The following is a 144,179-nucleotide window of genomic DNA, read 5'->3' as shown; positions in this document are numbered from 1 at the left end:
AGCAACAATCCCCTCCTCAACCCCGATCGCTCCCGCTCCGACAAACTGCGAAATTGGCACCACACTGGCACAGTTACCCTACCGCAAATCCCTGTACTTCCTTCCTCAAGTTAGTACGGCAATTTCACCCTACTGCAGTGCAAATATCGACCCGCACGCCTCAGCCCACTCCCAGCCATATAGCACAAAGTGCACTTCTGCAAGATCTCGCCCTATAAACCAACCTCCGAGGGGAGACACCCAAGACCTCCAGTTATTCAGTAACAAACATGGGGAAAACCGACAAATCCCAACGGAAGGTTAATTTTGAGACAGGGTCAACGGCCAAGACCTCCAAGACCGGCGACAGACCGGAATCACCCATTGAGGCCATAGAAGAAGATGAGGCACAAACTATGAACACAGACATAAGAGAAATCCTTCTCGAGCTGAAAGCCGGCATTGGCAGCGTTGACAATAAACTGGATGTCTTGTCCTCAAAGGTAGACCAACTACAGCATCGATTGGACAAGCATGGTGACAGGCTAGACGCGGTAGAGCAACGCATCTCAGCCCTTGATGACAACTCAACTTCACTCACAGCTAGGCTCTCTACACTTGAGGGACACATGAAAGCCGTCATCACCAAAAATGAGGATTTGGGGGGACGCTCTCAGCGTAATAACATAAGGCTGGTCTGGGTCCGTGAGCAACAAATCCCTAAAAAGATGGAGGATCTGGTTGAAAACATATGCAGAGATCTGTTCAGAACATCGGTTCTTTCACAACCTTTTGTGGTCGGGAGATCCCACAGAGTCCCCACTGCCCATCCGATCCCTGGAGCCGCCCCCAGACTGATTATAGCTAAGCTCCTAAACTATAAAGACCATGACACCATCCTATGCCTGGGCAGGGAGAAAGAAGAATTCCAATACGACGATGACAATATCCAGCTATTCCCAGACTTCTCACCGGCGGTACAAGCCCAAACAAGATCCTTTGCAGGAGTGAAACGTAGATTACAAGACAACCAACTGCTCTATTCCATGCTATTTCCAGCCAAACTATGAATCCAATACGAGGAAAGAGCACAGTTTTTTTTATACACCAGAAGACGCAAACTCCTTCCTTGATCGGCCTGGCTGCAAACCAGCAGACAATAACCTACGACCGCCGAGAAGAGACCGTACGAGGAAAAATCCACCATGAAGCCGCTCTACACCCAACCTCGCTCCACTATCCAGAACTCGAGAGCATGCGCAGGAAGAGTAAACACGAAGTTGGAAGGGAGCCTTACTACTTGGAAAGCCACTAGTGCCCCAAGTGCAGCAAAATCTGCCATGTTGTTACTAGGGTGGGTTAAGAGTATGGGCATGTTGGGGGTTGCCCGTGTGAAAGGGAGGGAGGGCGAGGGTGAGTTGGGGGTTGCCCAGACAAAGAAGCCTCACAGTTTCAAACATGCACCGATCGAGGTCCGGTCACCCAATACCCGACCACACCAGAATTCTCTGTTTCATGCCACATCAGACTGCCAAAGGGCCATCAACCAACAGACAATAAGAGGACACCACATCACAATCATGGACACAGAAGGTACCAGAAACTCCATCAAAGAGATAGAGATCAACCAACAAGTTCAACCTAGCCACATGGAACATTAGGGGAAACAACCGGCCAACCAAAACACGTAAAATAACTCAATACCTGCAAAGGCACAACATTGACGTGGCCCTGATCCAGGAGACGCACCTTCTCCCTAGCTCCAAAAATAGCTGGGCCCGGGACTGGAGCTGCCATAGATACTTTGCCTCCTACTCCTACTTTGCCAGAGGGGTCGCCATTTTAATCAGACTAATATCAACAGAAAAAGACCCGGAAGGCAGAACACTTCTGGTGCGAGGGATCATAGAAGGCAAAGAAATCATCCTTGTGAACTCCTACGGCCCAAATACTGACAGACCGAATAACTATGATTGGGGGATGACACACCTGGAAACAGCTGGACAGCCACAATCATCTGGGGAGGCGACTTAAACACACCATTAGATCCCAAAAAAGATAAATCCCATAGCTCAATGGCCCCTCCCTCCAAGGCTAGTCTGCAAATCGCAGAAATATGTGATGCCTACAACATCAGTGACATTTGGAGGCATAAACACTGAGACCTGCGAATATACATATCATGCATGGGTCCACAAAACTAGCTCAGGACTCGACTACCTCCTTGTGTCCTCATACAGTCAATTTCACTAGGGGGAAAGACAAAACCTGCCTAGAACACTATCAGACCACTCAGCAGTAATCCTTGAATGTAAAACACCAAGTGGCATTAAAAACAAACCGCATTGGAGGTTCAAACCAAGAGCCCTCCAAGACCAAGTCTTCGCAGATGAGCTCTGAGCCGAGATACTATCCTTTATTGAAATAAACCAAGGTTCCTTAGCGTCGGCAGGCACATTCTGGGAAGCACTAAAATGCACTAAAATGCTACGTCAGGGGGATATCCCTGGCAAAAGAGAACGGAATTTTGAAGCTGATAAGGAGAGAACTGGCTTCGAGCAAAGCCTGACTCAAAGAGCTTGAACATGAATACTCAACGTCAACCGATCCTCAATCCCTGGCAGCAGCAGAGAGAAAGGTGAAATTCCTGACCAGAAACCACAAAATACACCAATATGGCGAACGACAGAAACCCGGAACTCTCCTGGCGAGACTTGTGGCAGCCGAAATAAAACCTACCCTGGTTGAAAGGATCTACAACCAAAACGGCAATCTGGTGTACACCAAAGAGGAAATAGTCGAAACCTTTCGCAAGTTTTATCAAAAGCTGTACAATACTTACTACACCGGCGATCCAACCGACCTGGCCCGATATTTAGACAACATCGAACTTTATTGGACGAGCGCCGAACTCCGAGAACCACTCAACAAGCCTATTACCTTAGATGAAATTCTCGAACCAATTAAAGAACTACCTAACACAAAGGTTCCTGGCCCAGACGGCCTAATAGGCGAATTCTACAAAACCTTCGCACAACTACTGGCCCCACTCCTACTACAGGTACATGATGAGGCCCTGATAACCGGGAGGCTACCACCAACTCTCTGCATGGCCAATATAATCCTCCTCCACAAGCCCCGTAAACCAAAAGAAGAATGCACCTCACATAGACCTCCTTAATAAACCTAGACAATAAGATACTGGCGAAGATCTTGACATCAAGGCTTCTCCCCCTGATGCCAACCATGGTGCTGGCTGACCAAGCAGGCTTTATACCAGGCAGGAATACATCATTCGGCATAAGAAGGATGTTTGGGGTTATGGAGGCTCTCGACCCGGAATGCCAAGCGATAGCGGTACTGCTCGATGCCGACTCAATCGAATGGCCTTTCCTTTTCACCATCCTGGAACGCATGGGCATAGGCAAACACTTTATCAAACTAATCGCCCTCCTATATGAACACCTGACGTCCAATATCATCGTGGGAAATGAACGATCAGCTGACATTTGCCTACAAAGAGGGACAAGACAAGGCTGCCCACTGTCAGCAGTACCATTTGCACTAGTAATGGAACCCCTAGCCTCTGATCTCCGCTTCCACCATTTGAACAGGGGCCTCTCCCTGGGCCCACACAAGCTGATCATATCCTTATATGCCGATGACGTTGCCCTCTTCCTTCACAATCCCACAGAGAACCTGAACTCAGTGATGCGTGCCTTGATCAAATTCGGCAACTTCTCGGGATTAAAAATTAATCACTCGAAATCCCCTGACCGCCAACACGCAAGAATTCACGGGTGACTTTGGCTTCCAGTGGCAACAGTCGAAAGTCAGATATCTGGGCATTTTCCTGTCCAGGTCCAGCCGAGACATCATGCAAGACAACTACGAGAAAACAGTGGAAACAATCCAAAGCAAGGTAAAGAGGTGGAAGCTTCTCCCGCTCACGCTCTGGGGAAGTCTCCCTGGCCAAAATGATCATCCTACCTAAATTCTTATACCTATTTTCGAATATCCCACTGGTGTTAACACAGTGATTCTTTCAGCGTATCAGAATATTGAGCCTCGACCTACTATGGGCAGGCAAGGTAGCAAGAGTGGCCTACACTACACTGATTCTACCCATGACGCAGGGTGGACTCACTCTCCCACACCTAGAGCGCCACTATTGGGCCGCAGGAGCCCAATTCCTCAGCCATTGGTACGCCATGCACTTTATCAGACCCCATGTCCAGAACAAAAGAGCCCTGGCGACCCCCTACCTCCTCAGAGCCGTCATCTTCGACCAACTATAGGCACCTCGCACACCGATGAACATTGTCCTCACCACGTACACTATTTGGAAAAAGATCGCCCTAAAAAGTAACATGCAAGTCAGACTCTCCCCTCTCATCCCAGCAAGGTTCATACCAGGAATACCCATAACCATGGAAAGAATCTATCTATAATGGACCGACAAACTGCAAATAAAAACACTAAGTGACCTCTTCACTGAAGGTACATTTCTGTCGCCGCAACAGGCTCGAGACAAGGAAAGCAACAACGCCCTGGACATGTTCATCTATTTTAGACTATGTCATGCCCTCCAAACTAGCCTTGCCACCTTCCCACGACAACACCCACATGGCAGCTTCTCCATGGGGTGATACCATCCCAGGGTGAAGGACGTCTGGTCTCCAAAATCTATAGGTCACTCCTGACCGAAACGACACTAACACCCGCAAACCCCAGAAGGAGATGGGAGAAAACCCTAAACACCATGATAGCAGACGACAACTGGGACTACATATTGCGACTTACCCAGAAAGTTGCTATCAATACAAGATACAAACAAATCCACTTCAATTACCTCCACCAAGTGTACCATACACCAGCGAAACTCCATGCACAGTGCCCAACAATAACGGCAGCATGCAGCCGCTGTGGGGCCTCAGATGCAGATTTCATACACCTAGCGTGGTCATGCCCAAGCATCACATCGTTTTGGAGCCTGGTACTTGAGAAAATCTCAGCAATTATAAGGACGCAACTGGAACCCAAACCCATTTTGGCACTCCTAGGCCTAACCAAGCACCTGCCAGAAGCTGAATGGAGACTGCCAAACCTTCTGTTAGTCCTAGCATGCAGAAAGATCGCAATCAACTGGAGGCGCGGGACTCCACCAAGCCTACAGCGCTGGCTAAACGATGTGATTTACTGCCACATTACCTTTGCATGCCCGCCCACCAGACATCTGGGGCCCCTATATATCATATCTAATATCCACTGCAGATACATTATCTTCTCAGACTTCGACCCCGGTTTCAAACCGGCGCTCTCCTCCAAATCGAGAAGAGACCAGTGGGAATGTGTGATTCTGGTTATCGCCCAAACTTCCTGGGTTAGACTCAGCTACAGGGAAGAGGAGAGGTGGGTGTTTTGGAAACTTCACTGCGGCCGGTGCATGGCCTGTTTGTTATTTCATGTAAAAACCAATAAAGAAAGTTTAAAAAAAAAAAAAGAACATAAAAGCTGCATAAGAAACAGGGCACAGGCAGCGAACTGAAAATGTGCACACAGCCGAAGAGCTGAAATAGACTGTACTTTTCCAAGTGAAGACTGGGAATGACAGCTTATACATCTCACCCAAAGTGTGGAACAAGAAGTTAAACAAATGGATTGGTTTTAGATAACCTACTGGTGGTGACAAATCACTTGGGTGTCCATCGCATTCGTCCAATACTGGTAGAAAAAACATGTACATGACCAAAGGGGAGACATCCAAAAGAGTAAGCAGCTGTGAAACATACTCCTACTATTCCCAAAACACAGGGGCCCTCATTACGACCCTGGCGGAGAGGGGTTTACGCCAGCGTAATGCATGGCGTACCTCTCCGCCAGACTACGACATTCCGTAGCGCCATGGTGATTTTTACGCCTGCTTTTTGCAGGCGGAAAAATCCATGGCGCTACGGGACTTGTTGTTAATTACGCCACCGTAATTTACGGTGGCGTAATTAACGCCTTCCCCACTCCCATTATACCCTATGGGGCAAAAATGGGAATGGGGAAGGGTAAATGGGGATTGGGGACTTACCGCCCCGCCAACCTCGGAATGGGGCGGTAAGTCCGCCAACCCCCATGGCGGTGTTGGCAGCTCTGCGCCATGGTCCATGGTGCAAATTGCACCATGGACCTCCGCCAGGGTCGTAATGAGGGCCAGGGACAAGTAAAAGCAGCCCGCAGTAATAAAAAAGATGTGTATGTGGTAGATGAGGAAAGAAACCATGTACGCATAGCAAACACGCCCACGTCACAAAAGGAAGTCAAAGTTCCACTGTGAATACGCAGGGCTTGAGGAGGTGCAAGGCAGGACCTGCATTCAGGTGGCACAACTCAAAAGGGCACAACTGGTGAGTTTCTTAAATCAAGCAGAGGGCGGGTTTGCTAAACAAAATAAGAGGTGTAATCCAGAGATGACCAAATGGTTTGAGACGTTTCTGAAGGCACATTCTTTTTGTGCCTTTTTATCACTCCGTTAGGTGCTGGCACTGGCAGCTTTGTGTGTCTGACAGTGTAGACAATGAATGTGAGTGACACAGATCTCGGAGTAGAAAAGTGTAATCGCACCACAAGGGAACATGACGAGACAGTAGGCAGTAGGATGTAAACCTTTGGATACATCCTGTGGTGTCACATGACCCGTTTGAGGCGTTACGTCATGACGCAGAACTTTGAATAAAGAGGCTCATCTTCGTGCCCACAGGGCAGGCTGAGATGGAGCCTGCCAACTAGTAACACTGTGTGTGTGTCTCACTGCGCTGCGCCACACGCCTAGGCCACACAGAGGCCCATAACATTGGCAATGAGGGTCGTGGACCTTTTGGTGCACCCGATGACAGGGGAATCTGCTACATCCGGACCTCTGGTCCACACAGAGGGCTGTCCCTCAGCCTGCAGAAGAGCCTCATCGTGCTCGGGCACACCGGTAAGGGACCCTTGCCCAATAAGCAGCCTCATACTGCACACCACTGGTTCCAGCCAGAATTTTTGGAACGCCTAGAGCATTACACTCGATCGGTGGGGGTGAAGCCCCACCTGAAAAAAAAAGGAGAGTGCTTGTGCGCTGCCACCACACCTTCCAAGGTGGTGCTTTACTGGTGACGTGCCCGTGCAGCAACCCCACCAAAGTGAGACAGCCTACTTCACCCATTGGGGCACGGCTCCTCAGGAGCACATGTGCACCCCGTTGAAAGTCTTCCTACAAGCCAAGGGACTGGGGCAGCGGCTCCATTCAGAGTGACTGTGCCCCCCTGCAACACCGACACCCCATCCCAAAAACGTGGCTCGCCCCTATGTGAGTTCGACATCGACTGGGTCCAACATCACTAGGACCACGATGGGAAGTGTGGTGGGAGTGCCTAGAGATGTACTTCAACGCAGCGGGGGAAAAAGACGACCTCACCAAGAAATGCACCCTGATACACTCCGCCGGACCCGCGGTCGACAAACTATTTAAAACCCTGTGCCCCACAGATGACTCATGATGCAGCCGTCAAGGCGCTGAAGGACTTCTTTACCCTTATGGTAAACACAGAAATAGCACAGTCGGCTCAGGCACCTGGCCTCAACCTGTTGGTGGGAAAACGAAAAAGAGGAGATAAGACTCCAAATTATTATTAGATGTCACTCAGCAAAGCTCCAGAAACAAATTCTGAGAGAACCAGGCATCACGCCCCTCAGGATCCTCGAACTGGGGCGCTCTCATGAACTAGCGGACATAAGGGCCTCCAAAATGGAGTCAGCCATGAAATCAGTGAAACTAGAGGAAGTGTGCCTAGTAGGACGGCAACATCCAAGGACCCAAGGAACAAAAAATGCCTGGCGGCAGAAGAAACCACAAAACACCTCTCCTGCCCCCTGCCTGCAGTGTGGGTATGACCTCCCTCATTAAAAAGACTGCCCAGCAAAGGGGTACACCTGCACAAGGTGTGGCATCCCAAACCAATCTCCAAGGGTGTGCAGAGCCTCAGCCCCATGCATGGTGCAGAGAGGGAAGGAACGCCCCAGAGGATTCCTGCAGGTTAGAGCGAGTCAATCTGCGAATACAGCATCCACTGGCCCACAAGGAGACCCTACTAGTGCGAATTTAAGAGATGAAGATGACATTTTCTTCATATTAGCGGTGCTGACAGTTGGGGCAAGGAAAACGTCAACCCTGATGTGCAGTGACTATCCTAGATATTCTGGTTCATGTTTTCCTCGACACAGGAGCCTCAGTGAACACAATGGCCAATGAACAATACCGACATTACCAGGACCCCCTGCACTTCAAGACACACGAGTGCGCATCTTCACCTTTGGTGGCAAAACACCTTTAGCGCTGGAAGGCACCTCCATCGTCACCGTTCAGCATTACGGGGCATTCATACGAGCAAGGTTTTATGTCACTAAGGCAGCAACACTGACGCTACTTGGCTGCGCCGCAGCCGAAGTCCTAGGTCTCGTCCACTTCGCCCATTGGGTATTTGTAGAAGACATCCAATTGCTTCTGCAAAGGTTCCCGGACATATTCACAGGGATCAGGCGGATGATAGGAAAACCAATCAGGCTCCACATAGATGACACAGTCCAGCCAGTAGCCCTGAAGCACAGGAGAGTGCCCTTCCACCTCCTCATGCAAATCGAAAAGGAGATCCAAGACCTCGTCGACCTCAACATCATTGGAAAGGTTGAAGGACCCATCTCATGGTTCTCCCCGATTGTCGTAGCACACAAGCCCAAACAACCGGACAAAGTCTGCATCTGTGTGGACATGAGGCTGCCGAACAAGGCGATCATGAGGGAAAGACACCCGACACCCACCCTGGATGACATTATCGAGGATCTAGACGGTGCCACAGTATTTTCCAAGCTTGACCTCCGTTCGGGCTACCACCAGCCCCTACTTCACCAGGACAGTTGGTACATTACAACGTTCACCACTCCCACTCACATTTGCCTCTACAGGTACAAACGGCTCAACTTTGGCATCTCATCCGCTGCAGAGGTGTTTCAGAGCGCCATCTGCGGTACTCTGGCAGAACTACCAGGCACCCTAAATGTCAGTGATGACATTTTAATACATGCCAAGTCCTAGAGCGAGCACCCGGAGAGACTTGAAGAAGTCCTGACAAGGATCCAGTCTCTGCGCCTAACCCTCCACCGTAAGTAATGCGAGTTCCTGAGAAACAAAATCTAATTCTTCGTCTTTGTGTTCCAAGAGGGAGGGATTTCCGCGGACCCGGAAAAAGTGAAGGACATTCAAGAGGCCAAACCACCTGAAACAGTGTCAGAAGTAAGGAGTTTCCTGGGCATGGTCACTTACTGCGGCATCTTCATAGACAACTTAGCAACTGTGTCGGAACCCCTGAGGACCCTCACCAAATAGACGACAACCTGGAGATGGTCAGCCCTAGAACAGACGGCATTTAACAACATCAAGAAAGCACCATCTGATGGATGCATACTGTCGTTCTTCGACCCCCGAAGAGCACAGAAATCATTGTGGACACAAGCCCGTTTGGACTTAGGCCATCCTCACTCAAGCCAATAAAGATGGCACGCCATGCACCGTGGCATAGGCGAGTCGAACCCTTTCACCCACAGAACAAAGATACTCGCAAATAGAGCAAGAGGCCCTGGCAGTACCGTGGGAATGGCGCCATTTCCACATATATATCAACGGGAAACCGTGAAGGTGGTCACCGATCACAGACCCCTTCTTCCCATCATGATGGGTGGGTAACCAACCCCTCCTCCTTGTATTGAAAAATGGCTGCTGGCACGCCAGGAATATAAGGTGGACCTGAAATACAAACCTGGACAGAGCAATGCCACAGACTATTTATATCGACACCCCAAGCCGTCCAACACAATCTTCCATGAGGAAGTAGCAGCAGCTGAGGAGCACCTACGACTCGCCATAGAGAGTTCTGTCCCCAACAACTCAATGGACATTGAGGAGATCAAAGCGGCGTCCACAGACAACGGATGCTTCCAGATTCTGCGTAATGCTATGGAATTAGGAAAATGGAAGTCAGTCGTAGAGGACCTGGGGACCAAGACGCAAGACGCCAAACACACACTGGAGCAAGTGTGGAAGGCACAAGGTGAACTCACGTTCACAGATGATGGACTCCTACTCATGCCCACCATGGCCGCCAAGGTGCAGCAAAAACAAAAAGCCACCTCAGGCGTAAAGTCTGGTTCCCAGCGTTGGAATCAAAGGTGGAAAAGTTTATCAAAGCCTGCAGATGGTGCCAAGCCGCCGCCCCTCACATCAGAGAACCAGCTATCCAGAGCATGTCCAGAAGCACGGAACACTGGGATACCGTCCATATGGATTTCAGGTAAATCCATAGGAACTCACACTTCCTAGTGATGGTAGACCAGTGGTCCCGATACTCAGAAGTCACATTCGTCCCATCGTTGGCCCTCCAAGATATCATTTCAGTAATGGAATTATTTTTTGCAACCCATGATTTCCCCAAAGAAGTGTGCTCGGACAACGGGTCCCTTTTTCAGAGCATGGGGCTGGAGGACTTCCTAGCCAAGATAGGCATCAGTCACAGAAAAATAACGCCAGTGTGGCCACGTGCGAACAGGAAAGCGGAAAAGGTTGTGGGAAAAGAGAGCCCTCTTCCAATTTCTTCTTGAGTACAGGACGACCCGACACTGTTCAACAGGGCTAGCTCCAGCTGAGGCCCTATTCCTAAGGTGTCCATGCACATTTCTTCTCGACCTGGAAGGAAGAGTTCCAGGAGCAATAGACAATGGAGAAGTAAAGGCCCAAAGAGAAGCGACAATCCAGGGAGAGAACAGACGAGGGCTATGAGAACATGACATAGCGGTCGGAGACACGGTCCTAGTGAGAACTCGGCACTCAGAAGGGAAGCTATCGCTCCCACATGAGCTCACGCCATTGAAGGTGGTATGAGTACAGGGTTTGCAAGTGACAGCCGCCGATGACCACGGACTGGTTACACAAACATCTAGCTTCTTCAGGAAACTATCAGGCATCCCTGGGCTGCCGGCTGACTGGCTTGGACACAACCAGGACCCCCCTGCTTACCATCGAGATGCCGATGACGGAGAAAATGACGTACCTGGAGACCCCTATCCAGAAGCAGCGGCCGAGCCAGCACCCAGGGAGCCTGGACATCTCCCAGTGCCGACCGTTACCAGTGAGGCAGAACAGCGCTATCCTGCCAGAGACTCGAGAGGGCCACCAGTGCGACTCAAAGACTATGACCTAAGCACCTGAAAAAGAGTCACTCAAGAGAAGTGAGTAGCTTGATATGCAGGAGCTATGTACATGAAATGTTCGTTAAACACTGTCCTGCCTGTTTATTGGTTATAACTTGTTCTGAAGGCTCAAGGCCTATTGTTATAAAAATTGGGAGGAGTGTTGGTGTCACGTGACCCACGTAATGACGCAGACGTTTGAATAAAGAGGCCCATCTTGCGCCCACAATGCAGACCAAGATGGAGCCTGCCAACCAGTAACACTGTGTGTGTGTGTCTCACTGTGTACTGCGCTGCGTGTCATGTCTAGGCCACACACAGGCTCACAACACATCCCCTTAGGAGAATTTCTAGTGAGAGGCGTATATGACAGTAACATTAATTTTCGGTCTTGTGTGGTGTTTGAGTTTTCACAGCGGAATCTATACATTTGCAATACAGTGAAGGGAGCAACATTCAGGCACCCCTAAGAATTTATGAAGGTAAAATATAACCTTTTGGTTATATATTTGATATCGGCTAATTTTGTCTAGCTGAGTTTTGATAGCAGCGTTTGTCTTGTGCTTTATGTCGCTGCAGCCTTGTCTAAGACTCATTGCATATGGAAGTGATTGAAGATGAGGTGGGTTTTCGGCATACCACTGGCTTTTGTGCCTTGTGTTAATTGCCCTTCCACAGCCATCATAACATTTTGTCCGACTGAGTATGCGGGCCCAACCCTGTAGTGGGAAATTATGTCCCTTGAGTATATGAGCATACAGTGAAACATGGATTTCTTTTAACCATGCGTTTGTTGTTGTAGGTGGCACATCGCTGCAGGTATAACTCCTCGACTCTGGTTTTCTCTCAGCACCTGAATAAAGGAGAAGACCACAGATTACGGGATTGGATAGGAGTGATGGTCAGACATTTGAACTCTTACGAACTGCATACTTACGGCGTCTTGCCAGGAGAGTCAAAATAGCCCTGGAAATCAAGCATCGGGGGGCGGCCACCTTGTGCTAATCTTATCCATTGCTGCATCTCCCTAAATTGAACTGCCCTTGCAGCACTAAATCATATCCCCCGCCCCTGAAGCTGACATCACTAGATGCATACGCCCCATTTCACAATGTGAATGCACGTCTCGTGTCAACGTTCTCTGTGCGCCAGCTAATGACATGTCTCCATGCAAATGGCAGGACGCCTCTTCCTTCAATAGGTATAAACAGACCGCTTCTCATCATACAATATCAGAGTTGCTTTTTCAAAAATGTCACTGTCTTTTTTTGTATTTCCTGTGACTAGTTTCTGCTCTGTTCAGCTATCTTCGTTGCTCGTAGCCTGTGCAAACAGATACTAGTACTAGCATTACTATTGATTTTAATTTTGTCGTATAATGGCAACAATACAGTCCTACCAGTACGAGCCAGAGTATTCCAAGGCAGAATTAGTTGAAAGAGAAAGATGCAGAAACAATGGGGCATCGGATGACAGTTGGGGGGACGAATCACCGGATCCTGAGCCAGAGCCTAGTCGCATGGAAGACGTCTCCACCTGGTGTACCTGCAATCAGTGAGAGGTCATGCCAACCAAGGAGGAGAACTGCTGCTGCAGAGAAAACTCTGGATGCTTGGCCTACATATCGGAAGACGAGACACAGCTGCAATGCGTTACCGAGCTGCATGACTTCAGGCAGCCTGCCTCACAAGGTCCGTGTTGAGGATTATAATGGTGCTTATGCACAAACTAGCGCAACAGTTCGCCATTGCAATCCAAGTAACGAGTAAGTTACTCTAGATGTGATATAACTTAGGCCACTAACATTTCATGTTTGTCTCCTATATTGTTGTAACTTTGACCTATAACTGACAAATGAATGTAGTCTGGAAATTCAATACATCTCTCACGATTTGGGGAAATCATAGTGGTCATCTTATGTGTCTTTCACGTACAACCAAGAAACAATATTTCTCTGTCCCCTAAACGTTATAGATTGCATGGGTGTTCACTTTTGTAATGTGTCTACACTTTAAAGCCCAAGTTGATTGATCCATTAAGTAGCATTTGTACTGGCAACTATGCCATAGGATACAAGATTGCATTTTCAACTATGGTTTGTGCACTTATGTTCATTTAAACACAGTTTGTACGTTTCCCTTCCACAGGTGTTACAGGCTGGTGGCCTATCGTTCGTTTACATGGTGGCTTCATGAGAGTCTTGGATACCGTGTTCGAAGAGTAATACCCGCCTGTGTCGTTGGTGCCATTCGAGCGAAATTCCCCAGTGGCAACCCACACTGTGCTGCAACCGGAAGTATACAATTTGTAGTACATTTGTGCCATCAACATCAGCAACAAAATAAAATAAAAATCATCTTTTATGAATAGTTGTTTACATTTTTCATTGAATCAAGGACAAGTGGCGGGAACGGCCAAGGTTACAACATCATGTACACTTCAAAGGTATCTTCCGCGCAGGGGCCATTGTACCACGGCCTCCCCAGACCCCGTGTCTCCAGGCAGGTTCCCCTGAAGCAGGCCGCACCCTTGCAATCCACATAAGTGTGTCTCCATTCAGCAGTGTTCCTGCCCTTTTCTGCATGCCTCATGCCCCTCCATCCCCCCTCCAGTATCAATGGCTGTTCGCACCTGTGGCCGTGCCCTCCCAAGGGGGCTGGCAGGGTGGGAACGGCCAAGGTGCCAAACACCATGTACACTTCAAAAGGTATCTTCCACGCAGGGGCCACTTCTCACATGGTCTAGCCAGACCCAGTGTCTACAGGCAGGCTCCCCTGAAGCAGGCCACGCCCCTGCAATCCACATAAGTGTGTCTCCATTCAGCAGTGTTCCGGCCCTTTTCTGCATCACATACACACCCACTTTTCTAATTCTTTATAAACCCCTTGATAGTTATCCTGAGAACATCTGTGAGCACTGGAAGTCAACTCGTGATCGTGCTACCTGTTCTCCTGCTACTAACTACCCTGCTTGCTGAATCCATTTTTTTGTTAGACAAGGTAAGGGCAGGTCACCTAATCATCTCTTTCTGATCTCAAAATTTCTATCTATTTCGAACAAATGTACTTAGTAGTGTAATGTTAATTTGTCTCAATGACTTCACCATTGTCTACTGTTTAAAGTGTTCTGATCTCAATATATATCAAATTTCATCAGTGTCAATTGTGATAGAATTGCATCTTTCTCGAACCATGTCTATAAGCATGTTTCCTTTTGATGCATGCAAGTACATTTAACGAACAACGTAACACGTTATGATGTACTTCGCATCAATCAATTCTGTATGAAAGTTATCCCAGTGTACATTCGACTAAGCTACACAGGTTTTGCTTCTTTGACCAAAAGAAACATTGCATAGATAACTTTGATATAATCCCCAATCTCATGCATTCAATAGAATTTTTTTGTAATTATGTGTACTTTTTTAATACAGATCTTTCAAGAATGCCTGCTTGTATGGTTTTCGGTTGCCGTTCTAGGAGCCATGTCAAAAGTATGGGCACTATCATGAATACATTCCCGACGAATATTGATTTAATAAGAGAATGGGTTCAATGTTGTGGATTTCCGGTGGACAAGTTTGAAAGTAGAGTCGAGGCTGTGTTGGGAGACTCGAGAGACAATTGCTTCTGCATATGCAGCCTGCATTTTACCCCGCATATGTACGACCAATTGCAGTACACAAAAAAGCATTGACTCAGACCGTCCCGTGAATTGCTTCCAAATGCAATTCCAACTCTATTTGTGCACACGCTGCCTCAGGTGAGTCCCGGATGATGAATTGCATATTTACCAGATTGTATTACTTTTTAACTATACCACATTCTACTACACATCTGTCCCTGGTTTATGGAGAATCATAGAAAGTAATTATGACCATAGAAATAAATGCCATAGTGCCCTTCAAAAGAAGCATAATCTTTTCGTAATCTCGTGCTTGACATGTCCATTCTTTTAGGAGAGCATACTGACTGGAGCCCAGACCCTCGCAAATGACGACACCACTGACACATCCAGTATACCAATGGTGAGCCCTACAGACTTGCAGAAGTTCATATTATCAAGAGTTGGATCTTCCCACATATCTAATGCAAATCTAATTTTCTCTTTTACCTCTTAGTGACAATGCACTGAAAATGAAGGAGCAAGATTCTGCATCCATTTCTTTTCCGGAGTCAACAACTACTTCTAGCGCCTATCAGGTAATTGTATTTCACTTTTCAATTACAAGCATGTATTATGCTTGGAATTTCAAATAATATGCAATTGTTTATGTATCCTGTTGGTTGTTTACACTATGGGTCTCATTACGAGTCCGGCGGTAACTGCGGCGGTAAAACCGCCTGGTTACCGCCGGACTCGTATTACCATTCCGCCTCCCTGATTCCCGGAATTACCGGGGCATTACAACCCCGGTTTTCCGGGAATCACGGAGGCGGAATGGTGTAAATCCCCATTCCCATTGAGTCCTATGGGACTCAATGGGAATCGGGATCATGGAAACACCAGCAGCATCTCGTAATGCTGCCGGTGTTTCCTCGTCCGCCTGCATGCGGGAGGTGTTAAACCCGCCAGGTCAGACCTGGCGGGAACATCACCTCCTGCCTGCAGGGGTCGGGATAAGGCCGTCCAGAAACAACGGGGGCGGCGGGTTCACCGCCACCGTTATTTCCGGACTGCCTGGGTCGTAATGAGGCCCTATGTGTCATTTAAGGGTTTCTCTTCATATGTACCATTGTCTGCATCCCATTGTCTCTGTTCCACTTTTGCTGTTTTCATCCATACTAAAACACGTACTGTGTTACAAGGGGATGCTGGTACTTCGACTACAATTACATCATCCTTTGGAGCTGGTCCAGAGTATGAGGTATGCGTACTGACAGTTCCCTTGAATGAAAGAAAGTAAATCCTACATAGGATACTATTAGACAGTGACATTCTTATAAACGTGCAGTCTATCAAACTTTTATCATTTCAGTTCTAACGTTACGATTTCTCCCTAATGCAAAATACATTGCAAAATGTCTGAGGGCAACATTACAATCAGTATGTTTGGCACAATGATCTCTGATCGAGTACAGTTGCCATCAATCAGGTGAAATTTGAAATGTATATTTTGACTAAATGACGTACACTGTTTACGAGGGTATGTATGTTAGTGATGTCTGCAATGAAAGATTTTAATTAAAAAAATGTTTGATTTTTTTTTTAATCAATATTCTACACAAGGAATGTACACAAGGTCGAGAATTAGAAGAGGAGGCACATGGATCAGAGGTGGTGGACCAGCTTGCTGGTGCGGTCGTTACAGAGAAGACCACAGTTTCACAGAAAATCAAGAAAACAAGGGTAAATACAAAATTCTTTTTTCGTTTTCTAGAAGTGTTTTGGGCTGGTATTTTCTTCATAACATGTTCTTTTATTTAAAGTGCTATCTACTGTGTGTGTGATTTACATTGAACATGTTTTTGCAACCCATCTCCTAGAGGCCCAAAAGGAAAAGAAATATAAAGACAGACAACAAATGAAACCAAAGATGCTGCTTGCCAAACAGATTTCACCATGGAGCAACTATTATTTGAGGCGCAGCGTGGTCCAGTCAATAAGCACACTCAAGATACTTATTGTCAATGGCCAGAAAATGAATTGAATGTGACCGGTGAAGCCAGCAAAGTGTTGTTGGACCATTGCTACAATGTGAGAACTTGACAAGATGAAGATGAAACTGAATATAATTAAGATGCATTGGAATTCCTCGAGGACCACTTGACACAATCTACACCCGCAAAAAAAGGTCCACCCAATAAACATTCTTTGTTGACGGTTTCTCCAATTCGTGTGCAAATAACACAAGCTGAACTACCAAAGACTGAAGCTTCAACGCAATTGACCAAGGAACTTGCCAAAGATCTCGACTATAGTTTGCCTGGTTTGGGTGAATTGTCCACCACAGTTGAGTCACAAACCACAATCATTTAGGACGATTGGCTAATAAGGGAGCAGAAATACATTTTATTTGACAGCTACCTGGTAGAGATTATACTGATGCTGAAATGTGTGCATCCAGTGAGGAGGAAAATATGCATGAGCCATTGGTGGTTGTGACTCGTGTATTACAAGGCACTTATCTGAAAATCCAAGCCACCTGTGCCCGCCTCCATAATAACATTTTCATGGTCCACTCAACCGATGCTGGGCAAAGTGCCAGCTGGAAATCTACTGTGTTCAGCCGCTCTACTTTTCAGTGGCTTTACTTTTAGTAAGTTGTCCAGTTTCTGTCAATTTGTGGGACTTCAGTTCCTTGCTAAAATGCAGTACTACAAATGTCAAAGAGAATTTGTATTCCCTGCTATTAGTCAAGCCTGGAAAATTTAACAAATGTCAATTTAAAGGACATTGGCCCTCATTACGACCCTGGCGGAATTCGGAAAACGATGGCGGAAATGCAATACCGCCATCGAATAGCGCTCGGTGCGACTATGACCCGTCACCGCAAAGTACGATGCCATTAGCGACACCGTAGTGAACGCCAACGCTAACTGCACCAAGCACGCGCGCGCGCGCCATGCCAAACCGTAAACACCACCATGGCGCAACGGTACGCCAATTCCGACCCCAGCAGACATGTACCTAACGCCATCAAGCATGGCGGAATGCACCATTCCGCCATGGTGAAAAGTACGGCATCGCGAATCAACCGTAAACCGCCCCACTGACTGCCCGTACACCGCTCCCTGCCCACAAAGTACAACTCCCCGTAGGTGCAACGAAGCCACAATGCAACCAGTGAAATGCACAAGTCACCCATGCATGCCAACGAACAAATGAACCACAAGAGGGGCCAATGGGAGCTGCAGGGCACAGATGGCACGAATACAGAAGCCATCCCAATGGACATGACCACAGTCCCCCACCAAGAAACGCACGCAAACACAGGCACCTGTGACCAGCAATATTCAGAAAATCACAACATTCCACCAGTCCACCTGGCTGGCCGGCATCTGTCACACAAAACCCAATCCCCCGCCCCTGAGCATGACAACATTCAAACTGTCATATTGGCAGCCCCCATCCCTGACCTCACGGGCTTCGTAGGCAAACGCGCCCAGTACAGGACCACGCAACAAAACTCCGAAGCTGGAACCCAATGCAGATCCCCTCACAATACATCGCTCCCCAAATAGGAATATGCCACATCACTTGCAAAGAAGAACGCTACACGGCCCATATCAGAATAGAATTTTAATGCACATCAATATCACCAAGCCCATACAGCCATCAGGCCATGAACTCCAAAACACATTTCACCATTGTGGGCTGCATCCGCAAGAAATGACCAGCCACTACTCGTGTGACGCCCTGTTCCCTCATGGTACACAGAGCCACATACACGTACGAAAAGGCAACATGGAAGCGCACAGAACCGCAGGGCCGTCCCAATGGGGAGGCACTAGTCCAGCTGAAAGGCCGAAATGTTGCTCCGAGCCACCAGTACTGCGTAAGGGCATGTGGCCCATTGGCGATCGTCCCATAAGATCGTAATGCTGCTCCACTGATTAACACGAAGCAGCAGGTGTCGGGAGTAAAATCCATCTGCAGGAGTGGCATACAGATGGCAGTGGCAAAAGGGGAGGAGATACCTGTCAACCAAAAGAAAAGAAACAGAATAGAATGGCCATCAGAACTACATTCGAACAACTCACTTCAATGATCACACTAGATCCACAGCCATATGCATGCAAGCCCACTCCAAAGGATCATCACCACCCCAAAACCACTTGCGAATCATAACTATCTATATCGAGGTGAAAACACCATCACAAACGAGTGTACCTGTGCATGCGCCTGTGAAAACAGAATCCTTCAGATGGGATTGGTAACGTGCATGGACACAAGTGTCTGAAGGCGCGTCGAGACAGGGAGGGCTCAACAAGGCCAGATAGACGATGGTCCCACTATGGCAGCCCTGCATCACATAGCGCAGGGGGGGCGGACAGATCCCAAGAAGCCCTGTACATGGCAAACACTGTATCAAATCACCTGCCCATGCATCCATTCATCATTCCCTCATCCCGTAATGAAAACGCCTGAATATTTACTCACATAACATTAGAAATATCCATTGAGTCTGTGCGTAATGCAGCCTGCAAAATCCACAGTGCCCCAGCACGTAATTCCAGTCTAGTGAAGTAACATGTATTTGGGAACGTCCTGCCTTATCGTCCCCTACGCAATTGCGCATCCCATACTATTCATATCAATCATAGCATTCTCGCCATGGCCCCTGTCCCAAGGACATTGAACAATAGAACGTTATATTTGCAGTCAGACCTGTGGGCATCTCCTCGCCGCTAGCTGAAAACCGAAAGCGCCGCCCTTCGAATTCCTCATTTGCAACATCACGTCGAAGAGGCATCTGTGGCCGTTTGAAAACACTAATTAATCCATCGAGTGCGGCTGTGTGTGAAAATGGCAACTGCCTTCACCCACGAATGGGACGCCCCGCCCGTCGTTGCAACTCGGTACAGTGATGAATGAGGGCCCACCGTTACTCGAGTACTACGTTCCACTGACCCTTCACAACTCTGTTCGCGACTGCACAGATAGTATGTGAAACAATGGGACCACAACAGAATGAACATATCAACCAATGTTACACGGCCATCGGGTACAAATACAAGATTGCAATAGCAAGATGCCATTCCACGAATTGCAGCGTTGTGCACGGGACGTGCTCGGCCAAAGGGGAGAGCAGTTTGCACAGGTGGAATGAATCACCACAGGTGGAGGCCATTCAGCCTGGAAACACATAAATTGCACAGCCAGTCTCCTCCCACAACCACACCGAAATGCTACCGGCAGGACTCGCGATGTTGGCCCTGGGGGACCTGATAGCACTGCAAGTACTCCAACTCCAAGAAGAAGACGAACACCAACTACAACCGGCCGCACGGAGGAGACGCAGGAGGAGGAGGAGGCCAAGGCAAGGCCAGCAAGGGCCGCCAGCACAGCCACTACCACCACGCAGGCAGCCCGCAATCCCACGCCTCCGAGCACATCCGTTCAACCTCACTGATGAGCAGATCCACACCCTCTACCGTCTGGACCGGGACACCATAACCGCCATTGTGGACATGACACAGGCTGACCTTGTCAGCATGATAGACAGCCCAACCGCCATCCCACCCCTACTGAAGGTGGTGTCTGTACTCCACTTCCTGGCCACAGGCACCTACCAGCACACAGTCGGACAGTTGCATGGCATTTCTCAGCCACTGTTCTCACGGACACTATTGCAAGTGCTCGATGCCCTCCTGAAGCACGCAGACGACTACATCTCCCTACCACGCTCGGAGCTGGAAATTACCAACACGAAAGTGGGATTCCATGCACTTGCCGGCATACCGGGTTGCATTGGTGCCATCGACTGCACCCATGTGGAATTGGTCGTCCCACATGCCATGGAGGCCCAGTACCGCAACCGAAAACAATTTCATTCTCTGAATGTACAAATGGTGTGTGACTCCAACAGGATCATTACACATTGTTGTGCCCGATTCCCTGGATCAACCCATGATTCTATGGTCTTGAGGAACTCTACAATACCACGCTACATGGAGTGACACGCAGGGAACAGATCCTGGCTACTCGGTGAGTCTCATTTCATGCATGATGATGTGGGGTATGTGATTCGGCAATGACCTGGCAGGAAGGGGGCGGGGGGGGTGTGCGTACGTAGCAATGGCATTCCACATCATACGTTTCTCGTCCACATACAGGTGATGCTGGATATCCACTGAAGAGATGGCTCCTCACACCAGTCCGGAACCCACGGGACCAGCATGAGGAGGACTACAACCATGCCCACTCACGTACCCGTGTAGTCATTGAACAGGCATTCGGCCTACTGAAGGGTCGTTTCCGCTGCCTCAGCAGGTCTGGCGGGGCACTCCTGTACCGCCATGAGAAGGTTGCAAAGATGGTGATGGCATGTGTCATGCTCCACAACATGTGCGTACGTAGAAATGTGCCCATGCCCCCTGACGCAGAACTGCAAGCACCTGATGATGGTCATGATGAGGGTGGGGATGTGGCAGCACCTCAAGGAGTCTGCGAGGCACCGGAGGCCCGTGACATTCGTCAGCATCTCATTGATGTATGCTTCTAGCACTCACGCCTGGTGGCTGATACATGGACACGGGACTCGTGGCACTGTGTGTGTCTGGGACATGCACAATATGGACTGTACGCCTATGATGGCCTAGTACACAAAGATCAATGTCCACACATCTCATTGGTTGATCGTGCACTTTTTATGGCATATGTGATATCATGTTGTACACCCTATCGACCCGCCACCCAAGTGAGCCCAACACCCCCCCTCCACCCTCCTACCTCCCCCCCGAACACCAGTGTCCAAAGATGCTCATCGTCCGTGGGCAGTCGCTATTGCAAGCCCCCTCTGCGGGTATCAGGGGCACCCCTGCCTGTGGAGCGCAGGTTCCTCCCAGATCTACGTTGGGGGCTGCCCTGGACGGAACTTGCAACGGATGATGTCTCTGCCTGCTCACGTCCATGCATGTCCCTAAGGGTTTGCGAGAGCTCAGTGAGCACACGGCGCACTGCGGCAAGTTCAGCACATACGTCTTTGGACGTCGCATGCAGTTCCCCCCTCAGGCTCTCGGTGCTTCTCTCCATTTGGACTCTCAGGCTCTCGGTGCTACTCTCCATTTGTGCCCTTAGTGTCTCTGTGCCTCTCTCCATTTCTGCCCTAAGTGTCTCAGTTGATGTTTCTATGTCTGCCTTAGTGCCCCCACATTCATCGGCATGGTCCTTGAGGAGCGTGGCCAGTTGCTGCTGTTGCACGATTAACTGGTCGAGGGACTGTTGCCTCTGCTGGGCCATGGCCATTTGCGGGGGTGTCACAGAGGGGCTGTTGTCCTCATGTTGCCCTGCCACAGGGCTTGTGGGGGATGGCCAGTCGTCGTCTTGTGGGTGCCCCTGCGTGGTATCCTCATGTGGTACGGGATGGAACAGACAGGGGGATTGGGACAGGTCATGGATGGATCTGACTTCGACATCCCCGTCTTCTGTGTCGGAGCATGCTGCCATCAATGGGGTGTCACCTATGGTGCTGCTGCCACCGGAGGCAGTGCCTTCTGTGGCATCCGTTGGGGGGACCTGTGGTGGTGGTGTTGTGGGCATGCTGGCTGCTGGGGTGCCTGTTGATGTTCCCTCCTGTGTGCTGCCACCTGATTTGTGCTGCTGCCGTGTCTTGATGCGTGCAGCTGAGGTGGAGGGTGTTTGGCCGTTGGTCTTGGCCCTCTTTGCAGGTGTGCTGGTAGGGGTGTCCTGCAGCTCGTCGTTTGGATCGGACCCTGTGGTGGAATAAAGGAGGGCGAGGGTTATTGGTGGGTCTGTGGGAATTGGAATGGCATTGTATCACATGCATTGGGGTGGTACCTGAGGGTGATTTGGGTCGGGGCCTTGGAGGTGCTTCCATTTGTGTGTGGAGTGAGGGTGCAGTTGTTTGGCAGCCTGCAGTTAGGGTGTGCCTGCTGCACGTGTAGTGCGTGTTTTAGGGGTTTTTAATTATTTATGTATTTATTGTGGGTTTTAACGTGCGCTATCAGGCCAATGTGTGTGGACGTTCTCCTGGACATGTGTTTCTGTTGCACTATGGGGACACATGGTGCTTCACATGGATGGACTTTGTGGTTTTGGCATTGTTTCATTAGGCCCACCTACCTGATTCTCCGGATGTCTGCACTCCTTTCTCCATCCCTCCGACTCCCTCTATGCTCTCCATTCCGATGGTGGAGGCACAGATTTCTTCCCAGGGGGTCAGCTTGATTGGTGATTCCGACCCTCCCCCGGTGGCTGTGGCAATGTTGCGGTTGGCAGAGAGTATGCTGCGGACGCGTATCCGCAGGTCGTCCCATCGCTTACGGCATTGCTGTGGGGTGCGGGGTGCGGTACCAGAGCCCATATGGCCTTCTTGTTTGCGAGTGCCGTCCTGGTCATTTGCGTGGAGAAGACGACGGCAGCATTCTCCTGGAGGGTCTCTGTTAGCACGGTGAGTTCCTCACGGGAGAAGTGGACCTGCCGCTTGCGGTCGCACGCTTTCTTCGCTACTTTTCCCATTTTTCTTGGTTTCGCTAGGGTGGATGACGGGTTGGGTTGTGTCTCAGGGTGGTGATTTTAGTGGTTGTGTGGTTTTAGTGGTTTTATAGGTGTACGGCGGGTTGTTTCCCGTTCCGGGCCCGTGTTTTAACTTCCGTTTCCGTATATTTCCGGTCACCGTACTTTACGGTAGGCGCACACTGCGGTGTCCGCTGTGATGGGTGGCGGTGTTGCACCTAGGGCGCCGTACGGCGGCGGTGTGGGCCGTTTTGGGGTCATTTCCGCCATCGCGGACTTTGCACTTCCGCCATGCCGTGGTGCTCGTGCCCGATGGGTCGGAATGGGCCGCACTTTGCTCCTTCTTGCAATGGCGGAAACGCTATTTACGCTGTGGCGGTCCGGTCAGTCACTTTCCGCCAGAGTCGTAATGAGGGCCATTCTCTGGCAAACAGTTCAGGCTAGCTTGCGATGGACAGTGTGACAGCCCCAGATTTTCAGCAAAGTACTGCATATATCACTTTCAGGACATGGAAACTAAAAAAAGTGTGAGTTCGGAGGTCGTGCAGGTGTCCGAATGTAAATCCTCAGTGGCCATGGAGAAACATGGTTTCATAAAATCCCTCGAACATCTTCAATTGGGAATGCAAATAGACCTCATACCCACTGACAGACATGTTTCAATAGCCAAGGCCAAGTAAGAGCAGTTTCCAAACATTCGCCATCAATTTGATGTATGGCTTGTTGCCAAATCAATCAATAAAAAAAATAACAGCTGCAGGTAAAAAAAGGGTTCTGAAAATATTTGACAGTGATCCCAGTCCTTCAGCAACCATCTCTGGTGGAGCTCCAAAACTTGTGATGGGTCTGTGGAAATTCTACTTGAAAAATGGCGCTCATTGATGCACCACTGTTCCAATGTTCACTCATGGACAGAAAACCAACATATTCACTAATGTGCACATGGACCTTTATCAGAAGAACAGGAACGCAAGAAGAACTGGTTGGCTCCATCTGCACCTCCACACAAAGCTCTTGAGAAGATTGTGTTTGGTAAAACTCTTTCAAGAGACCTCAAGTGACTCACAGAATTCTGTCACACCGGAGATTTGGAGGTGTTCCACAATATGTGCCTAAAGTACAGGCCCAAGAGGTTGCATTTCGGCATAGACGGTATGCAATATCGAACATTACTAGTGGTATTAGCGCATAACGAGAACATAGGGAGAGAACAATCGAGAGCTGAAGGAAACTTTGGGATGCTTCGTTACACAATGGCCTTTGCAAAAAGAAGCAAAAAATCGATGGTCAAGCCAATATACCAGGAAATGGAATTCGATTTTGTGAAAGATCTCACTTTGACTGTGTTGGACGTGCATACTCATGGAACTGATCATGATTTTGTTCCTAGGACACATACATTGCCACAAAACATTGCAAACGTGCTCTGTCCACCAAAAGCAGACCTTGTTGAACAGTTGACTTCCCGGTATAAATGATTAGCAGCAGTGTGTATTTTCCACAATGTTTGTACATTGTACATGACCAATGGAAATCTATTTAACTTGAATTTCAAAGCTATTTAAAGTATTAGGAAGTATTGAGCGTCTACATTGTCTATTCAAATGTATCCTCTTTGTCAATTTCTTTTGCAAGAAGTGCCTGTTGGAGGATGCCATACAGTGTAACTCTGTTTTTCCACCTTCCCGCTTTTTGCCAGCTCTTGTGGGTCCTTCACTGATCAGGGCACGGGAGGGTCAGATGGATATCGACATGAAAGTAACTGCAGGGTCTGCAGTTGCCTTAGCATGCACATGTCCAAATAGACAGAAGAAATACGTGTCCCACTAAGGAATGAGACATAAGCTAAATAACAAAGTTGGCATGCAAGAACTAATGACTGTAAGCAAAACACTGCATGAAAAGGGGCTATTGGTGTGAAATAGGTGCATTCTGACCTATAGGTTATTAGGGGTTGTTGCTTTCGGATGCCTTATCAGAAGGGCTGATCTTTGATTTGTGGCCTTTGGAGTCTTACGATGTCAAACACAGTGGGGATAGGTGTTAGTGTTACCAAAATATATGACCACTCTAGATTAGGTATATGGTAGGTGAGTTTGAGGCGGTGCGGGGGTAGGGTCTAGTGACCAGATGCGTTCAAAGGGAATAGAGGTCATGGGTTCAGGGGACCGTAGAATGGCAGGGAGGGGTTGGTGATGGCATGGGTTAGTCAGTAGAGATGGGTGGGGCACTAAGGTTGGAGCAGGCCTTGGTCTCACATTCTTGGATGAGCACATTTTGTCAGGGCTTGATACTCACTACTTGCAAAAATGAATAGCTGCATTTCCGTGAGAACAGGAGACGTGCTGAGCTGACAGAGGACAGAGGTGGTGGGGGCTGGCTGTGCGCGGCGCTGGGAGCGGGAGAGTGAACAGTTTGCCAGAGGGGCAGAGGGCCTCGAAAAAGAAGGCGTTTGGAAGGAAACAAAATGAAGTTCAAAGAACACACATTAGCACAGCGTTAATACACTTATATGAAACATGGATGATGCAAATAGGTACAGGAGGGGTGGAGATGTCTCCCACCTTAGCTTATATGTCATTTGCCCGGTACGAGAATGGTTCAGGGGGCGGGATATACCGCCTCTCCTCCAACATTTGTTAGTGCACGCAAAGTTCAGTGGAGATGGAAGGGCACTTGGATTTATGACTTGTCAGTGTCTCACGTTATCTGCAGAGCACATTCCTCCATGAAAACAGGGTGCACGCAGATGTGTTAAGGATTTCAATCAGGCGACACACACCTTAGTCTCGGCCAAGTATGCAGCGCACAACTGAAATTCTTATGTTAGATTAGATTCAATATTAAGATGGTACACCACTCATATCACACCCCCGTTTTTAAATACCCTGGGTCACAATCGACCATGAACCAGGCTGGTTGATAAAATGTTATATTTATTTATTTTAAAATTCAAAATCAATCATAAAATGTTTAATATGGGGCCGCAATCACCAATGGGGTGATAAGAACAATATGAATGTAAGCAATGCACTTAGTTTAACCTTCTATTGACACAACTACAAAACACCAGGGAATAGGTGCACTTTTTGATTTTAGGTAAGATAGCACTTGAGTTCGAATTTCCCCCTGCAATGTTCAATCAACCCCATAAATAATCAATTCTAAGTGGATAAACAGAAGCAGCAGGTAATCAGGAACAACAAATGGAAAACAGAATAGAAATCCGACTTTCCCTCCCCAAACAAGAGAGAAAAATGAATTTTAAACCCTGGCAATGCTAAAAATTACACTCGGAAATGGATGAATAAAACAATGAATGTGTCTAAAACTCTTGAAACAAAAACAATTCTTTACTGGAGCAACACTTGAAATATACTAGTAATCACAAGCAATGGATTGATCAAAAGCATACACTTCGAAATTGAATGGAAGATTTAAAAACAGTTTATAATCAAAATGACATGTTGTCAAATTAGCAAACTTTTGCGATTCCCGCCTGAATTTACCAAAACGGTTTTTAATAAAAATGAGTGAATTATTGTATTTGTGTTGGGGTGTAGCTATGTGTTACACATTGCGGTCGATGGACTTTGGGTCCCGTGCCCGCTTGTGCGGTATCGTGCGGAAGTGCAGTTCCAAGATGGATGCCAGTCGGATTTCTCCAGCCGACAGCTACGGTCTAGTCTCTTCACGTCCCTCCGAGAGACTACGGACCGCTCACGTGATACTATATCCAGACTCCAAGCCAAGGTTTCATCACGTCGCTTCTGTTACAGACGCTCCGTGAGTTTGTTATTTGAATCCTGTATTGACGTGTCTATTAGTCCTTGATTACTCTTAAAACTGTCCAAATCTTGTCTTTATCTATCTCTCAGAGATTATCTCCATTCAACCTTTCCAATCTCTGCTACCTTCGTCTCCAGTCCAACCCGGCGAACCCTGCTCAACTTAGCCGTCTATAACACCTCCTCCACGGCATTGTCTTCTGCTTTGAACCCCATTTGGGTAAGCTTCTTATTCCCTGAGTCTTCTCTTCTAGCCCCGATTAGAATCACTTACCTGTCTGTTCTTGCAGACCTCCTGCCTCTCTTCCGTTGTTCTTCCGAAGTCCAGCTCCGAAGTTTCAGTCCCAATCCTTCCCTCCAAGGGTGAGAACTTTTCCCTTCCACCTTCTCTTTTGGCTGTCTTCCCTTTTTACCTTTCACTGATACTATCTATTCCTCTCGTTTACTCAGAAAGGATATCCTGTGCAGCTTCCGTTTGAAACCACCTCTCAAGGATTCTCCTGCTACTACTACTTCCCGATCGACGAGCTTCCAGACTCGACCAGGGTTTTCTTCCCATCAGAGGGTTTCCCTGGCGATCCTATCCTCTCCCCCGGTTTTCACTTCTTTCCGGGTCGGAGGGGCCAGGATTGTTTCAGGGGAGCTTTCACTGCTGCATTTGACTCTTCCACATTGGATTTCCGTATTGTCAAGGTGAGCGGTTTTGTTGAGGTATATTACCGCTTTAAACTGTTTGCAGTAATTCATAACAGTAAGCGACGCCTAAATATTGACATTCGGAATCCTTATGGAGCAGCAAATGCAACAATTAATGGCAGCTATGCAAGCCATGTCCTTAGAGATGCAATCTTTAAAACAAGATAATGCTCAGCTGCGACAGCAAGTCACTAGGGCATTTTCAGACACTCCCCCTTCTTCCTTACATGCCCTAACGTACGACGGAGATCCATATAAGCTCAAAGAATTTCTAGATAGTTGTACGGTCCAATTTACTTTCAAATCTCGGTTTTTTCCTACAGACAAGGACAAAGTGGGGTTCGTCATTTCCCATCTTTCTGGCCCTGCATTGGCTTGGGCCACGCCTCTAGTCACTTCTAATAATGGGATCCTAGATTCTTACCCCGCCATCTCCAATAGCCTTAAGCCTATGTTCGGCAGAAAGGAAATATCAGTTTCCACACAAGAAAGACTTCTTGATTTGAAACAGGGAAGTAAGGATTTGCTAGGATACATAACACAATTCAAACAATTATCTTCAGAAGTAGGGTGGCCAGATGAAGGGCTTCTTACCCTTTTTCGTAGAGGCTTAACGGAAGACCTTAAAGATGAGGTTTCTAAGGTACCTCGTCCGGCTAATTTGGCTGACATGATTACTCTAACTATGCAGATAGATTATCGAATGCAAGAACGGTCTCATGAAAGAAAGAAGATCAAAGGATCTCGACCTTCAATTGATCATTCCTATGTTGGGAATAGGACTCTTTCCCATACTGAAGAGCCTATGCAGATAGGGACCGTTAGAGGACCGTTATCTGCAACCGAAAAGGAAAGAAGAAAGAATCTTGGACTATGCATGTACTGTGGGTCCTCTTCTCATGTACTGAAAGATTGTCATCTTGTTCCTCCTCGTTGCTTTACTACTCCGAAGTCGGGAAACTCCAGAGCTCTACCGAGAGGGGAAGAACGGTAGAGTTACGGAATTCTGTTTCCCCCTGTAAGTCGAGTCTGTCAGTAGACAACGCCTCAACCAATCAGACCATGGTAGTGGTTTCCTTGTCCATGATACTTTCAGAACACATTCTACCTGGTATTCTCGCCTTGATTGACTGCGGAGCGGCTGGGAATTTTTTGGACTATGAATGGGCTAAGAAACGCGGGATTACACTCGTATCCAAGAACATGGTTACTCCTATTCAGGGTGTGGACAGTAGTCCCTTAAGTTCAGGACCGGTAAAAGAACAGACCGATCCTATCACTTGCATGGTCGCCGGCCATAAAGAAACTCTGGTTTTTGATCTGATCAGAACTGCCCATTTTCCTATCATTTTGGGCCTTCCCTGGTTAAGACTCCATAACCCATATATCAACTGGTCAGCAGGTACTCTGTTCTTGGGATCAGAATATTGTACTCACCATTGCCTTTCTCAGGAGTCAGCAGGCATACGTCTCCCCACTATTGAAGACCATCATCCTGCTGTTTCCTCTATTAACCACTTGGAAATGATCCCTAAATGTCATTGGGAATTCCGATCTATATTTGCAAATCCCGAATTTCCTACCTTACCGCCTCATAGAAGGGATGATTGTCATATAGATATACACCCCGAATAGCCCATTCCTTTCGGCCGTATGTATGTACTTTCACAACGAGAGAAGACTGTTTTGAAAGATTATCTTCAAACCAATTTACGCAATGGGCTAATAACCGAATCTTTGTCTCCAGCCGGAGCTTCTCTCTTCTTTATCCCTAAGAAAGACTCGGATGAACTTCGCCCTTGCATTGATTATCGAGGATTAAACAAGATAACCATTGCTGACAAGTATCCTATGCCTCTCATCACAGACATCCTTGAAGCGGTTCGAGGGGCCACTGTCTACACTAAGCTGGATCTCCGAGGTGCTTACCATCTCATACGAATAGCTGCAGGAGATGAATGGAAAACTTCCTTTCGCACCCCTTTCGGGCACTATGAGTACCACGTCATGCCATTTGGCCTGGTCAACGCACCGGCAATATTTCAGCGCTTCATGGACCACCTCTTTGCCGACATTCTGTTTCATTTCGTCATCATCTATTTAGATGATATCTTGGTTTATTCCAAGAACCCAGAGGAACATATCCGACATGTCAACACAGTGTTGGAACGTCTTCAAAACAATCATCTGTACTGTAAGTCCACCAAATGTGAGTTCCACCAGGAGCAGGTCAATTACCTCGGATTTGTGCTATCATCTCAGGGCATCTCTATGGATCCAAAGAAGGTGTCAGCTGTGTTGGATTGGCCAATTCCCTCTAGCATAAAAGACATTCAACGATTTCTTGGCTTTGCCAACTTCTACCGGAAATTCATTCCGGGTTTTTCGGAAATCATTTTACCCATTACCAGGCTTCTTAAGAAAGGGGTCCCGTTCGTCTGGAACGATACGGCTCAGAACGCCTTCCAAACGCTAAAGGAGATATTCACTTCTGCTTCAGTTCTTATAAACCCTGATCAAACTAAACAATTCATTGTGGAGACAGACGCTTCGCAATTTGCGTCGGGTGCCGTACTATTACAATTATCAGAACAGGGAGAAGAAAGACCTGTGGCTTATCTGTCCAAAACTTTCAATGCGGCAGAACAAAATTATTCAGTACTTGAGAAAGAGCTTCTGGCTATCAAACAATCTTTCAAAGAATGGAGACACCTACTCCTGGGATCTACCCATCCTATCAAGGTTCGCACTGATCATCAGAATCTAGGAGCCCTTCAGAATGCCTACACAACCAACAGCAGGCAGGCTCGCTGGGCTTATTTTTTTCTTCCCTTTCGAATTGAGTTCACCTTTTTGCCGGGAAAACATAATCAGAAGGCAGATGCTCTGTCTCGTAAGGACTCTCCTACATCGACATTCTGTTCCGGGAAGATGTTTCCCAACGCTTGTTTTATTGCTGTCTTAACTAACTTTCTCCAAGAAGTACGAACAGCCACTGATCAAAATAAATCGTTCTGTGAAGACATTGCATCCACCCACCATCTCTCTAAAGATAAGGAATATTTCTTTCACGGCACTCAGCTGTTGATTCCCATTCCCTCTTTACAACTCGAGGTGTTACAAATGTGTCATGACTCTAAGGCTGCAGGTCATAGAGGGTTTCTATCAACATTGGAACTCGTACAACGACACTTCTGGTGGCCAAATATGCGATCTGATGTCCAGGATTATGTTGCGGCTTGTAGTATCTGTGCGCACGCAAAGACTCCTCGTACTCCTCCTTTGGGGTTATTAACGAGGATGCCAATTCCAGATCGGCCTTGGCAAATCATCTCTACAGATTTTGTTTCTGATCTACCTCCTTCGGAGAACAAGACAGCCATTATGGTGACAATTGACTATTTCACCAAATTGGCACATTTTACCCCTTTAGAGAAGCTACCGGGGGCAACTTTGATGGCTACAATCTTTTTATCTAAAATCTTCTCCCGTCATGACCTCCCAGACACCATCATTTCAGACCGAGGTCCTCAGTATACTTCACTTTTCTGGCAAAAGACGTGTCACGTTTTAGGGATAAAACAAGCCCTCTCGTCAGGATATCATCCCCAGACCAATGGGCAAACGGAGCGTTTGAATCAAACACTTGAAGGATATCTACGTTGCTTCGTTTCAGCGGCCCAGGATGATTGGGCAGGTTTACTCCCTTTTGCTGAATTTGCCTACAATAATTCCCGTCACTCTGCCCTCCGGACCAGCCCCTTTCATTGTTCTTATGGCTTCCATTCCTCCTTTGTTCCTATGGTGTCGTCTCCTTCCTGTTGCCCAGGAGTGGATGAATTTATTGCGGACATTCAGGATGGTCAGAGACTGGCTAAGCGATCTCTTGTGGAGGCTCAAGACCGTGCTAAGCGGAACGCCGATCTTCATCGCCGCATTGCCCCGAAACTTACCATCGGTGACTCGGTTTGGTTGGCTTCCCGTTTTCTTCCTCGTCATCTTGTTCCGTCTAAACTATCGCCGAGATACTTTGGACCCTTTAAAGTGTTAGCCTTGGTGGGCGAAGCTGCGGTCAAACTGGCTTTACCGGCCTCTTGGTCTCGGATACACCCTGTATTTCATCTGTCTCAAATTAAATTGGTGGTACCGGATCGTTTTCTTCGGACGGAATTTGAGGTGGCCGGTGTGTGTGACTCTCGCGTTCGGAGAGGTAGATTGCAGTTTCTGATTGACTGGAAGGGTTATTCTCCTGCTGAAAGGACCTGAAAGGACCTGGGAACCTGCCTCTGGGGTTCATGCTCCCCGATTGGTGCGGCGTTTTTTCTGGCTCCATCCAGGTAAACCCGGCGCGCCCCCCAGGAGGAGGGGGTATACTGATACACATTGCGGTCGATGGACTATGTGGTCCCGTGCCCGCTTGTGCGGTATCGTGCGGAAGTGCAGTTCCAAGATGGATGCCAGTCGGATTTCTCCAGCCGACAGCTACGGTCTAGTCTCTTCACGTCCCTCCGAGAGACTACGGACCGCTCACGTGATACTATATCCAGACTCCAAGCCAAGGTTTCATCGCGTCGCTTCTGTTACAGACGCTCCGTGAGTTCGTTATTTGAATCCTGTATTGACGTGTCTATTAGTCCTTGATTACTCTTAAAACTGTCCAAATCTTGTCTTTATCTATCTCTCAGAGATTATCTCCATTCAACCTTTCCAATCTCTGCTACCTTCGTCTCCAGTCCAACCCGGCGAACCCTGCTCAACTTAGCCGTCTATAACACCTCCTCCACGGCATTGTCTTCTGCTTTGAACCCCATTTGGGTAAGCTTCTTATTCCCTGAGTCTTCTCTTCTAGCCCCGATTAGAATCACTTACCTGTCTGTTCTTGCAGACCTCCTGCCTCTCTTCCGTTGTTCTTCCGAAGTCCAGCTCCGAAGTTTCAGTCCCAATCCTTCCCTCCAACGGTGAGAACTTTTCCCTTCCACCTTCTCTTTTGGCTGTCTTCCCTTTTTACCTTTCACTGATACTATCTATTCCTCTCGTTTACTCAGAAAGGATATCCTGTGCAGCTTCCGTTTGAAACCACCTCTCAAGGATTCTCCTGCTACTACTACTTCCCGATCGACGAGCTTCCAGACTCGACCAGGGTTTTCTTCCCATCAGAGGGTTTCCCTGGCGATCCTATCCTCTCCCCCGGTTTTCACTTCTTTCCGGGTCTGAGGGGCCAGGATTGTTTCAGGGGAGCTTTCATTGCTGCATTTGACTCTTCCACATTGGATTTCCGTATTGTCAAGGTGAGCGGTTTTGTTGAGGTATATTACCGCTTTAAACTGTTTGCAGTAATTCATAACACTATGGATCATAGGTACAATATGGAATTGACATTAGGTCTCTATCTGGTAAATTGAGTGAGTTATGCAAGATCTAGTGAGGTGCGTTTTTGAGAAAATGAAGACACAAAAAAGGAAGAGAAATCAGTTTTGACAAGGACAGTTTTACTGTACACTAGAGCATTCAGGCTAGGCTACCAGATTGAGACACAGTAAGCTCTGGGGTTGACTTGCGAGTTCAACCCTAGCTCCTCCGCGCCTGCCCTTGCGGACCTAGTCCGATCACTCCAAACAGGATTAATAGTTTAGGATTTTACAAGACAAAATTATTAAAGATGTTGGCACTAGCACAAGGAATCAAAGGCAGGGTTTCAAGGATAAGGATAGGATGGCTTAGAGATTGGGATGGAACAAAGCAAGGCAAGGTAAGTTATGCTAAGGTTTTCTATGGTTCCTATTGATACTCACAGTCCACTTTTTAGTTTTTGGATTTTGGACAGCGCTCGGGTCACCACACAGATCTGGTCTAACAAAGGACAGCCGGACAAAATCAGTGGGACAGGATCAGCTGAGCATGGACTGGATACCAAAGGATAGTTCTTCTGGACCGACAATTCTGGTTACTCGATACTATAGGTCATCACGAGAGCAGGATCAGCAATGCTTGCAGTGAGTGGCAAGCCAGGTTAGTTCAGGATGCTTCCCAAAACACCACAACGTTTCCCTTGGTTATTGGGATTATTTTAGAAATGAGGCCCAGCTGAAGCAGGATCAGCAATGCTTAGCCTTGCGGTTGGGATCTGGAGTCTAGATGCATAAATGCAAGATGAAGACAGGAACAGACAGGAACAGGATGCCGGTGTAGGAAATCAGGAATCAGGTTGTCTCCAGGGTCTTGTCAGGGACCCTTATTTATAATGCAAAATGACACCATCAAGGTAGAGGCTGGGCAGGGTTAACTACGCCCACCCCTAAACTACTTGGATTGGGCAGGGGAGCTAGATCCGCCCCGCTCTCAGTTGGTTGGATTTCTAAGGGGATGATGTCAGGTTTATGAGGTGAGGTTTACAATGTCTCAACACTCCCACATTTACTTAAAATCCGATTTTGCCAAAAACATACATTTCTTCACTGGCAATCTCTTGGTAAATTATACATACAGTTCACATATTATGTGCATCACATTTCAGTCCAATCCTCAGGTCTGTGTGACCTTGTTTCGCCTTTCTGATACATTTTGGTAGTTTTACACATTAAAGATTTGGCCTAAAATTCCACAATTTTATACACAAATGCGAATTGTCCCCAGGGATGTATGTACAAAATCTCATGTTTGCCACATTAATAATTTCCTTGGAATCTGTCATATTTTGTAACTTCTGTTCCCCATGCAGCAATGAGTTCTACCAAGTTTTAAAAGATAGCCCACAAAATTCGATTTAAAAAGTGCAAAATTTAAAATTTTTGCAAATTCTTGCTACAGAAATAAAAGTCTTTAAAGTTTCTTTATAACATAGTCTCTGGCACCAAGACGCAGTCCCTTTGTTACTAGATTCTGTTTTTTTTTCTTCCTCCAACTGCAAGCAGCTGTCAATTCCTTCCAGGCAAGGGGGTTTCCAGTCTTAATTGCAGGTTTTATTGCCCCTTCACACTTGACAGGTGAGTGTCCCTGGAGCACAGACAAACGTATGACGAGCATGTGAACTTTCATTGTCCTATCCCATTCAAAGTTTTTCAAGCTGGCACTTCGCACCTACGTGTCCTGGATTTAGGGTGTATCTCCCTTCCTTGGAAGAGTTTCATGGCTGGCAACTGGAATAACAGGTTTTTTTGAGAGTTTGCAACTCCAGCCTATGTGTTTCAAACTGTTTAATTTCTTACTTTGGGTCTTGAATTAAAAAAACCAATGACAGAAGATATCCTGTGTGTGTATTATCACCACTAACATAATTCCTTTACATTGCCAAGTAAGCAGGCTTTTATCAACAATTGACTTTTAAACAGGTAATTTTTTTTCTCTTCAGTCAGCAGAGCCCATTTTTCCACATGTGTTAAAAACTGCTAGCATTTCTTTATTTAATTCGGTTTTCAGCTCCTCGGATTGCCACTGTCTTTGCAGCTGTAGTCATTTTCCTTGCCGCAGGACTCTTATCTAAAGTATAGAGATACAGTTATCCTTGACCTGGCTCTGAGAGTAAAAAGTCTCTTTGAACTGCTGCTCCTGGATACATTTTGGCAAGAAATAAACGCGCGTTCCCATGTGAGTGAAGAGAAAGTTGCTTGTTGATTTCTTTAAAATCTACTTTGATAGGACCTGTCATTCAGGAATTATGCCCCATTTTCTGAGGCACAATGACTTATCCTACCTGGGCCTGGCAGGGCCGTTTCCATTGCAGTGGTTTCAGAATGGAAAGGTGAAAAGGGTTTAATTTTGAAGGGGAATTTTTTGGCTTTTGCAGCAATCCAGTGCTGCCGGTTCACTTGATTCCATATATATGTCTCAGAACACACTGGCATACTTTTTCAGTGTGTCCCCTTGTTCCATCTTGCCTGAAGTGTATGAGGCAAGATGGTGCAGCCATTTTTCTGTTGCTGCCAAAACGCAGTTTTGAGGTCCTGGTGTGCACAGGAGCTCAGTGATGTCGGGCAGTGCGTTGAGTGGGTCAATATATCCTATAGATGTGACAATGGAGGTCCTGGTGTGCACAGGAGCTCAGTGATGTCGGGCAGTGCGTTGAGTGGGTCAATATATCCTATAGATGTGACAATGGGCAGGACACTAACTGGAATTGTTGTCCTAAAATAACTAAATCACTATCAATATAGAAGAGTAAAAAAAGTATTCACGATAGCGCAGCATTGGTGGATGCCAGCAAACAATGTGTTTGTTTTTCGAACATATTTCAAATGCCACATTGGTCGACCAGGCTAATCGCTCCCATGGGAGTGACGGTCACTGCATTTGATGTTGCTTGTGGGCTGTTCACACCGACGCATCCTTTACAGTATGTTTTTGATTTGTGGCTTTCCTTCACCAAAAGGAAGGACACTTAGCATACGCCTTCTAAGAAGGTTCAATTGTTGTTCGTCCTTGAAAGAAAGGGAGGATTCTCTATGGATTGAATGACGGGAAGTGTGTAATACCCGCAAAAATGATAAGGTTCACCATTTCAAAACTGGACAAAGGAACATGTCATTTCATTTTATGAAAACCGTTGATCTGAGCGGACACTATGAGTTATGCCAAGAGAATGGCAACTATCAAATATAATGTGAGTTTTACTGTAGACGGGTTTATAGACGAACGAGTCAAGGTTTCATTTTCTGACCAGTATTGCTGGCTTACATTGTAATGGGTTATTGGTTGGGGCATATTGTGAGGACACGCAAACACAACCTGTATGTATTTGTCTTTGTCCCAGGCACATGGGCAGTCCAGCACCGAAATGCATGGAGTCCACGTCTGGGTTTCCCCAGGTTCCACCAACGTCAAGTTAGTTGCTAATATTCCGTTATAATGCCACCTATGTGTTGTTCGAATTCTTCCATCAGCTTCCGCATCCGCATCCCATTCTGAGCTAAACATGCTCCACAGCACTAACCTCTCAAGCACATCGTGGACTCCAACTTTCCGCAATGTTTTCTCTGTGTTGCCATTGTTTCTGGTTTGTGTTCATTATTAGGTTTCACCCGGTGCAGAATTAAAGGGTAAATGGATAAATTAGAATAAAGAACAGCTACTGAGATTTTTTTTTGTTTTTATTTTATTTTAAAGAGAGTTACATCGGAACAGAGACTTATAGATTCAGCAGTATGTTTCAGCAAATACAACAAGTTAATAATCAAAGCACATCAAATATTGGCCCTCATTATGACCCAGGCGTTGGCCCATGGTGCTAATAGCACCATGGTCCATGCCGGTAACTTACCGACTCCGCCATGGCGGAATGGGGAATTACCGCCCCATTCCGAGGTTGGCGGGGCAGTAATTCCCCATGCCGCCATGGCCCTTCCCCATTCCCATGTTTGCCCCATAGGGCTCAATGGGACTGGGCAAGGCGCTAATTACGGCACCGTAAATTACGGTGCCGTAAATTACGGTGCCGTAATTAGCTCCTAGGTCCCTTTGCGGGTTGGTTTTTTAACGCCTGCTAAAAGCAGCCATTAAAGTGCCACCCGCAAAGGGACCTCGTAATCAGGCGTTAAGGGTTTAACGGCGCCGCCACCTTTTACGGCGCCGTTAACCCCTTAACGCCTGGGTTGTAATGAGGGCCATTGTCTTACTGTTCAGGGTGTTATCGGGGGTGTGAGGTCATTTTCCAATACCATATTACATAAGTAACTTCGCAACAGAGGCCAGATATCCTTGGGGCGACAGGTTGACAACACAGTTAACACAAATTGCTCCTCACATTCGTTCACCATCGTGAGGTCTCTGAGGAAGTCTTCTTTACACGGTGAATTGACAGATTTCCATCAATTTAATGTACAGCGTTTTGCAACTACACATGCCACATTAAATAGTTGTCTTGTGGACTCTGCCACCTTGCCAATATCCCAGAATAAATATTTCAGAGGGGGTGGGGATACAGGAATAGATGTGATTTCCTCCAGGACTTCTGCAACCTCGCCTTAGAACACTGCCACTAAAGGGCACGACCAGTACATATGGTAAATTGAATTAATCGCAACCCAAAGTTCAGGGAGACAGATCTAGTAAGCTGACAGCATCTGAGCCATTTTTCATCACTCAGTACGGTACCTAGGTCTCGCTCCCAGGTCTCTTTCTTGGTGTTGCATGAGGATGAGTGTGATTGAACTAGGGTGTACAGTAGCAAGACTCCTTTTCTCCATCATCAGTCGCTGTTATAGCCCTTGTACATTCATGTGTAGGGGGTTCTGCAAGGAATGTTGGCCATTTAGCTGCAAATGCGGCTTTCATGCAGTGAAAGTGAAATTGTTTGAGCTGTCCACTTCCCACTGTGTCCACAAAATGTTTCACTTCAACATATACACCCCCCAGAAACATATCCCGCATTTTAAGTTGTTTGGTCGGGTCTCACATCTTTTGCAGGGCTTTGTCAAACGTGGTGGTAATACCGAGGAAGTTCCACAATGGGATTTATGGGTCGTACAGGATCTCCAGTCCCATCCTTTTGTATATTTTAGACCATGCATGTACAGTGGTACTCACCGGGTCAAACTCACAGGAGTCTTTATGATTGGAGCTGAAGATGACCAAACGAACATCGGAGGGGGAGGCAGCATATTTCTCTATAGGGATATGTGTGGCAGTATCATCCTGGTCAAACCAGTGCTTGGCAAATTGTGCTTGGGTCACCAAATAGTACAATTCGAAGTCCGGGGCTGAGATGTCGCCGCTCGAGAATGGTTCAACCAATTTGGTCCACTTCATCCTAGCCGTCTCCCCGCTCTATATAAATATGGTAACTAGCGACTGGAGTTTCCTAAAGAAAGCTTTGCCGGGCCAGATGGGTATGTTGCCAAAACAATAAAGTAGCTTAGGAAGAACTATCATCTTAAGGAGAGCCACTCGGCCATACAAAGAGATAGGGAGTTTGGTCCACAGCTGTAACTTAGTGGTTAGTGTCTGTAAAAGTTCCTCATGATTATCCATGTATCGTGTACATTTGTCCCTGGACACAACCCCTAAATAACGGACCCTGATGGGAGACCACTTGAACCCACACATTTCAGGCAAATCTTGAGTTGCTGGAGTTAAAGGAAACAGTTCAGACTTAGAGACATTAATTTTGTATCCGGAGTATTCGGCGAATGCATGAATATCTGCCATGATTGGCCCCCGGTTAGCTTTGGGGTCGCAGACATACAGCAAAGTGTCGTCCGCATAGAGGGATATTAATTGTGGGGGTCCTGTCATTTTGATGCCCCTATGTATGTGGTGTTGCCGGACGAACTCTGCCATGGGTACAATTGTAAGGCCAAACAATATGGGGGAAAAGGGACAGCCCTGCCTGGTGCCTCTGCCCAAAGAAAAGAGAGAAGAGATGGTATGGTTGGTGAGGACTCAAGCTTCCAGGTTAGTGTAGAGCAGCCAGACACATTTAAGGAAGTATTTACCCAGGCCAAACTGTTCAAGCACTGAGAATAAGTAGGACCATGAAACTGAATCAAAAGCCTTCTCGGCATCTAGGGCTGCAATTGCTGTTTTTGGCCTGTGGATTAAACTGGGCCATCACCCCAAAGAGACGTCGCAGGTTTAGGGCCGTGGATTGGTGGGAATAAAGCCTGCTTGGTCTGGGTGGACCAAGGAAGGCATATGTTCTAGGAGCCTGGTCGCGAGTATTTTGGCAAAAATTTTGGCGTTGGTGTTGATCAGGGAGAGGAGTCTATATGAGGACAGATCATGCACAGGGCAACAGGGTTTAAGGAGCACAGTGATCACCGCCTCAAGCATGGATGCAGGGAGTGCACCCTGTTCCATTTCCTCCTCCCATACCTTTAGTAGCATAGGGGCCAGCTTGTCGTGGTACTCCTTGTATAGCTCCGCGCCCAGGCCATCTGATCCTGGAGCCTTACCGGATGTTAGTGCTTTTATAGCGGCTGTGATTTCCTCTAGTGTTATGGGGAAATCTAGTGCAGACTGAGCTTCGAGGACAAGGGTTGGGAGGTCAAGTCCACGTAGGTAATCAGTTATCTCGTCTATGGATTTGGTGTCTTAGTTGGACTATAGGGTTTTATAAAATTCAACAAATGCAGCGTTAATGTCCACCTCCAGATTTACCACCTCACCCAGTGAAGTTTGAATGCTAGCAATTGGATTTCGGTAGCCTTCCGCTTTAAGCATGTTGGCTAGGAGTTTCCCTGCCTTGTTGCTTTCGCCATATCAACAGGCTCGGGAAGGGGTAGCTATGTAAAGGATCTCTCTATCGGCAAGTTTATTAAATTCGCCCAACGATTTGTGGATCCCGGAAAGGATCTCTTTATTGTGCGTAGCACTGTACTACGTCTCAAGCCTTGCTAGCCTGGTTTCCACTGTTGCCAATTCCTTCCTGACGGCCGCCAGCAGCCCAGTGGTCTTACCCATAATAATGCCATAGATCCACACCTTGAATGCCTCCCGTAGAGTAGGTGCTCACCGAGCCCTCGTTTAATTCAAAGATTTCCTCTGTTTCCGTATAGAGTGTCTCGCATACATGGGGGTCTCTAAGTATGGCAGAGGGCATCCTCCAGCGTCTAGCCTGTGGGGCGTCGTCTCTCAGGGCCAAGGTGAGGGATATTGGGGAATGGTCTGAGAGGGTACAAGGGTGAATATGCAATCAGTCATCGATCCTGACAGGGACGAACTGATAAGCCAATAATCTATATGAGATTCCGAATCGTGGACAGATGAATAATATGTATATCTTTCTCAAGCAGGTGGAGCGTGTGCCAAGCATCCATAAGGAATAACTGTGCCATACCTTGTCTCAGGGTGGACGCAGCTTTTGTGGGTCCCCAGGGGGTTATGGATGATCGGTGAAGTGATACATCTAGCATTATGTTGAAATCCCCCTACCCACAGTATCAATGCATCTTCCAGTGCGTCAAGCTTGCCCAGTATCGTGTGATAGAATTCCGGGTCATCTATGTTTGGCCCATATGTGTTTACAATTATCATGGTGTGACCAGCTATCTCCCCCCACACCAGTACAAATCTGCTGTGGACACCTATTGTGCTGTCTAAATATCGGAAGCCCCGTGTCGAGCGAATACGAGTAAGGACTCCTCTGGATTGAGCCGAGTACTCTGTGCCATATCTAAGGGGGCCCCATCGGGAGAGAAAACTGGAATTCACATTTTTGAGTGCGTGGGTCTCCTGAAGAAGCAATATCTGCGGACTATGTCTTGCTACATATGCACCAACCTTCCTGGCCTTAACCATGTTATTAAGCCCCTGGACATTCCAGGAGAGCAATTGTCAACTTGTGTTTTATGTGCCATTTATAGGAGTATCGCTTCCAATGTGATAGTACACTTCAACTGATCGGACAGCTCCCATAACAGTGCAACTCTCTGGTTTTTAACCTTTAACAGCCCCAACAAGCCACAGCTTAGGGTCAGGAAAAAAACGTCCTCCCGCTTACCCCCACCCGCACCATCAACCCCAACATGATGATGAAACCCCTTTTTCAACTTATGGAACTCTCAGGAGGTGCGTATGTTGCGGCCCACAAATGCCACAGCTGGACGCAATCCGTCCGGCCTAGAAAAACAAGTATGAATTGTTGCCACCCATATACTTTCTTATCACATTGCAAGCTTTACAACTTTCATAGTGCAAACAGCAAAAGAATATTGTATCCTGCATCATCAATCGGCTGGGTCTCTCTTGTCCATAGCCGGCTGTGGATGTCTGTTTCGATCTGGTCTTTGTTCCCGTAGTGGCAGCGGAATCGTTGCCTCTATGTAGTCCATGGCTGCTGTAGGATGTTAAAAAAAATGCGCGCGGCTCCCGTGTTGTATGCGCAGCTTCGCTGGAAAAATCAATGCATATTGGACCTGTTGCAGGCGTAGTTGTTTCTTGACTTGGTCATACATTCGTCTTTGGGCTTGCACCCCAGCAGCGAAGTCCGGATAAATGTGAATGGTGTTGCCACCATGTCGGAGGGGGCCCTTTTCCCTTGCCAAGCGGAGAGCAGTATCTCTGTCCCTGAAGTTCAACAGTCTAGCCACAATGGTATGTGAGGGAGCCCCAGGCTTGGGTGCCGGGGCCAGGGTGCAGTGGGCTCCCTCTACCAAGAAGTGGTCTGAGAAGGCATCATCTCCAAAAAAGGATTTCAACAACCTTTCCCACATGTGGCTCCATAGGACCCTTGCAGAAGGACTCCGCCACTCCCACAATGTGGATGTTCTGGACCTGGATTCCAAGTCGTCACACTTGCCACGCCGTTTCGACATCTCACTTTTCAACGTGGAAATATCACGAGTGTTCTGCCCAATTGAAGATCCTTGCCTCAGCCTGCATCATTCGAGCACTTTCCCTGTCTACGCCGGCCTTCAATGAACCAATGGTGGAGACAGTGTCGTCCAATTTCACATTGACTGACATGAACCCACTTTGTACAGTGGCAAGAAGCTGCTCATATCTAGCATTTTCAGATGTTGCCGGAGGATCGACGGGTGGTGGTGGCGTGGCCACTTGTAAAGGAATCCTTTCATACGGTTCACTTCTTTATAGAGCTGGTTCCTCTGGTCATCGCCGAGCAGATATGGTGTAGATGTTGCCCAGTCTTCTGTGTGGCTACGGCTGTAGGGTGGACGCTGCCCAGCTTTCAGCGTGGTAAAGACGGGTGTGTACCCACAATGAGGACGAGCAATAGGGGGCGTTAGAATCAACCACAATATAGGTGTCACTGTGTATTTCTGCTCTGTTGCTGTTGATAGACAGGGCATAAATGTGATGGGGCCTCAAAGAAGAAGAAAACAAGGGGGGCTCTTCCACGTAGCTTCACCACCTTGCAGAGAAATGGAACAGCTGCGGCAACCCACCCCGAGTAGCGCGATGTCAATGAACCATCTCCATATAGTGGTGGGCCGAGAGCGCCCAGTCAGCCAGCCCAGTGGAGACACTGCAGCACCATATTAGATTTTCTTCGGCGTGCCGGGTAATCGAGGATTAGGATGTGAGCTGGGTCCAAAATACAGCGCTCTATGCTACCTAAGTGTGGATCCTTGTCGTGGTGCCTATCCTATGTCCAACAGAATGTTACCCCAGCTGCAACCGTAGTGATGATTTATACGTTGTAGCACACCATTGGGGTACGACCAGCACAGCCAGGACCTGTTTATAGCTGGTGGATTTGAGTGAGAGTCGGCTGTCCCCTGATGAATTTCCCATAAAATTGTTTTTAATGTGGTTGAGTGGAAAAAAACATGTAGAGCTAGGTATGTATGAAGTGCGGATATGGTGAATGTGGTTTCTGGGATTATTTTGTCCATATTTTGACTTGTTTTGGGAATTCATTTAATGAGTACAATTTTGATATTGGATGTTAGGGGCTGACTCTCGATCATTTTGTTAGCATTTGCATTATTTAGTACCTTTGTGAAGTTGGAAAATATTATAGATTCTTTTTGTATTTGTTAAATAAACTTGTTACACATTAATCTGCATTGAGACAAATTGCATTTTTTTTTAAAAAAAGAAGGCTGTTAAACAATGTTCATTTTGGCAGAGCTGTGCCATTTATGCAACATAGAACCAGGGGTATTTTGACTCTATTTGGTGTTTGGTGTTCTGAGGGAGTGCCCTGGTAGGTACACTTACCCTTGTGTTTCTATTCTGGGTGCTGAAAAATCTGACACATGACATCAATGTCATTTAAAAAAGAGAGGTCAATTGATCCGTTTATGAATACCAAATTGGCCAACTATGTACCATATTAATATTTTACATGTTATAAGTGCTATCTTATTCTTGCTGGGAAAATCTTCAGGCTAGCTACTGAATGGATCTACCACAAACACGTACATGTGCCGAATTCCACTTCTTGCAACAGCCCACATGTTCCATCATGATTATGCCCCATCATCATGTGTGGTCTTCTGTTTGTAACTGTGTGCCTCTCTTGTTCCTGAACAGTCGACCATGTCTCAAAATTGCCCAACAAGCATGCACCTACTTCTGTATCACCCTAGTAAAAAAGAAATCCACTTTTTGGATTGCTTTGGGATTGCTTCTGGCTTATTTTCAAGCTGCAGATTTTTTTTGGATTGATTTTGGATTTTTTGTGGATTTTTCCAAGCAAGGATTTATTTTTCTTGGGTTGGAGGATTTATTTTGGATTTTTACTGACTTGTCTCTCAGTAAAAACAATCCACTAACACTAATTGGCAGGCACACATTTTTACAGGATTTATTTTGGATTTTTACTGACTTGTTTCTCAGTAAAAACAATCCACTAACACTAATTGGCAGGCACGCATTTTTACAGGATTAATTTTGGATTTTTACTGACTTGTTTCTCAGTAAAAACAATCCACTAACACTAATTGGCAGTCACACATTTTTACTGGATTTATTTTGGATTTTCAGACAAGCAAGGATTGTTTGGTCTTAAAATGGAGGATTATTTTGGGATTTTTTTCAACTTGTTTCTCAATAAAACCAATCAAGCAACCCTACACATTTTTATTGCATTATTTTGGATTCTTTTATAAGCAAGGATACATTGGGCCTCATTACGACCCAGGCGGTAAGTTACCGCCTGGGTCGTACCTTTACCACCATGGCGTAAACTACGTTTACGCCATGGTGGTTGGCGGACTTACCGCCCCATTCCGAGGTTGGCGGGGCGGTAAGTCCCCAATCCCCATTTACCCTTCCCCATTCCCATTAGGGCATAATGGGAGTGGGGAAGGCGTTAATTACACCACCGTAAATTACGGTGGCGTAATTAACATCAAGGTCCCTTAGCGCCATGGATTTTAACACCTGCTAGAAGCAGGTGTTAAAACCTCCATGGCGCTAAGGGACCTCGGAATCAGGCGGTAAGGGTCGGCGCTGTTTACGCCGCCGTAAACCCCTTACCGCCTGAGTCGTAATGAGGCCCATTGTATCTTGTATCTCTGTAAAAACAATCCAGTAACATAGGCACACATTTTTACTGCATTTAAATGTTGGAAAAATAATGTCAAACTAGTTTTAACATTGGTTGCTGTTATTTAGCATTTTAATCTGGTTAAAGTCCAACTGCACTTAACATATTTCTACAGTAAATAATGCCTAGTCACGAGTGTTCAGGGTATACCAATTTGCAGCAATGCGTAGAATAAATGGCTAACACCTCGGCCATCCCATCTCCCATCGCGCCACCTGACTCGCTGGACGGTGGCCGCCTGTCTCCTGCATGCCAACCGATACAGCTGTACCCCTCCTCTGTGCCCCTCTGTATACCACCCCCGGATGTATATCTGTCCTTTTCCCTGCCTCTTCCTGGAGCAGAGGACGGTGCCCACCCTCCATCGGGGCACAGAGCCTGAGCCAGCCAACATCTATATGGTTCAGAATGGCCTCATAGATGTGTCGAAGATGGCCGCCAGCCTTGCCTGGCCTCTTGGAGGTCTCCACACCATGCAGCCTGCTGATTGGCTGCAATATTCATCAAATCCGCAGTCCCGATGGAGCAGGGCGGCGAAACCTGGCCTATTTGAAAGGGCCATGTGCAAGGGCCCTGCTTTTCCCTCTTAAACACTGGTTCGCCCTAATGTAAGAGTAATGGCAGTTGTATACCCCTCTCCCGCCTCTGTGAGAAACACTTAAATTCCTTCCTCACGTCACTCTGTCCCTCACCTAGGTCCCCTATACTTTGCTTCTGACCTGCACACCACCAGCATCTTGCGGAACGGAGGCAGTACTCACCTAAGCTCTGCACGTGAGCTCTTTCATCCTCACGCCTATACGGACTTAACCTCCATCTTATTTGCGTAAGCTCCCCGTAACGTGAGGTGTGGCGCGTGGCTTGTAATGTATGTGTTGCTCCTACCAGTTTTTCCTGCATTTCTTAACTAGCCCAGTGTAACTCAGGCATGGCTCTGTATTGTATGTTACCACCGTTTTGAACTTGCATCTATTATGTTAAGCCCCCTGTAACATGAGACGTGGCTTGTAATGTGTTGCTCCTACCTGATTGACTGTATTGTGCTGCTCCTACCAATTCTACCTGCATCTATTGCGTTAAGCCCCCTGTAACATGAGGCGGGGCTTGTAATGTGTTGGTCCTACCTGATTGACTGTACCTAACTGTACTTTACGCTAAGCACTTTTGTAACAAAGTAAGCCTTCTGTAACAGCGCCACGATGCTGCAGGGCTGTTTGTGATCTTACTCTACATAAAGCAACCCCCCGCCCCAGACAAATGACCAAAAGGGGTCACCAGTTTGAATGGAAGATATGGAGGGGAACTGGAAGGCATCATTTAACATCTGTATCCTGGTCTGTCCGGCAACGTCTGTGTAGGTCAGCCATGTTGAGTCAACATAGTCCAAAATCTAGTGGGAGGGATGTGGGGGGGCTGAAGCCCGGTCAGTACAACGGTGTTGCACCACTGCGTGGGCTTGTCTTGTAAAAAGTATCTTGCCTGAATAGGCTTGCTAAGCACACGCGCAAAGCATACACTTGTAGGACAGGTGAAGCAAGGTAGCAAATACATAACAGAATATCGAGAACAGGAGAAGATCAAAGACGGACCTTTCTTTATAAATCCCTAACAGTGAAAGCTATTCACTTTAGCATTTGGAAGAATGCTGACCAGATGCGTTTCAACACGCAGCATGAAGGGTCTCTTTTTCTTATGTTGTGTCTCACTTGTTTCCCAATGCCGTGACTCTGCTCTATATCGCGCCTTCACTAGACCCTCATGATGCTGGCAGTCAGGTGGCCGGAATACAGGCAGACGAGTGCGTCTTTTTTTCCTTTTAAATTGAAGGCGCGGGCGAGTACCCGGTGGGGCTCATGGCTGGCTCCTGCTTCTGACGGGCACTGGGCCATGATGGGGGGATTGGCCAGAGTCCTAGGCAAGGCTCGGGCTGGTCCGAGCTCCGCCGGGATCTCCCAGCTCTAGTATCCCCACCTAATAAAACACTCCTTTTGGCTTTACCTTTATAAATGCCATATCACATTGAGAAAACATGTCCAAACTGGATGCACAATGTAGGGCAGTTTTATCATCAGGCCTGGATGAAGAGGTATGGGGGCCTAATTAAACATGATGGTTGGGGTACCCTTTGCTTAAAGTGGAAAACAGTCTGAGGCACCTGTGGGGTGCATACATTATAATGGAGAGAAAGAAATACAGTCATGGGTTAATAGCCGCCGATTTTCCCAATTCACTTGCACGATTTGAATGCAACGTGCCTGAAGATCCTCTGTCTGTTCTCCCTTGTCTTCTCCCGTTCATTGCACTGGTAAAACTGCAGAATCGCTGCCAGGCCTCAACTGTTAAATGTATGTTACGCTCTTACTATGCCTTTGCAGACTATTATCGTCTCAGAATTTCAAGGGCTCTGAGCGACTTTTGTTTTTTCCATGTTGCCACCCTCCTTGAGCACTTTGAAATACGTTCTGGTATATAGGCGCCAGGGACGTCATTTCACCAAAATGCCAGGAGTAGCAGAAGTGACATCATATGACCCTTGACCGCTGATGACATCACATGAAGTTGACCCCGCGCTGAAGTGATATTGCGGGAAGTGATGGAACACGACCTTTCACCCCTTGGCAAAACAGGAAGTGGTATCACATAGCATTGTTCCTAAGTACAGTACGGAAAATATGGTTACGAAATCACTATAATGTGATATACATTTCATTCAAGAATGGATCTCCATATGTATCATTAAGATCAGTGTGTGTATTGGCCCATATTACCAAATTACTGTGAATACAAGCAGACGTCCATGGCCAAATGATCATTATGTTTTATTATATAGCCCTTATGCTTAAGTGCTTTATATAGAATACATACAATATCACCCAACCTGTGTTGGTACTCATTTATCACCCTCAGACGGATGAAAGGCTGAGTTGAGGTATTTAAGAACAGACTACATCAGTGACTCACCCCCTGAAGAGTGCCTGAAATAAACCTTTAATGAGTCCAGCAATTATTGTATAGAAACCTGTGTTGAAGGGTAACAAGGTAATAAGATCACTTCTGTATAGCCCAAGGAAAGTGACGGACAGAAGGACCCCAGCAAACGAAGGTTGTAAGGCAAGCGCTGAAAAGCACACATTCAAACCCCCAGAATGAAAGTAATATAGAAAGGAATATATTTCTGTGTTATAAGATTGCTAACTAGCAACATGGAGGCAGTTGCTGGGGGCCCCACTGACCGTTAACAGAGTATACTAATCAAGGGCAAGTTGGACCAAGGACCAGAGAAGGACCAAAAGCGAATGATGTGAAAATACTAATTGTCAGACACATACAATAAAAAATATTTATTAAAAATTTCTTTTTACAGAGCATGTGTGTGTTTTTTCTATGTTTATGCTATTGTGCTGTTTCTTCCTTTTGAGACCTATCCACCGCATTTACGGTGTGTGCTTGTTTTTTCTGCTTATTTGGATGGGAGTCAGCTTGTTTAGGGCTTTTTTCTGAAGGAGGTGCAGCTTGTTTTTTTCCTCCCGGCCTGGAATGGAAACACTGGGACCCAGCAGCAATGGCCGATGAGAATCCAGCGTGGTCAGCCCATGTGCGGTCTGACACTCGTGGCTGGCTGTGCGCAGACGCGAGAGGGAGAGAGCAGTGTTCCATCAGATGTGGAGGCGGACCCAGGCAGGGCAGAGCGGTGTCTGGGTGGAGGGTGCTGGGCTCGAGGAGGCGGAGCGGACTCTCTAGGCAGGTGCAGGGGGTGAGTGTGCTTGGAGGAGGTGGTAAGGATGGCAAAGGAGAATGGGAAGGCAGAAAAGAAGGGGGGTGGAGGAGGGGGCGAAGAGGGGGAAGGCGGTGACTGTGAAATCTACATCTGTGGAGGGGGGGGAGGAGGGAAGTCAGGGGCGGCATCGCAGCAGGTCTCCACAGAGGGATGATGGAGGGGGGCCGGACCGGGGCAACTCTGGGTCGGGGACCCAGGAAAAGTGCGCTTTGGAGGGGCTGGGGGCCGTAGGGAGCGGTGTGCCTGGGGTGGAGCAGATGCAGTGTGACAGTGTGTGGAAGGTGGTGTTGAAGCCCGATAGTTGTGTGAAGACGTTTCTGGGGGAAAATCCGATGGTGATTGCTGGATGGGTGAAGGCGGCCTTGGGGGATGTCACTCGGGTGCTAGTGGTGGCTGGGGGCCGGTTGTTGGTGGAGGGGACGGATACTGGTAGTAAGGCTAAGATTATGGAGGTGCGTTGTCTGGGTTGGCATGTGGTGCGAGTGTTTGACCAAAGTGGTGTGTCATGTAAGGGGGTGCTGTATGGAGTGCCGGTGTCTGTGAATATGTCTGAAGTGGAGGAGCAGCTGGCGGATGTGGGGGTGGTGGAGGCGTGGAGGTTGGGGAGGAGAGAGGCACTTGGGGATGTGGTATCTACGACTGTGGCAGTGAGATTTGCGAGGGCGGAGTGTCCGGAGGTGGTGGAGTTGGGTTATCAGAGGTTCCGTGTAAAAGTTTATGTAGCGTTGCCTTTGATGTGTTATAAGTGTCAGCAGTTTGGACATGTGGCGAGAGTATGCAGGAATGAGAGGCACTGTGGGAGGTGTGGTGGAGATCACGATATTAAGGAATCCAAGGTGGAGACCCTGGAGAAGTGTGTGCATTGGGGGGGGGGCACTCTACTGCGTTTAGGGGGTGTGAGAGCCACAGGGTGGCGAGAGAGGTGGTGCAGGTGAGGGCGAAGGAAGGTTTGTCTTATGCGGAGGCTGTGGCAAAGGTGAAACCGGTACGGGTAGTGAGTGAGGTAAGTGGGAGAGAGCCGGTGGTGGATGAGGCTGTGGGAAGAAAGAAAGTGGTGGGTGAGGTGAAAGGCGTAGAAATGGTGGTTGTCCCGAAAACTGAGTTTATGTGCTTTATAGTGAGTGTGCTGGAGCTGGTTCAGGGGAATTTGTCTGTCAGTGTGTCCGATCTTACGAAAGGAGTGGTGGAAGCGGGGAGGAGGTTTTTGAGTGTTGTGGATGTGTTTGAACAGGATGTGTTTAGGATGGTTGCTAAAGTGCGGAAGCAGAGTGGGGTGTCGGCATGAGGATTTTGCAGTGGAACGCGAGGAGTTTGTTGAGGAATGGGCAGGAGTTGAAAGCGGTGTTGTGTGGGGAATTGAATGTTGATGTGGTTTGTATCCAGGAGACGTGGTTAAGGGGTGATCTGAGGTTTGTGCTTCCGGGTTTTGAGTTGTTTCATAAGGATAGGCTGGGGGGGGGTGTGGCTCTGGCAGTTCAGAAGGGGTTGGTTGCAATGGAGATTGTGGTAGATGGAGCAGTGGAGGCTATCAGGGCGGGGATTCGGGTAGAGGGATCGGAAGTATTGGTGTTGAATTATTATAATCGGTGTGAGGTGGTGGAGGTGGCTGTGCTGTCTGGAGTGATAAGGGGACATGTGGGACCTTGCGTTTTGTGTGGTGATTTCAACAGTGCCAATACGTTGTGGGGTAGTGATCGGACCGATGCGAATGGGGAACTGTTGGAGGGCATGGCGGATGAATTGTGTCTGGTTTTGCTGAATGATGGTTCTGGCACGCGGTTGGATGTGAGGACTGGGAAGTTGTCGTGTTTGGATCTGAGCTCGGTGTCTGCTGCGATTGCGGGTGAATGTGATTGGGAGGTGCGTGAGGATGGGGCTATGGGCAGCGATCATTCTGGCATTTTGGTGACTGTGAAGGGTGAGGTAGGGGTCAGATCCCCGATGCTTGGGAGTCGGTTGAATTTTAGGAAGGCTGATTGGGAGTTGTATAAGGGATTGTGTCAGGAATTGATTGTTCCTCGGGGTAGGGATGGGCGGTGGATGAATGCAATGAGCATCTGGTGCAGGGAATGAGAGCGGCGTCAGTGGCGGCAGTTCCGGAGGTTGTGAAGGGGAAGGGTGGGAAGGTCGAGGTTCCTTGGTGGTTGGTGGAATGTTCATGGGCTGTGGCGGCGTGTAAGAAGGCTAGGGCCAGGGCTGTGAGATCGGGAATGTTGGAGGATTTGTTGGTATATAAGAAGGCTAAGGTGGTGGTACAGAGGGTGATTAGGGAAAGGAAGCATGGATATTGGAGGGGCTATTGTGGGTCCCTGGGGAGTAATTCTGGTGTGGGTGAGGTTTGGGAGCAGTTTAAGCGGATGTCCTGGTTAATGAGGCCGCAGGGTGGTATGTCTGTGTTGTTGAAAGGGGTGGAGGTGGTCAGTGAGGATGGGGAGAAGGCGAATTTGTTGGGGGAGTATTTTGCGGGAGTGCACAGTTCAGGGAACTTCCCGGAGGCGGTGAGGCTAGGTATGGGTGTGGTTGAGGAGGCGATGCGGGAGTTGTTGGCGGATGTTGGGCCTTGGGAAGAGCAGTATGAGGTTCCGTTTTGGATGGGGCGATTCGGAAGGGGAAGTGGTCTAGTCCAGGGGTGGATGGGGTCATGTATGTATTTTTGGAAAAGTTGCCAGTGGAATGTTAGTTGGAGGTGTTGGCTCTGTTCAATGAGATCTGGAAGAGTGGAGTTTTGCCGAGGTTGTGGAAGAGAGCGATTGTGGTGGCGATTTTGAAGGGTGGCAAGGTCGCTATGGAGTGTAAGTCGTATAGGCCGATTGCGCTGACTATTGTGCTGTGTAAGGTTATGGAACGGATGGTGTTTTAGCGATTGGGGTTTTACTTGTAGTCGAATGGGTGTTTGAGTGATTTTCAGAGTGGGTTCAGGAGGAATCGGTCGGTGGCAGATCCGTTAGTGAGGTTGGTGACTGGTGTGGAGGAGGCGTTGTGTGATGGGGAGCTGGTGGGGGCGTTCTTTTTGGATTTGGAGAAGGCGTATGATATGGTGTGGAGGAGTGGGTTGTTGGTGAGACTGTTGGAGATGGGTGTGAAGGGGAGGATTTTTCGGTGGATTAGGGTGTTTTTGGCTGATAGGACCTTCCAGGTGAGAGTGAGGGGGGTGATGTCTGAGGTTTGGAAGATGGAGAATGGGACGCCGCAGGGGAGTGTGATTAGTGCGATGTTGTTTAATGTGATGGTGGATGGGTTGATTCGGGCCATGGCGGTTATCGGGTGTCAGGTGGATTTCTTCGCAGATGATGGTGTAGTATGGGTAAGAGGGAGGAGTTTGTTGTTGGTGCAGAGTCGGCTGCAAGCTGCGATAGTGCGAATGGAGGAGTGCTGTGGGAAATGGGGCTTTTCGGTGTCTGTGGATAAAAGTGTGAGAATGGTTTTCTCGAGGAGAAGAGTGCAGCAGGAATTGGACTTGGTTTTGAGGGTGAAGAGCGTGGAAGAGTTTTGGTACTTGGGGGTGATTTTGGATAGGAAGTTGAACTGGAATTGGCAGGTGGATGTGTGGTGGATAAGTGTAAACATAGGTTGAATTTGTTGCAGGCGGTGTCTGGGAAAGAGTGGGGTGCGCAGCAGAAGTGTTTACGAATGTTGTATAAGGGGTTGATTTAGGTGGCAGTGGGTTTCACGGCGAGTCAGAAGCTGCGGTTGGATAGGGTGCAGGCGAGGGCATTGAGGGTGTGTTCGGGTGTGATGAGGTCCTCTCCAGTGAATGCGGTTCAGGTGCTTGTGGGGGAGATGCCGTTGGGGTTGAGGAGGGATGCGTTGAATATGAGGTGGTGGGTGAAGTGCAGTGCGAAGAGTGTGGCTCATCCGGTGCGTGAATGTTTGCTGTATAATTGGAGGTTTGACTATTATAGGGACCGGTGGAGGAGGAAGGGGGGCACTTTGGGGTTTCACATGTGGGAGAAGGGGGTGCAGTGGGATCTGGGCGAGTTGTTGGCTGTGACGGGTACGGATTTGGTGAGATGGCCGATGTGGATGATGGGGTCTCCAAAGGTGTGTTTGGAGTTGGTGAGTGTGGTGTCGAAGAAGCAGGGTTTGCGGGGTGAGATCAAGGCTTTGGGTCAGGCGTATGTGGCAGGGAAGGAAGGGTGTAAGGTGTTCACGATGGTTTGAAGGATCCTGTGTCTGGGAGAGTGGGTATGGCGTTTTATCTGGAAAGCACTGGGGAGTATAAAGTGGAGCGAATGACGTATCGATTTGTACGGCTGAGTTGGTGGCGATTGCATTGGCGATTGATAGGGTGTGCGAGTTGGGGTTTGAGAAGGTGGTGGTGTTTTCGGATTCATTGAGGGGGTTGCAGGTGATTGTGGCAGGGGATGGTGATAGGAAGGATGTGATTTTGGACATTAGGAGGAAGATTGATCGGTGTGTGCGTGGGGGGATGGATCTGGAGTTGGCGTGGGTCCCCAGTCACAGTGGCATTTTGGGTAATGAGTTGGTGGATTTGGCGGCGGGTGCGGGTATGATGAGAGGAGCGGTTGATGTGAGGATACCTTTGAGTGTGGATGAGGTGAAGGCTGTGGTGGTGAAGCGGGCTATGGATGAGTGGCAGGAGAGGTGGGAGAGTGGGGTGAAGGGCAGGTGGATGTTTGGTGTTCGTGAGAAAGTGTCTGTGAAGGTGGATGCACGGAAACTGGAATGGAGGAGGGAGGAGGTGATGCTGAACCGGTTGAGGATAGGGCATGTGGGGCTGAATGACAGTCTGTTTCAAGTGGGGAAGTGTGAGTCGAGGGACTGTGCGGTGTGTGAGGTGCCTGAGACTGTGGGACATGTTTTGCTTGCGTGTTAGAGGCATGTTGAGGAGAGAGAGTTGATGAGGGTTCGGTTGTCTGCGCTCGGAGTGGCTGGGGAGAGGAGCAGGGTGCTGCTAGATTTTGTTGGGCAGACGGGGCGGTGGGAGGAGTTATGAGAATGTGAGGGCTGTGTGTAAGATTGGTGGGGTAGGTGCACATCATCCTTTTGGATGGGGAGGCGCCTGCGTGGGAGGAAAGAAAGAAAGAAAGAAAGAAAGAAAGAAAGAAAGAAAGAAAGAAAGAAAGAAAGAAAGAAAGAAAGAAAGAAAGAAAGAAAGAAAGAAAGAAAGAAAGAAAGAAAGAAAGAAAGAAAGAATCCAGCGTGGGTCGGAGAATGGAGAAAGAAACACCAGAATAAGGTAAGGAGATGATGTATGCGTCATGCGTTTTAGGCTTGTTCGTTTCAGAGTCAGGCTTTCTCTCTGTGTCTCTCAGGACACATTAAAACGCTATCTTGATTAAGAGGCAGGCCTTTGTTGTGGTTTAGGCGCCATGAATTACGGAGCAGCACTTGAGGGCGAGGCAATCCGATCACAGTGTTGTATGCGGACAAATGTTATCTCCTTGAACATAATTCATGTAATATTGCTCATTAGCTGTGCCATTTCTTTTGATTTCTCCCTCTCCCCTGCGCACACACAATGTGCACTTGTGGAGAGCAAGCGTTGCTGTGACGCAGGTCATTACCTGTGGCCCCCGCTCTCTGGACGGCCCTGACCTTTGGGTCGTCTGAACAGAGGCATTTGGCTGTTTCATAGGAGGCCACATATATTCGTCCAAACCTACCTAAGGAAACATGGACGCCTGCACTGAAAGGGTTAACTAGAGGTGTGCCTTATGTATGCTGCGCTTGTCTTCTACCAACAAGATGGGCGTGCGAGCTTTACTAAAGTTGTAGGGGCCACATACATGTTATTCTTCTAGGCCCCCCAGCCCCTCCGTTACCCTGTGCAGCTAGGCTACTAAGCAGCCTGTACCTGGAAGTTCCAATAACTAGTACCAACCAAATAAAAATGTGTAAAAGCAATTGGCAGGTCACAACTTTCAGCAAACCAAGTCCTGCATTCGATCAGATTTGTAACCGGCAGCGTTGCTCCGTCTTTCGACTTGTACCCATTTTCAAGTCCCATAATACACAGAGCCAATTATGCTGTCTCAGGAGCCATTCCCTACCAAGCACCCAAGGCAGACGGAAGAGTGAGCATACGTGGGACAACAAACAAGGGCACTAGCCTCTTAAACACTGTACATTTTAACTAAAATCCCCTTAGCCCTTAAGTGATAACCAGCATAAACCATGATAAAAGCAGCAGGGACGCAATTCCTCACTGCAGGCAATCTTTTTCAACTAAGTCGAAGAAATGGTTCAGAGCATAATTTTGTTTAAAATTAGTTGATCAGTGGGCATTCTCAAACAAAGTTGGTACCATTTTTCGCTTGTCCATATAATGCAGCCAAAGTTGGATGTGAGCAGCAATTATCCATACAACCATAAACATATGGGCCAAGAAAAAAGGCCATAGCGCACACAGTTTGCAGTGGATAGCAGAGGGCGAAATGCACTTTTGTTGGCTTACATGGAATTAAAGCCATGTGTGTTGGGCGATTCACCCATCATAAACCGTCCAGCAATGATCCATGAGTTAATCGAAAACATTTGGAGTTTACAGTTTTTTATTTCACAAACAGAGCTGCACAGACAAGGGGACATGCAGCTTGTTGTGGCCCTGCCGTGCTGTGTTGATAGTGTCTCTCCCCGCTTGTGTGTGTATGCAGGCTCTTCTGCACACACATACCGGACAAGCGGCTCTTTGCTGCCCTACCTGTATTCATTGTTTTTTATTTTTGGGCTCTGCCACCCTTCCTGTGTGCTCTTATTTCCTACTTATGTTGTCCCCACACTACCCTTTGCGGCCCCTCCGTCCTGCTTGTGCTAAGGCTCCTCTCGCCACTACCCGCAATCTGTCATATTCTCTCTGGCTACGACACCTACACGTGTCAATGGACACGCAGCACCATTTCTGGCCAAGCGGCTATGTCCGGTTGAACTACAGAATAACGCCGGAATCCAGTCTTGCCCCGCCTAACGTTCTGGATACATACCAACAATAGCCAGTGGCTTTTCACCCGCCTATGTAATGGTTTGTTACCGCCACCCCAGCCTGTACACCCACTTGATATAGGTTTGCTCCCAGCACGCTAAATTCAACGTCACTCCTTCTCGCACATATGATATAGCCATTGTACCAGTATCAACATAGAACTAACTGTGTCTCTACCACTGGTAGTATTTTCCAATAGCCTACCTGCCAAACTATGTGTTTCTGCCCTACCAGCCAAACTATGTTAGCCTACCCACCCACGCTTCTTAGCTTACTGGCAGAGCAACTAAATTACTCTATAAGATAAGCATACCTATGTTTGACTAGCCCACTGTGCTGGCCACTACATTGATGTACACTGGACTATGCCTATGCTTGACTAGCCCACTGTGCTCCCCACTGCAATGATGTACACTAGACCATGCCTATGCTTGACTAGCCCACTGTTTCCATTTCCTTCCCACTCTCCCCCTCCCTTCCTTATCTATGTCGTAGCTCTTGCACTATCTAAAATGTCGTCAGGCTGAGTACATCCTTACTGTTCATGGCCTGTAAGAATGTCATTGGGCCTCATTACGACCCAGGCGGTCCGGAAATAACGGTGGCAGTAAACCCGCCGCCACCGTTGTTTCCGGACCGCCTGAGTCCGACCCCTGCAGGTGGGAGGTGATGTTCCCGCCAGGTCTGACCTGGCGGGTTTAACACCGCCCGCCTGCAGGCGGACGAGGAAACACCGGCAGCATTACGAGATGCTGCCGGTGTTTCCATGATCCCCATTCCCATCGAGTCCCATAGGACTCGATGGGAATGGGGATTAACACCATTCCGCCTCCGTGATTCCCGGAAAACCGGGGTTGTAATGCCCCGGTAATTCCGGGAATCACGGAGGCGGAATGGTAATACGAGTCCGGCGGTAACCAGGCGGTTTTACCGCCACGGTTACCGCCGGACTCGTAATGAGGCCCATTGTATTCTCCCTTGCCTCGAAGCGATTTGAAACACATTGTGTATAGGCGCGCTATAAAGAAACTATCATATCATGTGAGTAGAGTGAGAAATCGTGAGTGACATGACAAGAGGGGATGCATGCGAGGGCGCCAGAGAGAGAAGGGGAGACAATCCAGTGTAGATGTAACGTGGGGAGAGAGTGAGGCTCTGAATAGAGTGCATATATACAAAGTGTGTGGCTGTGATGAGAAACTACAATAGGTGTCCAGTCACCAACAGTAGATAGGAGGTTTTTGGTCCGCAAAATTTAAAGAATAGCTGTGCAATAGTATATTCCAGATTTGGCTTTTTGAGTACTTTTTTATTCAGCCTGTATCCAAACATATGGCAGTATTTCTACTATAACAGATTTTCATTCCAACAACTTTTAGAGTGTTCTGTGAAACTGTTTTTTCTTTGGGCGTGACAAGTAATCTCTCCTAAGTTCCAAGGTAACTTAGGTGGGAAGTGACTTTGGTGCGTATGTCATGTATGTAGAAATCCATTTCCTGACTGTTTTCTCATATGCAATACTAGAGATTGATCTTGCTGGTGCGCACATTGTTTCGTAATTGATCTCTTGGGCCCCCTCTTCTCTCCTCCCTCTCCCCTGTCACACCTGATGATGAGGTCTCCAGACAAGTCCTGCCCACACTGCCACCCACCCGCACTGCCTCCGGGCCACCCCTTACACTGGGGTCTGTATATGTACCCATACAGTTGCACCCTCTTTTCTTCATGCACTTATCAGACATACCCTGTCTGCTGCCTTAACCCAGCACTTGCCACTTGCTGGCTGCACTACCACTGTTTGTTGCCTTTGTTTATTTATTTATTTTCTATTGATCTTTTTCTACTGTGCTCCGCGCTTCCCACCCCATTCCCCCTCCATGCACTTTTCCCCTTCCCCTCTCCCATGCACTTGCGCGTTCTCAATGTCACTGGGCCTAGTAATATTGTTGTTTTTGTTCCACCCCTCCCTTGCCATTACGCACTCTGACACACTTTTTGTACGAGTGCAATATAAATAAAATATCAATATTAATTCTGGGAAACTAATGCCCAATCTCAATCACCCCTTACCTGGGAAAATGAACATGTGCTACACAATCCCCTGCATCCACTCTACTGGCCCGATAAACCGCTCCTCCTCCCCAACATTCCTATGACGCCATAGGGCTTCTAGACAAATGTCAAAAGGGTGGGAAAAGGTAGCTGGCAGCAAAGGGGAGGTTAACACTGGATCGACAGGACGCTATACAAGGTACATAAATGGAATTACTAAAGCACATTAGAGGGCATACAGTAAAAATGGTCTATGCTTTATTTCTCACAGCCATGTGTCAACCAAAAAGTACTTTGCTTGCTCTTTTCAAACTTCTTACAAATGTTTTTTTGCATTTTAGAATGTATCCATGTTAAAGCCAGGGAAATGGGCTTTCCATTACTCTCTGCAGCCGAGTACAGAAAAGCCCTCCAAAACAAAATTGGGAACTACCGGATGAAGAAGAAGGAGCCAAACCTCGTCTTTTCGACACAAGTGTAGTTCCCAATTCCCTTGCTCTTTGCCCTGGGCATGGATACTTGTATGACTCCCTGGACCGGGATCTAGGTCCCCTCTCACTCACTTGCTCCCTGGGCTGGGCCCCACCGGACTCACTTGCTCCCTGGGCTGGGCCCCACTGAACTCGCTTGCTCCCTGGGCTGGGCCCCACCAGACTCGCTAGCTCCCTGGGCTGGGCCCCACCGGACTCGCCTGCTCCCTGGGCTGGGCCACACCAGACTCGATTTCTCCCTGGGCTGGGCCACACCGGACTCGCTTTCTCCCTGGGCTGGGCCACACCGGACTCGCTTGCTCCCTAGGCTGGGCCTGGATACTCGTGTGACTCCCTGGACTGGTTCTGGGTCCCCTCTCACCCACCCTTGCTCTACCCCACCGGACTCGCTTTCTCCCTGGGCTGGGCCACACCGGACTTGCTTGCTCCCTGGGCTGGGCCTGGATACTCGTGTGACTCCCTGGACTGGTTCTGTGTCCCCTCTCACCCTTGCTCCTTCAGCTGGGCCTGGATACTCGTGTGACTCCCTGGACTGGTTCTGGGTCCCCACTTACTCTTGCTCAACCACACCAGACTCGCTTGCTCACTGGGCTGGGCCTGGATACTGGTGTGACTCCCTGGACTGGTTCTGGGTCACCTCTCACCCTTGCTCGACCCCACCGGACTTGCTTGCTCATTGGGCTGGGCCTGGATACTGGTGTGACTCCCTGGACTGGTTCTGGGTCCGCTCTCACCCTTGCTCTCTGGACTGGACTTCACTGGACTTGCTTGCTCATTGGGCTGGGCCTGGATACTGGTGACTCCCTGGACTGGTTCTGTGTCCCCTCTCAACCTTGATCCCTGGGCTGGACCCCACTGGACTTGCTTGCTCCCTGGGCTGGGCCTGGATACTCGTGTGACTTTCTGGACTGGTTCTGGGTCCTCTCGCCCATTTTTTAATTGTAAAGCACCCGTGTTTGGGACTGCTACAGTCGTGTTTTGTGCTATGCACACAGTGTCCGATTAAATCTCTCCCTCTTTTTAATAAATATAGTGGGGGAAAAAAATATGTGTTGCTTCTTTTTAAATATAGTTAATATGCCATTACATGGTCTTGACTTTCATGGCCATTTTACCTAAATGACATCACTATAGTTCTAAAAACAATTCAAAATGCAACTCTCTGAAATGGGCAGCAATTAAGCCACAGTGAGGCTTTTAAAGCCCAATTCAACAAGGTGCACCAAATGTGTTTTTTAAGCGTTTCTTTTCAGGATTATAGCAAACATAATTTTGGTTAAACTCCTACATTTATTTCCAGCTCATAAACCGAAACAATGCCTATATTGTTAAAGGATATTTTTGGGATTGCTTTGTTTTTTTGATTTGTAAAGTACTATTTGGTGACTACATTAATTGCTTTTGGATTTCAAAAGGTTTATTTGGGGATTGCATTGCATTGCTTTTGGATCTCTACGAAGGTGCATTAAGCCAAAAGGAAGCAAGATGTAATCCGTTGCTTTTGGATTTATTTGGGGATGGCACTGCTTTTGGATTTTGATAGGATTGTTTGGGGATTGGATTGATTTTGCATTTGTAGTGGATTGTTTGGGGATTGGATTGCTTTTGGATTTTTATAGAATTGTTTGGGGAGTTGATTTCTAGTGGATTGGATTGCTTGTGGATTGTTTGGGGATTGGATTGCTTTTGGATTTTTAGTGGATTGTTTGGGGATTTGATTGTTTTTGAATTTTTAGTGAATTGTTTGGGGATTGGATTGTTTTGGGATTTTTAGTGGATTGTTTGGGGATTGGATAGTTTTGAGATTTTTAGTGGACTGTTTTGGGATTGGATTGCTTTTGGATTTTTAGTGGATTGTTTGGGGATTGGATTGCTTGGATTGTTTTGGGATGGCATTCCACTGAAGATTGCTAATTAACATATTTCAGGGTGCATGAAGCCAAAAAGAAGTCAAAAGCAATCCACTGAGTACAATGGGAGTTTCTGGAGTTAAAGAGGATTGAAAAAGGGATTTAAATGTTTGGGAAAATCCAGTAGCAATCCACTTTCAATCCAGATTTTTTTGGTAGGGCACGTCTTCAGCTGAGTCTCCATCCTAATCTCAATAGATTGCAACAGCAGTTTATCTTTTTCAATGTGTGTGGGGTTACCATGAGCAGGTCTATCAATCACGTTCTCTCCACCCATGACGAAGGCAACATCTTTGTAGCACATGGCTCATTCGTACTGAACTATATAATATCTAGGGGGGCGTGGCTAGGCAGCCAAGGAGTAGGCTATGTTTCCAGTGGGCGCCTGCCTAATCCTACAATGAACCTGATGCATACGACGATAAAAGACGACAGAAAAGTCAATAAACAGACTGGCTTCCGTCGGAACGTGTGGGGCATGCAATAATCTGCCTGCAGCTTGGAACATTGAGGCGGAATAAAAGTTACATGACTTTGAATGGAAGACTGGACCCGCGTATGTGGAGTCAAAATGGCAGACGCCCGTGGACAAAGGGGACACTGGGATGAGGAGCTGGGCAGAGGCAGGGCAAGCAGTGCAGCACACAGCAAGACAGGCAGACCCGCTGAAGAGCTACGGCGGACTCGTAATAGGGAACATACAATCTCCGGTGAGCACCTGGGACATATGCGCTGTAGTGCAACATTATTGCGAGACACTGCAGAGTTACAGTTTTGCGAACGGCTGAACTAAATACCGGGAAACTAAGCCGGAAAAGAAGTAACCGCGGCGGGATAGGGGACTAGAAAGCCCTGACACGCATTCCAATCCTACACCGCTGCAGGAACAAAGGGCATGGGTGCCTGACACACTGGCACAAACTAGGGGAAGGACTGCAGGCCAGCGCCGGCTGGTGCATGAGGCAGACACAAACAATAGATGGCCCCTTAAGACGGAAAAGCCAAGGATTACCCACATGCTGTAAATATGGAAGTTGTACCATAATAACTCCTGAGGTGACGACCCATGAAAACGTTCAGAACCACGTTGTAAGAGGCATGGAAGAATAGAAAACATGTAAAATACCCCAGGCAACCAATGCACCATTACGAATACTGGAGCTGTAACAAATGGATTCTGGGCCCAAATAGGATTACCCAAGAGTACTGTGGCTGCATTACGGAGCGGGTAGCCCTGGATTGACACCACGAGACCCGAGTGTGGTGAGAAGTAAATGCGCTACTCAGGGCCCCTGCAACCAGAACTTCTAGATTGCAGACAGACATAGCTGTGAGCCTAAAGCACCAGTGTCAATTTGGAGACAATTGGAAAGTGCCGGGAGGTAAAGCGAATTGACTTCCAATGATATACCCATTGATTCATGCATTGTCGGGGGAACTGACCTGAGCAGCACAACACAAGTACATCATATAAAACCCATGAACTGTCTGTATTCGGCTTGTGTGTGGGAGAAAGAGGGAGTGGTGCGAGGAGAGTGCGGGATACCAAAGCCAGACGCTGGAACAGCTACCGGTCACACAAGGCCTTACCAGGAGGGCCCTCAAAGGGGAGAGCACAACACCTAAGAGGCAGCACACAGAGGAGACCTTGAGAACTACAGTGATTGTACGGTGCTAGAGGCCTCAAACTGTGAGACTGAACGGAGTGACCAGGGATACCGTTAATAGAAGAGACAACCACACATACACACCAAGAGGAATTGTGGCAAGCAGAGGAGGAGGATTAGATACCATCAGAAGTGGAGGTGCACTGTATCAGAATAACTTGGTGAGCCTTATGCTTGGCGAATTGTGACAGCGAGTGGGTGACAGGACCCCCGTAGGCAGTATCAAAGAAGCGGTAGACAGTTGATAGGCTACACAGACAATAGAAGATGCCATCCAAGGCAAACAAGGCCAAAGCAAAACAACCCACACTGGATATCTTCACAAAACCGGTTCAGTCACCTGGAGGCGCCACAAACGCTGGTGGAGACGCGCGAGTAGGGACGGACTTAATGAGGAGCGACCAGCAGATCCTGGATGCTATCGCGGAGTTGAAGTGCTCATGGGGGAGCAGGCTCGATGCTGCCATGGCGGAACTGAAGTCCTCACTGCAAATCCTCACTGCAAATCAAGATTAATGCAGTCAGTGTAGATGTCAATCTCTTGCACCAAGAAGTACGAGCGCTGGCAGAGCGCACTAGCGGCCTTGAAAGTACTGTAAAAGTCAATACTGACACTAGCATGGACAATGCCAAGGAGGTGGCTGTGCTACAGCAACAGGTACGCAACCTAGAACACTGTGCAGAAGAGGCAGAGAGACGTTCACAACATATGCGTGGTGGAACTGCCAGAAGAGGGCCAGGACCTGACAAACATGCTGCTGCAAGTGATTGGTACAGGCACGCTCACCCAAGGGTTCGCAGTCGAGCTGCTAAGCCTGACTGACCCTGCTAACTAGCTGATAACCCTGCTAAGCAACTAGACTCCTCTTCAGCGAATCAACAATCCTGGCAGGGGGAGCTGGCTCTGCGGGAAAGGCCTGAGGAAAAAGGCCCTGTTCCACCCTGTGAGCCCACACAAGCATCCTGCAGAAGGGTGAGAGGGCTGGAGCCCTCCTCTGCCCCCTGGGAGCACGCCCGACGCGGATCCACAACTTCAGGCCAGATCGTGTTACCTGACCTCAACAAAGACAGCATCCTGCTTCTTGCACATGTCTGTTAAGGCTTTACTACCAGCATCCTGCCCACCTGATGCCTGCAGCACTCTTACTGCCATCTCCGTTGTCCCCATGAGTGCCTGCAGCATAGCTGCACACCGTGCCATCTGATCGGCACCATCTTGTCCAGCCTGACGCCTTAATGGCGGGCGCATCGTGGTGCGAGATCGAGGTTGATACTAGTTGCTAAGCAACTAGACTGCTCTTCAGCCAATCAACACTCCTGGCAGACGGAAGCCGGCTCTGCGGGAAAGGCCTGAGGAAAAAGGCCCTGTTCCACCCCTGTTCGCCCCGGGTCGCTGCGGAATTACGGCCATCCACACTCTCCACTCCTCGATCGGCTACCTACAACCACTTGGCCTCATATTGACTGCTCTCCCCATGAACCGAACTCATACCCTTCAATGATCATCAATCCCGAAACGCTGGTAAGCGGCATATATTATTCTATGGTCTAACATCCACGCTGAGCATAAGAGACGCCCTCTACAAGGCCATGCGTACGAAGCTCCATAAGACTATTACTATTACTATTAAGAGCACCGCATTTGCCATTATATGACCAGGCACTCACTGCTAATTAATAATAACTGCGCAGATAGCCAATGTCTACTACTATTGACAAAATGCATTGTACAACTCAATTGTACTAATTGAACTTGTATACCATAGCATTGTTCACGCACGCAACTGTAAAGATTTGTTTCTGTTTCTACTGCCTACTAGCCTATACCTAAAATTGCCCTAAATTGCAAATGCCCACATTATCGGCATAAAGCCAACAGTGTTGTATAGCATACTAGCCTAGATACTTTATCCCTAGCAAAACGGCATAGCCTTTCGTTGTGCATGTGTACGCATATGCTATCCCATACTTACTAGACCCTTATCTAAATCAGTAGCAAAGGACACCGCCCACCCACATCACCCAACCGCACTCTACGCGAAGACTTCATCGCTACTACCAACAACCATACCCTATAGAGCTTGCCTTACTAAGACATTATGCAGCTACACTCCTACTTAGGTATTACTCTCATGCTAATAGCACTACAACCAATGTCAGTGCCAACCTGGATAGCAGCTATGCTGGGCAACTATACTGTGCCTCCTAAACTACCTATCCACAAGTCCAATACCCCCCCACGACCCCTTGTAACATTTAGCTCAGAAACTCTAGACTCCTAACACGATTACCCAGAATATTTGACCCACTCATCAAATATGAGGTCATCTCTAACCGACAGAGTAAAGCACCCTATAAACACCTCTCTAATCCTAATCACACTACTAAGCTCTACTCTAAAAAAACTAGGTCTCATGTTAGACTAGCCGCCCCAGACAGCAATATACACATAACACCTGAAAAAACCACCACGAACCTTAAAGGAGCTTCGATAAACGCCAGATCATTAGTCGCTCATGCCCTAGACATTGCTGAAGTCATCCTAATTGAAGACTTTGGGCCTCATTACAACCTGCCAGTCCGGGACCGTGCAAAATCCGTGATGGCGGTAAAAACGTTTCCGTGTCCGCAAGGGTGCGGAAAAACCGCACGATTACACGCTGTCGGTCGCGCGCACCACACGGACTCGGAAACGTTGTTACCGCCGTCACGGAATACCCCACGGAAATGGAAATAACGAAGCCACAAGTGGCGCAAAACCCGTTTCCGCCTCCGCCGCCACGGACACGGAACCGGAAATACCATGATCGCCAAAACAGGAAACAGAGAGGCGGCCATCATATAAAAGCACAATCCATTGCCATCCAGAGCCAGCACAAGCACAATCCTGACTCTGAGAAGCCAAAAGGGACCACCAGCATGTCTGCCAGGATTCCTGCTCAGAGGCAGCGCAAACAGCGCTTCAGCGAGGCGGAGCTAACCGTCTTGGTGGAGCACATTGTGGACAATGCTGAGATGCTGTTCAGCGCCGACCAACGGCGTGCCACACAGCAGCGGAGGAAGGAGGTGTGGGCCGAAGCTGCACGCAAGTGCACCGCTGTGGGCGTGGCAGTGAGGAGCGTGAAGGACTGCCACAAGCGTTGGGACGACCTGAGGCTGAGGGTACGCAACCTCATTTCCACGCACCGCCAACGCAGCAGTGGGACAGGCGGAGGACCCCCTTCCCCACTGAGGCTGCAAGCATGGGAGGAGCGTTGCAGCAGCGTCCTCCACCTAGAGGGAATCCATGGGATTGGGCAGGCTGAGGCAGGAGTGAGCCCACCTGCAGATGCCGGTAAGTGCCCAAACATGAATGCCACATGTAAATATGCAGTTGTGAGTACTGGGCCAAAGGACCCATTAACAACCCCCCCCCAGGCAGTGCATGTGTGGGCCAAAGGACCCATTAACAACCCCCCCCCCAGGCAGTGCATGTGTGGGCCAAAGGACCCATTAACATTCCCCCCCCCCAGGCAGTGCATGTGTGTGCCAAAGGACCCATTAACAATCCCCCCCCAGGCAGTGCATGTGTGTGCCAAACGACCCATTAACAATCCCCCCCCCCAGGCAGTGCATGTGTGGGCCAAAGGACCCATTATGATCCGTATGGCAACCAATATCACTGAATGCAGACACCAGCAATCAGATGCATGTGACTAACACTATTCAATGTACAATCTTAATGACGCATGTGATGCACCCATCTGCCACCACAACAACACTAATTGCATGCCCTTTGTGTCCCCACAGCCGTTTCAAGTGACAGTGATACTGCACAACAGGCCAGCCAATCAGCATCGGCAAGTACACTAGCCACCGCCACCACACAGGAGGATGCTGCCGGCAGTTCTGCACCTCTGGCCACATTACCAGCCACTACAGATGTGCAGCACACCACCACCACCACCAACATCCCCACCATCTCCACACTGGCTGAGTCCAGACAGGTGCCACAGGAACCTATCATGGCCACCCAACAAAACACCGAAGGCAGCAGCACTGCAGAGGGGGCGGCCTGCAGTGATAACAGTGCCCCGCAAGAGCACTCGGAAACGGGGCCACAGGGGGAGATGCCCACATTGGAAGACCTGGGCTCCTTCCATGAGCTGGGGTTCAGCCCCACTTCACTGGGGAGTCCCATGAGGTCGCCCACCCCATCCATGGCCGAACTGAATGCCTGCATGCAGCGGATGGAGGACCAGCAGGCTACCCTCACCCAGCTGGTGGAGAGGCAGCTAGAGGAATCCAGGCTGCAGAGGGAGAGCTACAGCGCCTCAGTGCGTCGCCTGTCGAGGTCCATTGGACGCTTTGCGAGCACCATAGTGACCCTTGCACGCCATGTGCGGGAGGGCAATGACCACACCTCCAGGCTTGTGGAGGCCATGTTGGTTGGCCAACAGGCAAATCTGGCACGGATGCCCTCAATCCCTGATTCTGGCCAATCAAACACTACCACCCCATCCAGCTCCACTACTGCCAGTCCAAGGAGGCGCTCGAGTAGGCTAACGGGTCCCTTGGGCAAGGTTGCACAGAAGCGCACACGGAAGTGATGGCATGTGTGTGGGGCAGTGCAGGACACATGTGGACTACAAGGGTGTGAGAGGGGTGGTCACGTTTGGGTCGTGGGGTAGGTAGTTTTGGGGGTTTGGACAATGGGCTCTGGGTGGGGGTGGGCACGTTTGGGTGGTGGGTGGCCCCGGGTGTACAGCTTCCCTAACCAATGCACCTTCTTCCCTGTTGTTATTACATCAATACATCACCATTTCAAATCAAGACATACATGTGTGGACATTGATCATTTATTTTGCAGTGCAACTATTAATTCATTGTCGTCACCATGTTTGTGCATTACTGTGAATGTGCTGTGACTCAAAAGTAAATGCGAATCAGGGCATCCCGTGCTCTCTGGCCATCATGTGCACCCCCAGGGGGAGGCGGTGCCATCCCATCCCCATCTCCATCTCCATCCCCATCTCCATCCCCATCTCCATCCCCATCCCCATCCCCATCCCCATCCCCATCTCCATCCCCATCCCCATCCCCATCTTCCTCATCTGCGTCTGGTGGCATTGGGATGTTCCTGCGCAGGCATATATTGTGCAGCATGGCACATACCAGCATGATTTTGCCCGTCTTCACTGGGCTGTACAGCAGTGATCCGCCAGATCTGCTCAGACAGCGGAAACGGGCCTTCAGCAGTCCAAATGTCCTCTCAATCATTCCACATGTGCGGATATGTGCCCTATTGTATGCCTCTTCATGCCTGTTCCTTGGTCTCCGTACAGGTGTCATCAACCATGGCGTGAGTGCATATCCCGCATCACCTACATGGGATGTAGATGGGGGAACATGTCAGTGTTTGTGGCATCATGTCCTCATCTGCTGCTGTGCATTCTTGTATCATCATTCATTCATGCATATGAACCATGCAGTGTCTGGAGGTATGTTTTGGCCATCACGAGGAATGTCGCTGACTGCATATGGGCCTACACATTAACTTGCATGTTTGCTGTGCCCTGCGGGTGACATTTGATTGTGTGCATGTCATGGTGCAGTGCTGTCCACACATGGCAGAGTGACTCCACTGTACGGAAGTAGTAAATACTCGTCGTATCATTTACACGCCTCTCGTGCTTTTTGGGGCAGTGTTTCAATTGAGGGTGGGTGTCTGCAGTGGCACAGGGTTCATGGGACAGTGACGGGATTGGCTGTGGCAGCGTGTGCACGGGCACATTGTGGTGCCCTGTCATGTCTTCCTTCATGATGTTTGGCATCCGCTGTGTATTTGGTAGATGGAAGGGGGGTGATGCATGTGCGGTCACAGCGGCACACTCACAATGCTCATTGCCTGGACACACACACACCACTCCGACAGGGTTGTAGCATCGTCAGCTGTACTCACCCAATAGCCACGTGCTTTGTCCGGCATAGCGTTCCATGTACCGTGGCAACGTGGAATTCCGCAGTACCATTGAGTCATGTGATGAGCCTGGGAAACGTGCGCAGCAGTGTGTAATCAGTTGCACGGCATCACAAACCATCTGGACATTCAAAGAGTGATACTGTTTCCTATTGCGGAACACCGCCTCAATTGCATGTGGTACTGTCAGCTCGACGTGGGTGCAGTCAACTGCGCCTATGCAATTTGGCATGCCTGCTATGGCATGGAAGGCCAACTTGGTGGCAATGACCCCGGGGAGGGTGCGGGGTAGGGCTATGTGTTCCGACACATGGCGCAACATGGCATCCAGTACCTGTACCAGGACTTTTGAGAAACACGGTTGTGATATGCCGTGCAGCTCACCAACCGTGTGTTGATAGGTGCCAGTGCCAAGGAAATGCAGAACTGAGACAACCTTCAAGAGGGGGGGGATGGCGGTGGGGGTGTCAATTAGGCTGCTGATGTTGTCCTCAATCATGGCGGTGATGTGCATGATTGTTGCACGGTCCAGCCGGTATAGGGTGTGGATCTGTCCTGGGGTGAGGTTCCAGGGTGAGGCCCTGATGCGTGGTATTGGTGGCTGGCGGCGGGGTCAGGCTGGCTGGGCAATGGGGTTTGCCATAGCTGCAGGGTTGGCTGGTTGCCGCCTGCGCCTCCTCCGCCTACGCCTCCTCCTCTGCGCCATTGCTGCCACCATGTGCAGTACTGCCTGTTGGTTGAGTAGGCCCAGTCCCAGTGCTACTAGCCCTGCTGCCTGCATGGTTCTGTGTTGTGTTGGGCTGGGTGTGGCCCTTTTGTAGGCTCCCAGTGGCCTGCTAGGTCCAGCTGGGCTGATTTGGTGCACCTGTGCCCTGATTCAGTTCAGCCGGCAGTGTATAACGCCATGTTCGCGGTGGCGGCGGTTCCGCCACCGTGATCACGGTATTTCCGCCATTTTTTTCCCGGTATTTCCGTGTCCGCGCTAGTTGTGATGCTCACGGTGTTTCGTGTTGCCGGTAACGGAGGGGTTTCCGTGCAGGCGGAATTAAGGGGAACCCTATTTCCGCGGTGGCGGTTTAGGGTGGTGCTATTACCGGGGCCGCGGGTCATGATTGCGCGGACATGCAAACGGTGCCGGTATGGTTTTACCGGCAGTGTTAATTCCGGACCGGAGTACTTGTAATGAGGCCCTATGACTTCATTGCAGTCACAGAAACTTGGCTGCACAAGGCAGCAGGCCCCGCCTTATCCCTAGCTGTACCAAAGAACTACACCATCCTCAGAGTTGACAGAGGGGAAGCACGAGGCAGGGGTCTAGCTATTATCGCCAAAGATAATCTCTCCATGAGAACTTCACCCTCACCTAACATCAACTCTTGCAAACTTATGTCAATCAAAATACCCACTGCTAACTCACAAACGCTCAACATCCACCTTATATACAGAGCCCTTGGCCCCATTAATACTTTCATGGAAGACCTCTTCACAATTCTATCTGAAAATCTAAAGAATACATCCCAAAACCTTCTGCTAGGAGACCTGAATATAGGCTTTAATGATGCTAATGACCAATATGCTGCTGCTGCGGCTAACACCAGAGAGTGAACGAACCTATCCATAAGAAAGGGAGAAGTCTGAACTCGGTTGCCGATCACAACTGCAACGCCTCTATCACCTCTATCACACCCCAAATTTGGACTGACCACCACCTTATATCGTTTAGAATTGAAACTAAAAGACCTACCTCACAGGCCCCACCTGCCCTGCCCACACTCACGAGAAACAAGAAAAAAATCACTACAGAAAAAAATACTCCCTCATATCCTGCCAACCCTCAACTCCTTACCGGACAATACAGACCGTAGCATCCTAGTCTTGACAATATCGCCCCTCTAAAACTTAGAAGTAGTAAGCCTAAAAACCTTCTCAATAACTGGTTCACTCCCCATCTGAAAAACCTAAGACTAGACAAAAGAAAATGCGAATCAGCATGGAAACTTCACCCCACTCTAGAAAACAAACTAAAGCTAACTAAAATTTTATCCCAATACAAGAATGATATACTGCTGGCCAAACAAGATACCTACAATGTTAGAATCACGCAAGCAAATTCCAGCACGAAGGAACTTTTCACAATTCTAAAAGAATTAGAAAATCCCATCATAGCCCAAGACAACTGTGTCAAAGATAAAAGATGGTGTACTGAAATTCAGCATGCACTAGCTAACAAAGTGGCTAACCTACAAAATTGCACTAAAAAAAGCTACACTTACTGTAACAGCACCACCACCTATCAAAACAACACCGCCTAACATTAATCACGTCACCCAATTTCATTTCTCCAAAGTCTCTATTACAGAGGTCGAGAAAGTCATCTTGGGTCTCAAACCATCGAACTGCAAAGGTGACCAATGCCCAGCACAATTTATCAAGGGCGCTGCAAGGGTTCTGGCACCTTTCATCACCAAACATATTAATGCCTCCTTCACATCCGGCACAATACCCAGCAATCTTAAACAATCTTGGGTTCTCCCACTTCTTAAAAAACACACCCTAGACCCTGCCATACCGACCAACTACAGGCCCATCACCACAGTACCTTTCCTATTCAAGATCCTAGAAAAGGTAGCATACATCCAAATCCAGAACTTTCTAGAACTTAACCAACTATTAGGGTCCTGTCAATCTGGTTTCCGGCTACTACACAGCACAGAAACTGCTCTCATTGATCTTAAAGCCCAAATAGACAATCTAGGAGACACTGGAAAGCTTTCACTACTCTTCCTCCTGGACCTGTCGGAGGGTTTCAACTTGGTGGACCACAACGTCCTATGTAGCCACCTGGACTCAGCCACCCACTTTTCCAGTGAGGCCATAGCGTGGATACAATCCTTCCTTAGTGACCGAACTATGAGGGTTTTCTCACTATCTGCAGCCGTGGACCCCATCCCCATCCATCCCTTGCGGGTTGCCCCAGGGCTCTTGTGTCTCCCCAACCCTGTATAACATATTAACCAAGCCACTGTTTGATGAGTTGGACCGTCTGGGTATTACCTACACTAATTACGCAGATGATACCCAGATCCTCCTACCACTAACCAGTGACTACTGCAAGGATTGAGCACTGGTGAATAGATTTTACAGCATCGTTCAGACATGGATGGCCACTCACAGCCTCTGTCTGAACAATGACAAAACAGAGCTTCTCATCCGGGGATCCACATCTCTCCTCACCAGACTTGGCAGAAACTACTCATTATTCACTATTGATGAAAACCTCATCAAGGTTCCCAAAGAAGTAAAAACATTAGGTTTTTACTTAGACTCCACTCTAACATTCACTAAACAGGTAAACTCCCTAGCTTCCTCCACAGCATATACATGTAAATTAATTAGAGCTGGCAAAAATTCCTCTCATCCAACAGCTGTTTAATGCTAGGTAGAGCCCTTATCTTATCTAAACTAGACTATTGTAATGCACTATACATAGGAGCTAATCAACACATTACCAACAAGATTCAGATACTCCAAAACAACGCCCTTAGAAATGCACTTAATATCTCTAGGAAAGAATATTTCTCTGAAACTAGAAGGAAATGTAAGTGGCTTTCCACTCTGGAGAAAATCAAACTGAAAACTGCCTCTCTCGCCCACAAAAGCCTAAATAACAAGCCACCACGCTATCTAACAGAAAGATTCACCAGAAAAACCTCTACCAGACCCACGAGACAAATTAACTCCAATTGCCTTCAAGTGCCCCGCTTTAAGCTATCCACGATTGGGGGTACCAGTTTCCCAGTTAAAGCAGCCCAACTCTGGAACTCACTTCCTACCACACTCAGAACGGACCAAACCTTTGCCAAATTTAGACAAAATATGATCACTTGGCTCCTAGAGAACACCAATGAATGAACTTCTAGATCTCAGACACACATGTAAATAATTGTATATTTCTTCTGCATATTGCTTTGCTTATTCCTCTCCATACCACTGCCCATGTATCATACACCAGTAATTACTAGAATAGAGGCTTTGCAATTACTTTTTGCCATTATTTATAACTATTGTATCTATTTGTAACTATTGTATCCCTTGTACTAAGCTGTATGACTCCTTACTGCTCGCGCCCTGATACCCTCGGGTCTGGCGCGCATAATAAATTTCAAACAAACAAACAAACAAGCCCCGATCAGGAAACCGCGATCAGGGGCTCCCCCCCTGACCGATTATCCCCCAAATTTTAAACTATAAGGATAGGGAGAGGATCCTGGAACAGTTCCGCAAAGGAGGGATGATAAGCAGAGCATCGGCGACAATCACAGCCTACCCGGACTATACCTTTCTGGTACAGAAAGAGCGGATCCACTACGTGGTAATCAAGAGGCAATTGCGTGAGGCTGACTATAGGTACATGCTGTTATACCCAGCGAAGCTGAAGGTGCTATATAGAAACAAAGCGCTGTTCTTCGAAACCCCAGAGGACACAGCTGGATGGCTGGATAAGGTGGGTTGCCCGCAGGGTGCAGATAGTCAATCACAAAGAGGACAGGAGGAGTGAACCAGCACCTCACATCCAACGGGCGAATATGTGGAAGAATGGCTGGGAGAGAGTGGAGGTGACGTTCCTACCCCCATTAGGTAGTTTAGTTGAGACGCTAATAGTGGGGTGTCCACCGCAGGGTCTCGAGTACTGACAGTAGCCGGGAAGGGACTAGACGCAGGGTAGCCTGAGATCCAGGGATGGAGCTGGGCAACAGTTGGGGTGGGGTTGGCGTGGTGGGTGAAAGGGTAGTTGGAGTGGATGAGCTGAGGGAGGATAAGGAGGAGGGAGGGAAGGGAGTTGGGGGGTTTGGCGAGGGGTTATTAGTTGAGGAGCGAGCCTACATCTACACACCACTGCGTATGAAGCAGAGGACTAGAGAGAACATGTATTTAAGGAGACAGAAAGTAGATATTGCCTTATTACAGGAAGGAAACTCACCTAACAAAGGAAAAACATGAAGAAGTGGGAAGGAAATGGAAAGGGATCACCATAGGGGCAACATACTCGGCATACGCTAGAGGGGTTATTACATGGATAGCACCACACGTCCCCTTTCAACTGCTACAATCTACTATTGAACCAAATGGGAGGATGGTACTGATAAGGGGCTTAGTAGAGAACAGAGAACTGTGTATCATCAACACATATGCCCCGAACTAGGATACAGTGGGTTATTTCAGGTCCTTATATGGCAAGATCAGCCCATACATAGGGGGGGCAGTTGTATGGAGAGGCGATTTTAACGGCACATTGGACCCCAGCATGGATAGATCGGACAGGAAGACAGGAAAGTCCACCCCGGCAGCTAAAGCCCTGAGGACCCTATTGGAGGATTTTAACTTAATAGACGTATGGAGGATGCACCACCCACTGGACAGGCAGTACTCTCACTATTCAGCCCCACAGGACCTACACACTAGGTTAGACTATATGTTTGCTACTCCAGAGTTGACAGGGGAACTGATGCGATCGGAATATAAAGCGAGAGTCCTTTCAAACCACTCGCCATTGATCATAGCATGGCAATATTCACCATCTAAACCACGAATCCCAACGTGGAGACTTAGAGCCGAAGCCTTGAAGGATACAGTGTTTAGAGAGGACTTGAAAAAACAAATAGTAGAATACTTCGAACACAATACCGGGAGTGTAGAATCAGCAGGTACACTGTGGGAGGCATTTAAGATGGTGGTGAGAGGGGCAGCAATGTCCAAATCCAGAGGTCTACACGGAGGGTTAACAAAGGAGTTACATGAGGCGGAGTTGAAATTAGAGGCAATCATGCGAAGAGGCAAGCATTCCCCTGAGGATGCTGGAATTATAAGCCAATTGCAACTATATTGTGGAGAATATTGGGAGAGGTTGTGTAATCTGAACTATAGAAAATATGTGGAAAGGCAAAATGCGGGGGGAGATAAGCCGGGCAGGCTGCTGGCCTGGTTATATAAAAGGGAGTCACCCAGACAACCCGTTAGGGCAATTAAAGGGAAAAATGGGCAATTACTTCACACTCAAGAGGGAGTGAACAGGGGCTTTGTAGAATTTTACCAGCATCTGTATGAGGACATTGAGGAAGGGGAAGAGATTGATGTGATGGAGACATTAGAGGACATTGGCCTTCCCAGGTTAGATATGGCGGAGAGGGAGAGCCTAGAGGTCCCAATTACCCTGGAAGAGCTAGAAGCAGTGATCAAGCTCTTGCCCATGGGTAAGGCTCCAGGGGTGGATGAACTCCCCAGCGAGTTCTATAAAACATACAAGGTTGAACTGTTTCCCACATTACTAGCAATGCTTCTTGAAGCTCTGGATAAAGGTGTTTTACCGGAATCTCTGAGGGAGGCGATTATTATTCCGCTTCTCAAGCCCAGCAAGCCAACAGGGGATTTCGGGTCATACAGGCCACTATCCATGCTAAATCAAGATAGCAAAATACTCACGGCAGTGCTAGCAAATAGGCTGAGACCGGTTATTAATAAACTTGTACATCCTGATCAGACCGGATATGTACCGTGCCGAAGCATATCCGACAATCTTAGGAGACTCCATTATGTAATTGAACAAATGGACAAGGACCCACAAGAGGCTGCAATAGTTTCATTAGATGAAGTGAAGGCCTTTGACTCAGTCAAGTGGTCCTGGTTGAAGGCAGCCTTGAAGGAATTTGGGATTGGGTCCACGTACTTGAGGTGGGTACAACTGTTGTACAGAACACCACTGGCTCGAGTCAAGACTGGGGCAACCATTTCAGATCAATGGCAACTAGGAAGAGGTACTAGACAGGGATGCCCATGGTCCTCGATGTTGTTTATTCTAGCATTGGAGCCCCTGGCGATATATCTGAGGCAACAATACAGTGAGCAGGGGTATCAACACGAAGGGAGGGCCACACCTGATATAAATGTATGCCGATGATATGCTGTTGTATTTGAGGTATCCTGAAGAGAATTTACAGTACACATTAGAAGTACTGGAGCTTTATGCAATGGTCTCTGTCATAACAGTGAATCCCAAGAAATCATGTATATTCCCCCTGGGTAGATATAGAGGGATACCACAAAAGGAACTACCAGTATTACAAATACAATGGGAGACTGAGACATTTAGATACCTGAGAATTGATGGATATCTGTTACGCTCACCTGGTATCCACAGGGACGCCACCCAGCCGGGTTACTCGCTGGTATGCTTCTCAGCTTTGCCCTGATGTGGTCTGCGGGGGAAGGTTCTGCCTGAAAATACAGGAGGACTGTTTTCAAGACTGACCGACTGGGGTAAGTATCCTCCCTCTACCCCCATAGGATTTCAGTCCGTCTGGCGCCCTCTCCTCACCTTGTGGTAGAATTAGGCATGCTCTCCGTCCTGCCTTCTTTGCAGGGGCCGTTGTCTTTCATGGGCGAGTGCGGTCCAGTTACTTCACTGACGCGGCCCGTTTGATATTGTTCAGGTAGGTCTTATTGCTGTTCTTTAGTTTTGTTGCTATCCTGCATGATATGATATGATATTTATAACGCGCCTATACACAAGTGTTTCAAGGCGCGAGTTGCATGCCTTTCTTTGTTTAAAATGTCTCTTTTTTCTCCCTTCTGTATGCGGAGCTTCAGCACGGCGAACTAGCTTGGTTGAGCCCTGCTGGTAAATGATAGCACATTAAGAGCACTATGATGCAGTAAGTAAGCGCCATGCGCAGCGCTGCAAAGTCTTGCCTTTGCTAACCTGTGTTTTCCTTCCTTGTAGGTCGCGGTGTTCTTCAGCGCGAGTGGAATGTCCAGAGTGGTGCCAGCCGAGAGGTGACCAGCCAGGTAAGCCTTTTGAGCAGTTCGTAATTTATAAATGTCTCTACTGCTTTCTTTAATGTTGCCTCTATCTTCCTCTTTCAGGTCGTTCTGTCCGAGAGGCGTGCGGATTCGAGGAAGCTGTTCTCAGTAGCTGCAAGTGTTTAAAGATGAAGACTGCAGGTAAGATGCTGCTGCTAATAATGTTCCTTTTGTCTCCTTGCAAGTTCTGCTTCTCCGAAGTTCGAGGGAATAGTTGGACACGGTGAGCGTCACGTTGCAAGCTGCAAAGTAACACGAAGCGTGTTGTCTTGCTCGGGTGTGGTTTAAATAGTCCCAACAAAATAGTCCAGGTAAAGTAGTCCCTAGGCTACCACACCCGAAACACTAGACTGCATAGCTTGGTTCTTAGGAACCAAGCTATGTGGATGCCTCCATGTTGGCTGGCAATACAATAAAGTAGTTCCCAAGCACATTGTTTTTCATGGTGTATGAGCCTGGCGCCATAGGCGCCAGGACTGGCCCCATGAGGGCTTTTGAAGAGGATGTCAGGCTCTAGAGGCCCGAGTCCTGACTCTACCTGGGCAATGAGTTTGCCAGAGGGGGTTTTGGGCGAGGGTCGTGGCAATATCACACAGCCGGGGTCGAATACACACATAACACAGAGAACGCAGTGACTAACATTGCAAGCAGCATGAGGTTCTGGGCCAAGTTCCACTTGACCATGATGGGGAGAGTAGCATTGTTAAAAATGGTGGTGCTGCCTAGGTTGTTGCACTTTTTGGCAATATACCATATATGATACCCAGGCGATTCTTTGTTAAACAGACCCTCCAGCTTATAGCTATTTTGCGATCTCGCAAAATGCCGCGAAAACGGCCGTTTTGTGCAAAAACAGCATCTTTAAAAAATATATATATATATTTTTAACATTTTTTTTTAAAGTAATCTGCAAAAATTACTGTTTTCAAAAAAATAATACTCGGGGTGCCAGGTTCTCAACTTTTTTATTTTTACACAAGAAATGAAATCACATGCACCCCAAAAAAGTGCAGCCCAATCCACAAGGGACACATGAATGGGCACATTTTATATGTGCGCCCATTCAGATGGCCTTTTTCACCTCCTTCATCAAATAAAGTGGCGTTTCTGTCAATTTAAAAGCACATTCCTCATTACCAAGCAAGATGCACTTTTAACTGTGCAGAAATTGTAGGCAACCTACTTTCCTGACCCTGTCATGCATTTCTTTTAAGGTATGAACCGCTGCTGAGTCGCTTGCATTTCTGTTCCTCAAACAGGATAAAAATGCATTTTTTGGGTCGCATTTTACAGCGGCAGGCACCTGGAGTGCCTGTCCCTGTGAAAGGCACTGGGAGCTTGCAGAACACTGTCGGGAGAGCGATTCTATTCAAAGTACTGCCCATTTTGATTACAAAAATCTATCGAATGTTACAATTTGACCAATTTCATCCAGTACTATTCGATTGATTTTTATAAATACTGAAGATGTGTTGCGGGGGTGTCACCCGCTCCCCATGTTCAGTATTTTTGGTCTAGGGTGGTTGCGGAAGTGTTTTCCCCTTTTTCCTCAAAATTAGAGGCGGGGACAGAAAAAAAAGAAAATAACGAAAAAGGGACCGTGCGGAGTCGGATCCGACCCGCGTTAGAGGGACGGATCTGGCACCGCAGGGTTGCAGGTGAAGCGGCAGCGACCAAGCAGTTAAGTAGGGGAGAGGGTGGCGTGGTGGGTTGTTTGGCTGAAGTGCAAATCAATTCGCAGCAAAATTAACTACGGTCATTTCCGCTGCAAATAATTACACTTCAGTCAAACAACCCAGAACACCATTCAAGGCAGCTGGCCAGCGCACAATTTGCGCTACAGCTCAAGCCTGTGGAAATGCGCCGGTCACCTTTGAGAATAAGGTGACCTGCTCATTTCCAAAAATGGATTGTCTAAAAATAGCATATCCTCCGTTCTTTTTTAAAATGCCCCATTATTTGAGGAACTGGGTCAAAATCTACATTTAAAAAAAATAAAAAAATGGTTACACTATGAGAGAGAGGGAGAGTGATGGGTGAGATGTGAAGTGATAGGCAAGAAAGCAGAGGTGAGAGCAGTGGGTCAGAGGAGGAAGCGCTGCACAAGAGAGCAGAAGAAGCAGTGATGCGGTGGGCCAGAAATCTAAGAGCGAGCAGAGGTACAGAAAGTAGAGGGAGCATGTGGTCAGTGAGCCAGAAAGCAGAGAGGAAGCGGTTGGCCAGAAAGAGGCAGTGAGCTGCAGATTGGGAAAAAGAATGAGGGAAGAGTGCGATAGAATGGGAGAAAAGATGCAAAATGCAGAAGCAGCACAAAAGAATGAAGGACTGTATATTGCGGGAGGAATTGTAGAGTGTAAGGTGTGAGTTGGGAGTATGATTTGGAGTGTGGCAGGGGCTGGGCAGTGCAAATTGTGACTTGACAGTGTGACATAGCACGTGAGTATTTGTATGACAGAGTGAGAGGTTAAGGAATAAAGTTGTGATGGAGAGTTGGTGAGATGTGTGTTGGTGAGAGAGGTGTGTGGGTGTTTGGGGGATTGGAGAACATAGAAGGGGAATATTTTCAGCATTACAATTGATAATGATCAATTTAGTTAATACTATTAAATAGGCATGAACATTAAACCAGAAATGTAGCCAAATCAAACACCGTTCTGCCAAGCCAGAGACATCTGGGACTCTTCCTATTAAATTAATACAAAAGATACATAATAATGATACCGTGGCTCTCTTGTAGCCTTGCACTCTGCCTATTTCCTGCAATGTGGCAATCTTACACCCTCCAGTTAATACAAAATGTCCTGCAAAAATGCTGCAATAAATAAAGGTTTGTGCCGCAAAATTTGCCATTTCATGCCGCACAATTTGCCCTTTCATGCCGCAAAATCCTGGAGGGTCTGGTTAAACTCCAAAGCATGTGTAGAGGATTCATATGGTATAAAACTAGGAACAGAATAGCGCTATGGAAATTACAAAATACATATGACCAAGGAGGTATTAAATTGCCCAACTTCGAGATTTATTTCCTGGCCAATCAGCTACAGTATGTAGCTAGGTGGTTATCGGACAAATCAACATCGGAGTCTAGGTTGTTGAAAGCTGAGTGTGCCCCATTCTTCCTACGAGAATGGATATGGTTGCCGAAGTCACAGCAGGGTGAGTGCACAAAAATGTTAAAATTGGGATGGAAAATTTGGCAAAGGGCTTGCCGGGCCATGAAGAACCCGACTCCGTGTTCCCCACAGATGCTGTTAGTGGCACTGATGGGAACATATGAGCAGTTGAGGAAAATAATCCCGGACGCAGTGGGAACCGGCTGGTATGGTGACACTATGGGACATATGGCAGGATGGGAAAGTAGTCGAATTTGACGCACTGTTAGAAGATACCGGTCTACACCGAGGACATGTCACTTATGCTAGGCTGGTGTGGAAGGTTAAAGACACATGGTCAGAAATAGTATTGGAGGGCCAGCCCGACGTGGCTATAGAAACAATTTACGATGTATCTGTGGAGGCCATGAAGTCTCCCTTATTACTAATGTCTAAGGTGGGGAAGGAGATGCTCCAGTTGGGACGAGACTGGAAGGAAGAAGCCGGGGAATCCATGAATGATGGGTTGTGGGGAAGGGTCTAGAGATACCACAAGAAAGTCTCCAGAAATGTGCGATTGCAACAAATCCAATTATATATTACTCACAGGGCGTACATGGCCCCTCAGAGGATTGCTCGGTTCAAGACTGCAGGGATACAAACATGTCAGAAATGTGGGGAAGTAAACGCGGGAAGGGTACATATGTTTTGGGCATGCCCCAGAAATTGGGAGATTCTGGACGGAGGTAGCCCACCGTCTCACTGAGAAAGGGATTAAATTGGAGGTAGAATCCTTTTGGGTGTGCATGGTGGAGGGATTTCCAAGACCGCGCAAGTTGAAACATCTGAGTAAACTTAAAGACTTGGCTTATATTCTAGCCAAGCGCAGAATTGCCATGGGTTGGAAAGCTAATAATAGACCAAAGGTGGAAGTGTGGTGGCACGACCTTCAGAAATGGGTGGATGCGGAGACAGTGGTGTGGAGTGAAGCAGTTCACAGAGAAGGGGATGAAATGGGGGAGACATTGATGGCTTGGAGACACTTAGTGGCCACACTGTTTGGTTCAGCCCAAACCTGCCCTGAAGACAATTCCTCGATAGGAGCAGAGGGGGAGGCACCCTCATGTATAACGATAGACGATGGTGATGTAGAGCTCGGGTTCAGGGGGAGGTTGCGGGGAGGCGGTGATCATTTATGACATTGTTGATATTTCTGATTCCAACACACCATCTGGTTTTTGTTTTGGTTGCTTATGTTTAATAAAATCAATAAAAAATGTTTTTTAAACGATAGAATATCTTCCAATTTAAAACACTGGGCATATTCTGACCACTGGCACTGCCTGAAATCTGCTGTATTTCCCTCCAAGCGAAAGCGCCAATTGCTCATCCTCTTCCTGTTCTTGCATCTCCTTTCCACCAGGCATCCAAACAGATACAGCCTGCACTTTCTGACAAGCCCACATTCAGAACTTGCCCTCTCCCAGCTAATGTGTTTGCCCTGCGTTTTGCCCTTCACAAAAAGTCCCCCTTTCTGATGCATACATAGCTTCTAAACTTTGATTCTGTCAAGTATACTGTGTAGGGCTTCCACCTGCCTCGACAAGTGTTCACATTTCACTGGGCTACCACACGGTTTCCCTGCATTTGTTAGCTTTCTACCATTACAGAAACAAGGTAGATCATCAAATACAAAGTCTCAATCCATAATAACATGAACACAACTGTGAAGGTAGAGGGTATGCCAGCCATGCAACAATGAGGAGCCGAGTACTGGAGCTCCCATATATTCCCCATAACCGGTGACTGACTGTTTATATGGGAACTAGGTGGAGGAAGGTACACAAGGAGTTTGGCCATGTCGAGAACTGAGTTAATCTCTCTGGAGAGGAGCTGCAGAGCTGAAAATTAAACCTACAACCATCGCCAGACATCACAATGGACAGAGACCAAGAGAGCACCTGCGTTTGTGGACTGAGAGCCGGAATGGGAGGTGGAGCTGGCTCGTGCACTCGGCCAGGGGAATAGAGGACTCTGCAAATGATACTTTTGGCCTCGCAAGATCGTTCCCATTTACTGACAATTGTAATGGGAAGTTAACTGGATCTGTTGTGGCCCCCGGGACTCCAGAGCTGGAGTGAAGGGGGCACCGCCGGGATATGGGCTTCCACCACAGTAGCCCAGCGCAGGGCCCTGCCAGAGGTATGGCTGCTTCGGTATGAGTTATTAGGCGATAGTGATGGCGATAGTGATCCTCTACCACTGCAACGCTAGGAAAATACAGGAATGAGGAAAATCAGCCGGCACACGCTTCTCTATGCCTGCTTTGACCATGGGGAGTGCAAGCTTAGAGAGATACTATAGAGGCAGGCCGGCATTGTATCGCAACCTACATTGCCACAGTTGGCTGCTCCTTGGAGCACAAACTGACTGCACTTGCTGTGACTAAGAGGCTATTAGTTTGCTTCTGTACCAAGGACAGAAGGGATCTTCTGGGATCAGGATCCACTAGTTAAATGACTGGTCCAGCTACTGCATACATTGCTGGATGACATATTATATTTACAGTGAGGGACCAGTGAGGATGGATGTACAATGATATTGAAGCTGCTGCGTGGTCCAGACTGGATCAGGTAGACAGGGCGGGGAAAGATGGGGCTGTGGCAGGCCTTTGCACTATATCGGACCGCCCAAATCTCTCGTAATCTGATCCAGAGCTACCATTGAATGTCAGAATGCAAGCATGAAACGTAGGACCCTGCATTGAGATCCAAGAAATCCGAAACAGATAATTTCACGAACCCTTGCAAAACAGCCCTGAAAGCTACATCAGTTCAGAACTGAAACATGCCAATGATACAGACGTAAACGGAAGACAACCAGGGGTTAACGGCAGTTGCAGTGCCACACGATAGGTAAGGTGAAAATAGATGTGCGCGTTTGCAAAATTGAGTTGCCTAAGTGAGTTTGCTGTCTCGCTGCTGTCTCGCCACTGGTTTCATGTGTGCAGCGTTTTCTTGAACTTAAAAAGCGAGCATGGCCTCCTGAGAGCAACGTGCTACGTGTGTGGACACGCCTTCTGCCAGAAGCAGATTGGCTGAATTTGGTACGAGGACCAGATTGCAACTGTTACACTGTTACACTGACGGAACCTTGCTGACCACAAGCTTATTGGGTCTTCTATTCTTTTGTTTTTCACAGGCAGCCTCAGAGGCGGTTAGCAACCCTGTGGACTTCGTGGTATCCCAGGGCGCATTAGCATGTGCGGTAGCCATTAACATCGAGGAGACAAAGCAGGCAGCCGGTTGTTCGTTAGCAAAGAATAACAACTTACAACTTCCTGAAGAAATTACTGATTTGACTCTAGCAATGGCTTGTAATGTAGATGATATTTGCTTTTCTGCCAAAGATTCCTCTGAAGTCCTCTGCCCTGTTGCCTCTATAATGGCAACTATTTGTTCAGTTAAAGCCCAACATGAACTAAGGCATGCTCACAAGGTTATAACTCTAGCCGGGGAAGTTAATGAAGACACTATGTGCTTCATGAACACTAGTAGTCCCAACGGTGGGGCTTCACAAGAAGTCAAGTATATATGTTCTAATACTGGTGACTTGATTCAACTTCATGCTGAGTGTGAAGAAAGTCGCCTGTATATAGCACCAAAATACACACTCAAAAAGATAAAAGATCAACCCTGTCCCACTCCCCCATTTTATTTGATCAAACTACATTTGAGAGCCCAAATAAATCTGTATCCTTTGTTGCCCCAACGCTGAGACAATGTAAGTTCACATCTCCAGGAAAGGCTATTCCTTTCTTTTTACAACAAGATATGAACAATAGAGAGCACAATCGTTTTTCCTTTCCGGAGGCACCAGCACTCAATAATACCTTATGTGCTATGAATACAGCATTATTCTCAATAGCTAAACTGTATGAAGCAATGGTTGAGAAGGTTAATACAAAAATTGATGCACTCACCATAATGATGAGAGAATTCATAAATACCAATGCCCCAACAGTTGTGCTTAAACCAAATTTAGTATTATCAGAATCTATAAAGTATCTCAGCATGAACAGAAGGATAATACACGACAGTTGGGTAACACACGTAAGGTTATGGATCAAGTGCATGATGATTTATTTGTAAGAACAAGTGAGAGTAACAACCAATTACAAAAATGTGAACCTAAATCCATTAGTAGGGTTGGGGAAAAGTGTTGACATTAGACTACCAGATGGCATAATTGCAACATCCAAAGAGAATAACAAGCCAATTAATGTATCAACTATGACAGGTAGGATCATAGGTGAGCCTGAAGAAAAAACACAAGAGACAGTGGGCTTCAGCAATAGCAATGCATATAATATATTTTCGGTTCAAGTCAAAGAAAATTTAACCCAATCATGTGTGAAGGCTCTCACAAACGATAAGCCTGTAAACTCCTGCGTAAACAAAAAAAGCACAAGGAAAAAGTTAATAAAATCGAGAAAATGTGTTAAATTAACATCAGGCAAACTCAAAGAGAAAATACAGGACTACACTAGGGAAGCACAGCTCCCGCAAGTGGAAATAAAAAATTACAAGCCCTTAAACGATCTAGTAGATTTGGTACATCATACTGGAAATATAGATCTAGAGGTTTCTGGTAAGCAACCACCACCACCTGTGCAAATATCATTGTTTCCTCAGTTAAAATCAGTTCAGGTGTCCCATCTACCTGCAGTTGAGCAACCTGATAAATTGAAACTGAAATCTCTTACTATTGAAAATCTACGCGAAGAAATTAGACAGTCGATAGCACAATACAAATTGATCAATCAAGATGATCATGACAAAGGAAGTATAGCTCAAAGTACCTCTTCAATGAATAATAGAGCCTTAGGAATTAACATAGCAGAGGTTTCTACCAAACAGGTTCCATCAGGTCAAATTTCAATGATCCCTCCGATCAGCTCAGCTCAGAAGTTCCAACTGCCTCCACTAGATCAATCTGGAAAATTGACACCTAGTCTTGTATCTATTCAGGAACTTTGTGAAGAACTTAGACACTTGATAATCCAATCTAATTTGTCCAAGCAAGATAAGCTTCATAAAGACAATATAACACAGAGTTCCTGCATAGGGGATATTAGATCACCTGGAGCCCCAATATTACCTCGAAGGTGTACATCCTTACAGGAGCCTGTGAGACATCTAAGAGAAGTCAATAACGATCCAGGCCTAAATTCGAATGATGGTCCTATTATGCCCAAAAAAAGTCTGGTTGAAACATATAACTACTCTGGTAAATCCCAGGCACCAACTTTTGATAAAAAATGGGAGCAATACAGAAATTACCATCGGCTGATCATTAAATGAAGACCTCATCCTTATGAAACTTTTGACCCAAATCGCACAAGTATCCTCAACATCTGCACGGAGGTCCCAGCACTAAAAGCCATAAAATCAGCAGATATTGGGTTAGTTGAATTTACAAATAATCCAAATTCTGATTCAGCCAGATTATACTTTCAATCAGGTATAGTGGCCAACATAATGTGGCAGGCATGTGCTGACTTATATAACATGGGATTCCTACTGATGCAGGAGGAATGTGCAAACACTGAAAACCAGACAAATCCTCCTCATTCAAGAGTCCGGATATACAGGCAAGGCAGAGGTGATCAAATGAACTCTACACAGTCGCATGCAGGAGTACACTGGCAGTCACAGGTTCATGCAATAAAATCGTAACAAGTGGCGATCTGTGACACTATAAGCCTTCTCTCCTGGAACACACGTGGATATAATCATTTCATAAATGTAAGTAGTAACACCCTTTTTGAATTTGACATAAATGTGTTCCAGGAGACATGGCTGGTAACTACCCCTGTATGGCATCAGTACACTATTCACTTGGTACTCACCATACAGGCCAAACAGGGGAGACCAATGTCAGGTCTACTCACAGCCGTCAAGAAAGTAACATGTTTTAAGAGTACTACATATAACACATATTCCCCCTTTTTTCAGGCGATGAAACTTCAAAGAGGAGATTTTGCTATTGTGATATTGAATATATTAAGGGGGGAAAAACATTTATCTGCTGATAGTTTTTTCAACAACTGACTGATATATTAGACACTTTGTTGTTAGATACAACTTTGATGCATACTCTAGTGATGGGAGATCTTAATCTTCACCTATTTAATTCAGAAAATATAGAGAAAACCCCAGATGAACAAAGATGGGTAGATATCATGTTTGACAGGAATTTTGTCATGCTAAATACCTCGATGCAAGGCAATGGAGAATCAAGATTCACATGGCAGAGGCAATCCCAGCAGGCTACCCTAGAATACATATACTCAGATCTGGCCTTTATGAACAGAGTACTTACGTGGAGAATTCAACCATCCAGTGTAAGTGATCACCATCAATTGTGTATGACCTGGCAAAGTCAAAATTTTGTAAATTTACCAGAAATGAATTATAATGTAAGAGGTTTGACAGTAAATAATGCAGGCAATCGAATATCATGGTCAGTAGGAAAACTCGAGAAATATTCCAAAATGTTAACACATAATTACTGTCATTCTGAGGGTCGGGTGCAAGCTTGCTACGTGGAAGCAATGCAACTATTCAAACATCTGAAGAAAACGATATTGTCTCAAAGGCACAGTCACCTTCATACATTTGATTGGCAGATCAAAGAAAGAAAATTGCTATTGCGCAAGAATATACAACAACTACAGCACCATGACCTAGAACAGAGTAGTACAAACCAAGGAGTTAAAAGCCAGTTATAAATCTTGGTTAAGTTATTCCAAGCAAACCCAACAACCCCTGCTAGGGGCCATTTGGGTGCAGTCCTGGCGTCTACGGCGCCAGGCTCATATGGAGAGTCAGTCCTGGCGACAAAGAACAGCAAGATGAAACAAAGGGACAAACAAGGGGAATCCTCCTCACCACAATAGACTTACCTAATTTTACCGCCGGAGGCATTATTCCCCGAGACTTCATAATTTCTCTCAGCACCTGAATAAGGGAGAAAGCAACAGGTTACATACTGACATTATTTTATCGAACTGTGTTGGATAATACAAATCCTTACCTGAATGTTATCGGTTGCCACGAGGAACTCTTCCCTAAGGTCAAGCTGCAACCTGCAAGGAATCGGACAAGAGTGAAAGTCAGACATTTGAACTCTTACAAACTATATACCTACGGCATCTTGCCGAAAATCTCAGAGTCAATATTGTTCTAGAACTCACCTATTCCTTCGAACCAGTGAAGCAACTGGTTATCGACGCACCCCTGCGCTCAATGTTGGATGGAGAGCTCATCTTTCCAAACCATCAGGTGAGACTATAAGAGGGGACATTAAAGGTGATCAGTGGGGAGAACAGCGGAGGTGGAGGTTAACGCTCAACTCCACGGGTGGTTAATTCCCTTTCTCCATTTGCAGAAGAATACTCCTAGGGGCCAAGCAAACGAACCTAGGTGGGCCAATCCAGTCTGTCATCTCGGCACTACGCATCACATTGGTGGAGACCGCAGCTGTCCAGTTCAGATCGACGCCCCTGTGGGAGCCAGGTGAGTGTAACATCAAAATCATAATTTTGCATTCAGTTTGACACAAATAGAATATTGTATTACCAAACTGATAGGTCTCGAGCCTCTGGCCCTGATGGGCTACATCACATAGCATTGAATGAGAATCCAGCCTTATGGGCCCAGATTCTGCATAAGATTTTCACACACATTATGGTAACAGGCGAAATTCCCCAGTCTTGGAAGAAATCAGTCATTTTGCCTATTGTTAAAAAAGGCAATCGTAGTGAACACAGAGCATATCAACCAATAGCTCTTTTAGATTGCCCAGGCAAAATATTTGCACGCCTTATCTTAGATGAATTCAATAAATGGCTAAATGATAAATGCTTGAGAGATCCATATCATACCGGGTCTAGGTACGGTTATAAACTTAATCACATTAAACGCAATTATACACCAAGAAAAACAACACAAACAGGCTTTATATGTGGCATTTGTCGATTTTAGATCGGCATTAGATCTAGTGCCTAGGGAATTACTCCAAAAAAAAATTCTGGATAATAATTGCCATGGCGCATATTAAAATGGATTGTACAACTCCACACAGCTACCAGTGTTCAAATAAGATTACGAAATGATGGTCTATTGTCAGAGCCAATGGAAACCGCAAGAGGATTGAAACAAGGTTGCCTGTTAGCCTCTGGGCTATTCAATTTCTATATTTCTGATGTAGGTGCCTCACTAATACATCCAGCGAGTGATGCACCGAAGTTACAAGGGATCCCAATTAACTGGCTACTATACGCTGATGATATGATTCTTATCTCAAAGACTCCAATGGGTCTAAAAAATCTATTGGAAGCTTTAGATAAATATGCCTTGAAGAATTGCATAGAGATAAATCTAGCAAAAACCCAAGTCATGCAATTTGAAAGTGGATTGAAGAAACAAATGCACTATAGGTGGCAATTACAAAATACGGAACTTGTACCTGTGAAATCTTATATCTATCTAGGTACATGTATTAGTAACCATCCCAAAGATATATCAGCAGAAAATGTTAGCAAAACCAAACAACAAATAGCTATATCTCAGATGTCAATAATAAGATCCAAGTTCTGTACATTTTCTATTATGCCACTCTTCGTATATTATAAACAAAAACTGGTTCCCACCATATTGTATGGGTCAGAGACAAAGAAAAGGCTGTCATATGCTTATTGAGCCAGTATTGAGAGTCTATACTGGAAAAAGGCACTTCTATTACCTCAGTGTGAATCAATATGTATCATTAAACACAAATTAGGTCTGATCTCTCTCTATGCCATGTATAAATGGAGGATGTGTATGCTGTATAGGAAATGCTTAAAGCAGGAGAGTAATAATGGCCTATTAAAATTAATCTCAACACACCTGAAGAACTCGGACGATCAATTTCCTAGACAATGGCGTAGCCACGGGCAAAAGATTCTGCACGGAGCAGGCATTCAATTGATTTATTAATCACAAATCCAGATAAAGCCAAAGTGCTGGTGTATAGAGATGATTGGATATGTACACGGGACCAGTGTATGTTACGGAAAAAATGTGTAGAAAATCTATTTGCCCTAAAAAACCAGGGCATTATTGAGACTTATTTGACCTGGTCCCCAAATGCAAGCCATCGTGCAGATTTCTTGCGTTATAGGCTAAATATATGGCCAACCAATGAAATACTGTGTACATATAAAACAATTCATGCAGAGCAAATAAACTGTACATTTTGTAAAAGATTTCCAGAAACATTTAAACATCTAATGGTGGTATGTCCTGAACTATTGCACTTAAGAATATTACATCTAAAGCCACACTTTGAAGATCATAATTGTCTGACAATGGAGATGCTATGGTTAAAATTGCTCCATGCTAACAGGAAATCTCTGAGATATGGCATTATAAATTATTTATATGCTCTAAAATTGAAATGATGTAAAATAGCAAAAAGCAGTGTGTTATAGAACAATTTCTTTATTTTTCACATAATTCATCTAATAATTAGAATGAGTAAGTTGATGGTAATTTTTAGTTAGTAATAACTTCTAATGAGTTGTGCATGAGAAATCATGGTTCTCTTTTAATAATGTAAATTTGTATTTTATAATTTTGTATATTTGTAATTTTGCAATTGATATATTTAGTAATGTGAATGATTAATTGGATAAAGCTGAAAGGTTGAATTTATTTTTGACCAGCTTAAAAAAAAAAAGAAAATAGATGTATCACTCTTACAACAAGATATACAGAACGTGTGGGCAATTCTGAGACAAAGATTGACAATGTTGTGAAAGTGGTTTCCTTTACAACAATACACTCTCTGCAACTAAATGAACACATTAGAACACAAACTGAAGGAGCTAAGAGACGTGGCCAATGTACCAACATGCGCCCCTTAGGCCTAACAAAAAACATGGAGGGCTTGAACACTACGAACTATGTGGACAACCTACTGTTACAAGGAATAGGAAATAGGACCAGGCAAATTGTGACACGGCTTTGCAATGCAATGAGCACACAGGTGACTAATGCAGAAACTCCCATCTGATAATGATAATTGGGAAAATAGTGATAATTGGGAAAATACTGAACTAGAAGGAAAGAGCAGTGATCCTGAAATTCTCGAAAAAAGGCAGCCAATCACAAAAGGGATTGTCGCCTTGGCAATGTGCCCAGATTTTATCACACATGTGCAAAAACAAAGCAGACCTTATGGCACTGTCAAATCTAAGGTTCGACAACTGTAAATAAAATATATGCTAATGTTACCTGCCAAATTGAAAAACACATACAATGGATCTTTTTTTGTTTTGAAAGAGATGTGGAGGCCACATATTGGCTGCAACAAAGGAATATGTGAAAACGCACTGAAAGAGACACCACTGATTGCATTTGGAGATTCGCTAGCTGACCCACGATGCAATAAAAAGACATAGATACGACCAAAAACAGTGCCAAGAAAGCAGGGAATAACACACCTAGCAACCTGCAGCAAGCAGAACCTGAATTGACAGAAGAACAAGAAGCTTCATCAGATTGTTACCAAAATGTTATCGTGGCGTCTCACTAGAATTAATTAGTAATCAAATAATGGGGGTCATTACGACCCGGGCACAAAGGGATACCGGGCACCGGTAATGACACCGGTGCCGGTAATCCCTTTGCGCCCTATTCCGAGGTCCCTTTGTGGGTCCTTCCTTAACGCCTGGTTTTAGCAGGCGTTAAGGACGGGACCGGCAAAGGTATACCGGGGTCAATAACGGTACCGTAATTTACGGTACCGTTATTGCCGCCTTCCCATTGAGCCCTATGGGGGCTCGAATGAGAATGGGGAATGGCTTTTAAAATGGGAACTTACCGGTCCCGCAATGGTTGGAATAGACTGGTAAGTCCCCATACCACCAAGTCGGTGGCTGTACCTGTATTGGTGCTAGTCATGGCGCTAATAGCGCCATGACTAGCACCAACCTTGGAATGAGGGCCAATGTGTATTCTGGGTCCATCACTCTAATCCTGATCTTAAATGGGGATAGATTGGGATTGTGCAAGTGCCTCATGGTCACACTCCCGGGTGAAGGCCTGCGAGTCTCATTTCGCCCTGGGGCAATCATATGGAACATCCTAAAGGAGAACAATATGCATTTTGGGTGCAGAGTGACTCCTGCCCTTGATGGATCCACTCCGGGAATACACAAACCTCACCCGCAACCAAATCCCTGCAACACATCACAACCAACTTAGAACCAAAGGATTCGTTGAGGGTGCAGCACCTAAATGACATGGGTATATTCCCATCCATGGGAACCTATGTCCGCGTAGTCTATCGATTGGTTAGGCGAGAACATGTACACGCCTTCTCTGACTTTTATTGTCTGAGAACAACAGTGTGAGTGCAGATTATTCCCTTCTATCTTTTATGAATGGGTTAGGTGAATAAGCAATTTTTCCATAGTGAATGTATTTTTCTTACTTTCCTATGAACTACCAGTTTATCTATCAGACTTGTTTAAACTTTTAATTGATTAACTTTTTGCTCTTGGCAAGCTTGTGCAACAACCATGTTGTGTAATTCCACAATGTGCAGACAGATTCAAAACTGTAAGCTTGCACTTTTGTGTGCCAAGGACTTTGCAGGCATGTGGTACAAAGCAGTGTAAACCAGAATTTTCAAAATGCACATTGTGAATTAATACAATGAGGTGTTCATGAACCTTTTTCAGCGGGAGCTTCCAGAGAGAGAGCTGTAATGGGACTGGTTTGATGGTATGTATGTTGACAGCAGCCAGCTGGGTAAAGATTTGTATGGACTTCTTGAGGTGCAAAGCGCTTTCCCACTGTACAGGCCTAAGAGTTTCAGTTCTAAAAGGTCCTTGTTAGGTTTCACTTTCATCACGGAAGCGTGACCTATAAAGGTGGATGTCTGGAGAGCAGGTCCCTGATACCGATACGGAAATTAAACTCCAGTCTAATTTGCTCTTGTGGTGGAGCGGCTGGCTTGCCCTTTGGGAACAGCATGGAGAATGCAGGTATTAACATATATGGCAAGCACCATTTAATATCTCTATATATGCAGATGTTATTTTCTCATATCAAAATGATCCAATGATTTATCTCCCATACATATTAGAGATAAATGAATGGGTTGGAAGGTTATGAGGCCTCCAGGTAACTGGGAGGATTGTTGTCTTTTCCCTCTCAATTTAGCAAAAACACCTCCAGATGGTGGAGACAGACATATCAACTCTGAAGCGCTGTGTTGACTCATTCCACAAACCATATGATACTTACCAAACTAATACACTCAAAGCTTTTAGCAGAATGGGTGATTGCTTGTGTTCTGGAACAATCTACCTTGTTCACTGATGTGAAGAATATCTACCACTAAAATGATAATACTACCACACTTCCTCTATTACTTTGTCAACACACTTTATATCTGGGATCTGCTCTCCAAATGTTTTGGACTTTGCCTACCATGATTATCACTGTTGAATATGTTGGCTGGGGCAGATGAGACTTGTAGTCCAAAACATCTGGATAGCCAAAGGTTGCATAACCATGTCTTAGATTCAGACCTGATGCTTGTTCATGAGCATTAATGGCAAACTGAGATAGGGTTGCCACAGAATAGCATTATAATCCTTGCATAGTCCATGTGATAAGAGGACTATAGGTCTTGGACTTTGAAATGCACTATACAGTGCATTGGCTTTTGGATGAAGAGACATTTAAATCAAGACTATCAACACCTACCATTGCACCCTACATGATGAAGCAATCAATCTAATCTGGACACATTCAAAACATGGTAAATCTCCTATGCTGATCAAATTTGCTATCCAGATTTTGAGCGGGAAACTAGAAATTCAATCTCACCACTCCCCAAATATAGCTCTGGGAGTGGGAACTGGAAAGACATAACAGATAATACTATGTATACAGTGATTATGTGAACCAAGGGTTATCTCGGTATGAGAAGACCTTTTCCTTAAGGGGTTATTACAAGCCTGAGAGAATCTGAGAAAGACAAATGATTTACCTGTCGATCAAATAATAACATAATAGTCTGACCAATAGTGGCAGGAAGGACTGTCCCTGCCTACCTACTGACCCAATAAAGGATCTGATGCCATCCATATTGTATGCAGTGGGAACTGGGGCTAGGGTGGTATCGAACATATGCAGAGCCTTGCTTGCCTTGGTGTCTAAAACAGACCTCAATATCGGAAGAGCCTGGAAAAAGACCTAGGAGTCATGTTAGATGACATTCAGTGGTTCAACATATTACGATATCCTATATTATTGTTTCATATTGATCCAGTGCAATATTTTACACTGAGTGTACCTTACTCCACAGACTCTCATGAATGTTTCCTTCGTCGTTGCAAAGTTGAAAGAACCAAAAATGACAAAATACAGATTATTCACATATGTTCTGGTCCTGCATACTAATTGAATCATTTTGGACGAAGGTCTGCTATCATTTGCAACAAATAGGTGCTGGACAAATGCCGGAAACAACTGAGGGACGAATGTTAGGGCTATTTCCAAGATCAAAGAAAACTAGACGTTTGGAGAAATGTGTGCTTTTAGCTATTGTGTTAGCTAAAAGGAGAATGACTATGACTTGCAAGTCACCAAACGCTCCAAGTTTTAGTCTGCGATTCTCTGACTTGGAAGGATGGACACAGGCAGAACTGTCCACATTACACAACATGACACATGTTAAATATGATATTATAATGCAATGGAACGACATGATACAGAAATCAAAATACCCTTCAGATAGGCCGCCAGGAGTAGTGAACAGTCCTGTTTAAAAATGTAAGTTCTCCTTTTTCAATTCTATACCGCATACCGTGAGCCTTCTAAGCATATACACATGGCTTGAGGAAGAAGGGGTTTGACATGCCATGCTGGCGATTATACTGTAATACTTACATACCTAACATGATGACATGTGGGAGAGATTGAAATGTTTGAGGACGGATGGGCTTCTTAATTCTTGTTTACGTTTCAAATCGTTTTTCCAAATAATCAAAGATGGTCAGATGAGTTCTTAGAAACTTCAAGTTCAAGAAGACTTTTCGATTGATTGTTATCTCGTGGATCTTGACAGTGTCCACACAAATCTCACTGACACGTATTACTGCATCACTAGAGCTGTTTCTAGAGACTCCTTTTTTCAAACCTTTTTCTCAAATCGAAAAAATAGCGATGGCAAAGTGTCGGTGTCGGGACTGGTGTTGCTGCTGTGTTGTTGCATTGGATACAATTGTTGCCGCTACTCAAGAAAGAAGCTAAAGTGAAGGATACATCATCTCGTTTGGATTGGGAGTTTGCTACTGTCCCTTTAACTTACATCAGAGCTGCAGGGCTGGTGGGGCACCTCCCCGGGGGGGGGGGCTTCAAATTCACTTCTGCCGCGTGATGCGTGCATGAAGTGTTAGCCAAGTGTCGGTGTTAGAGGCTGTAGGTGGTGTAAACCTACCCTCTTCAGCACACCTATTCACCTTGAGAAGATTGGAAAAGACTGGACGGTTGGTGCAGTAAGTAACCCTCTGAACTAACAGGGTCTTGCTTATTTGTTCATCTCACTTACACCAGCTTGTGATTCGATCTAATAGCGGCACTTATATTTTGTGGCACAACACTTACTTAATGCTGATAGAACTATGAAGGTATATAACCCAAGGAGCAACCCCGCGACTGATGACGACTGTCCCGGATCAAATGAGGTACTGTCACAAATAGATGAATCACTCACATAGACGGGCCAGGATGGTCGTCCTTCATACAACTGTAATGACCCTACACCTGTTCCAGATTGTGACGAGCCATTGCCTTATCAGAGAGTGATCAGTGAAAACGTGGTCTTGATTAGCCATACAGCAAATGACATTGAGAACGCACAGGTTGCTGGGTCTATCTCCACCCCCTGTTAGTTGATATAGATCCCTGCCCAGCCACAACCCTCAAAGAAATTTTCGCTTCAACTTGCGCAGGAGAACACGCAAGATCCATCATAAATGCCTCCTTATCCTCTGGTATCTTTCCCTACGCATTCAAAACGGTTCATGTCAAACCTCTAATTAAAAAAGCTTTGCTCGACCCTCTTAAGCCCAAAAACTACCGCCCCATCTCAAACACCAGGCTCCTTGCCAAACTCATTGACCAAACCGCCTACTCCCAACTAAATGCCTTTGTCGAAGCGAACAACCTCCTTGATCCCGCACAATCAGGTTTCAGAGCCCGTCACGGAACAGAAACCACCCTAACCTCAATCTGGGATGACCTTAAAATGACAGCAGACTCCACGGGATGCGCCGCACTAATCCTTCTTGACTTATCCGCCGCCTTTGACACAATCAATCACTCAATCCTCCTAGACTGCCTCCACTCCCTAGGAATCTGTGGAACAGCTCTTACATGGATAGCTTCATCTCTTAAGATAGGTACCAAATAACGACACTCTCCACCTGTACCTCCCAAGCCAGACCAGTCGACACAGGAGTCCCACAAGGAGCATGCCTATCCGCCCTCCTATTCAATCTCTACTTGATCACCCTCCCACCGATAATTTGTTCACACAACAACCTGTGCTACAACTACGCCGACGACACTCAACTAATTCTAAAACTCCTGAACTCAAAACCCAACTCCCGACCTGACTTGGCCTCCTGCCTCCTTGACATAGAACTCTGGATGCCCCAAAGCCACCTCTTGTTAAACCCCTCCAAAATGGAAATCATGATATGTGGCAACGCAGAACTTCTTCCGCACCCGCTACCCTGGCCAATCTGCCATGGGCAACTCACCGACCCCCTCCAACTCAGTGAAAATCTTGGATGCACCCTTGACTCTGATTTAACACTCTCGCGCCAAGTCAACAACGTCTCAAAGTCCTGCCACTACCACCTTAAAACCCTTAGGTGCATTTTTCCATATCTCTCCTTTCCCAACAGACTCTCCGCAGTCCAATCAATCGTTATATCAAGACTGGACTACGCAAACCCCCTATACCTCGGAGTCCGCACGTACCAACTGAATAAACTCCAAAGGGCACAAAATGCGGCTGCCAAACTGCTACTTGCGCTCGGCCCGAGAGACCACATCTCCCCAGCCCTTAAGATGTTGCACTGGGTTCCAGTAGCCCGAAGGGTGACCTTCAAAACCTTATGCATCTCCCATCGAGCACTGCATAAAACCGGACCTCAATATCTCCAAGTCAAGCTAAAACCCTACCATCACCCTCGCACCGTAAGATCAAGCTCAGCCGGCCTCCTAGACATACCTAGGACAAACTCAGTCAGGTTAGGTGGGTCATCATTCTCAACCTTGGCCCCCACGCTGTGGAACTCACTCCCACCCCACATCCGCCTAACTGAGGATTTAGCATCCTTCCGCAAACTGCTGAAAACCTGGCTCTTCCCCTAAAACCAACCGGTACTAAACTAACCCAAACAGCATCTCAATGACACCAATCCAACAAACTCCCTGATGCAAGAAATTGACAGCTAATAACCCCTAATATAAACTAGAAGGACAAATAGAATTAAACGAATAAAGTAGATCAAAGCAGTGAAATGGCTAATAAGAGTAAATCATATGGAATCAGTAACGAGAATTAAACTGCTAAAATTGACAGAATGCATGTGGAGCGGATGGGTGTATGGAGCGGCTGGGTGTATGGAGCAGATGAGTATATGGAGAGGATGAGTGCGCAGAACAGATGAAGGTATAGAACATTGAGTGTATGAGATGAATTTATAGAACAGGATATTGCTGTTGGATGCATGAAAAGCATGAGTGCCTAAAGCGGATGAGTGCGGAGAGCGGATGACTGCGTGGAGCGGTTGAGTACGTGGAGGGGATGAGTGCATGGAGCGGATGAGTGCGTGGAGCGGATGGGTGTGTGGAGCGAGTGAGTGCGTAGAGGGGCTGAGTGCGTAGAAGGGGTGAGTCCGTAGAAGGGGTGAGTGCGTAGAGGGGGTGAGTGCGTAGATGGGGTGAGTGCGTACATTTCAGAGCAGTGAGTAGAATGCAGGAATGCACAAACTAGATGAATGTGCAGAACGGATAAGCGTAAACTGGATGAGTGTGTAGAACTGATGAGTATGCGGAGCGGATGAGTATGTAGAGCCCACCAGTATGGATAGCGGATGAATACGGAAGTGCAGAGAGTGTGTAGATCGTCAGAGCAGATGAATATACAGACCTGGTGAAAGTATAGAATGGATGAGTGTATAGAGCACATAAGTGTATAGAGCACTTAAGTGTATGGAGTGGATGAATATATGGAGTGGATGAACATATGGAGTGGATGATTGTATGGAGTAGATGAGTGTACAGAGCGGGTGAGTGTATGGAGCGGGTGAGTGTATAGAGCGGAAGAGTGTACCAAGCAGAAGAATGTACGGAGCGGATGAGTGTACGGAGCAGATGGGTGCACGGAGCGGATGGATGTACGGAGCGGATGAGTGTACAGAGCGGGATTAGTGTATGGAGCGGGATGAGTGTATGGAGCGGGATGAGTGTATGGAGCAGATGTGTGTATGGAGCGGATGTGTGTATGGAGCGGATGTGTCTATGGAGCGGATGTGTCTATGGAGCGGGATGAGTATATGGAGGGGGATGAGTGTATGGTGCGGAATGAGTGTATGGTGCAGAATGAGTGTATGGAGCGGATGAATATTTGGAGGGGATGGGTGTATGGAACGGATGAGTGGACGGTGCAGATGTGTGTATGGAGCGATGGGTGTATGGAGCGGATGTGTGTATGGAGCGGGTGAATGTATGGAATGGACGAGTGTATGATGCAGATGGGTGGATAGAGCGGAGCAGACTAGTGCACGCGGGGCGGACCGGAGTGTATTAGATCAGATTGGGATGCACAGAGTGGATATGAGTGCTCGCTACGGATTGGAGCACAAAGAATTGCGGGACGTACATAGTATGGTTTGGAATGCAGAGAACGTTGCAAGAGCATATAACCCATCATATCACACCACCACGCTTACTCTCTCCTTTACATCACCACTCAACTAGAACACAGAGATACTATGACACCATTCGGTATAACTGTTCTCATACCAACATCCGCCGCATACTCCACATCATTCTGAATAAACACTGCTGGTTTCACACCACCAGCCAGGCGTTCTCCTCAAGCCTAACGCAGCCACAACCGTTCTGGATGAATCCTGCCAGAACGAACACATTCTCCTGATCCCTCAACCACCACATCTATCGCTAAGAAGCAGCTATTACACGAATACCGCATGAGCTGCACACATACCCGGTGCTCACATGCACCTTTGACTCGCTCTACTCTCTCTACTGATCTGAACTTCGGTTCCCAAGGGCGTTCAACCTACCAGCGCCTTCAGACCATACTAATGGTATATAAGGCGCTATATAAGTGCAAAATAACATAACATAACATAACATATACCTCCCGAAAACTTGAGCATCAGTTGTTTAAGCATGGTCTCGCCATTGTGTTGATATTGGATGGCTTGTCTTCCTCTTTGCCAGTGGGTATATGCCCTCTTGAGTTTTTGTATCTTGTCTCGGTTGTTCCCAGCCATTCTAGCCTCACATATGTTTTTCCTTAATTCACTTTTTTTTAGTTTTTACCTCATAATCAAAAGCATGTACGTGATTACCACGATTTTGCCAATCAATCATCCCTTTAGACTTAAATATCTGCATGCACTCAACATAGTGTGTATTAATATTGGTATTGGGAGTCTGGAAAGAGGTAACAAATATTTCTCCATACTTGAATAGTTTTGAATTATTCCAAGCCACTCTGGTTCTAGCATTATTAACAATTAAATCAGCCATGTCTGGGTGAATTAAATTCTCTGTCGGGGTTGTAGGCCAATCGCATACCATACATAATTGATCAAGATCACTTTTATCTGTGGTTTTGATATTTAGTGATCTAACTTTGTCTAGAAAGTGACAATTTACATAAATATAGTCCAAAATACCATGTTGGCCATTTCTATACCATGTCATGCAAGGCGGTACATCACCTTGAATGGTGCCATTTAACATAATATAATTACGTTTGTCCATGATTAACAGCCATTTATGTTCCTCCATGGTTTTTGTGGTTTGAACATTAGACATCAAATGCATATTTAAATCCCCCACAATTAGGGTGTGCATTATCGTCTGATCTAGTACTAGGCTGTCAAGGATGGATTGTAGTTCATGAAAAAAATCATCTACAGACAGATGTTTCCTGCCCCAATAAATGTTAACAATAGCAATCATGTAGACTCCTCGTTGTACTTTAAGTACTTGTAAACATGGAGATGAGGTGAATATGCTAGAAACTTCAAACATTTTATCTTTTTTAAATGCCATAAGTAGCCCCACCATAGGTCTTCCTTGAGGGGCTGTGATAGCTAGTATCGTATGAATGTAGTATAGGTCCCATATTGGGGCAGTCAATAACCACATCTCCTTGAATACTATAATATCATAGTACTGTAAATCTGCACCCTTTGTATTACCCTCTTGTATTCCAGGAGATAATATTGATCTCGTCACATAGCTGGGATTGTTACGATCTGTCTGCTTGATTTTGATTTAGCCATAATATATCATCTATTGCTTGAGTTACATGGTTCCCCTGATTTTATTTTAGCCATACATTTGTATGCTTGGCTGGGCTAATGTTTTACCCATGTCTGCATTTAAATGTGTGTCCTGATTTACAATAAAGCTTTTTCTGGGCATAGGGACTCTTTCACAGTGTCCCCACACATCTCTGACTCATCTTGTTGTAACGGTAAATGGGTCTTGATACTTGGATTTTTTTCAAAGTTTTCAATCTCAATGTTATTCATTTCGAGATTGTTTGGTAAGGACTGTATCTTCAGAGGCAAGGTTTGTTCATTTAATTTTGTCATGATTTGCATCAGAATAGATGTGTGATTATTTTTTCATCCAATATAATGTTGCCATCGAGAAAAGCGCTGTGTTCATGGCCCCTAATGTATTATTTAAAGCAGGGGCTTCAGGGAAAGAAAACCTATGTCCCGCATTCAGATTTGATTGTTGATCTCTGATGAAGAAAGGTTGTTCTCCTAATGGGGCATCAAATTTTGTTCACCTTTGTGTAGTGGCAACAAAGGATAATGACCTATTAGATGAGTGTACGGAGCGGGATGAGTGTACGGAGCGGGATGAGTGTATGGAGCGGGATGAGTGTATGGAGCGGATGTGTGTATGGAGCGGATGTGTCTATGGAGCGAATGTGTCTATGGAGCGGGATGAGTATATGGAGCGGGATGAGTATATGGAGCGGAATGAGTGTATGGTGCAGAATGAATGTATGGAGCGGATGCGTATTTGGAGTGGATGGGTGTATGGAACGGATGAGTGGACGGTGCAGATGTGTGTATGAAGCGGATGTGTGTATGGAGCGGATGTGTGTATGGAGCGGATGAATGTATGGAATGGACGAGTGTATGATGCAGATGGGTGGATAGAGCGGAGCAGACTAGTGCACGCGGGGCGGACCGGAGTGTATTAGATCAGATTGGGATGCACGGAGTGGATATGAGTGCTCGCTACGGCCTGAGCGCATAGAATTGTGGGACGTACATAGTATGGTTTGGAATGCAGAGAACGTTGCAAGAGCATATAACCCATCATATCACACCACTATGCTTACTCTCTCCTTTACATCACCACTCAACTAGAACACAGAGATACTATGACACAATTCGGTATAACTGTTCTCATACCAACATTCGCCGCATACTCCACATCATTCTGAATAAACACTGCTGGTTTCACACCCCCAGCCAGGCGTTCTCCTCAGGCCTAACGCAGCCACAACTGTTCTGGATAAATCCTGCCAGAACAAACACATTCTCCTGATCCCTCAACCACCACACCTACCGCTAAGAAGCAGCTATTACACGAATAACGCATGAGCTGCACACATACCAGGTGCTCACATGCACCTTTGACTCTCTCTACTTTCTCTACGGATCTGAACTTCGGTTCTCATGGGCGTTCAACCTACCAGCGCCTTCAGACCATACCAATGGTATATAAGGCGCTATATAAGTGCAAAATAACATAACATAACATATTGTTAATGTTCCCTGTTCGAACGCGGGTAGAGCTTTCTTGTGATTCTCAAGCTGTGAACGTCTCGATACACCGTCACATTACAGAGACTTGTGCTTCTTTATGTGGAGGGGGCACCAGTGACCTATTAGACTAATAACTAAGCTACAGCAGCACCCAAAGGAATATTGCGATCAGAAATATTATTGTCCTGAGGGTTCGGGCAAGTGTTTTTAAGCATACGTTGATCGATCGTACAAACTTTTCCTAGGCACCTTACCGTAGTTTTCCACTTTTGTACACATGCGAAATCAAGCAACAGGATGTGGCCATTTTGTGATAATCTTATCCATTGCCGCATTGCCCAAGCAGGACTGCCCTGCGGCACTAAATCATATCCCCATCCCCTGAGCCTGACATCACTAGACGCGTACCGCCCATTTCACAACACCAAAGCACGTCTCGTGTCAACATTCTCTGCGCTTCAGCTAATGACGTGTCGCCATGGGAATGGCAGGAAGCCTCTTTCCTCAATAAGTATAAACAGACCACTTCACAACAGTCAAAATCAGATTTTCTTTTCCATTTCTCTCACATTATTTCTTTGAGTATTCTGTGCCCTGGTCAGCTACCTTCGTTGTTTGTAGCCCGTGCGAACAGATACCAGTACCATTACTATAAATTATTTTCATTTGTTTCCCCCACAATGACAACAATACAGCCTTACCAATACAAGCTGGAGTATTCAGAGACGGAATGACTTGAAGGAGAAAGATGCGGAAACGATGGGGCTTTGGACGACAGTTGGGAGGACAATTCAACAGATGAAGAGCCTAGTCCTAGTCACATGGATGGCATTTCCACCTGGTGTACCTGCAATCAGTGTGCGCTAATGCGAACCGAGGAGGAGAACTGCTGCTGCCAAGAAAACTCTGGATGCTTGTCCTACATATCGCAAGGCGATCCACAGCCACAATGCGTTACTGAGCTGCCAGACTTCAGGGCAGCCTGCCTCACACGGTCCGTGTTGAGGATTTTGATGGTACTTCTGCACGAACGTCGCGCAACAGTTCGCCCTCGGAATCCAAGAAACGAGTAAGTATACTCTGGTTGTGATGTCACTTAGGCTACTACTATTTCATGGTTGTCTCCTATATTGTCGGTAACTTCAATATATCATTGTCAAACCAATTTAGTCTTGCAATTCTCTAGTAATATTCGTATAATAGTCGTTCAATATTGTACAGTGTCTAGGTAGCATTTGTACTGGCAACAATGCCATTGGATACAAGAATTGTCATTGGCAACTAAGGTTTAATACACTTATCTTGGTCATTTAAACACAGTTTGTATCTTTCTCTTTCACAGGCGGTACAGGCTGGTGGCCTATCGTTCATACACATGGTGGCTTCATGGGAGGCTTGGACACCGCGTTCGACGAGTAATACCGCCTGTGTCATTGGTGCCATTAGAGACAGATTCCCCAGTGACAGCGGTCCATACAGGGGATTTTCCCTCACTGTGCTGCAACCTGAACTTTATAATGTGTAGTACATTTGTGCCATAAAAGAAACAAAATAAAGCACAACATAACTTTTATCAATGGTTGTTTCAGTTTTTCAGTAAATCATACCCCGTGTCTCCAGGCAGGATCTCCTGAAGAAGGCCGCGCACCTGCAATCCACATAAGTTTGTCTCCATACAGCAGTGTTCCGGGCCTTGTCTGCACGCCGCAGGCCCATCCATCCCCCCTTCATTATCAAAGGCAGTTGTCACCAGTGGATGTGCGCTGCCAAAGGGGGCTGGCAGGGGCGGGAACGGCCAAGGTGCCAAACACCATGTACACTTCAAAGTTATCTTATGCCCAGGGGCCATTGTACACATGCCCTCCTCAGACCATGTGTCTCCAGGCAGGATCCCCTGAAGTAGGCCACGCCCCTGCAATCCACATAAGTGTGTCTCCATTCAGCAGTGTTTCGGCCCTTGTCCGCACGCCTCAGGCCCATCCATCCCCCCTCCATTATCAAAGGCAGTTGGCACCAGTGGATGTGCACTGCCAAAGGGGGCTGGCAGGGGCGGGAACGGCCAATGTGCCAAACACCATGTCCAAAGGTAAGTTACACCCAGGGGCCATTGTACACATGCCCTCCTCAGACCACATGTCTCCAGGCAGGATCCCCTGAAGCAGGCCATGCCCCTGCAATCCACATAAGACCACCAAATATACACGTCATTCATTCACATACACACCCTCTTTTCTAATTCTTTATAAACCACTTGATATTTATCATGAGAACATCTTTAAGCACTGCAAGTCAACTCGTGAACGTGCTACCTGAGAACCTCGGTGACCACTGCGAATCTGCTCGTCGTCGTGTTACCTGAGAACATCTGTGACCACTGCGAGTCAGCTCGTCGTCGTGCTACCTGTGAACATCTCCATGTTCTCCTGCCACTAACTACCCTGCTTGCTGAATCTGTTTGTTGCTCAAGGTAAGGGCATGCCTCCTAATCATATCTCCTTGATCTCTAAATTTCTATCTATTTCGAACGAACTTACCCAGTAGTGTTATGGTCATTCGTCTCATTGCCATTGACTTGAGTTTAATTTGTAATAGTATCGATATACCAATTGTCATCAGTGTCAATTGGCATCGAATTGCATCCTTAGTGGACCGTGTCTATAATATAAGCATGTTTCCACGATAGTACATTCAAGGAACAAGTAACATGTTCTGATTTTCGTCACATCAAAGAATTCTTTATGAAAGTTATCCTATAATACACTGGTTTTGCTGTGGTGACCAAAATATACCTTGCATAGAAGAATGTATGGTATAGTTCCTTCTTTCTCACGTTTTTATGCAAAGTAATTTTCGAATAATGTAGACTTTTTTTTGCAGAATTTACAATAATGCCTGCATGTGCAATTTTCGGTTGACCTTCTAAGACCCATGAGAAACCTGAAGGCACTACAATGCATGTATTCCCAAAGACTGTAGATCGAATAAGAGAATGGGTCAGATATTGCGGATATGCACCGGCAGATCTTGAAAGTAGAGTCAAACAAGTCTTGGAAGACAAGAGGAGTGATCGATTCCGCATCTGCAGCCTGCACTTTACCCAATATGTACAACACATCCATGTACACAAAGAAGAATCAACTCAGAAAGACTTGAAAATTGCTCCCAAATGCAATTCTGACTCGATTCGTTCATATGCCGCCTCAGGTGAGTCGCAGTTCCGGATTTAGCTGTAGCCCTTGGAGTAGTGAAATGGACGGATTGGTGTTTTAGGTGTAAATGTCCCTTATAATACTTTTCATATTTATAAGATTGTATTGCTTTTTAAATAAAGACCATTTTGCTAAACATCTGTCCTTGGTTTTAGAAGCCTCATAGAAAATTGATTTATGGGCACAGATAACTAAGCTATAGTGTCCTTTGAAATAAGCATAATGTTTTCATAATCTGTCTCCTTACATGCCAATTTTTAAGATTAGCATTTCTAAATCAAATAATATTTTCCCTTTACAACTCCATGACTATGCACTGAATATGAAGGAGCAAGATTCAGCATCCATGTCTTGCCTGGAGTCAACAACCACTTCGAGCACGTATCAGGTAGCCTTACTTAGCTATTTAGTTCCGGAATTGTTTTATGCATGGAATTTGAGATAATCTGATCATATTTACGTATCGTGCCAGTCGTTTACACAATGTTTCATTCGTGGTTTGCTATTGATATGTACCAATGTCTGGGTCACAATGTGTGTGTTCAGTTTCAATTGTGTCATCCATACTAATGCAAGTACTGTGTTTCAGGGAGATGCTGAAGCTTCGACTACAATTACATCATCCCTTGTCGTTGATCCAGAGCCAGATGTATGCGTACTGACAGTTCCATCGAATGAGATAATCTCATCATATTTACATATCGTGTTGTTCGTTTACGCAATGTTTCATTCGTGGTTTTGTTTTATAGATATGTACCATTGTCTCTGTCACACTGTGTGTGTTAAATTTCGAATTTTTTCATCCATACTAATACAAGTACTGTGTTACCGGTAGATGATGAAGCTTCAACTACAATTACATCATCCCTTGTAGTTGATCCAGAGCGAGAGGTATGCGTACTGACAGTTCCCACAAATGAAGGTCGGTCCTAGATCTGATAGTATTAGACAGTGACAATATTAGACTCAAGCACTTTTTGCAAATTGCTTGAGTGCAACATTTCGAAGAGTCTGCTTGGACAGTCAAATTTGATTGAGTAAACTAGCCATCAATCAGGTGAAATCCCAAATGTATATTTGGACTAAATGACATACACGATGTACGAGTTTATATGTGCAAGCCATGTGTGCGAAGGAATAATTTGATTTCTAATACAAATGACTTAACAAATGACTTATTTTAAATGGATACTCTTTTCTAGGGATGTATACAAGATCCATATATAGAAAAGGAGGCACGTGGATCCGAGTCGGTGGACCAGCTTGCGGTTGCTGACATTACAGTAAAGAAGGTTTCAACGAAAAGCAAGAAAGATAAGGTCATTTATAAACAATTTCAATTTTTAACCTGTGTTTTGTGTTGGGGCCTTCATAATATGCTTTTTTAAATGTAAATTGTCCAATACTGTATGTTGGATTTACATTGAACATCTTTTTCCAACCTGTCTTCTAGTTGTCCGATGGTGTACGGACTATGCAGACACAGACAGCGACACAAATGAGAGATGCTGCTTGCCAAACTGTTTTCACCATGGAGCAACTATTAATTGAGGCTCGACTCATTCAGGCTCGAGATGCATTTGCCCAATGGCCAGAAAATGAATTTAATGTGACCGGCAAAGCCAGCAAAGTGTTTTTGGACCATTGCTACAATGCGACTGCTCCACCAGATAAAGCTGAAACTGAATGTATTGAAGATGCTTTTGAATTAGTCGCAGACCACTTGACACAATCCACACACGCCAAAAAAGGGCCACCCAAAAACCAGTTGACATTGATGTTTTCTCCGATTCAGGTTCAAGTAACAGACGCTGAAATACAGAGACTGAAACATCAATACAATTGACCGAGGAACTAGACAAAGATCTCGACTACAGTATGACCAGTTTGGCTGATACGTCAACCACAGTTCAGTCAGAAACAACATTAATGCAGGATGACAGTATAATAAAGGAGGCCAAATACAGAGTATTCAACAGCAGCTTGAAGGAAATTATAAAGATGCTGAACTGTGTGCATTCAGTGAGAGGGGAAGTATGTGGGAAGCCATTGTTGAATGTGACTCGTCTATCACAAGGCAGTAACCCCAAAATACATGCCACCTGTGAAATGTTACTTGAAAAATGTTCATGGTCCGTTCAACTGATGCTGGGGAAACTGCCAGCTGGCAATCTACAGTGTGCAGCAGCTTTACTTTTCAGTGGCTCTAGTTTCATTAAGTTGTCCAGTTTCCGTCAATTTGTGGGACTCCATTTCATTTCTAAAACGCAGTACTACAAATATCAATGTCAATATCTATTCCCTGCCATTAGTGAAGCTTGGAAAATGGAACAATTGTCTATTCAAAGTACATTCTCCAAAAAACGGTTCCGGCTAGCTGACGATGGACAGTGTGACAGCCCCGGATTTTCAGCAAAGTACTGCACCTACCACTTTCAGGACATGGAAAGTAAAAGAATTGTGAGTTCGGTGGTCATGCAGGTGTCTGAATGTAAATCCTCAGTGGCCATGGAGAAACTTGGTTTTATAAAATCACTGGAAGATCTACAATCGAGGGGAATGCAAATCGACCACATAGCCACGGACAGACACGTTTCAATAGCCAAGACAATGAGAGAGCAGTTTCCAAATATTCGCCATCAATTTGATGTATGGCAGGTTGCCAAATCCATCAATAAAAAAATCTCAGCTGCAGGGGAAAAAAAAGGTTCTGAAAGTATTTCACAATGTTCTCAGTCTTTCAGCAACCATCTTTGGTGGAGCTCCAAAACATGTGATGGGTCTGGGGAAATTGTATTAGAAAAATGGCGGTCACTTATGCACCACTGTTCCAATATTCACTCTTGGATAGAAAACCAACATTTCCACCAATGTGAACATGGCCCTTTGTTGCCGGAACAGGAACGGAAGAAGTGGTTTATTCCATCTTCACCTCCACACAAAGCCCTTGAGAAGATTGTGTTTGATAAAACTCTATCAAGAGATCTCAAGGGACTCAAAGAATTCTGTCACACTGGAGATCTGGAGGTGTTCCACAATATGTGCCTAAAGTACAGGCCAAAGAGATTGCATTTCGGCATTGAAGGGATGGAATATAGGACATTACTAGCGGTATTAGTGCATAACGAGAATGTAGGCCGTGAACAATCGAGGACTGCAGGAAACTTTGGGATGCTTCGCTACACCATGGCCTTTACGAAAAGAATCATAAAATGGGTGGGCAAGCCAGTATATGAGGAAATGGAATTCGATTTTGTGAAAGATCTTATTATTAATGTTTTGGAGTTGCATAATCACGGAATTGCGCGCGATTTTGTTCCGAGTACACATACATTGCTCGCTGAGGTGCTCGCAGTCTACGGCAGACCCTTTGCACTATCCTGCTTTCCTGCAGTCTTTCCTTGGTTGCTGTTGCTGTGGTGGGAGGAGTGACCCACACAGCCTACAAAACCTCATTTTGGCCGCGGAGCGGCCGCGGAGCTGCTCGCTGAGGTGCTCACAGTCTACGGCAGACCCTTTGCACTATCCAGCTTTCCTGCAGTCTTTCCTTGGTTGCTATTGCTGTGGTGGGAGGAGTGACCCACACAGCCTACAAAACCTCATTTTGGCCGCGGAGCGGCCGCGGAGCTGCTCGCTGAGGTGCTCGCAGTCTACGGCAGACCCTTTGCACTATCCTGCTTTCCTGCAGTCTTTCCTTGGTTGCTGTTGCTGTGGTGGGAGGAGTGACCCACACAGCCTACAAAACCTCATTTTGGCCGCAGAGCGGCCACGGAGCTGCTCGCTGAGGTGCTCGCAGTCTACGGCAGACCCTTTGCTCTATCCTGCTTTCCTGCAGTCTTTCCTTGGTTGCTGTTGCTGTGGTGGGAGGAGTGACCCACACAGCCTACAAAACCTCATTTTGGCCGCGGAGCGGCCGCGGAGCTGCTCGCTGAGGTGCTCGCAGTCTACGGCAGACCCTTTGCACTATCCTGCTTTCCTGCAGTCTTTCCTTGGTTGCTGTTGCTGTGGTGGGAGGAGTGACCCACACAGCCTACAAAACCTCATTTTGGCCGTGGAGCGGCCGCGGAGCTGCTCGCTGAGGTGCTCGCAGTCTACGGCAGACCCTTTGCACTATCCTGCTTTCCTGCAGTCTTTCCTTGGTTACTGTTGCTGTGGTGGGAGGAGTGACCCACACAGCCTACAAAACCTCATTTTGGCCGCGGAGCGGCCGCAGAGCTGCTCGCTGAGGTGCTCGCAGTCTACGGCAGTCCGCGGCCGCTCTGCGGCCCACCTGGTCCCGGGATGCCACACGGGGACACAGACTGTGAAGGTCTCTGGCTGAGAAGCCAACGAACTAGAATCGAGGATAGCGGTCTGGAGAGGCGCAGTCCTCTGAAGTGGAGGACTCGTGCCAAAAAACCGCCTTCGTCAAAAACGGCCACCGATTTGAAAAAACTTTTTGCATTTAAAGGCCAGGCCCCACTGCCACCTGACAACTCCAACGAAGACCTGGCTAACGTTCCAATTGGCTTGGAAGATCGCCATCTGTCAATATTGCCAGCTAAATCGCCCTCTCGGGAGGGGGAGAAAATCCAGCCAGACCTGGCAGAGCTAACAGCAGTTACTCCAATCCAGGACTCGCTGGCGGACGCTATCACCACCGACCCCCCACCCCCAGCGCTCCCGGAAACAACACGCTGGGACCCACCTGCCTTCTTGCTCCCGTCGAAGAAACTTCAACGGCGGATTCACCCAGCGTTTCCATCACCGTGGAGAGGACTCCTGAAGGTGAGATCGGGACTGGAGCATTCTGTCCTGCTTCGGGGGACCCGTCCGCGGCGACCGACCGCGGACCGCCTCCTCTCATGCCGGGCGCCACCGTCGACCGGGAGCCCGCCGCGAAGGCGGCAAGCCCTGCTGCCGACGTGCCGCGCTCGGCGCAGAGTGAGCCGGAAAACCCGGGGCGGACCGGTGGCCCGGAGCGGGAACCTCAACAGCTGGAGAAGCCTTTCCAAACAACGCCAGCACTGAGGCCACGAAGGGCACCAAATATTTCTATGCAATATCTGGAGGGCCCCAGGAATCAGCCCTCATCAGGGAGCTCTGAAACAGTCCCCTCTCCAACAAATAATCTGGAGTTTCAAAAATAAAGGGAGAATCCCGACCAGGTGGGACTCAACTTAACCACTACGCCTTTGAAAACATTGCCCCCACAGAGGCCCCTGGTAATCACCATCTCTTCAGCCAAACTAGCTGACACTCCAAACAAGGAAATCACTAAAGTGCAAATCCACCAGCCACACAAACCCGAGGACTCTCCTAGTCCTGGGAAAACCAATGTGGCAGACAAAAGTTTGGAGGAGGACTTGTACTCCACAATTGATTACTCTAAAGATGAGTTGGATGTCTCAGGAGAGGCAACTGAACTCACAACTATCCCTCAAAGACTCAACTTCTCGGATCCTATCTCCACGCCGATAGAAGTAGTCCCAGCAACTCGTCTCAACATCAAGAGCGCAAACTACGCTATGCTCCAGTCCCAAACACGCATAACGACTTCCCATAAAGCTATCATGCAGAAGTCCTGTAAAAAAACTCCAATGAAAGGACTAACTTCATCACGGATTGGCAAGACACCTAAAACACCAGTAAGTGGATCCATAGCCAACTTCTTCGCTACTAAAAGTAAGCTCCAGCAAGAGGAAGATAAAGCGGAGATATCGGATGTCGAATTACTGGAAGGAACTGCCCACGAGTTGAACCACGAAAACGACAAGGATGCACTGCGCAAACTTGCCTTTCTGAAAAGATGGCACATATCTGAGAACTCTCTCAAGGTTGCAAAGCCCAATCTGACTCAAAGGCCCACGCCAACGGTTTATGATCAAGCGCAGAAGACACTCAATACTGCCGTAAATAAGTCAACTACGGACCCGGGGCAAAGTGACCCTGTACCCCACATGAAAAACTCAGGGCAGAGGGATCTTCCAGGAAAAGTCCCAAAAAATACTAGCGAGCAAGACCTAAGGAGCAAAGTCTCATAGCTAAATAGATCCACTGAAGAGAATCCAGCAAGTGAATGCAGCACTCCCAAGCTCCAGCATCTGCTGTCAACACTACAGGTCCTCAATCAAACTTTTGGCACCAACATCGCAGCTGACCCCCAATCTCCATCACCAAAAAGGAAATCAGACCTTACGGTCCTTATGTCGTCACTGACCATTGCTCTCGCGCCGTTCACCAAGTTGTACGAAGCGCTCAACGATTCGGCGAAAGACCAAACTACACTATTGACGCAGATGCAAACTAGGCTGTCCTTCATTGAAGGTTACATTACAGCAAAAGCGAACACAAAAGCACCTCCAAGAGAAGACGCATCGTCATCTGGCCTCCTCGCCGCACCTTCATAGTGCTCGAGAACCACCCAAACTGAAGAGCCAGCATTAAAAATCTTTAACTTTACAGGGAACTTGGACAAAGATACTAGGTCAGCACCTATAAACCAAGGGAGAAATGGGTCACAGGGTCGGCAAGGAGAGTCACCATCAGAAGTTCCCTCTGTTAAAAGTACCACAAGGAAAGTAAAAGAAACAGCAAAATCTTTCAGCATCAACCCCTCGAAACCACTGCAAACTAATTCAAATAAAACCACACGGAAAACAGGTTTTAGACCCCAACTGAAGAATGGATGCGCATCCTGGGCAGATGACCAATCAATCCAAAATGAGGACGACAACCGTAGAGGACCCACTAAGGGGAAGACGAGCAACCCTTCAATAAGATTCAAATTCACTGAGGGTACCCTGGTTTCCTCCTTTAAGCAATCTTGTCTACCATTTGAACCCAAACCAAGTGACCTTATTCTCCCTCCTAAACCAAAGTCCTCACAGGCACCTGACAAGGAAAAGACGGTCATGGATGACACCACATGGTCAATTCCGGAAAGCGAGCTGATGGATGCAGCGCTGGAGGAAAACGAAACTTGGGAAGAAGTAGACGTGGAGGAGAAGAAACCACCACAAAAAAGAAAGAGAAACACAAACTCCCAAACCCCGGTGCAAGCTGCAGAACGTACTAACAACAAACAAACAAAATAAAATAAAATTAATGAACGCCCACCGAATCCAAACAGCCCAATCTTCCTAACACCGGAAGAAAGAAAGCTCAATCTCCTGGCGAAAAACAAAGCCAAAACATCTTTTCAGAAGCAACCAAATAGGACAACTGAAAAGACTCGTGAAGGGTCAAGGTCGAGGCCACGCACGTCTGCGGGGACCCAACTATCGAGACGTGTTCCCCAAAAAGAAAAACTGAAAAGTCAAACAAAAACTTCAATCCATGGGTCGCGTCCTTCTATTGGGTCCAAACCACTGAGTCCAGTACAGCAAAAAGGAAAACAAGACCGCTCATCCAAAATTCTTACCCATTGGCGCTCCAGAGTCCATAGAAGTTCCTATAGAGAGGAACACTCAACCACCAGAAAGTGGAGCCCAAAAAGACATCACAAACCAGAAAACTCAGTTAGACCCTCGTCTGCTTCAAACCACCGACGGCCGTCTAAATCCAGAAGGTCAAGAACCAAATATGCGACTACTTCGGGGGAGAAAAACAACGACCGTCAAACAAAAAGAGAACTCATAAGGCGCTCGGCTAGATCCACAAAGACCCGTTCCTTTGTCCTGAAAAGTATATGGAAAGAAGATGCCTCTTTTATCCTCAACAGAAAAACCATCATGAAAATCCTGCACTTGGTCCAAGCATTATCTAAGTTATCAACCGAAGACATCACAATTGTGGAATTTCGGGACAAGAAGAGAGTTGACAACGTCTACTTACACATACGGTCCGAAACTATAAAATCCGCCTTAACTAAGGCAAAAAATAAACTGAGAGCGCTAGGTTACAACCTTAAAGATTACTTAAGCAAAGAGGGGTCTAACCTTAATGAACAATCGTCAAATTCTCCGGAGAGACGCTCTCTTGAAAAAAAGACAAAGAATTATGATACAAAGGATCGAATTCATCAGAAAGACCGGGAATTGTCACCAAAAAAAAGGAACCATTCAAGAGTCACCACGCGGGAACAGAATGAAGGACTCCGACCAAGTTCCCTTGAACTAGAAAGAGTACCATCAGACCCGCAGAAAAATTGGAACATCACCATCGAACAAGACATCTCAATAAAAGGAAAGGAGAAGTTAAACATGGGGGGGAAGCCTTTTGGCTCAAAGGAAGATATAAATCGTTGGGCCTGGTTGCCAAAAGCCCTATCAACAAAACAAAGAATTTAGCAATCAAACTCGTGCCGGAATAACAAGGAGCGCTCTGGCAAGCCAAGAACTATAGAACTTAATTCCAACCTTATTTTGGGATCTTGGAACACCCGAGGTTTTACTCATCTGATGCATGCCTCAGATGTCAACCTAGGATCGTCAGACATTTGGTGTTTCCAAGAAACCTGGATCCAAAACAAGCCATCCATAGAGGGCTACGCAACCATCAATTATCCAGCCCTGAGAGGTGCTTCTGGCAGACCGAGAGCAGGTCTTCTGACGGCACTGCGAATTGGGTCCAACCTTCAGTTCCTCAAAGTACTGAAGGCGGAGCCACACATACTGGCTACTTTGATCCAACGCAGGAGCACTCAACAAGAAGTAAATAAACAAAAGGTAATCACTTACCTATTAGTCCATTTGTATTGGAATCCAACAGAATGTGTAACAGAGCAATTCTTACGAAAAATTGAAAGCATCTTGAAAGATGCTCTATCGAATAAATTAATCGACTGCACAATCATTTGTGGCGATTTAAACGCCACAATTAAGAAGAAGGAACATGAAAACCGCCAATTTAAAGATACTAGGTTACAATTGCCGGAAACCTCACTAGAAAGAGGAAAGAAATGGGCTACCTTGATGAACAGCTTTGATCTTCACAACGCCCTCTTCCTTGACAACGCAGCTCACCCAGTCCTTCCGACCTGGGAACTAGCAGGAAGACAAGCAACTCTAGATCACGTCTACCTTTCGAGGAACCTCCTGTCGCAAGTCACTGGTTTCGAGGTCATCAGAACACTTAACAGTGACCACAATCTTCTGAAAATGACATGGACCGTCCCCAGCCTAGAAGCACACGAGAGTTCCACCGTCCTAAGAACATCCAATATTGAGATCCATGCTAACGCGACACGCTTAAGGTTGAAAGACTCTGCCATCTCGACAATAATTACAGATTACTGTCGAGAAAAAGCCTGGGATAACGTAAAAAGGGTAGGAACCATCACAGATTATTGTCCTTTACTACAGCCTTATCAGACTCAAACAACTGCTAACCGATTTAAAGGGAAGACAATCCACCGCAACAATGCGATACTTAGAGGAAAAAGGCTGGAGATGAGACGAGCCGTTCGAAAGGCCAGACGGGTCCCCTCTATTACCAACATAGAAACCGCCTGGACCGTCACTAAGGCTTATGAGAACTGGTTAAAGGGCTTTAAACTACTACTACTATACCAGGAGGACTCTGAACAAATGCTGCGAGTATTGGCCGGTAAACAAACCAAAGCATTCTGGTCACTGGTCAACTCTAAAAGTCCAGCAAATGAGGATCCTCTATCGTCCAGTGTGCCAGAAGAAGCCTGGATCACTCACTTCTCTGCCCTCTTCGGTTCATCTGCCAAAAGGACGGAACATCGGAAACACCAACGCTCCCGATGGGACATCAACCCCACCCCAATCAATATCGAAGCAAAAATAAAGAAATTAAAATCGTCACATGCATCAGGCCCGGACGGTCTTTCAAACATGGATTTAAAAGCCAACTCAGAAAGCTGGTCCATTCTGATAGCAGAAATCTTCGATTCATGTGCAACAACCAAATCCATTCCGAAGTCCTGGAAGACAGGAAACGTGGTGCCAATATACAAAGCAGGGGATAGAAGTGACCCAAACAACTATCGCCCGATAGCACTCGTAGACTGCATCGGTAAACTTTTTGGTTCCTTCCTCCTGGACAGCTTCAAAAAATGGGTGCCCAACACAGAGGGGGGGGGTGACTTCCAAACCGGCTTTAGAAAAAACATGAATACCATGGCCAACATATTCACCATCAATATACTCAAAGCCAGAGCCCAAGAAGGGGCGACACCTCTCTGCATAGCTTTTATCGATCTATCAAAAGCATTCGACAAGGTAAACAGAGAGAAGCTTTGGATAAAACGTACTAACTGGAACTGTCCCCCGTCCTTATTGGACCCAATACAGGAGCTCTACTCGGAAACATCCATGAGAGTGAGACTTAATGGCACAGGGCAACTCTCCTCCTAAATCAGTACATCTTGTGGAGTAAAGCAGGGTTGCCCCTTGGCACCGGCACTTTACAACGCCTACATCAGTGATTATCAAAACACAGAAAGGAAGGTAAAAGCTTTCCCCCCTTCCCTTGGGTCGGAAAAAGTCAGCAGACTACTCTATGCGGACGACATCATCTTAATAGACCAAACGAAGATCGGGCTCCAACGAAAATTGGATAACTTGAACGAATATCTTCAAGCAAACGAGCTAGAAAGCAATGCCTCGAAAACCAAAGTGATGAGACTAACCAAAATGGCCAAACGAAAAACCCCAGAGGCTTGGTTCTTTAACAACACCCGCCTTGAAGAGGTAGACGCCTACAGATACCTGGGCGTCATGTTCAGTAACAAAAAGAAAAAAAAAGAAAATGTTAGACTTCTTAATTAACAAAAACAAAACCCTGTCAAACCAATTGATCATCATGGATAAAAAATGTGGCTGCTTTTCAGTTAAGGCGGCGATACATTTTTACAGGATAAAAGCAGTTCCAGCGCTTACATATGGCATGGCGGCCATGTTAGGTATTCCAGATTCAATTTGACCTAAATTGGAAGGCGCACTTTGGAAAAAAGTCCTGCAACTGCCTACCTCGACTCCAATAACCCTGATCAGAAGAGAACTTGGTCTTACCTCACTCCAGGGCTCAATATCTCTAAACAGCTTGATGTTCTACAGAGAAGTCAGATCATCCGTGGAAAAAATATACATCCTGATTCAGGAAGAAATCGAGAAAGGGTCAAACAAAACGCTAAAAGTCTGGATGGAAAAAAACCAAAAGCTTTTGAAGGCAATAGGTAGCTCAGAGGAGGAGCTCCTGGAAAATCCTAAACAAATCGCAAATAAACTGAAAGAACTAGACTGGTCTGAAACCCAACTGAAAGCTGCAAATTACAAAGCTACGGCACATCTTCCACCATTTGCCCAAAAACTAAACGAACCAATTAGCAACCTACTGCAATTCCCGAACAAGCTCTCCCGCTCGACTTTCCTGAGAGCCAGATTGAACATTTTAAAAACTAATGAGTCCTGAAAATCCGAGGTAAAGCAGCATCTGATTCCTGCCGATTCTGCCGGAACCAAGATTCTAAGGAGAGCTTAAAACATCTGATCCTCCAATGTCCGGGAACAAGCGATAAAAGGGAAACCCATTAGGGCCACCTCGTGTCAAATTTCTCAAAAATGGATGAGGACTATTGGTGGTCATACCTAATGAACGGGCTAAATCGAAGACCAGTAATCGCAGTGGCAAATTTCGTACATAGTCTGAAGCTGGACGTCATATGTGACCAACTGGGCTGAGCCCTAAAGGATTTAGCCCGTTTTGATAAGCACATGGATAAACTCATTTGGAAAATGGACTTTCTTTCTTTTCTTTTGTAAAAACTGCTAACAACAGTTATACACAATAAAAATAAAAAAATTGCCACAAAACATTGCCAACGTGCCCTGTCCACCTAAAGCAGAGCTCATGGAACAGTTCAACTCCAGGTACAAATGATTACCATCTTTTTTTTTATCAACAATGTTTTTATGAAGTGTCCAAATAAAGCATCTAATTTGTCTTTTAAAATGTATCCTCTTTGTCCATTTTTTTTCAACTTGTACCATTTTTACGATTGCCATACAATGTAACGCTGTGCTTTCACATTTCACAGTTTCGTCGAGCTACTGTGGGTCCTTCACTGATCATGGGAGGGCCAGATGGATAACAGTGTAAAAGAAACTTTGGGGTTCGGCAGTTGCCTTACCATACAGTTGCCCAAATAGCTGAATAATTGCTCGTCCCACAAAAGGGATGAGACCTATGCTACATAAGATACTCGGCACGCAGGAAGTACTGACTGTGAATAAAACAGCGCATCAAAGTGCATTGTTGGTGGGAAAAAGAAGCACTCTGACCAATATATTCATGGGGGCATGTGTTGGGGGTCGTTTCTAATGTAAGGAAGGGGTGGGTCGGTTGATCCCCCGGCCAATATACATTATACGTGAAAGTGGCATCCTGATCTTGTACTCACAGTGGGCGCCTCCTTTGCCAATCTACTGCCATGGGGAAGGAGGCCGTGACATAAGCAGAGGTGGGGCTATTGCTAAAAACACTTTGACTCCATTTTGTGTACCCTCGACTCCAATTTTGGAGGAGGGCTCATTCTGTCATCGTAAAGTTTTCCCTACCCCTCAGCAGCACCACGAACAGCGAGCAATGACAGCCCCCACATTTTTCCTCCTGTGCCCGTGCTTCACAGTTCCAGTTCTCATGGATGCAGTAAGACAAGATGTTGCAAACTAATAATGTATCTTCATTCTGAGTGAAGGTCACCAGCTTTGAATTTTTGCTTGCGAGCTAGGGAAGCCCATGCATCGCACACACAGTATAAGGTTCCATTGTTTTTTGACATTGAGAGAAAGGGACCATTCCGAAAGGATTTGAATTAAAGGATGGGTGTAATAATGTAAGATATGATAAGGTTCTCCATTCCAAAACTGGAATAAGGAACGTGTAAGTTCAGTTTATGAAAAATCATTGATGCGAACGGAGTCTGCGTTACGGTCTGCGTTACTCCAAGAGAATAGAAATGCCAAATATAATGTAAGTTTGACTTTCGACGATTTTATACCCAAACGAGTCAACTTATCATTAGCTGACCGTTATTGCTGGGTTACATTGTACTTGTTTGTTCTGTGTGGCATATTGCAATGAAACGCAAGTACAACCTTTGTGTGTACTGGTCTTTCTACCGGGTACATGGGCAGTCCAGCATCGAGATGCATGTAGACCACCACTCGGTTCCCCAGGTTCAACGCTAATATTTCATTAAAATGCCATCTACGTGCACCTCGAATTGTAGCGTCAGCTACCGCATCCCTTTTAGAGCTGAACATACCACATAGCACTATCCTCGGAAGCAAATTGTGGAGTACTTTCCACGTTGTTTTCTCTCTGTTCACATTGTTTCACGTCTGTGCTAATCGTTTGTTTTAACTCGATGCCGAATTAATAAGTAAAACAATAAATTGTAATAAAGATTGGCTACTGAGACACATTTCTATTATGTTTTCCAAACAGGTACATCCTACCATTCTGCGATTGTCATCGATTCCAGATATCAACTGATGTCTTTTTCAACCAGCAGCTGCAGATACATGTCAATAACTGGATATATTTGACTCTTTTTTGGGACGATCGCCAAGGGCTGATATGCCCTCACGCGGTACCAGCGATTAGGAGCAAAATAACATCCTTTATGGTGGATGCGCCAAGTTGATGCACAAGCCTTGCAATTCACCGTGCGACCAAAGCGCTTCTTTTACCCAAAACGAACACCTTGTGTACCCAAAAGGAACACTGCGTGACTCACGATAAACATTTGCGGATCGAGAGCAAAGAAAAAAAAATCCAATTTGAATGAAAATGGCAATAGCCGGATGTTCTCGGAGCGTTTATTGTGAAACAAAAGTACTTTACAAAAGTTGCTGTTTCCTTTTAAAGTACATTTTTATATTCCGAATTGTGACGCACTGTGTTGTGAGACGATGTGTGTTGATTTCCGGGTTCCATGTCACGTCACATAGGTGATGACCGGGCGCGTTTGCCTACGCTGCCCAGTAACATCATGGAGAAAGGCAGAGAATATCACTAGGTTTGGTGATGCCAGGCTCAGGGGTGAGGGATATGATTTAGTACCTCAAGGGCAGTCCTGCTTGTGTGATGCGGCAACGGATAAGATTATCACAAAATGGCCGCGCCCTGTTGCTTGATTTCGCATGTGTACAAAAGTGGAAAACTACGGTAAGGTGCATAGGAAGTGTTTGTACAATCGATCAATGTATACTTAAAAACACATGCCCGAACCCTCGGGACAATAATATTTCTGAGCGCACTATTCCTTTAATACTCAGGGTGCTTCTCCGTTAGAGTTTATACAAGTTGATCATGCAGCATTATCGTCTATCGACAGCTATCCCACAAGCAGCTGCCACACACCTGCTCAGAAGCAGCCCAAAGAGCGTTAGAGTTTAGGACTTTTCTGAAAGAGCGATTCCTAACACAACAAAACCTGTAACTATTCAGAGGAAAATGGCGGATTACTCTATTAAGTTAGGGCCGACTATGAGCACGGGCCTTAGACCATCGACTAAAACTAGAATGGGAAGAGACGCCAACATGGCACGTCATCATTTCATCAGCGACCAAAGTTTGTTGAACTTGGAGCTACAGGGGACAGATATGATATGATATTTTATTTGTATCGTGCTCGCACACAAGTGTTTCAGAGCGCGACTAGGCAAGGGAGGGGAACAGGGGAAAACACAACAACGATCTTACTAGGCCTAGTGACATTGAGAACGCGCAAGTGCATGGGAAAGGGAAAAAGGGAAAAAGTGCATGGAAGGGGGAGAGTGGAAGATGCGGAGCAGAGGAGAGCAGAATAAAAAATAGAACATTGAGGCAATAAACAGTGGTAGTGCAGCCGGCAAGTGGCAGGTGCTGTGTTTAAGGCAGCAGACTGGGTAGTCTGATAAGTGTAGAAAAAGAAGAAAAAAAAGAAGAAAAAAAGGAGGAGCAGGTGGGAGAGACTGAAGTGGTTAGCAACGATGTACTTAACTCACAGATAGAAATTGAAGAATTGACCTTGTTATTGACAGAACATCCTAATAGTAGTGCTTGCTTCTCTGTTGAAGAACTCAGTTGATCCACCTACATCCCAGCAGGTACTCCTCCACAATCTTAAGAGATTTGGACAGCATGCTTGATTTAACAGCTCCAGAGGTTTCAGCCTTAAACATGGTTTTGAGCTGTTTTTCAACCCTGTATGACAATATAAGGCTTGAGCCACTCATACCGTCCAGTTCAGTGATGTCAATCTAAGCCTGGAAACAATTGATAATACTATGGGCAATTGGTCTACTGCTGTCATGGGGCTAAACATGCAAGAGGAGATGACAAACCAATCCCAGACTGCAGGGGCAGCCCAACCTGCTCTATTACAGGTGATATATCATTACTTCTCACCATAATCGTAGTTGATATGCCTCCGAAGATTCATAAACATCAGACCAGACCACCTCTAAAACCCATCGTGGCAGGGACAGTGTCTTGGATCCCCTAGCCATTTATGTGGACAGAATGTTACAACCACTTGTTCAAGGTATTCCCACATACCTGAGAGACACCACAGACTTTTTGAATTGCTTAAATGAGATTGTAATACTGACACAACAATGCTTGCTCTTCTCACTTGATGTGAGTAGCCTGTATATGTCCATTCCCCACAATGAGGGCATTGAGGCAATAGAGTGGATGCTCCTGAATTCAGAAACAGTGAGAGGCAATAAGCAATGTCTCATTGAGCAAATCAATATTATCTTGTTCAATAACTACTTTCTGTACCAGGGTAAATTCTACGCACAGGCATCAGGGACCTCTATGGGGTCAGTGATGGCCCCAACATATGCTAATATCTTTATGTATATTTTTTAAAAGACTTTTGTATTAGAACATCCTGACTGGTCAAGCAAGATATCTGTTTGGAAAAGATATATAGATGACATCTTTGGCATCTGGTGTGGGTTTAAACAAGAACTGATATTCTTTTTTGAATATCTTAACCAAGTATATTCACACATTAAGTTCACTCTAGAAATAGGGACACCAAACTTGAATTTCTTGGATGTTCAACTCTCAATTGTTGAGGGGAAAGTGGTGACTACTTTATACCATAAACTGATGATGTCAACAACTTATTACACTATGCAAGTTTTCATCCTAAATCGATGACCAAAAGTTTCCCATATAGTCAGATGTTGAGAATTAAAAGAATCATATCAGACCAAGAGGTCTTTAATATGGAATGCATAGACCTTAGCAAAAGATTCACCAAAAGAGGATATCCTGAAGAGATACTGGGAGAGGCAGCAGCACGATTTGCAGAGGTCTCTAAATAGTCGTTACTACAACCCAGACAAAAGGACACGGATGTTCCATTACTATATGTGTCTAAATTTTCTAGTCAGAGCTTTCAAGTTAACGATATACTTAAAAGAAATTGGGTATTTTACAACATGACCCTTTACTTCTTAAGTTGTTCCCTACATTTCCTAGGATGGCCTATAAATGAGAAATGTATTTAGGGGACACATTGGTATGGTCAGAGAGACCTCAAAAAGACAGAAATCGGTTTTAAGTACAGAAAAGAAGGGCACATTCAGCTGTCTTTTATGTAGCCACTGTAACAATGGGACAAATGGGAGAAGCATCCCTCATCAACATACAGGAAAGAAGATTCCCCTACATGATTATGCTACCTGTGTGACATCTGGTGTTATCTATAGCATCAAGTGTCCATGTGGGCTTTTGTATATAGGACAAACAGTAAGGTCAGCCCATGAGAGATGGATGAAACATAGGTCTAATGTACAGTGTAAAAGTGTGAAATCACCTGTAGCGAGAAATTTTAATGAGCACAGATGCAATTCATGATACTAGAGGTGGTTAGACACCCCACCAGCGGGGGCGACTTCAACACCTGTTTGTCACAGAGAGAGATGTTTTGGATTCACTTGTTAGATAGTGTATCCCAAGGGGGTGAATGAAGAACTCTGTCTAAATTGCTTCATCTAAGTTGTGGTCAACTATGTACTAGCCAGGTTACCCATGGGAAGGGACATGACTGTTAATATTGTGACGAAACTGAAAAAAGGACCGAATATGCCTCAGTGTTTAACATGCCATGTCCTATGATAATGAAAGATAGATGTAACATACCCCAGTGGTAACATGCCACAAGGTAAAGGTTGCACTTGAATATGAGCTAAGAATTTAGCTACACTATGTGATATGACCTATATAATCCTGTAAAGATTAACATGCTATAATCAATTGTGTAATATCGATCCGGACTTGAATATGAACTATACAACTCTGTAAGAATCAACACATCAGCTTTAATTGTATGCCAGGTTTTCTATATACCTAATTTGAATAGATGGTGTCTAACAGAAGGAGATAACATTTCAGAACATTGTTGGATGTTCGGCACCGCGCCCCTACACAATGCGCACAGGTGGAGTTTATTTTGCTATGGTATAGATGGAATGTACAGGATACTATGAGCGTTGCGTTGAATATTGTCATTATAGGAAATAGAGGGTTATATAGTTTGAAACATGTATGTTCTAGGTTTAGGTATAGCATGTTGGACACAAGGGGACCCAACTTTTCCTCTGGCTCCCATGTGGAGAGCATTATCACTTTTAGGTAAACATCCATTTGTACCTTTGCAGTCGTCACATTAGGTAGAGGATCTGTATTTATTTCTCCTCTCAAACATGGGCCCTGTGTTTTCACATAATGTAAGCCATGGCTAAGAATAACAAACTCATGTGATGTGCATTTTCTCACGTGACCACTCTAGGAAGTACTTTTCCCTTCAGTGGCAGTAGAACCCGAGTGCCTCAGAGACACAGATATACCAGCAGTAGAAATCACGGCATACTAGATGATCAAGGGTGAGCAGCAGAGGGTGTAGACAGTAATTTGAAAGTTTTCTGGTTGTGCTTTCTTGAATTTATAGGGTTGCATGACAAGAGGTTAGTAAAGTCATCGTCTAACATCTAAAACAAGTATTACAATGTTTGTTGTTATAGAGTAGACCTTTTGGTCACCGCACTTATGCGCTGAGATTATTGGGGACTCCAAAGATGAGCCTCCACAGCATTGTGTACTTGACATACAGTATACTTTGGTTTGAAAATTCAGGTGAGATTTGCCTTTACACTTATAATTCTGATTTGGATTTAATCGGCATCTCGTCTGTTTACCATTCGCTCCACTTCTCACCCCTGCAGCTTTACTTTATTCAATACGATGACTGGCTGGAAACAGTTGGAGAGGCCAGATAGGCCTTTAGGTTACGCCCTTCCCCTCATGAAGTTGGGTGGCCAAAATTAGAAGGTTAATCACATAATGGTGACATGGTATAGACCAGTGCAAAGGACGATGGTTGGTCCCCCACATCTATTTACAATTGCTTGAGGCATGGTCACAGTATACCATAGGATCTAGTCTGTAGACCTCCTGGCATGTTAACCACATAGAGCTTGGATGAGGCATATTAACTAACATCATGGTGAGATGTAATGATATGTATATAAGGAAATGTTAAGACATTAGGTTTGTTTATGTTTCTATCTGAAGTGTTTTGCTCCTGAAGAAGGGGAATTCATCCCCCAAACTCGTTGACCACCTTTGGCTGCCATCTGAATACTAAAGAATAAAAAACGTTGGATGATTTAAACAGAATGTTTAGAATCCAATATGGTGTTGTAGCAATTCTAACTTTGTTAATTTGAATGAAGAATTCGCCTGATTTATCAGCACTTAGGTGTGCAGGGCACGGGAGTTTCCATTGATTGGACACTATTTGTTTCATAATTTGTCATGGCTTTGTGTCAGGGCCGGTATTCCTCCCCTGCACCCATACATTTATTAAACAATTGATTTACTTAGTGAATACTCTAGAGATTTATTAGGTGTACACTGATTTAGGTATATCATCGATAACATTTGCTGCATTTAACAGGCCTGAATCGGTCCTAAATTACGAACATCTAATGACTGGCAATAAGAAGCTTGCGACAAGGGAAACCTCCTAAAGGCTTATCCTAGGGCGTATTGAGCAAGTGGGTGACGAGATCCTGCTGGATAGATAGAACATCATTAAGCTGTTGCATGAGATTCCTCAGTTAAGATTGCTTGTTTCATGAGACATTGAGAGGCTCTATTTTCCGTATGAAGGCCGGACTGATTTAGTGAATCTGGACTAACATTATGGTGAACATATCAGTTGAAATTGACTCTTTAAGATCAATGGGATACAATCTTGTATTATGCCATGAAACAGACCCAGGGTCATTGGATGATTAATCATCTGCAGGGAGAGGGGGACCATTGCTAGGGTCATGCAAACAGTTGAAAATCACTTGTGTCTCTAGGTCCCAAAGAAACAGGGTAGTGTAATTTCTTAACCCTGAGTTAACAGTCCATGATAACAGAGCTGCTGATTGGCAACGGGTTCCCGACTCCTTGGCAGGCCCTTTTAAACAATTGGGCGACCATGGAACTGGGCTTTGGCCGTTCCTGGGATACCCCAGGAATTAAAAGTACTAAGTTGGAACACTAGGGTATTTAATAGTTGTATAGGATCTCCCGATAGATTGAACATTCTAAATTAATATGACTTGATCCAATTTCAGCAGGTTTGGATGATCCAGAAGATAAATTTGGACGGCTTAACAGTGATTAAACAAATGGCCTCTCTGAGTTTTGGGCGGCCGCTCGTCGGAGGGGGTTGGTAACTGTGGTCAAAACCTCAATTCTAAAGAGCTTTGAAATGATCTCAGATCAAGTATACGGCTTACTGGCAGTCAAAGTAGTTTTGAAGGAGATGACTCTTAGTGGGCCCTTCCATTTACTGAATATTTTTGGAACCAGTGGTTTAACAGCATAAGAGCCTTTTTGGCCAAACTATTTAACATTTGCGAATTCTTCCTGGGAAGTGAAGAAGGTCAACATGTAATATTGGCTGGCGATGTCAATGCAAATTGTTCACTTGGCGGGTTGGACAATAGGTTGCCCAATTCTTGCCAATGGTCTATCTTGGATGGTAAAAGTTGGGATACCTTTTTTGAATCATGGGACTTGAAAGTTGCTAATGAGTCCTGTGAGAAACCTGAATGTGTCTCCCTGTCTAGCCCCCAGGGATCTGTCATCCAGGTGGCCAGGACACGGCCATCACTTTTGGATCCAGTTCCTGGGGGTGGACAGTGCGGGAGGATATTGATATTTTATTTCTATCACGCTCGTACCCAAGTGTTTCAGAGAGCGACAAGGCAAGGGAGGGGAACAGGGGTGAACGAAACAGCGATCTCACTAGGCCCAGTGACATTGAGAATGTGCATGTGCATGGGGAGGGGAAAAGTTCATGGAAGGGGGAGAAGTGGAAAGTGCGGAGCAAAGGAGAAACAGATAAATAATAAAAAATAAATAATAAAGGCAACAAAAAGTGTAGTGCAGCCAGCAAGTGGCAAGTGCTGGGTTTAGGGCAGCAGACAGCGTAGGTCTGATAAGTGCAGGAAGAAAAAAGGGGGGGATGTATGGGTACAGATACAGACCCCAGTGCAAGGGCTGGCCCGAAGGTAGTGCGGGAGGGTGGCAGGGTGAGCAGGTACCTGGGCCCGGAGGACAGAGGGTGGCCAAGTGCACAGTGCCAAGAGAGAACAGATCAGCAGGGTAGAGGGGGCGCGAAAGTAGAAGCAAAGAGGAAGGTCTTGAGGTGCTTCCAGAACCGAGATGGTTCGCCTCAAGTTTTAGAGTGGCAGGGAGGCTGTTCCAGAGGGAGGCCCCAGCCGAAGACAGAGATCTACCCCCAGCTCGTTTCTTTGAAAAACGACTGACCCTGAGGGAGTTAGAGGTAGAGGAGCAAAGAGCTTGAGAGGGGAGGTATTTGCGGAGGGATAGCTGAAGGTATTTTGGACGCAGGCCCCAGAAAGCCTTGTGGACAATTCAGAGGGTTTTGAATGTAATCCTTGCATCCACTGGGAACCAATGAAGGGATTTCAGAGCTGGAGAGATACGATCCCAGGGCTTGAGGCCAAGGACAAGTGTTGCAGTCCTGTTCTGGATTAGTTGCAGAGTGCGGAGAGTAGAGGCAGGTAGATTTAAAAAGAAGCTGTTACAATAGTCCAACCTAGAGAGAACCAGAGCTTGGGAGACAGTGATCTTCTGGGGGAAGGAGAGGAAAGGCAGAGTACCTCTGAGGAGGTGCAGTAGGAAGTTTGACTTTTTAGAGACATGATGTGGGCGGAGAAGCAAAGTGTGGAGTCAAAGATGACCCGCAGGTTCTTACCTCCGCAGGTTTGGGTAGGAGGAGGGCCAAGGGAGGCCGGCCAGAGAGTGAGGGGAAAGGATGGAGAAGGTGTGCCGATGAGGAGGATCTCTGTCTTGCTGGCATTCAAACAAAAATCATTGGCGGCACACCAATCTTGAATGGCAGTTAGGCAATCAGAGATGGGAGAGGGAGAGGAGGTAGCGGAGGGAAGCCTGAAAATGAGCTGAGTGCCGTCAGCGTAGCACTGGAAATTTGAGCAGGAAATGGCAATGCAGTGAGCGAGAGTTGCCAGGTATTGGTTGAAAAGGCAGGGCGAGAGGTTGGACCCCTGGGGAACATCACAGAGATGAAGATAGATGATAGGAAGGAACCAAGGTGGACCTGGGAGGGTCTATCAGGGAGGAAAGAGGTCAGCTAGGCAAGAGCCTGATCAGTGATACCCAGGTTATCACAGACAGTTGAGCAGGATGGTATGGTTGACCGTGTCGAAGGCAGAAGAGAGATCGAGTAGGATGAGGACAGAGGGAATGTTAGAATCAAGGTTGGAGAGCAGATCTTCACAGATGTTCAGGAGAGCAGTTTCCGTGCTTCTGGCAGATCTGAAGCCAGACTGGTGGTCATGGAGACAGCCAACAGAATTGGAATTAAGGTTAAGCTGAGAGATGGTCAGCTTTTGCAGGAGTTTGCCCAGAAAGGGAGTGATGTAAATTGGGCGATAGTTAGCCAGACAAAAAGAATCAGCTATGGTTTTCTTGAGAAGAGGATGCACAAGGGAGTGCTTCAGAGGGGAGGGGAATGATCCTGAGGCAAAGGAGTGGTTGCAAAAATCGGCAAGGGCCGGAGCGAGGGTGTCAATGTGGTCCTTGATGGTATCAGAGGAACAGGGATGAACCTGTTTTGACAAGGCGTTCATAGATCAGACTTGTCTAGCAACCTCATCAGGGGAGAAAAGAGGAAAGGACGAGAAGGAAGTTGTGGGGTGGCTGAAGGAGGGTCAGCAAGCACAGACACAGAGGGAAGAGGAGGAGCAAGGGAGGAGAGGGTGGACAGGATGTCCTGGGTTTTTGAGATAAAGTGAGAGGCAAGGTCATTGCAAAGAGCCTGGGAGGCAACAGGAGGGATAGAGACTGCAGCAGGGTTGGCCAGCTCCTTGCAGATTTTAAAGTGTTTGGCCGAGTCTTTAGATGCCGCAGAGACACAGGTTTGAATGTGGTCTCTCTTCTTGGTGAGGACAGAGAGTAGGTATTGCCTTTGGAGCAGGCCACAGGCCAGTTTGTCAGCACATTTGCTATTTATTGAATGTGTTTTTTGTTCTCTGCTGTACATACAATGAAATAGTAACTTGGCTGACCCAAAGTGCTGCTGACTAGCAGGACCTTGAAATTGGTTGAATTTACCTTTTGCTTTCTGTTGAACATACAATGCAATAATCCTTTGATCGGACAAGGCAATTAGCAGTACCCTTGGAGTTTGCCTATTTTGGCCTTTTGTTTTCTGTAAACACCAGCAATGAAATAGTGACCCTGGTAACCCCAATTGTTTACTTTTTTCAGTTCCATCTGTTATTTGCGCTCACACTAATGGTTATCACTAATAAATAGTGCCACATTGGCAGACAAATATACATTTTGTCATCTATTGCTTATTGCCTTAGCTTTCTAATTCAAGTAGGGAGCGCACCAAGCAGCGGACAACCTTTTTCCAATTTAATTCTATTTTCATTAGGTGCCACTGGGAAGACACCAGGTCCACTGCTACTGTAGCACCCCAGCTGAGTTAAATGGTATACACAAGACCTTACACTAATTCGGTCCAACTAAATCCAAGTGCAAGCGCATATTGCTCTAGGGTTCCCCAACACACCAATTATTACAGTTTGTCAGAGGATGAACAAGAAGCCCTCCATTTCCTCTCAGCCACCCTACACTTACGTTTAAGTGTAGCTAGATACGAGTCATACCAGGAATTGCACTTGGCTTTGGACTTCAAACGGATCCTCAGGACAGGGGCAGGAGCATCAAGAGTATCAGAAATTGAAGAGTAGAGCAGAGACAGGGCTGTGTCAGGATGTGAGACAGCCAGAGGTGGAGGGGACGGGGGGAGAAGATGGAGGCGAAAGCCTCAACTGACACACGCTTCATTGGCCGGATGTCCAAGAAGGTAGGTGGCAGTGTTGGGGTAGGCTTGGCTTGGGGGAAAGAGAGGGAGAGATGAGAGCAGAGGAGGGAATGATCACTCCAGGAGAGAGGAGTGGAGAGGGGGAGGTCAGAGGAGGTCAAGACATTGAGTGTGTGCCCTGCAGAGTCAGTCGGGCCAGAGGGGAGGATGGACATAGGGAGTCGCAGAGGTCACGGACGAGTACAGAGGAGGAACAAGGAGAGTCTAAATGGATATTGAGGTCAGGGAGGAGGAGGAGTTTAGTGGTAGAGGCCAGGAGGGGAGGTCTGCCCACTCAGAGAGAAATGAGGTGATTTGACCAGGAGGCCAGTAGATGGTAGCCACAGTAAGAGAATGGGTAGGAGAGAGAGAGAGCCCACAGACAAGGCATTCAAAAGAGGAGTAGGTCTGAGTGGGAATGACAGAGGCAGGAATCCACTCAGGAAAGATCAGGGCTACCCCCCCCACTGGACAGGGAGGATCACCTGAATGGGGGGGGTCTTTGGGGAGTGGGACACTGACAGGTGAGACACGGTATCCTCCTTCTTTAAACACCTTTTCCCCATCCTACTGTGAAAATATATTTAGTTTAGTGTCCTATAGGAGTGCATATTGGCCTAAGCCCATTCGCACCATGCTGCAAAGCTACTGCTACAATGATGGTGGCCATGTTGCCATTTTGTTTTTTCCGCTATCTTGGATGCAATGTTCAGCTCAGTTCCTTGCTCATTTTGCCTTTCTCACTCTAAACGCGGTAGAAGAACCGCGGCATGAACTTTCTGTTATTTACAAGACAGGAATGCACATTCTGCTGAGCATGTTGTTTGTCTTACAGTGTAGAACCTTGAAGTCCTTGCAGAAGCATAGCTAATCTATAAGTTAGGTGCCTGCCTGTCTCAACCATGTTTCTCTGTTTAACCATTAATTTTAATAATGTGCAGCTGCAACATGCTCCTCTGGAGAAAATCCTGTTTTCCAAACTTTAGAGCAGACTGACCTCAGGCTTCAAGAGCAACATAGATACACTGTACAGCAAATGTTACCTTGTACCAGGGAACATGATATGCCCCCAGGCACAACTTTGCCCCGCTCCCAGACAGTAAATTGTCAATAGGAGGACGGGGAAGAATGCACAAACATTGTCTCAGTAAAATTATCTATGTGGAAAGGTCATGAACCCTATGGACCCTATTACATGAGGGGGTTGGACAAGTGTATTGTATGTTCTTCCTGAATGTATACATGCATGACACTCTGGCTGTTCGGGGCCCTCTCCCGCCACAGTGTCTGTACGCATGCATCGTGGGGCATTGAGACCCCAGTCTGGACTGTAATAAATACTGTTGTTTGACCTCGTGACTAGCTATTTCCATTTCTTTGTAGTAAGCCTCATTTTGTGGTCTTTCAGATGGCGCCCGAATAGGGACCCTCCTGGTGATGTTCCATTCGTGTTGGACGAAGACGAGGCTGTCGGACCGAGATCAGTGAGTAAAAAGGGCCCCTGCACAAGAGATGCGTTTCCTCACAGACTGCTACACCTGATCTCTGGCCGATTGCAGCACCAAGAGGACATCGCGGCAAGGGTTCTGCAATTGAGGCTTGTTCTGCCCATTTGGAGGAATTGCCATCCACGACGATTGTCCGTTGGACTTGATTGGAAATCGGATGAGCATGTTTCGGTAAGGAAATGGCCTGATGATTTGAATTGTAGTAGTATTTACGCGTAAATATTTTGGCCAGGTAAAACTGAGACTTTAGTATGCCTGGTAAGCTGTCATCCTGCTTTGCAATGTTTTGTTGCCGAGGAAGACAATCATTTAAAACATAGTCAACCCGCACCACCCGAGGGGTCGGCGGCGTATGACATGTACGCGTCGCATGGCCTAGGCGCAATTGTATTCAATGATATTTGGCATTGACAAACCGGACATGCTCCAGACTTCAGTGGCCAGTGCTGGGAAGTTTTGAGTTTGCGAGAATAGAACATTTGGGATCTTTATTATTGTGTAAGAAAGCTAGAACAGCTGCATTTGACGCAGTTAGAGATTGGAAGAAGGAAGCGAATAAGCGACTCAAAAGTAGAGAGAAGCATGCACGTCGACATATGACAAATGCCGAGAAGGCTTTAATACATGATCAACAGAAACAGAGCCAGGCCGTTAGGAGCATCGATAGGGCCTTTCAATTAGATGTGCAGAAAATATATCTGTCACAAGATTTGCATGTTTCAGATGAGTTGTTGAACAAGTTAATCTGATTCAGGAACCCATTCAACTGCACCACCTCCTTATGTACCTCCCCCGCATCTGTTCCCAGTCCAATTGCAAAGGCTGCTGCTGCAGCAGTTGTCCCAACTGCACCGACATTTCCTCCACTGCCGAGTCACATGATTTATTTTTACTTTCTTTGCCGCCTGCCTCCACTTCCACTACCCTTCCATTACATGATGTGATTGACACTCATTCGAAAATAGTGACACGCAGTACGATATCTGCGGAGAAAAAGAAGGGATTGCGTGAATGAGCTGAAACGTACATGGAGGAGGGTGATGAAACCGCCGCCGTGAGTGCAATGTCTGACCATGGGGGTATTCCTGAACAGAAGGTGTTAATAGAACAAATGGGAGTGTATCTTGCTGAAGTATGCTGTCACAATGCCTGCCCCAGACATCCGGAACAGACCCATCTATCGAGGGAACAGGCATCCACGAAGACCCAGGAATTCCCAAAACCCTGTCTAGGGGCTATATGGGTTCAGTCGTGGCGCTATTTTACTACTTGGGTGTGGTACTGGAACTCTTTACCTGGGAACTACTTTTCTGATGCTATTTAAACCACGCCCGAAGAGCAGCACAAGCTTTGCGTTATTCTGCATCTCAGCAGCGTAACGCTCACCATGTCTGCAGTCCAGTATTCAGTCTACAGCTACACCCGTTTGTGTCCGGAGCCGATCCTAGAGAAAAGGAAAGAAGAAGAGAAGGTTAGAACAGGAAGATTCCCATTTGGTCATCATCTTCTCCTGGAGCAGCCGCACCTGTGAGAAAGGGAAAAAACATTTAAAACAACTGCGTTGCATTGCCAGCTGCAGGGCCACGCCATACTCACCTCTCATTAGAGTATCTTCACGACCCAGCGCGGTGCCCGTTGAATCGCCGCTCGCAACATAAGCATCTGAAAAAACAAGAACAAACAAAAGGTGAGCGGGGTTCCGCCAAATACATTCACTTACTTACCGCAAGATACTTACTTGACATATTACCACTCGAGGCAGCGCTGGTCACCATTCTATGCTCGACATTTTCGCAAAGGCGCCGCACCTGCAACGAAGATAGAGAACTATTGGTTAATCGCACTTGGAACAATATTACTTGCTAAACAGTGCTTGGTGCAAACTGACTCTTACCAAGGCGCTACCTTCATCCATCAAGGCGAACTCGCTCCTCGGACCACGCTGCATGGGGAAAGGTATGAAAGGAGCATGAGTGAATAAACAGACATTTGAACTGTAAAAGAACTATACATTTGGTTTACACACAACTTACCTTGGCGTCATTATTTGTCTGGAACTCTGCCAAATACCTTCGGATCAGTGAAGTAACTGAAGTTCTACGCGCCCCTGCACTTCAAACGCAGGATGGAGTGTTCATCCGTCCTAACTATAAGGTGAGACTTTAAGAAGGGGAATACTAGAAGTTTTCGGGAAGATAGTGTTAGTGTTAACCCCTCTACCACGGGTGGTTAATTCCCTTTACTGCTTCTAGGAAACTCCTCTTGCGGGCCAGGCAGACGAAACTGAGTGGGCAAGTGCAGTCGATCATCACTTCGCTACGAGTCACACTGGTGGAGACCGCAGCAGTCCAGCTTCGTTCGGCGCCCCCGTGGAATCCAGGTGAGCGTGACATATGAAGTGATCACACTGGTTCAGCTATTCCACAAGAATTGCGGGATTAGAATTTTTTGTCTCGATCACAGGATACTACAACAAAGATACGCAAACATGTTACAAAATTGTTTGTATATAAGAGAGAACTTGAACACAAAGATGAATTGAATAGGGATAAGCAACACACATCATACGTACAGAAACAATTTTTGCCTCCATTGAAACCCGTTAGTGAAGAAATGCGCATTTGCACAATGGACGCGCTTAGTTGGATTTCAGATGTCTCTATTTCTCCTATTGAAGTGCATGATACCTTTCAGTCAGTATACACCGGACATGCAACGGAAGGTGCTGCAAGTGATGCTTGAGTATTTACAAGATGAATGCATGAAAAGACATTTGTGTTGTCTGGCTGATATGATGGTAATTTACAAAAGAGCATTTTGACCTGACACCACATTAACCTCTTTGTCACTCGATTTGGCCCTGTTGCTTAACAAGCGTTCAGAACTCCCTACTGTACAATTGCCTATGAGAGAGGTTCCTCCGACACTAGTCTCGAAAGTAGAGATTTCAGCTGTAGGACAGATACCTGCTTCCACTATTCCAGCGCATTATATTTCACAGTTTGTTCATGTCCCGTTTTCAAGACAGGAAGTAAATACGATTAAGCAATCTATTCCAGACATTAGGAAGAATCCTACAGGGTTCTACAAAGAGATAGAATCAGTTTTGAATTTGTCAGTTTTCACCTTAGGGGATAATGACTTATTATTTCCCATGATCCTACCTGCTGATTTATGGAAACAGATTACGATGTGCTGCCATGAGGAGAGGCTTGGGCCTGTAGCGAGCTACGGCCTCTCTCCCCGTCACATTCTTTCTCTCGTTCTATGCAACACACTGATTTATATTGTCCTTCATCACCACACGCGGAGCACCTCTGTACGATTGCCGGGCAGGTGCCTTCATTTGGGTATTCCTACCCGCAACGGTAGCAGAAAGTTTCCTCTTGTCTGTGGTCATTTTGGAGAGTCTGTGTATTGTCTCTGATTGTGTGGCTGTGTTAAAACTTTCAACTTGCGCATCCACTGCTAGTTCTGCCCTTGCAAGTGTAAGGATTTCATCGAGTGTACTGGCTTTTTGAAGTAGCTTGCACTGAAATGTCTGAGATTCACAGCCCGCAATGATTTGGGAGCATAGGGCTTCTGTGTTCGAGTAATTGGCGAAGTCACAGTGCTTAAATGTAATCCTTAGACGCATGACATAGGTATCCATTGTTTCACCTTTTGCCTGTTTTGTGCTATGAAAAAGGTGACATTCATGGTCCACATTTGTGGGTGGTGTGAAGTAGGCAGCCAATGCACCTTCTAAATCTTGAATGCAGTCAATGGATAATGTCCCTTGTTGTGGGCCCTACTGCTAGCTTGAGCAGGCATTTTTGTCTTTCATTGTCCATGGGCCCTGTAACCCCCAAGTAGAGATCAAAATTCCTAATCTATCTGGCCCACCTCGGCAAGAGGTTGCTTGTGTCTGATACATCAAAGGCCTCTGGTAGCTGCACTGCTACAAAATATGGAAGACTGTATGGACCTACTGCCTGAATGTCCTGATTCACTGCCTGGGGAATGTCTTGGACAGACATATTTGTTCCTTCCTGCATGCACCGGCCACCTTCTGCCTTTAGAGTTCCTTTGAACCCCTTCTACAGCCGCCGGCAGTGGCACGAGCGCTGTGGTGTTATGGACGGAGAGAAGAGTGACTCTGTATGACGGCCGCCACTTGGCACGAGCCCCGTCTATCCCCTCTCTCTCTTGTTCCCACTCACCGTTGAGTATTGAGAGTCACCGCCGCGGCCCAGGCTAATTCCAAAGTTGGCCGGCCTTCCCGCTGCTAGGCGCGGTGACGCCCTCACTGCCTCCGCCACGGGTGATGCTCCTACCAGTAGGCCTCCTTGCCTGCTGTGGTGCACAGTCCATCATCTACCGTGTTGCTCCTGCAGCGCCGGAAGTCGACCGCGTGTTATACGCATGTCTTTTCCCTTCGTCGCCAGTGTCAGACCTGCTCCTGGTGAGGGACAGCCATACCCTGAGCTGCACGTTCGCTGCGCAATGACAGGACGGAGCCTAGGTTTCTGGAACACCTATTTATTTCTCAATGTACAACTGTAGACTGCCCTGGCCGCCTTGCCCCGCATCACTTCCCGCCCCGCCACGTCTGGACTCCTTGCCCCGGAACTTTACTGTCAACATGACAATGACCCTTATGAGCTGGTTCATAAAAGCCCAAGAGGGCTTGTAACACTGTACAACATTTGACAGCTCTTCAGCCATAAAGATGAGGCTCCTCTCTGCACTGAGCCACCTGTTGGCTGCAGTTTTGAGTTACCTGCATTTCGCCCTCTCCCCCCCTCGGCACTTCTCCCCTTCCACTTCCCGGCACTTGCACGATCTGAGACACAGGGCCTAGGAAGATCGTTCTTTTGTCCTCCCTCTGTTGCCCCCTCCTTATCTTGTCGAGCCTAGAAACACTTGTGTACAGGCGCATTATAAATGACATATCATATCTGATATTAGGGAATTCTTTGATCAGGTTTCTAAGATCACTAGGGGACCATGGTGCATGTAGTTACTCGGTTCTCATCCTCAGCTTTGGCAGCCCCTGGCAGTTTTCTTAGGGGGAGTTGGACAACAGGGGAGTCTCTCTTGTAGTTTGTATCTGTTTTTGTAAGTAAAGCTGTAACCAGGGACAAAGTGGGTTGTGTGAGAACCTGGAGTTGCAGCCACATGTGTCGCCAAAATACCAAAAAAAGACACTGGGAAGTTTAACGGCTGCAGGGTCCATCCCCTGTTAGGGAGAATTCTCAGAAATGTGCTAATTCCCTTCACCTTAGAGACCCTTAGCAACTTTGCTGGATTTTGAGGACTTGATTTTTTTACCTGGAAAGAGTGTGAGCCTTTTTTCCCACTCTTTCATGTATTTTGACGTGTGCCTTACATTTGTGTTATCTGATTATGGAGTTTTGGATAACTCCATAGGCATCATGTTTTAATGTGTGTTACCCATCACCCTTGGTGCAGTGACACAGGGATGTCTTTTAGACTTCCCAGAGGTTTACATACCTTCTTTGGGATCAACTACTGTTTCCCAGAGAATGTAAAGTGAAATTGACTTTACTAGTCTTTTCCAAATTCATAGACCCAGCACACACCATCTTACAATGGAGTGCTGGAGGGGTTACATAGTATCCCTTGTGTCTAAACACTCATGTAGCCGTCAAATGCTACCTTTTCCTACTGAAAAGGCTGATGGCAGTGTTTTTACAACAAACTACCATAATTTTTCCCGACCACGAACATCGGTAGCTAAAAATCACAGGAGCCATGTTTTTCAAGATGGCGCCTTAAGCTCCTTTCTTTAAACAGGTCCCGGTCTTCTTTTTTCGCCATTTCTTTTTGGATAGGTCCTCCTAGTGTTTGTCTCTGTGCACCAAACCAGGTTTGGTCCCTTTGTTTGTGTGCCTTTGGCGGGCTTCAGGACTGAAGTCCGCCCTTGGCGCCTGAGTGTCTGGGGTGGGCAGGAAGTGAGGGAGGTGCCCGAAACTCCCTGTGCTTAGTCTCATAGGAGACCCAAATGCACTCTGGCGCGATTGGCTGGCTATCTGTCCAGCAAGGACAGCCATCCTGCTGGGTGAGTGAAAGTTAGGCTGGAATGAAAGGGAGAAAACTGTTTAATAGGAGAGTCTTGTGGACTGAAAGGCAGAGTCGACCACTGGAACGAAAGAACCGAAGACGAGCTGGAAGAGGACGGCTGCTGCAACTCCTCGACTGTTGGTTTGCCCGGTGAAGTCCTGCTGCAGGTCCAAATTGCCAATCTCCATTCAACAGAGAAGCTCCTTAAAGGACAGCTTCTTCCTTTGAGTTGTTGGGACCAATCAACTCGTGAGACACCTGGATACCATTCTCAAGGCTGCTTAGGATTAACCAGGGAGAGGCAAACCAGTTTGTGCTCTTGAATCTACAGCTACTGGAACTGAAGTGACTCCATTTTGTTTGCTTTCTTCATCGATCCCGTGCAGTGCAGGAGTCCCCCACGTCCTCCCTCTTGTCCCCACAACTGAGGCTCAGGAACAGAGAGATCTGCAGGAACTGCCAGGAACCACGACTTTAGCATAATTTGTTTCTTCATACAAAGGTACTGTGCAACCCGATTGAGAGAACGCCACTCTCGCAGTGAAGGTTTGTGAAACTTTCCCAACTTGCAGGCCTAATCAGCTTGTGACCCCACACATGATCCCTTTTCGCCTAAACTACTTCTGAGAACTTTTGCAAAGACTTTACCGTTTGATACCAGAACTGCTCTTTCCTATCCAGAACACTAGCCCATTGCCTTTGGCCTGGCCTTTTGACTTGAATTGAAATCTTCTGGTGAACGGAAACTGTTTGCACTGCCTAGAAAGTATATGTAATCTGTTCTACTTACTTTTGTCCTTTTTGCTCACTGCTAAGTAACTGAACTGCCATTTTCCTCCTACTTCAAGGGACCTCAAACTGTCTCAAAAGCTTAGAGTTTTGTATTGAAGTGTATTGGTATATAATATTAAGTTGTCTTCTTCTAGTGAAATGTTTTCTAAAGGACTGTGTAATAAATCAATAAGTGTTTTACCAAGAAACATTGAGTATAAGTGTCTACTTGAACCACTGTAATTGTAATTCCTATGTGTAACTACTTGTACTGCTCACATTCACTCTTGAGATAAGCCTGGCTGCTCAGCTCGCTACCAACAAACTGTGTGGTACAGACTTATACCAAAGGTTGGTCTTGCTCACACCTGTAGTCCTAATTGTGTGTAGTGGTCCCAGAGGATACTGCCTCCAATTCTGGCTTACACTGGTGTACAGCGCTGTGAATAAAGTATAGTTATTACATTGAGAGTACTGCTATTACTTTTGTTCAAATAACCTTCACAAGGCTAAGAATCACTAGAAAAGCAATGGTTTTATAATGCCAAATATGGATAACTTCAAACATGAAGCCCTGATAATTTTAACAGTAGATCAACTGAAAGATAAATGTAAAGTCAAGTCTCTCTCTCTGTTAAAGGAAAGAAAATAAATTGATTGAGAAATTGTTGAATCATCAAAGACTGGGAGGTAGAGCTACAACCGCCCGACCCGCAGCAAATGTGGATAATACTGATGAGGATGATAATGTTTCTGAGTCAGGCTCAGATGTTATTGATGAGTTAGAAGGGTCAGAGGAGTCTCAGGAAGAGCCCCTCATTACCTCAACCAGCTCTAGGCCCTCAACCTATAGCCACAGGGACCCTACCAGGTCCAGTACTGAGTCCAGAATGTGTCTCACTTGAAAAGATGAGACTTGAGTTCGAATTTAAAAGGCTCCAAATGCAAACTGAAAGCAAACATCAATAACTCAGGCTCAGAGAAATGGAATTGAATCATGAACTTGAAATTAAGAAATTTTCTCTTGAAAATGGTTCTCTCCCAGAGTCGTATAGGTCTGCCAATCCTAAGAGGCCCCACATGCCTAAAGAAGCTGTGAGTATGTATGAGGTGAGACTTGATATTTTAGATTGGTTGGCTGCTTCTGAATATAACAATGGGATTCAGGGTTTCACAGGGAATCAGTTGATTCCTTGGCTCTTATCTAGGCATCCCCAGGTTGCAACTAATGCTGTAATGGAGGTGGGGGAACTTGGAAGATTGGAGTATGAAAATGTGAAGCTAGCTTTGATAGCTAGATTTGGGAAAACTCCTTCCCAGTACCTTAAGAGGTTTAGGACCCTCAAAAAGCATGATGGTACCCCTTGGGCTACCTGGGTGTGTGAATGTTTTAAAAACTTAGATGGGTGGGTAAAGGGTTACAGAGTTAACACTTTTGAAGGAATGAGAAATCTATTTTTGTTGGAATCTATTTTTGATACCTGCTCTCCTGAGCAGAGACAGCACTATGCTGACTAAGGAAATTGATCCAAAGAAGTTAGCAAAGGCTGCTGACTTGTGGGTTGCCAACAGGGCTACTCACAAGGATTCTGGGGCAACTCAGAAGAAGGATGATGGGAACCAGCAAATGAAAGATAGCAAAGAGAATTCCAATACCTCCAATCCAAAAGAGGACCCCAAACATAAGAAGAGTAAGCCACCAGGGAAACCGAATCAGGCTAGTGAAACCTCTGGTGCCAAACCAGAGGGAGGTGAGCAGAGACCCCCATTTGTCAAAACAGTTGGAAAATGTTATGCTTGTGGGTCTACTGACCATGTGAAAGGGGATCCCAGATGCAAAGGTAAACCTTCAGGGATCCACACTGTCTCCTTAGCCTTATCCCCAGAGGAAGAAGTACATGTGACAAGTGGTAACTTTCAAGTACTGGCTGAAGACCGCATTGGAGTCTCTGCCAGTGTTTCTTTAGTGTCCCTGAGTCTGTGGGAACAGCAGAATTTAGATGTCTATAATTCAATTCCAGATAACACAACAGAATATTACAAGGACAGTTACTTGTAAATGGTCAGGAGACCCCTGCCATTAGAGACACTGGAACCAGCATTACTGTAGTGGATGCAGGGCAGGTCTTTGCATCAGGCAGTGCAGGCGGCTGCCTGAGGTGCCAGCTGGTGGGGGGGCGACAGAACGACTCCAATCATGCATCATTTATTTGTACTTGCACAAGAAAAGAGGTATGAAATCTCACACTCTGAGCACAGCAGCAGTGACCAGTAGCACGAAAGGCCAGCCAAGGTGCTGCTGCATCTGTCAGCAGTGATGCGGGCCCTAATCTCTGCAAGCCCCAGATGTTGATTTGAACTTAAAAGCAACATTTGTTGCTTCTCAGACAGTTCCCAGGCCTGACCTGACCGCCTGTGCCTCCCCAGTCCTCAACACATGCGCAGTGCAGAGTTCAGGTGGGGCTCCGGAAGATCAACGAGGACCAGGCAAGCCACTGCTAAGCCCACCCACCACATGCAACTTAACTATCGAGCACAAAGAAGATATCAGGCCAGCCACTCAAGAAGCTCTGCTCTCGGTAAATCCACTCTGCGTTATAATTTGATATATGAAGTAATGCCATTGCCTTTGTGAGCCTGCATGCTGTCCAATAAGAAACTGCAAGCAGCCCCTTTCTGAAACTGATAGGAGCTTTTTTTGCCAGAGTGATGTCCCTCTGAGCCAATGAGCTGTCCCCTCTCAGAGCCTCTACGCTGCCCCTCTTGAAGTTTGATGTGATGTTGCCCAGATCACACATGTTGGTCAAGTGGGGGCACCGGGATATAGAGTGCCTAGATGCAGAGTCGGTCAGTAATGTAAGGCTAGGCCACGTCTCCTTCAAAACGTTTAACTGTATGTAAACCTTGGCTCAGCACTAAACTCTGCACGCCTCCCAGCCAGCCCTAGTTATTATAAAGCAAAATGGCAACGCATATATATGTTTAGGCTTTTTACATGTAGATAAGAGAAACGCTGCCAGCTTGTGAAATGTTTTTGGAGGCTGTTCTCTGGCATGCCCCAAGCCCAACACCCTTTGTTAACATTTACGAAGATAGCATACATATTAAAGGTACTCTGCTTTCCTTGTATAAACCACAGCCAGGAAGAGCCTGTGTAATTATAAGGGAAGGGGCTTATATTGAAGAGAACCTTCACCGAGCGACAAAAAAATGCTTTCTCACAGGACGTTTGGTACATTGGAAATGAAAATCTCACAAAATGCTTTTAGCATTTCAAAAAATGCATGTGTACCTTGTGTCATGCCAAACTGCATAAAATGTTTGCTGCTTTTAACCTGAAAAAACTCAGAGAAGGGTCCGAAATCACTGTTTGGTGCATTGTGGATTTTCAGTCCTATGGAAATAAAACATTGCCACCCATCACGCACAACCAGGGTCTATGATCTTTCACCTTTGCTGAGAGCGCCGGGACACCTCATTGACCTCAGTCTCCTGTTATACACTTATCAAAAGAACACAATGAAAGTGCATTGATTTCAGTTTCAGATAGTTTGTAGTACATGGAATGGAATAAAATGTGGCTTTTAAACATTTCTTGGCAGTTAGTATTAGTTTAAGGTTAACAAATGAAGTCAATCGCCACTGAAATACACAGGGGTGGTTCTAGCTATTGTCAGGTGCTGTGCGGTAAAGGACATTCAGGTTGCCCTATTTTGCATATGTATTGACATCACAGAAAATTATTTTACGAGTGACCTAATTCTCTCATACTAGAGGCAACAGAGGAAGTCAGTCACATTGCATGCAAGATGTCATCAGTAAACTAAGAACCACATAACTTTTTGATGTGCATTTATAAATTGCCACTGACAAGGGGTGTTGCTGGAAAAGAACTGGGACTATGCTAATGTGGGGTCTGTCGAGACTCTGGGCTAGCTTGCCTTTTGATTGTAGCCCCTGAGCGTCTATCCAGGGGTACAACCAAAAAACCCAGATCTATAACCCCTTCAGCCACCCAACCTCCAGCAACGTCTCTGGCCAATGACATATACATGAAGCACAATACCATTAATAAGCCTTTTTTTGAATAGTGTACACCATACATGCCTACATATCTATGCCATTCAAAAGATGCTAGTCCAGTCTTGGTTTAACTTCGCATTCTGGGACTTGCAGTCCTGGTTTTCCCCATTATAAATCCAGGACTACAAGTCCCAGATTGCAAAGTTAAAAGCAGACTGGACAGAGACCGCCAGGGGGCGCAGAGCATGCCAGACGTGTAGCTCTCGTGCTCCTCCAGCACCGCAGGGCCTAGTGGGCTAATCAAATCCCCAGCCGGGATAAGTGTGTGGCGCAGGAGGGGACACAAGCCCCGTGGGGGTTGCCAAGCTGTCTAGGGCCCCCGGAGATCTAACTGGGACCAGCCCCGGATTGAATACTCAGGAGATCATCGCCGGTAGAACGTCGGCGGCAGGGCTCCCTGCGGAGCAGAGCGTGAGGCAACGGGCCATCCCACGGAGCCACCAGTCTCAGAGAGGACCGCTGCAGGGCCCGCCCCCCCCCCAGCATCCACAGAACCAGGACCGGGGTCCTGGGATTGGGAGCCCCCCCCTACCAGCGCTCGAACATTGGGGTTGGGGGTGCCAGGGCACGCCCTCCGCGGCTGTTGGGCCTACGCAGGCCAGAAGAGAAAACAAGAACTCGGCCCCATCCCCCGGTGCCCGGAGATAACTCAGAGTGCTTCGCGGGAGGACACCAATTGGGCGGGTGACGCAGGCCCGACAGTCCGCCTCTCACGGAGCCCGGAGGGAGGAGTGCATGCACCGGGACCTGCAGTGAAGGAGCCCGGGCCAGGAGCACGGGCCGACGCGGATGACGCACAAGCGTATCGGGCCCCTCCAGCCCCGAGAGAGGTCGGGCTGGGAGAGCGCCCGTGCCGGGGCCTCCTCCGGTGTCAGCTTCCTTCACGAAGATATTGGTCCGTGTGGGGACCGCCGCGGAGCCGGGTGCGCCGAAGCTTTCTCCTCCCCCCCCCCACACATCACAGAACGAAACCAGGGCTCCCTCTTCCGCCCCGGTCCCCGGGGCCTAGAGTGGGGGGCACCAAGACACGCTCCCTACCGAAGCAGCATACCCCATGGGCCTGGAGGCCTCCTGAAGCGTCGCATAGCAGGGGGACTCACTGTGGGGCCCCAGGGTCCAGCGTTTGGGCAAGTGACTGCACCACCTCCCGCATACACCAGACCAAGAATTAGCATTCGCCGGGGCCAAGAGTGGAGGAGCCAGGCCCGGTGCACCTGAACAGGAGGCATGAGAAGGTGAGGAGGGGGTGAGGAGAATCGGCGTAGAAAGATTGTATCAGGGAGGGCCCAGCCCACCTCCCTCCCGGAGCCCCGAGAGGGCCTGCAAGAGTTACCCGCTCTCCAGGGAGAGTGTGGCGGGCCGTACACACCTCTGGAGAGCTAGCAAGCCTTCCCTCAGACTTGATAACGGAGGCTCCTCCGGAGAGGTAGGCCCCAGCCCCTGGAGCTGCGCCCCCCTGGGGAATCACGGGCTCCCGCTGGGGGCCCCCCTGTGGACCTAGTACTTGGGAAATAGGGAGGGACTGTGGCCATTAAGGGAGACATCGGGACCAGGCAAGGCAGGCGCACGTAGCACCCCCACGCCAAGGCACACCAAAGAAACGGAGCCCTGGAGCAGACCCTGGCCGCCGGCACTATCATCTCCCTCCAACGATTTCGCAGGTCACATTCTACCCCGAGCGAGGTGCACAGAGCCACCATGCCCACAAGCACCGACCCCTCCTCTGCAGCGCTAACGAAGGATGATCTCAAGGACATCCTACAAGAAATTAAAGCAATTCGAACAGATATTCAAGCCTCAATAGTAGACCTCAGGGGGAGAGTGGATATGCTGGAGTAAAAAATGGAAGGGATAGAAAACAACAACCTCCAAACAGATTTGCTGGACATGAAGTACGAGGCGAGGCTGACGGACTTAGAAATAAGAGAGGAGGACATGGGGCCTCATTACAAATCAGGCGGTCTGGAAATAACGGTGGCGGTAAACCCGCCGCCACCGTTGTTTCCGGACCGCCTGATCCCGACTCCTGCAGGCGGGAGGTGATGTTCCCGCCAGGTTTGACCTAGCGGGTTTAACACCACCCGCCTGCAGGCGGACGAGGAAACACCGGCAGCATTACGAGATGCTGCCGGTGTTTCTATGATCCCCATTCCCATTGAGTCCCATAGGACTCAATTGGAATGGGGATTAACACCATTCCGCCTCCGTGATTCCCGGAATCCGGTAATGGTAATACGAGTCCGGCGGTAACCAGGCGGTTTTTACCGCCTCGGTTACCGCCGGACTCGTAATGAGGCCCATGGTCTTGAAGATAGATGACTTAGAAAACAGGGAACGCCAAAATAACCTGCGCATCATGGCCCTATCACAGGAGAGAGGGGAGACAGTCGCCGATGTGGGAAGGAAAGTCCAGGGTCTCATAAACCAACTCTTCACATTGGAGGGAGGCAAGGAGGTCCAGCTGGAAAGAGCAAACCGAGGAGAGGGGGGTCGAGGGGGAGGTCCAAGGTCCATCGTTGTGCGCTTCCTCCGCTAAAGAGAGAAACTGGAGGTGCTGGAGAAGGCGAAAAGACTGGAAAGTTTCATCTTCGAGGGGGACACAATCCGGATATACCAGGACCTTTCAACCCTCACACTCACCAGCAGAAGAGAATGTCGGCCGCTCACCCAGTGACTCACGGGACAGGACATAAGATATAGGTGGTCCTTTCCATTTGCTCTATCCTTTGAACGCGCTGGGGTAGACTACAGAGTCACTAGTGGCAAAGAAGCCTTGCAGGTGCTGCAGGTGCTTAAGGGCGACATCCCGGAGGAGGCAATCGAGGTGGACATACAGGCAACGCCGGATGCCAGGAGAGAACCGGAAGGTCCGCAAAAAAGAAGACTAAGGGCAGGAGAAAATTCAAGAAACCAAATACCCCCACGGTGGAGGCTGGAGATGACTAGATGGATAAACACCCTCCAATAAAGAATGAAGGGCTCGAACTAAACACCCCCAGCCGGGGACACAGAGCTTGTCGAGAGAATTGCGGTGGATGGATAGGTTTTCACCCTGGTGGTTCGCCTGTTGGCAGGCGTCAAGGACAGAGGGGGGAGGGTGGAGGGGATAAGGAAGGGGACCGAGGAAAGGGACTCTCGGACTCAACACCAATTCAACCGCGTATGGGAATGGAGCAGCCCACACGGAACCGGGAAGAAGATACACTCAAGACGAAGAATCAATGACAGGCAATGAGAGGAAGGGCCGGGTCGAGACTCTGAGGATAGGCTCAATTCACCAGCTAAGCGCTCCCTCTTAGGGAGGGAAATGAAGAACGCCAACTTGGATGTCCTCCTTGTCCAGGAAACCAGAATGGTCAAGGGGGAGGAGAGGGCCATTCCGGGATCACAGGTGGGCCAGACCTTCTGGGCATCCGCACGCAGAAAGAGAGGCAGAGTCAGGATCCTTCTACACAAGAACCAGAGGCTCACAGAGGTAACTAGGTGGGGAAGGGAGGATGGGAGATCCCTGGTGGTATCGGGTAACCTACACAACTCCAGAATTACCCTAGCGGTCATATACTGCCCCAATGTGGGCCAGATCAAATTTATCCAAGAGGGAATGGGGGAGATAATGAGCAAGGCTGAAGGACTACTGTTACTGGTAGGGGACTTTAACATGTGGCCAAACCGGGAACTGGATCATAGTGAGAGGTCATTCCGCTGGGCGGCAGAGGGGGGCGTCCACTTGGGAAATTTCGTGACCTGATGTGGGATCACGGGTTGGTAGACATGTGGAGGGAGCTACACCCGACCACGACGGGGTACACCTTCTACTCTGCAGTCCACGGCACTAGGACTAGAATAGATTACCTCTTCACAGAATACCAGAACATGAGCAGAGTGGAGTCCTGTGATATCCGCCCGGTCAGCTGGTCGGATCACGACCTGGTCTGGTCAGACTTTAGTATCCTAGGCCTGAAACCCAGGGAATCCCTATGGAAATGTAATGACTTCCTACTCCGGGACGCAGTCTTTAAGGGGGAGATGGGCACGGCGATCAAAGAATATTTTGAGTTGAACGACACGGGCGAAGTCAGCATAGAGACGGAGTGGAAGGCGGCAAAGGCAACCTGGAGAGGGAGACTGATCGGGGAAGGGGCTTCAAAAAAACAGATAAGGACCCTTCTGACCCACAGACTGTGGTCAATGATAATGGCACTGGAGAGGGCCAAAGGGAAGGGGGTGGAGGAAAGGGAGAGGGACCTGGATGAGGCAAGGGGGAAAAGACAAGAGCTGAGAGAACTGGAAATGAGCAAAATCGTAGCGAGCCTCCAACACCTGCGGCAAAGATATTACGAAAAAGGTGATAAGGCTGATGCGATGTTGGCATCCAAGCTCTGAAGACAGAGGGCAGACAGGCGGGTGGCAGGAATTGCATGCAGGGAGGAGGGGGAAGAAAACGATCCGGATGGCATAGCGGAGAAATTCGCTGGGTTCTATGAGACCCTCTACGGAAGGGAAGGGGAAGCGGATGAGGTTGCACTCAAGACATACCTTGATGGGGTCACCCTTCCCGTCCTTGGTTCCCCGGAGGCGTTGACCCTGGACTCCCCAATAACAGAAGAGGAGGTCCTCAAGGCAATATCGGGTCTAAAGCTGGGTAGAGCCCCAGGGGAGGACGGGTTCACCGCAGGCTTTTATAAGGCCTTTGGGGGCAAACTGGCAGGGTTCCTGGCAGGCTTATTCTCCAGCATTATGATGACGGGGAGGGCACCCCCGTCCTTTGGCAAGGCATTAATCACAGTGATCCCCAAGGATGGTAAAGATCCAGCCGACTGCCGGTCCTATAGACCAATCTCCCTCTTAAACGTGGATGCAAAACTATTCACTCGGATAATTGCCACGAGACTTGACGGCCATATGCCAGGACTAATTCACTCCGATCAGGTAGGCTTCATTCAGGGAAGACAGGGGGCAGACACCCTCCATAAAACCCTGCACATCATGAGGGAAGCAGCTCTGAGGGGGGACAACCCAGTCCTGGTGGCCATCGACGCCGAAAAGGCGTTCGACCGAGTGAACTGGGGTTTCTTACATGGAGTCCTGGTGAAGATGCGGTTCGGAGCAGGGATTAGGCACGCTATCAAGGCCTATATGTAGATCGCTCAGGGAGAGTCACGGTTAATGGGCGTCTGTCGCGAGTTTTCAGCCTTCAAAGAGGGACCAGGCAGGGCTGTCCCCTTTCCCCGCTCCTGTTTGCCATGACCATGGAAATACTCGCAGAATATCTCAGGGATTCCCCGTTAGTTCGCGGTATAGATGTGGGAGACCGGACCTTTAAACTGGGCCTTTATGCAGACGATATCCTGTTACATCTGAAGGAACCCGCTAAATCAGTCCCAGCTGCCCTACAGG

The sequence above is a fragment of the Ambystoma mexicanum genome, chromosome 4p (genome assembly GCF_040938575.1).
Source record: "Ambystoma mexicanum isolate Mex_15411 chromosome 4p, UKY_AmexF1_1, whole genome shotgun sequence".
Classification (NCBI taxonomy): Eukaryota; Metazoa; Chordata; class Amphibia; order Caudata; family Ambystomatidae; genus Ambystoma; species Ambystoma mexicanum.
Note: the sequence above shows the minus strand (reverse complement) of the source record.